Source organism: Melopsittacus undulatus, chromosome 3 (genome assembly GCF_012275295.1).
Source record: "Melopsittacus undulatus isolate bMelUnd1 chromosome 3, bMelUnd1.mat.Z, whole genome shotgun sequence".
In the NCBI taxonomy this organism is placed as follows: Eukaryota; Metazoa; Chordata; class Aves; order Psittaciformes; family Psittaculidae; genus Melopsittacus; species Melopsittacus undulatus.
In genome coordinates this window covers 73078077-73222255 of record NC_047529.1, presented here as the reverse complement: position 1 = coordinate 73222255, position 144179 = coordinate 73078077, and the positions used below count along the sequence as shown (strand labels likewise).

Genomic DNA, 144179 nt, shown 5'->3' with positions numbered 1-144179 from the left:
TGTCAGGAATTTAGGCGTCCTTGTCGCCATTGTACTCTGTGTGAAACCAGCCCTCCTTTGTGACCGTGATTATCATAAGTGCTCCTGTCAATAAGGAGAAACAAAGGGGATAATCTCTCCTAATCAATCGCTTTGTTTTTCAAAGGGGGCTTCCGTTTAACGGTTTGACTGGCCTAAGGAGGTTAGATAACCAAGAGATACATTTTGTTACAGGATATTGCAAACTTGAGTACTAGGCAAATAACCTTATAAGGTATAGAACAAAATGTTAAGACTACGGTTAAGCTTGTAAGCATTTTTCTGTTAATACATTACTAAGAAAATTCAGCAACATCTTCACCGGAGAAAGACCCCAGCAAACAAGAAAAGAACAAAGGAAAGGGGCCACGTCGACATTCGGGTAAAGAAGACAACAGGATTGGCTAAAACCCAAGACTGAGAAGTATAAGAGACTGTACTCCAAAGATCCCGGTGTGCGTTGCTGGTGGAGCGGAGACTCCCCTGCGCACCCAGCGCTGTTTGCTTATTGCCTCTCTTAAATTTCTAATCAATTGTGAATAAAATCAATTGGGACAAAACCCGGTTTGCGGTAAATTTTTATAACACCACCAACTAGAATTCTGAGCAGATATTTTACCGATATCCAGCAAATCCTATTTTAAATTGACCTGTTCTGAATAACATTCCTCAGTGACAGCCACTGCTTCTTCCTGAACTAGCATCCTTCCTCGAGGCAAAACTCCCCCAACATCTCAATCATCATCATCATCAACATTATTATTATTATTATTATTATTATTATTATTATTATTATTTAGAGTATGTCATGAGGACTTCCCCTTCAGCAACCCCAAGGAGCCTGCTGGCACCTGGTGGGGGATTTGAAGACTATTTACATTCCAGAGGAATCTGCTGGGAAAGTCCAGGACTCTCAGGCCTTTGAACATCACACACCTGAGGAGAGACGCCTGATTGCTGTAACCTGAGATGGGGCTCTTTGCTGAGTGTCTGAAGCCCTTGTCCAGTTGCAAACCAGCTCTCTGCAAGTTTGATTGACTCCGTCTACACCAGCAACAACAAAGCCAGCATGCAGGTGCTGGCCAAGCATGTCTGGCTGAGTTTTGCAAGCCCATGTAGCCTGTGGGGAGAAATCTCGGGTTTGCTATTTGTTTGCCCCATGCTCAACATTACTATTATTGTTTTACTGTCTATAGCAGAGATATTCCACAGTCACAAATATCAAAGGGAAAGAAAATGTTTTATGGTTCTCCCCCATGATCCTGTTAACAGAACATGCTACCAAAGCAAAACTATTTTCATACAGATATGGCCCCCATATTATAGCAGGACAGACTCAAAGGTGAGCACCTTTGACCACAAGTCATTTTAGACATGGGGGATGCAATGGCAGGTTCATCAACTCTTTTGCTGCACTAGCACCGCAGCTGACCTTTTGTCTGTGTCTCACCTAGAGAAAATATAATTTTTTCTAAAAAAAAAGTGAAGACAGTAAAAGCCTGTGATCCAGGTGAAATGGTCAGACCAGTCAGTTGCCTTCAAAGCTGGCTCAGAAATTCTCAGAACTGGGGGAAAACTGTGTTTTGTTGCCGTGCATATGCAGGCAGCAGCCAGCCTGGATTTCTACAGTCTTTTCATGGATCCAGGGCCATCGTCACACCTAGCCCTCTCTTCTGGGTGGTTTTGTGTCACCCTCAATCATCCCAGCCTGGGTGAGGAAAAGAGCTGTAAGGATTTTTAAAACATTTTCACTCAACAGGTTTCCAAATAAGCCTGAAGTGTCTTTGCTGAATGAAGGCATGGGGAGCAACAGCAGAAACATGAGCACAGGTGAACTAAAGTGAATTTTCCAGAGGTTCAGGGAGAGAGGGAGAAATTATTTAATTCCCACTATTCGCCAGCCTGTTGAAATGAAGGTCTGAGACTGTTGCTTCTCTGATGCTGCACAAAGAACAGCTGCCTCAGCTCCAAGCTATGACCAAAGCCATGTGGCTGGATGGGGCTAGTTTTCAAGAGTTCTCACATTACCCCCTGCCCAGCTCATCCCCATGGCATGAAGCTTCAGCTCTTTCCTCTACATCCATGGGCTTGCACATGCTGTATGGCACAGAGATGTACTCACATGTGGGCCTTGTATCCTGGCCACAGGGTCCTGCAGGCATCCCTGGAAGCAGTGCAAGCTGAGCAAGCAGTGTTGGCTGTCTGTGCAGTTACAGCGTGGCTTTCCTGAGCACTTGGCCAGCACTCACTGCTCTCATCCCTGCCTCTAAATGGCCACTTGCTGCTCTGATTTGCTTCAGCCTCTTCTGCCAACTGCCAGCAACTCCTGGAAAAGTTTGGGGAACCTCTTGCTGAACACAGAATCAACTCTTCAGCCATATTTCAGCTGTGAGAAACACTCTGTGATTGCCCATTTGAAAATGTACTTCGATCTTTCTCTTCTCTGTCTGGATGACATATGGAAAGAAACAGAAATAAGGAAAATGCTGTTAGGAAACACAAGCCTCCACACAAAAATTTTGAGTATCTAAGCAACAGCCCAAAACAGCATCAAAGTACACATGCTAGCTGAGGAAGCTAGGTCATGATATGGCAGTATAACTTTGTATTGGATGCAGAAATAGGAAAGGCACTTTTTAGTTTGCCAATAGTTTGTTTTCAGATAGTAGTTCCTTGATAAGAAACATCATTATTTTAGACTGGACAATAGTTTGGTCAGGATGAGTTAAGCATTGTTCCCATCCACTCTGAGTAACTGTAATTCCTCTGAGAAAGTTCAACATGAGCACCATGGAGACACCAGATGATATGATGAGCCATTGCCTGCATCCTCTGCAGAGACTGATCCCAGGATCAGTGCTTGACTTCCAGGCTCCATACTGGTTTTCCAGTCTGTTTCTGAAAGCTAAATCCTTATGTCAGATATTGAATTCAGACTCAGGAGATGTCAAGATGGCTGCACTTTTACTGAATATTAAGGAGTCCAGTTACAGGGCAAGTTCCCAGATGAGAGCAGAAAAGCCCAGAGCCCCTTCAGGGGCTTTCTGAAGCTTTTTGTGCCAACTGAGCCTTACCAGCATTGTGACAGCTTTAGAAAACTGAAAGTCTTCCAGCTTGTCCCCCACCATCAAAAAAGTACAGCTCAGAAACTCCTAAGAAGCCTGCAAGTTACCCTTCCCAAGCTGCTTGCAGGAGTTAACCAACCCAGCCCTTCTCCATGCTGAACTCTTAATACTTTCTGGTGCGAGAGAAGAGCCAGAGTGCCTCCCAGTGTGCTGGGATTTTGCTACTGACAGTTGCTTTTTCCTAGAAACCTCAGAACTAATACATATGACATGGGCACAGCATAAAACACAAGAAAGCACTATGTTATCAAATGCCTAAGAAAGCCTTTTTTGCATAAGCATCAGAGCAACCACTGACCACAGCATAAGAGTACATAAGAGTGCCCACCTTGGAGAAGAGGTGGCTTTCTCTGGCACCACATAGGGGCAGAATGTAATCCCAAAGGCTGTGGGAAAAAAAGAGAAGAGGGTTTGGGGAGTTTCATATCCCCAGTCTAATACCAGCAGATTATTTTGAAGCAGTTAACTTCTCTGTTTGCAGATCCATGAGAAGACTAATGCCTGCTCTCCATCCCCAGTGCTGCCCTTAATCCTCTTGGTTATGCAAATCAGAAGAGGAGGCATTAAATCCAGAGTTCATTTACAGCATGCAAAGGTGGATGGCTGTCAAAGCCACAGGTCTCTGACTCACACTGCCAACTGTGGTGGTTTAACACCATCCTCCCTCTTTCTCTCCCCATGCAGAGATGTCTGTACCTCTACTTTCCTGGCTTAAGCTAGCATGCCAGGCAATAAAAGCTAATAAGCCAGCTGTGAGCTGGGGCAACAGGGCAGTAAATAGACCCTTACTCCTGCACACCTAGCAGGGACTCATACCCCAGCATTTGCTTGTCAGAGTCCGAAGGATTTTCTGTGCCTGCACTTTGGCTACCCAGTCTCACTCAGTTCTTCTCCAGACGTATAATAATTTTCTTCCTTTTCCTTTTTAACCATCATGGTGAACGGTTACAGCCTTAGGAATGCTTCTTATCTCCCACTGCTGTGGTTGCCCTATGGTCACAGATAATATCATCTCACCGGGTGTTTAGAGTTTTACACTGCTTTGCTGCAATCCCCGGAAGTTTTGTCACCCATTTCAGCCTGGCATGGGTGTAGGCTCATGACTAACTCCACTCCCATGCACCTCTGTGTGCCAAGAAGAGTGAAGATCACCTGTCTCAGTGTGAGATGGCAGGACTGAACCTGCTTAGAGCTGTAGAGATTTCAGGATATGGCGATAGCTATTTATTTATATTATGTAGCTCCAAGTCAGTTACATAAAAAGGACTTGGAAGAATGTTTTCATTTAAAACACTCTGCTGTACAGGAGAGCAAATATAATGATTTTTTTTCCTTGGTAAAATCAAATCTAGAAAATGTGTAGGAAGGACCATGTGTTTCTGAAAGGCTGAGCTTTCAGAAAGCAGGAACATGCAGTGTTCAAAGTTCAGTCTTCTGGCACTGCAGGGTACCACTACAAAATACGCTCCAGTTTTTGTGACTTTTCTGTGAGCACACTGGGGAGATGTGCTTTCGGCATTGGGTAAATCACTGACTGTCTCTCTAAAGATCATTTGTTCATGCAGGCTATGAAGTAATGACTTTGAAGGGAGGGGAAGAAAGTGTCTTGGACTTCCCCTTCAATATTTCTGTTTCTAGTTTGCCAATAAGCAGTGGAAGTTTGATACTTCTTTTTATGTCTACAGTAGAGCACAAAAGTACACGGTAAACTCCTCTTTCCATTGCAAACAACTCTCACAAAAATAGCAGCACAAATTTAAATGTGATTTCTCCTGAAGATACTAAAGGACAAAAAAGTGTAACTCGCAACCATTTAAACTCCCACGAGACTCACCATGAGCCACCAGGGACATTCTCTGTGTGGGTCTGTCACATGGATGGAAAGGGTCAGGGGATGAAATAACCACATGTGAAGTGGTAGAGGCCTTCTGCTTTAACATATAGCTCTCTGAACATCTCTCAAACTAAGAAGTAGCTACATGGTATACTTCTTTAAGGTCTCACATCTAGAAAGGTTCCCAGACTACTTCATAGTTGTTAAAAGAGGTAAAATTTAAAAGTAGAATTAATATATTTTGTTACGTGAAAAACTGCATTCATCATAATCTTGTTGTGATTCAGTATAGTAGCCCTAGTAGTCCATAGTGAAGAATCAAGCAATTTCTGTTAAGACTCAGCAAAGCAGATCCATTCAATCACAAATCCATGTCCTCAGGTTGGGTCATTAACACAGCTTTCATATTCTCTCTTTTCTTATAAGAAACAAAGAGACTGAATATTTTCCCTTATTCTCTCCATAGAAAAAAAGAAAAAAAAAAGAAGCTTAGAAGAGAGAATATCATTTTCTTCTTCACATCCCAAACTTTTTCAAAAAGAAAGAAAAAAAAACTTTTGTCCTGTATCTTCGTAACCACTCCTTTTGGCTTGAGCTGCAGACCTGTAGTAGTATTTCAATACTGAGTGCTTTTAGCCAGCTTTACAAGATGGTGAAAACACAGCCTCTGTTTCAGCACTTTCCTTAGAGACAGTCGGGTTTTTTTCACATTGTTGAAATTCTCTAGTAGATTTCACCACTTACAGGGGAAAAGGCAATTACTTGTCTCCTGGATTCCCCCATTACCATCATCAGAGGAAGAACATACAAAAAGTTTTAAGGACCTGTTGAGAACCTCTTTTCCTTGTAAAGAATATTTTATAAACATGTTCTGGTTATAAATTAATCTTGTTAGTCTAAACACAAATACGCTTTGATAGCACTAAATGATTACATTTTCATGAAAGTTGCAAAGTCTTGACAGCCCCTGCCTTGCAGAATAAGTAATTTCAAGAAGGAACATACTTGTGTGTCTTTGTGTCTCTGTGTGCGTGTCTGAGACCTACATGAAAAATATATGTAAAAATCCTTTTGACTCAAGGTGGCCTTGTACACCAACCACAGACATGACCACTATTGTATTAAATAAACCACAAACTGGTTTTCCTACCAAAACACAACTTTCATTTTTGGTGCCACCAGAAACATGGTACCTTTCAGGCAAGGGGATGATCCTAAGAATTTCCCATGGAATGCAGAGAAGAAATGGAAGACAATATAATGAGAACTATCAGACTTCTGAACTTATCTTGGGACTATTCAGAGCTATTAGATCTCATATGCTTTCTGACTTCTTTGCTTACCATCTGAGAAGGAAAAGCTTCCCATGTTACTCATTAACAAAAGAAAACATACTTTTGAGTAATTTTTGAACTAGAATGACGTTTGTTCCCTTGATTTTGAACCTTGTGCTTTCCATAAAAGTTTGGGGAAATGTTCAGTAGGGCTGGAAATCTCCTGAGAATCCAAGATAGTATTACTACATGTCTCAGGAATTGTGAAATTGTCTGACTTTGTAGATGAATGCACAATGTTAAGTGACCACAGGGGATCCCAAGTATGACCAACTGGGACAACATGGGCATTGAACCATTATTAATGTTTGGGATTTGTGACCTAAATAATCATGCTAGCAATGAATGTGAATGCCACTGGCAAGCGCTTCTACCTTCTACGGGTGCACCATGCAGTTTTGACCTTTCAGTGTGCCCATGGATAAAGTGGCAGCAGAAAGATATCTGTAAATCTGGGCAACCTGCTAACAGTCTGATTTTGTTGCTGGTAGCAAAGCCAGGAATCACAGTGGTAGGACCCAGTTCTTGACCTGCCTGTTCGAATCTGTGAATCTGAAGACAGTGGTAAGGCAGATGAGACTCAGACACTGAGTTTGTTGTACTGTGTTGCCAGTTAATAGGTATGAGCAAATTAGCCTTCCCCCAAAGTCAGGGTCTGTCTTTGGAACTATGGTTACATTTATTAACACCACAAGTTACACTTGATAGCAAATGTGTTAATAAAAGGCTACAAAGGTCTATGACCAAAATCTCAGCAGCTTAGGGAAATAATTGTAAGTTATGAGTTGCAGTATCTGTGTTCTTACAATCAGGAATTTGCTAAAACAAATAACATAGACATGGGTGGAGTAAAATGTGATTTTTTTTTTTTCAGATATGAGACTGAGTATATCAGCATTTAGTTTCACAGAATCATAGGATGGTTTGGGTTGGAAGAGACCTTACAGATCATCCAGTTCCAACCCCACTGCCGTGGGCAGGGACACCTCCCACTAGAGCAGATTGCTCAAAGCCCCATCCAACCTGGCCTTGAACATTGCCAGGGATGGGGCAGCCACAGCTTCTCTGGGTAACCTGTTACAGTGTCTCAGCACCCTCATAGTGAGGAACTTCTTACTAATATCTAATCTAAATCTCCCCTCTTTCAGCTTAAAGCCATTCCCACTTGTGCTGTCGCTACCTGCCCTTGTAAGAAGTCCCTCTCCAGTTTCTGATATTCCAGCAAAATACATACATTATTTTCATTTGCTGAAGATGTACATGAAGATCCATCTCAGCAGAGGTTAAAGCTCCATGCTGAGGAGCTGAAGCATCTGCTCCACGGGGGAACATAGTTCTGCTATCAGAGGTGTCTTCTGACATAACTGCAAATTGCAAGAAGAACTAATTTTAGCCAAAGCTATTCGTCAGGTCTAAGTGTCAGATGACTGGCCATAATCAAGGTGGGCTAATGTGTTTGAAACAAAGTTCATCAGAGACCTCACAGGTCTCATAGCAGTTTGATAAAATACTGTGAGTACTGTGGAGGCGGAGGGAAAGCCAACAAAATGGCAAACATTACTGAGCAGTTTTCATTTCAGTGTCTCTGTGAGCCAGGTGGGGTTTCCATGAATTTAGTCTCTCCCTCTTGATCCTCTCTTTGTTTCCTTTGCAGCTGTACAGGCTCTGATGGTACCCTTAAGCCAGATAGCCCCTGGCCACAGGGCCACCTCCTTCTCCTTGTCAGGGAACCTCAGGTGAGGGGGCAGAAATAAACCCAGACCCCTTCATCTTATAGTCACCCCTGTGGGGAGAATTCCAATGGGTCAGACCCTGCCTCCAACAGAGAGCAAGAAAGTAGCCACCATCCTGTCCACATGCTCCAAGTCCTGGCATGGCTGTGGGCTTCTGAGCCCCAGTGCTGCAGAGGGATTGCCTGGCCCCCACAGCCAAGGCTGAACAGTCCTTTCCCTGTGCATTCCCCAGCCCAGGGCAGCCATGGGACAAGCTTTTGCAGGGATAGAGGCAGGCATTGAAGCAGTTGCACCCCAGCTCCCAGGCAAGCATGTACACCCATGCTAACACTCGTTACGTTTTCAGGAACTGGGATCATTTTTCATCAGCGCCTGGAGGTATCCACATAATTTTAGAAAATACACAGGATCCTCCGCCTCAACTGACCTCATTTTGATTTGTGAATTGGGATTTTTTTTCTTGTCAAAGCTCTTCTGGGGGTTGCAATGCCCAAATTAGGATGAGAAGGCAAAAGGGACAGTGTGTTCCAGTGCTCTTTTTTTTATTCTTTCTGGTTATTAATTAGTAGAAGTGAAAAATAGGACTTAAGGAAAATTAGCGTGGGTTTATTTTTTTAATGGAATGCCTGTTTCATTAAATAAAAATATTTCTCCCAGAACAATCTGGAGAGAAATTACAAGCTTTGATGGAAAAAAAAAAGTATTGCCTTGAATATCTTTCTTAGGAAAACTCTTCTTTCTGATTTTGAGCAATTTTTCTTTGAAATGTAAGCTCTTCTAAACACTAAAAACATAAAACCCAAGCAGCTCCTTTTTTTTTCTTTTTTTTTTTTTTTTAAGGGCAGAAACATTCCCATTTGGATTTCTCCCTTCTGTACTGAAGAAGAAAAATTTTAAGAGACATTCCTGAGAATGTTAATGAGATGCAAAAGATATATCTTGCTCTCATAGATATCTGTACGTGCCCTACCCACAGTGCCATTTCAGTGTGCAGCGGTGGTACTCCACAGTACCTGTCTGATTTCTTATTTGCTTGCAAGCTTAATTCCTCCTTATCTCAAAGGACAGAAATCCACTGACCAAGTCTGACCTTCCTGTAATTCCAAATGATGTTATTCTGTCACTGCTGCATTCAGTCCATTATGATTGCAAAGTGTCCTTAGCTGGCAAGGAAATTTGATGAGCATATGTACTTAATTTTAAGCATGCTTTTAATGCTATCCTTTTCAGCAAACCACTTAGACACATGCTTAACAGCCTGTGTGCTTGAAGTTAATTAAGTGACTAATTGCTTTTCTGAATGTGGGCCTGAATAGGGATGGACTGAAGCATGTACTTCAGTTCCCCGTTAAATTGCATCCTAAAAAGCAACTGTTTTCCTAACCCTTCAACTCCCCTTGCTCAGTTCATTTCATTCCTGTGACAGCCAATTCATCCCTGTTTGCATAACTAGAATCCAACTGGAACGAGTTGCGGCCTCTTCATACTAGCTCTAAATATACTTGTAAATAGCTGTAATTAAATCCAGAAATCTAGTAACATGGCAACAATTAACGTAATGGAGAACTGAGAGGGAAATGTAATTTCTGAGGCAGTAAAATTCTGTGCCCTGGAATACAAGACACACTGTTTAAAACCTGGCTCAGAAGGCCTCTAGGAAATACTAAACCTTGTCAGGACAGGGTTGGTTTTGATGGGAGCAGGAGAAACAGCATAAAGTTCAGATTCCCCAGAACTTTTTTGGGGGGCAGCTAGCCGCTTTGGTTGTAGGGTGCCGGGCAGGAAACCTGGGAGATCGGGGCTGTTCCCAGTTACAGGCATCCCAGTTACAGTAGCCATCTGCAATGGGTTCCGTTTTCCCTGATTAAACCACGTTCCCTTTGCCCCGCAGGCTTCTTTTAGAGATAAATCAGCGCAATCGGCCTCCTCCTGCTTGTCCTGATCCGTGCCAGGGAAACCCCCGGAAATAGGGAGGGTTCGCCAGGACCCGCAGGGACCCGCTGCGGGGCACCGGCCCGGCCCCATGCAGCGGTCCTGTCCCTACAGAAGGGGTTTCCCCGTCGGCCCCGGCCGAGACCTGTAGTAACATGTGCTGCCGTGCCGTGCCAGAGGTCGGTACTGCAGCTAGCGCGACTGCGGGAGAGGTGTGGCGGCAGCGGGGTAACGTCACCATGGCAAGGCACAGCATAGGATGAGAGAGGCGGTTAATCAGTAGTTTATCCCTTAATTCACGCAAGCAGTGCGTAACTTGTGCTAACATAGCAAACAATGTGGTGTTAACCAGTCGGCTTCTTCGTTAGAATGAAGTAGTGTTGAATTTCTGGCTCCGTCCACCTCTCCTGAGGTGGCTGCCAAAACTGTGGTCCAGAGAGACAGAAATAGGTACCATTGTCCCTGCTACACAGGCAGGCTGTGACAAATGGGGTGTGTCACTTACATGTCTCTTGAAGACTGTTCCATGAGTTCATCACATACTAACATAAAGAAAGTGACCTTGCCATCCTTTCATGGTACATCCTAAATCTTCAGTGTATTAAGCCTGTTTTATGGCAAGCTACTCTCCCCTTCTCATGGTACACTTGCCTGGCACCTCTCTGACCTCTTCTGGGAGTACTTCAGTTTGCAGAGACAACAAGCCTGAGCCTCACTCACCTGCAGCCTCTGGTAAGAACTGATGTTTGAACTACCTGCATGGACACTGCACAGCTGGAGGATGCTAGTGTTGCCTGCTTGGTGGGGGAAAAAAAAAGCTCCCTCCAGTGTCCTGGGTTCAGCAGTAGTAGTATTTTTTTCTCCTTTGTAGCTGGTGCACTGCTGTGTTTTGACTTTTGGCCTGGGAACGGTACTAGTAGCACCGATGTTTTTAGTTACTGCTCAAATATTTGATCTGGCCAAGGGCTTTCTGAGCCTCATGCTTTGCCAGGAGGAGGGGAAGCTGGGAGGAAGTAGAGTAGAGACAGGACACCTGACCAAAACTAGCCAAAGAGGTATTCCACACCACAGCACGTCATGCCCAGGACGTAAATGAGAGTTACCCTGAAGGGCTAGTGCTCTGGGGGGTTGGAGGAGGTATCGGTCGGTGCTCAGTCAGGCGGGGTGGGGTGAGGTATTGGTTGGCGGGTGGTGAGGTGCTGTATTCTCTTCACTTGTTATTTGCTTTATCATTATTATTATTATTGTTAGTAGTAGTAACAGTAGTGATTTGTGTTTTACCTTAGTTATTAAACTGTTCTTATCTCAACCCGTGGGAGCTACATTCTTTTGATTCTCCTCCCCAACTCTCTGGGAGTTGGGGGAGGAAGGGGGGAGTGAGTGAATGAGCTGTGTGGCTGGGTTTAAACCACAACACTCCAGACACTGGTAAGACTTGGGACACATAACTCTGTGCAAAGCCTACAAAGTATTGAACTGGACTGTACATTTTACCAGCACTATATGTATTCCTGCTTGAACTCATGTTGCACATTGTAAAAACTGTTCTCTCACATCGGGTGACTGACCAGTAAATTGTATTTACCTTGTAACATACTGAATAGGTACACGTATGAGAGAAAGGTTTCACTAAGTGGAAACACTGGCAGGAGGAAACATGGATTGCCACATTATCGCATTGCAAACACCAAAGTGCCACCAGCCTGTTTATCTTCAGAGAAACAGGAAATTATATGAGTGATTCATAGGCATTAGACTATACAAGGAAAAGAGATGAGGAAAGCTGCTGGAAACTGTAAGGCTGGAAAATGGGGTCTTTTGTATTAACATTTACAGCCAAATAATATCCTGCACTATGACCCTATAGGCACCAAACTGTCAGTGGAGCAAAGAGCCATTAACAAACTGTAGCACCACAAAAGCTTTCACTATGGGACAGGCGTGAAATTTCCTGATACTTCACCGTCTGCCTGGAAAACTAGCTTGAGCCTGGGCCCTTGCAAGACCATGAAGTCTCCACCTCTGGAAAAACCCTAGACCAGTTCTTTGAACAGTGTTTTCTTCTGCAGTGGTAGCAACCATCACTACAGCTGCCAGAAAAACCTATGGACCACAGAGAGAACCTGCTGCACAATAGACCAAGATGTGTCTGGTTCCAGAAACAGATAAATGTTAAGATCTAGCTTGACAGAAATGCAGTAGGTATCTCTAGAGACCCAGGCCTATCTGCAGCAGGAATCACAGAAAAGGAGCTCTGTACTTCCCTGAAGGCTTTTGCCTCCTCCACTCAAGCCTGTTGAGGACTTCATTCACTGCCTGAGCTCTAGTCCAGTCTGCCATAAATTAGGCTATGTACTTGTGTGTGCTCTTGTGGTCACAGCTTCCCCACAAGTGATCTCCTCCAGCACTGTTCTCCCTCTCCAGACTTCTCACACAGAAGCCCTTCCTCCTTGGCACAGGAAGCCAGAAAGTAGCACATCCCTGTGAGTTAGCAGTGAACAGCTCTCAAACATAATCTGGCTCATGATAAGGGTTTGACACTGTCCCACATGACATTCTTTTCTCAAAATTGGAGAGACATCAATTTGATAAATGAATCACTCAATGAATAAAGAACTGGCTGCATAGCTGCACACAAAGAGCTGCCATCAACAGCTCAATGTCCAGATGGAGGCCAGTAACAAGTGGTGTCCCTCAGGGATCGGTCTTGTTCAACACCTTTGTCGGTGATATGGACAGTGGGATTGAGTGTACCCTCAGCAAGTCTGCTGATGACACCAAGCTGTATGGTTCAGTTGATACTCTGGAGCAAAGGAATGCCATCCAGAGGGACCTTGACACGCTTGTGAGGTGGGCTGATGCCACTCTTACGAAGTTTAACCATGACAAATGCAAGGTCCTATACCTGGGTAGGAGCAATACCAGGCACAGCTACAGGTTGGGCAGAGAAGAGATTCAGAGCACCCCTGAAGAGGACTTGGTGGTGTTGGTCAATGAGAAAATGAACATGAGCCAGCTGCAGTGCGCACTTGCAACCCAGTTGGTTGCAGCCAACCGTATTCTAGACTGCATCAAAAGAAGCATGACCAGCAGGTCAAAGGAGATGATCCTGCCCCTCTACTCTGCTCTCATAAGACCTCACTTGGAGTATTGTGTGCAGTTCTGGTGTCCTCAACATAAAAAGTACATGGAACTGTTGGAACAAGTGCAGAGGAGGGCCACGAGGATGGTCAGGGGACTGGAGCACCTCCCGTATGAAGACAGGCTGAGAAAGTTGGGGCTGTTCAGCTTGGAGAAGACTCATAGCATGGAGACCTCATAGCAGCCTTCCAGTATCTGAAGGGGGCTTACAGGGATGCTGGTGAGGGACTATTCATTAGGGACTGTAGTGATAGGACAAGGGGTAACAGGTTGAAACTTAAACAGGGGAAGTTTAGATTGGATATAAGGAAGAAATTCTTTACTGTTAGGGTAGTGAGGCACTGGAATGGGTAGCCCAAGGAAGTTCCCTAATGACCCAAGCTAGGCAGTTGTAAAGGTGCCATGTCTGCTGAGACCCTGCTGCCTTGGTGCTAGTGACACAGGGACTTGGAAGGGTACAAGCAAACGCTGAGAGTGAGGATTCGCCCTTCTCACCAGGGCTCCGAGACTGGCCAAGAACTGCAGGGTTTCATCCAGAAAACTTCACACTATGAATCAGATTATCTTGTGTTTTACCACTGCAAGACACTCAACCGAGTGCACACTCTGATGGTAAAAGGACATTCATCTTTTGGAAGATGGATCCAGCATCTATGGAGCTCCATTTCTCACCACCTTGCCTTCTTCTCTCTTGGGGAGTTAGCAGTTGTACTATTCTTCCTTGTGTTCATGGAGTACCAGAATAGCTGGATCCTGCTCTAAGACATTGCTGTAGAGAGAATCCCCCAAACCAGATAGGTCTGCATGACCTTGTCCAGTATCCAGCAAGTAGCAGCAGGTCTTTGTAGGAAATAATGTCTACAGCCGGAGAGCTCTGTGCAGGCAGCTACTTGCAAACTAAGCTACCCCTTATCATATGATTCTATGGTATCTTTTTGCTTACCTAGAACTGGACTCTTAGCCAGCTAGAGGTCTCCCATTTGCTGTGCAATTTCTAAGTACTTGATCCTTATGTTCTTAACTTTCCTTTTCAGTGTGCAGAAAAGAGAGACCTGGGAATTCCAGCAGAGTTTGTTACTGCACTCACCAAACTCCTTTGTAACCTCAGCCATAAAGTAAGGCTTAGGAGTCAGTTTTACAGTGATCACATGAAGTCTGACTGGGGAGAAGCAGTAAGAGGTTGGTTCAGCTGTGGGCTTTGCTTGCAATTATGAAAGACTTCTTTTGGGAGCTGAATGGGTATGTGGTTTTAATAGCTGAAGATTCTCCCAGGAGTTGGAAGGGCCTTTTTTTGTTTCTTTCTTTACTTCTTTTAATAAAGACAACAGCAGCTGAAAGCACTTCCTTGAAGACCGCCCTTAGCAGTTTTTCTTTTGCTGGGGTTTTGTCTGAGGTGTGGGTGGAAATGGGTTTTCCCCCACCGCAGGAGAACAAAGCATTTATAGAATGGTATTTCTGAGCAGATTTAAAGGGTTGTTCTGGCTTTATATAACTTCTGCATTTAGCAGAACATAAATATTTTAGTAGAGAACAGCTATTGCACTGTAATGTTCTGACCCCTCTGCCTTCAGTAAAAAAAAAAAAAAAAAAGGAAGCAGACTGGCATTTCTTTGTGAATATGTGCTTTTCGCTGCATACGCATATTCCGTAGGGATGACAACCAGAGTGTACCCTCAGCTGTCTCCAAGGGTGCACAGTTTAGCCAACAAAACCGCCGCAACTTGGACACCCTTAAACAAAACACGGCATCAGTGCTCGACCGCCAGGTGGCGCTGCAGGAGCGCGGAGCGCCGGGGTGAGGATTGCCGTGTTCAGGCGTGCGGGAGTCAGGGTAAAGGATGAGGGGTTCGGGGTACAGAGCTCAGGGGTGCAGGGTGAGGGATGCGGGTTCCGGGGCTTGGGTTGAGGGATGTGCTTTGGGGGCTAAGGGATGCGGTGTTCAGGGTTCAGGATGCAGAGTGAAGGGTGCAGGTGAGGAATATGGGTTTCAGAGGTTCAGGCTGAGGGGTGCAAGGTTCGGGGTGAGAGATTCAGAATGAAGGGTGAAGATTTCACTGGTTGGGGGTTCAGGATGCGGGATGGGGAGAGGTGCAGGTGAGTGGTGTGGAGATCTGATCAGTGGGTTTCCTGTGGTGCCTGGTAGTCTGCTCCTTGGTGTTGCTGGAAACAGAGGTATTTGCTTCTCTCTGGTAAATTTTTGTTGCTTTTTACTGGTTTGCCAGCTAAGTGTCAGCTGTGGCAGGGCTGCCAGAGGAGCTGCTGAGCCCTCAGGGAATTTCAGGTTCTTTAATGAATTCAGGCTCTTATTTTCTGCAGAGGGAAACATCACGATCAATGGTTCAATGTCCAGCTGGAAACCAGTAACAAGTAGTGTCCCTCAGGGATTGGTGTTGGGACCGGTCTTGTTTAACATCTTTGTCGGTGACATGGACAATGGGATTGAGTGCACCCTCAGCAAGTTTGCCAATGACACCACGCTGTGTGGTTCAGTTGATACGTTGTGAGGTGGGTTGATGCCAACCTCATGAAGTTTAACCATGACAAGTGCAAGGTCCTACACCTGGGTCAGAGCAATCCCAGGCACAGCTACAGGTTGGGCAAAAAGGAAATTCAGTGCGGCCCTGCAGAGAAGGACTTGGGGGTGTTGGTCAATGAGAAAATGAACATGAGCCGGCTGCAGTGTGCGCTTACAGCCCAGAAAGCCAACCATATCCTGGGCTGCATCAAAAGAAGCATGACCAGCAGGTCAAAGGAGGTGATCCTGCCCCTCTACTCTGCTCTCGTGAGACCTCACTTGAAGTATTGTGTGCAGTTCTGGTGTCCTCAACATAAAAAGGACGTGGAACGGTTGGAACAAGTCCAGAGGAGGGCCACGAGGATGATCAGGGGACTGGAGCACCTCCCGTATGAAGACAGGCTGAGAAAGTGGGGGCTGTTCAGCCTGGAGAAGGCTGTGTGGAGACTTCATAGCAACCTTTCAGTATCTGAAGGGGGCCTATAGGGTTGCTGGTGAGGGACTCTTCATTACAAACTGTAGTGATAGGACAACGGGTAATGGGTTGAAACTTAAAACAGCAGAGGTTTAGATGGATATAAGGAAGAAATTCTTTACTGTTAGGGTAGTGAGGTACTGGAATGGGTTGCCCAGGGAAGCTGTGAATGTGCTGCATCCCTGGCAGGGGTCAAGACCAGGTTGGATGAGGCCTTGGGTGACATGGTTTAGTGTGAGGTGTCCCTCCCATGGCAGGGGGGTTGGAACTAGATGACCTTGAGGTCCTTTCCAACCCTAACTATTCTATGATTCTATGTCCCCATTCGTTCCCAACTGTGAAACAGTGTGAAGGCTAACCACAGCCCTTACATACGACGATATCAAGGACATTTAAGGGTAAAAGATGGGAGCAAAGCAGGTGAGTTGTTTAAGAAGATGAAGATTTGGGGAACAATATGAAAAGTCAAATTAAGTAACCGGAAAAGTAGCAAAGTACATTCTTTCACAGCCTGTACTGGAGCTCAGCCCTGGATGGCAGTAGCAGCTTTACTTCCTAACACTGCCCAAGGAGCAGCAACTTCCTTGAGTGAATGGCACATGACACCAAAAAGCCAAAACCACCTGACTCTGCAGTGAGCCTCCATACACTGGCAATGCTCCAGGTCAGTCACTGGGGAGAACACACTGTCTGTGTGCCTGGTGCTCACTGTGGGTCTGGGTGAATCACAGACAAGCTCCATTCTGAAAGTTCCCAATTGCTTACATACATATTTTAACTTCTGCTTGAAAACCAGACTGGAAACCGCTATATGAACTAGCTAACAAATCTCAGATTTTTTTTTCTTCTAATGCTGAATAAGGACTTTCATGAAAAGATGGGAGCCAGAAACATCCTGAAACCCGGGTTTTCTTTGCTTTGCTTTGAAACTCAACAATCAACTTTTCTTGGTACTGCCTGGCCTGGCCCTGAGCTGTGGGGTAAATATCCATCTCACCTGTGACTTCTGGGTGGCTGGCTGGTGCTCAAAAGGTGCTTTCATGTTGATTATAGGAGTGAAGAGATTCATACAGACTATAGTCCAACTATGCCTGAAAGCAGGCCCTGTTCCTGCCCACATGTCTTGGGTTGGTGCCTGTAGTGCCAGTGGGTAGGTTTGTTACAGTCTTTCAGGAGAAAGCTGTTTCCGTGGTGGAGCAGAGGCTCAGAAGGGGTAATGAGAGATATGGGATGAGTGAGCAGGTCCCATGGAAGGAAGAAGTGGGAGGGGGGGATACACTTTGTATGGAGACAATTGAGAGTAGTGGGGAGGAAGATAGTGGGAAGAGGAAGTAGGAGGTATGGGAGTGCTTAGTTTGTGCCTAATTGGGGAAACTGTGATGGACAGGGTGACTGTGGCTGCTGTAAAAAGGAAATGGGCTATTGGGCAAGGGGATAGGGTGTTAGACATGCTGGCAAGCTGGGTAGCTTACTGCCCATGCTGCTCACTTGATGGCGTCATCCTTCCAGAGTTTTGTTTTCAGGTTTATGCAGCTCTTTTATCCCAGTTGTTTGTTCCAGAACTGAATGAGGAAATTACACCCCTTAACAGTTTCCTCAACATGGAAGTCCTGAAAACTTCCTCGTTTGCCCACACCAGGACCAGGGCAGGGGTTTTCTATGTGCTGGTGAGTGAGCTGCTGGCACTGGGCAGAACCAGGAGTTCTAACAGTGTGGGGGTGGTTGTGTGAACAGGACATTGGGCAGAATGGTCTAGCACCCTTTGCTGTGCCAGAGCTCATTACAGCTTGCTGATCCTGAAAACTCAGCTCCCCAAATCAGCTGCTCCCAGTCCTCATGTCAAAGAAAGTGAGATAGTAAATTATGTAAACTCTTTCCTCCATCATACTACAGAGGGGGACATGGGCTGGTCTGCAATTTCAGCACCTGTTGGGGGCAGAGCCTAGGTGTGGATAAAGACACAACTTGATGAAGTTCACATCCAGATAAAAGAACTGGTCCTTCCTCATCCTTCACCTTGGCAAAATTCACAGGGAGGGAATAATCAAGAGAGCTAACTTGTGATTTATTCCACTGGGAATAAATCTTGGGTCTCCTAGTATCTGCTCTCCTGCAGCAGCCACAGGGCTAGTGGGACTTCACAGTGGGGCTGCACAGAAACTGTGTGTCTAGAACATCTCTGTGGCTTTATCTTTTCCCTCTTGACTGTTCCAGCTCCCTGGTCTCCAAGGGAGTTTCCACAAGGATCACGAACAAATCCCGTGGTCAAATCCCAAACATTGCTCAGCTGCCTTGTCTGCATCACTAGATCTTACCAAGGGTGCACATTATTTGTGGGAACTGGCTGAAGCTCCAAGGGAACGGTTGTATGCCTTGGCAGCCAGTGTTTGATGTTATTCCAGTCTATTTGTGGCTAAACTCTGAGCCAGTCCAGTTTATCTACTCAGTAATGCTGTGGTACCATTTTAAGGAGGAAACAACACCATGGGTAGTTCTCAACTTAGGAAGATCTCTTCTGTATTTTGGGGGCAGGAGAACCTTTCTTGTGTTCTTAACACTGGGAGCAGAGGCTGACAGGACCTTTGCTTTTTCTTCAGGAGTCAAATTGGATATACTCATGATGTGTATGTATTTTTATTGTCAATAGCACAGGTGCACCATTGCATCTCAGCAAGGCAGAGGGGCTATTTTCAAACTGTTGATGCAAAACAAGCTGAAACAAGAGCATCCATCAGACTACCAAATTGTCATTCACAAGAAGTATGGAGGCAATTTTTGTTTAGATAAAATTTGCTGGTAAGACAGCAATAAGCACAAGATATTCAACATTCTAATAAAATAGTAATGCTGCAAGCTCAGCGGCTCATGAAACATTTACAATCTGCAGCCAGTAAAGTGCAAACAAGAGATTTAAGCACCACTGTTGCTAGATGGATAGAAACCAGTTAGAAGATTAGTGAGAAGATTATTCCACACAGGTTAGAATGAGGTTCATAAAATGCCTATCAGTTCTGCCATTTGCTGTAGGAGACAGGGAGGGCTGCAGGACTGCACCTGTTGAAGCAGTGTTCATCTTCAGTGCCAGTGTTAAGCCAAATGAGCTCTCTTCTTCGGCTTCTAGTTTTTGCTTTTCATGTCTTGCTGCATCAGGAGTTTGGAGAGCAGGATTACCAGCACACTCATAGGTTCCTATTCTTTATATGTGAAACTAATTAGGTACCAGATTTGCAACAGGCTGTGCAGGGTCAATGAAGATAAGGGTACAGTCAGTAGCCACAGAGCTCTCAGCAAGTTCAGGGTAAGCAGTATAATTAAGGAGACTTCACTCACTTCCAAGCCAGGTAAAAATTACTCACCAAGCAGATTATATACTGCTTGTTTGGTGTTTTAACCTTTGCTCTGACCCATTTTATCACCGGCTACAGTAAATTGCAATCATTACTGTTATACCTGAGTGCTTTGCCACAGCTCCCTTGCAAATTAAAGGTTAGAAGAAGGGATTTTATCTTTGGATAAGATCAGACAGGGAAGCCCCCAGATACCTTCCTTCATTTTTTTTGTGTTATTCTAGTTGAGTCATTCTGATTATTTTCTAAGCAGTTCTTGTGTAAAAAAAGCATCCCTTGCTTTTTGGTCTCTTATCTGTTCTGCAAAGCTCATTCTGCTTCTTTTAAATCTGGCCCATAATTATTGCAATTTGCATTTTAAGAAGAAGCCCTGAGGCTTTCTGGACTACAGAATGGGTAAGAAATTAAACAAACAAACAGAATTATTATGCAGTAAATCTACTGAGAGAGGGAGCATCTTTTTCTGTGTTCAGGGTCCACAAAAAATGTATCCCTGTGAAATGCCTGTGCCTTTTTATTATTCTACTAATACAGTCAATTGCAATAATGAACTTGGGTGAAATCCTGACTCTGTTCCAGTTAAGAAGTGCTGTTAGCCTTTGCTACAGGCTGTGCCTGTCATGAATTACAAGACTGCACCCTGTGTACCAAAACAGATAAAATATTCTCACAAATATTTATGTAGATTTTGACTGGCAAGAAGAGATAATCTGTACTGTGTGTGGCAACAGAAAGATCACAGAAGTATTTAATATGAGAAGTTAGGATTCATGTATTTTAGGACTACTCTCAATCCAGAAATACACAGTAATGCAAATAAATCCTAAACTGGGAACCAATCCCTCCCCTGGTTCCTTGAACATGCTTCAACCATGAGTGTAATTGTTGAAAAAAGCCCATGGGTTTGGGATGAGAAAGATGGGTAACTTCTAAAACAGACAGCAATGAAGATAGAAGGATTATGCTTTTAGAAACAAGCATAGAGCCTGCTTAAGCTCACAGGAGGTCAATGTTTGAATAGCAGATCCAATTATTCATGCCAGTGCTATGAACTGTTGCAATAGGTAAGGGTTGTTGGGGTTGCTAAACTTACGGGGTGGAAGTTTCTGAAATTATTCAGTTGCCAGCAGTATGAGTGGTACAAATTGCATCTGTACTCATGATGAGGAAGCAAACTTGCTAAGGTGAGACAAACAGGCACACTGAAGCTAAAACAACAGTGTGAGGAGGATGATCTCAGTGCAGTGTGGTGGCAGTGAAGTCTGGGCTTTGGGAGCTTGGAAATGATTACGGGATTAATTCCTTTCAAGAGAGAGTAATATGGAGGGAAGGATAAAATAACCTGTATCCGTACTGGGTGTAGACTGGAAGATTTAGCATATAGAAGGTCAATAAACTTTAAACAAAATTAGTAAATAGCTTCTTAGGGTGAAGTTGCAAAGATTTTGAAATTAGCATAGCTGACGTCATTTTAGCACTTCAGAAACAGACCTGGTTTAAGGAAGAAGACAAGCCTTGGAAAAAGCCAGCATAATGGTGATAAATCCAAGTACTTCTGAAAGTCACTGCAAGGATTACAGTAATCCTCTCATGCTGTATTAGCTGGTCATTGTCTTATAAAACATTGTATTAAGGAAATGCAAATAAGAAACAAGCAAGTGAGGAAACTGTACCTTCTCTGTTATTTAAAAGCACCAAAAAAATGAACTGAATTTCATTCCTGATGTTGAAAAGTAATTTTAATGAAGAAATGAAAACGTAATTGATGTTTTAAGTAAAATATTATTAATTTTAAAAATATTTTTTACCAAATTTAGATATTTCTAAAAGTTCGTGTTGTATTTGTTGCTGTATTTTTGGTGTTCATTGAAAAATGAAAGCAGTTTTTCTCAGTAAGAAATGTGGCAGAAAATAAGCAAAATAGCCAGCAAACTTTTAGTGGTGTTATGGAAAACAGGACTTCTGACCAACACTATTAACCTGATTAGGTCAGAGCAAACAGAGAGGGGAAATCATTTATTACAGCCACTGTGTTCTTTAACCCTGCCTTGACAGAATCCCAGGAGCATTTTGCCAGCTGTAGTGGGACATTTTTGGAGCACAGGACAACTTGGATAAAACAAAGTGTGTTTCTCCTGCTTTCAGGATTCAAGCTAGGCCCTCATGAAACACCACTCTGTGGATCTACTGGCATGTTGAGTTCTAGCTTCCAGGTTCCTGCATAAGGCATTGATAGAAATGTCTCCACTCTCCAAACTCCCAAATCACTTGTGAGGCTAGGACTGATAAATCTAAAATCTTCAATCTGAACAAAATTAAGCCAAGTACCTTAATGATGTTTCTCTGCCTACTGGAGATTGTCTCTTGCTAGAGCAGTTACTGTCTTCCTGTGTTTGATCTCAATGAAATAAAACAAGCTCCCCCTCCGCAGATTTGTTTCTTAGTGCTTTCACTTCCAAACTTCTGGAAGAGAGCAATGAAGATCACTTTTTGACTTTCCATATTTTGAATCATGACAAACTATCACAGAATTTAGCTTGGCATACACATGGACCAGCCTCATGAAGGACTGTTTCACAATCACAGCAACTCTTCAGAGGGATTTCCAAGGAAAACTCTGCATATGCATTTTAAATGCTTCACAATTCTCTGAGCTCACTTTGAAATCTGACAGCCAAACCATAAAGCTGTATCTCATGCTCTGAGCTATTATTATTATTACTGCTACCAATATTATTGATATGAATAGTAGTAGAAACTTCTGGCATAGAATATAGCAAAATAACTGTAACTTCATCCTATAAGAACCTTATGCAGCTTCCTTTGAAATGAATGATATTTTGATGAGTCACTCAAGTGAGCATACCTAAAGGCTACCTTTAAAAGCAGAATGTTAGCATATGGCAGAGAGAGTTTGTCTACTCTGCTTGGGGAAAGCAGGCTACCTGTGTAATTATTTCCTTAGTGAGGTTGCATAAAACTTCTATTGCATTTAACTCTACACAAAACAATTTCTATATTTCATGTCATGGGTAGAAATGAAAATGGAGATAGTTCATCAATGTTGATATGTGATATAAAAAGAGCTGAGAAGCCAAGGGTATGAGAGTGCATAAAAATGTTTTGTGTCCTGACCAGTACATTGCTTAAAAAAATTTTACAATCAGCCCCAATTGTTCATTCTTCCCATGCAGAAGATACTCACATATTCATTTTTAAAAGGGCAAATCAACCATAATTCAGTTTATAAACTGTGAAGCTGGTTGCGAGTGTCTGGATGAATATTCATTAGAATCTCTTAATCTGCCATCGACTGTGATTCATTAGGCATATGTAAATATCACTCACTTTAATTGCCCCTAAACTGACTTAACATAATATTGTCATTAGCAAATTATTAGTTATTTGTGTAACTAATGGTACATTATGGTGTACACGTTAAATCACCAAATATATGATTACAATTATGATGATGTTTTATGCTGGGTGCTTTGTAAACTATTCGATGAAATATAATGGAGCCAAATCAAATCTGGTATGTTAATAAGACAATTGTGGAACTTTATTATTATATTTCTACACCTTGGTTACTGCTGTAATACGTGAGCCTTTACCCACCCTATGCTTCAATGGATTATGGATTGGCTTCACTTTCCATATCCAAGGCTGGTATGACATTCCCATGCCTGCTTATGTCTTATTTTACCTAATGAACTCAGTTCCAGTTAATTATTGGTAAAAGTGCCCTAGGTTGCTGTGGTAAGACCTTTTCAGTGAATGGCCAGGGGGAGGGAGCAGAGAAGATGGCTTTTGCAGCATGAAGTGCTTAATGGGCCTTGCTGGGCAGTGCTGGTGCTGAGGTAGCAGCATGAGACAGGCTTTCTTCCAGTACCCATAACCTGCTCATTTTTCTGTAATTTATTAATGTATCAGGCTTTTCTATTTTCCCTGCCTCTTAGCGCAGTGACTCTTACTCATTTGTGCAATGAAAAGTCTTACTGGGATTGTTTGACCCACCCCCTCTACAGCATTTCCAATAGTTATGCACTGAGCAAGCAGCTTTAAAGACAACAAAGTTATGATGGCAAAGCCTTCAATTAGCACTGTTAAAAGGTTTTTAATTACCAGACTAATAATAACAGGAATATGTTTGTGCACAAAGGATGAACAGTATCCTCAAAGGCTTTTAGTGGTTCTTGTGTCTAAATGCAAATGTGTTTATGAGGCTTGTTAATGTTTATAGTTCCAGGAAGTTAAGAAAGGGCCAGTTCTCATTGCCACATATTTATTCAAGACATATGCAATATGACTTTAAAAAGAGCTAATTCAGGCACATTTACTAGGAACAAATGAAAATGTAACAAATACAGATCTGATCACAGATTAATATGAGGCCTCTGAAGGAACATCCTGCACCACTAAGCAGCTGTCCAGCCATTCACATCAGCCATGCTGCTCCTCCACCTGGGACCTTGCACCTCAGGTGCTGCAAATCAGGCTGTACCTGCAGTCAGTAGCTTGAAGGCAATTTCTATCAGCTATACTTCCGTCCTTTCAAATCAAATAAGACACTTAACTGTAAGTTGAGCAGATGCAGATGTTGTGAATGTTGAGGGAACTTTTTCACTGATTTAAAAAACCTTTGGGACAGATGCAAAACATTGCATGTTCAAAAATAGGATGGGAAACTTGCTGATGAGCAAAACTGGAATGGGAAATGTGGTGATTATGCAAAATGGAACTATCAAATCAGAAACCTGGTTCAGAGGGCTTTATTTACTTGTAGTGTTCACTGAACCTAACTAAGGCTGCGGCTTTCCCCCAGTTTGATTATAAACAGTAAAAAAGATGTAGAAATGATTTTAATGTGACCCAGATTGTATTGATTTAAATTAATTCAACATAAAAAATACTACAAAACAAAGTAAAAGATCTCACATGGGATTGTGTACTAATTTAGTAGAAATAGCCTATATTCTTCTGTAGACATTCCCTAAAATTTGCTGGTATCAGGTCTGACCACACTCCCAAGCATACAGCAGACCTTTGCAATTAGCCAAGAGAGTTCAGATACTGTTCAGCGGGTATTTGCAAGCAACTCATGGCAAATTAATTGCAGAATAATTCACATAAATTATTGTCTGGGTAATTTTGAATAATGAATCAAGCAGGAGAAAAGGACACATTATTACATAATTTGTTCAGTCCTAATAGAAACATTAATAATGCTCAATAAGGGTAAAATAAATTGCATTTAGAGATTATTTAGCTCTATCTCAAACCTCAGTGAAGGCAGCAGGAACACTCCTCTGGGTCTGGTATGGGCAGAATGCAAAAGAGAGAGAGAAGCAGAATGATAGAATCATAGAATAGTTGGGGTTGGAAAGGACCTTAAGATCATCAAGTTCCAACCCCCCTGCCATGGGCAAGGACACCTCACACTAAACCATGTCACCCAAGGCTCTGCCCAACCCAGCCTTGAACACCTCCAGGGATAGAGCATTCACAACTTCCTTGGGCAACCCATTCCAGTGCCTCACCACCCTTACAGTAAAGAACTTCCTCCTTATATCTGATCTAAGCTTCCCCTGTTTAAGTTTTAACACGTTGCCCTTTGTCCTATCACTACAGTCCTAATGAATAGTCCCTCCCCAGCATCTCCATAGCCCCCCTTTAGATACTGGAAGGCTGCTATGAGGTCTCCATGCAGCCTGGACAGACTGTGGAGAAGAGAGACTGGGAGATGGGCTGTGGTAACAAATATATTTCCAAGGCAGATGTAAATGTCACTGGGTGATGAGCTCTTCAAAGAGGACAGGTAGCAAACCACTCTCCACTTCTGTCCTTTGAAGACCTCATTCCAGTGTCCACCGAGATCTGCAGATTGTCCCTCTGATTCTGGGAGCTTTCTCCTGTGCTGGAAGGTTCTGAAGGGTAAAGGAAGAGGAAAAAAGGAAATGGCCCTTGCGGTTGACCCATTTCCATCTCTATTGTTGCAATACATGATAAAAATGGTAGATTATATCAATGCAATAGATTATAAAAATATCTCTATCATTGCATTGGAAAACCTTAGATGGATTAGGTGGATCAGACTCTGCTTCTCCTCCTGTAGAGCAGAGATAGAAGTGGGGAAGAGGCACATAATGCTTGTGGGTGCAAGATGAAATGGATTTAGAGATTCTAGGCAATAGTCTGGGGTAACTTTTTTGGAGGTATTTCTTCATGTGTGGATAATTTTGTAGATCTGCAGCCATACCAGCAGTTGCTTTGGTGCTGCAGAGAGAGAGGGTTTCATCAGCAACAGGAAATCTCTTTCAGAAAAGCTGTGTGGGGCTACTTTGTAGGAGGCCAACTTAATCAAGAGCTCAGATTAAAGTGATTCAGCTGTGTCTGAATTCACATGTAGGACAAGAAGTTTGGATTGATGTCACTTGTTAATTAAAAAGGAAAACAAAGATACAATGTTTTTGTTATGTTAGAACATTTGTGTTGCTTGTTAGAATTCTTTCTGGTTAATAAACCAGCTGCCAGATTAAAATGTAATAATAATAAAACTACTATAGTGTGATGATTAAATACAATGTAAGGTTGATTTTAAATATGAGTGCTTACAGCACCTGTAAGAGGTACACACCTGAAAAATTTACTTAGCAGAAGAAAGAAAAATGTTGGTGATACAAACATGTAAAGCAGATATCATAAAAGATAAACATTGCTGAAATAGGAAGAAGACATTTTCACAAGATGATCTGGTATGTTACCAAGTTCCCGGAGTCACCAGGCTGGGTTACAAAGATAAGCAAGATGCCTTGAAGGAAAGCAATCACCTTGGTCCCATTAACAGCAGTACATTAGCTCTGCCTCTTGCTCTCTGCCAAAGAAATCGTGAGTTTCTGCAGTAGGTTCAAGTTATGTGACACACTCTTGCTCATTCACTTGCTCCTGGGGCGATAATATTCATATGACATTCATTTTGGTCAGAGGACAGGTCTAGCTGCACACACTGAGGAAGGTTCAAAAGGCTGGCCTGGTTTAAGCAGATTCTTATACTCAGATAGGAGCTGGAAGTCCTTGTGGGCCATCTCCTCCCCTCCTACCTGCCTCTGTCTCACTTGGAAAAAAAGACAAGGTTTAAACTCTTACAGGGACTGGTAAGCATTCAAAAGCTTAAAAGTACATTCCACCTTACTGCTGTGTTTGGAGAAGGAGCCCACTTGCCGCTGTCCCTCTTGGGTGTTAGATACTTCAATGCTAACACCATATGGTGCTTCTTGGAGGTGCTCCCTTCCTTGGAGGAGATTGTCAGTCACTACAGAAAATGAGCATGGCAGTCCCTTGGGGGAGGACATATCTCACTTACCCATGTCCAAAAGCACATGCATAGGCTGAATCTGACCATATTTGTAGGGTGGGCAAAGACAATGCCTCAGATGTCTAGAGACAGGTAAGTTTGTGTCCATGTAGAGGTATGGATGATTATGGATGGGGAGAGATTCATGGGAAAGAGGAACAGACTGAATAACTAAAAGAAACTTAGATTGTTTTGGATCCTCATCATGACAGGCACTTTCTGTAACTTGAACAGTCTTCAAAGTAACTCACACTACCTCAGCATGTGCCAGCTGAAGCCAAGGTATCACAAGCACAGAGCCCAGAATTTCTCCTTGTTCTCTCCTATTTTTTATACCAGGGTTTTGCAAGAAACTTATCTGACCTTCACCTCTCCCACTGTGCAGCTTTTACTGATCTTGTGCTGCACAGTGGTGAAAGGAATAAGCATACTCATAAATATAGATAAAACTGCAAAATTGCCACGTGGATTGAAACCATGTCTGGGGAATGTCTACTGCACTTAACAGAGAAGGTATGAAGCAAAGACCTGGCCACATGCTAAAGACCTACTGGTACTTTTAGTCCTTGGCAAGCAGGGGGGAGGAAGCAGAGGACCGATGAGAGCAGTGCTTGTCATCAGGGTCTCCATGGTACCTGCAGCATCAAACCAGCCCTCCAAAGCCAGTTCCTGAATGCATAGAATCAGGACAATGCTATGTTCTTGCTTTTGCAAAGCACATCTTCAGATCTGATGGTTAAAAGTATAATATAAAAGCTGCTCATTTTTATAATAATCCTTTTTCTTAGTACACATGCATAAGCAGCTAACTTCAGGCTGTTTTTAATGATGAATACTTGAAGTGGCAATGCAATGACTGTAGCAGTCTCTACAGAACTTGCTATCAATCTAAGAAATTAAGTCATCACCTTAAATGTATGCCCATCATGGAAAATTTGCTCCAAAGTTCATAGTGTGTCTTATGAAGAAATCTTTTAGCAGCCAAGCTTGCAGGCCACACAGAAACAGATACAGTGCCACCACCATCACATGCTTATCTTGTCAGATCAGACAGAAGAAGGGGTCTGTGCACCCAAGGAGTTTAAATCACACAAAATCAAAATCCATTAAGTTGCAATACATTCAAACCCGCAATTGCTGCAGATTAGAATTCAGCAGAGAACTTTGCATAATGCCAAGGAGTGACCTTTATCTGAGGTGCTCTTGTGCAATTGTTAGGACCTTGTAACAAATGCCTGCCGCCATTTAATGAAGGAATGACATATCTCTGATATGCAAATTTTTACAGCACAGCAATTAAGCGGTTTAGAATTTTACGACAGTGTTTGGGCTTTATACAAGAAAAAAAGGGCCAATAAAGGGCTGTGATGAATGGGCTAATCCCCACTGGAAATATACCATGTAATCTCATGGAGGCGATGCATTATGGATAGCATTGTGATTATTGGTTGTTAATATCTCCCCCTCCTCCTCCCACCCCTCCCCTCTCCGCAGCCTCCCCCTTCCCTGCTCCCAGCCCTGATGAAAACTGCATGGCTGCCACATTGTCGGGGGCATAGGCCTGGGATACAGATGGGAAAGTTGGGCCATTGCAATCTGCTGTGCGCACGGACGACAGTGAAAAGGGGGCTTGCAGCGAGGCAGCTTGTCAGCAGGGGATGGGGCTGGGGGCCATATGCCTCTCTTCTTCTCCCTTCTGTCGCTGAGTCTGCTGCTGCATCCTGCTGTTGGGGGACACTTTAATGATGAACATGTTTTAAACAGTTTTCCTTACCTAGTGACAGCTTTTCAGGGAGGGAGGGAGGACTCTTAATTAGACACCCTCTGCAGTTGTGGTGGGCTGTATTTTTCTGCAGGTGTCCGTCCATCCATGGGTCCATCCTCTGCCCTCCCCTCTGCACTGAGTGCAGCTGCAGTCCTTGCATCTTGCCTTCCTTCACCCTGCCACAAAGGTCACATCGCTTTTAGTCCAAGTGCCACTAGCTGCCCATTACTGTCCTCACCGCTTGCAATTAGCATCTGAAGTCTGCTGCTGAGCTGATGGAGGCGTTTGTAGCTGAGCGTATGCTTCATGTGCAGAATTTGCACAGTTTCAAGTGTGGTGAGAGGGTTGTGAGAGGGGCTGATACCAAAGTGGGAGGAGGACTGCCTCAGAAATGTGGCAGCAAGATAAGCTCTGGGAACTTTAACTCTGTTTTTAAAAGCAGCTAGTAAAATTAAAAGGAAGCGCCACCTCTGACTGCTCTTTGAAGTGCCAGACTAAAGCAGTTTAAAGCTTGAAGTCACTCTCTTACTATTTGAACACTGTCTTCAAGAGTCAAATAGTACTTTTTTTAAACTTATTTTTACCTTATTCTTGATCTTTTATAACCTTAGTTAGGCCTGCAGTACTTTTGTGGAGAGGGGAAAACAGGGGACTGGGAAAAATGGATTCTGTTTTTCCTCCTAAGGGTTTTTAGGTGTTCAGAAATTCCATCAGCATGTGTTATGGCCAAGATCAGTTAAAAAAATAATAATAATTTTGACCTGGTTGCCCTTCTTGTGGAAAAGCCCTTGGCAAGGGGATTCTGGGAAGCAAAACCAGCATGGGGATTCCCTGGCAGTGAGTTTTAGACTGAGAAGCCTGTGGGGTAGGAGGAAGGGAAGTAGGTTTGCTGGATCAAGTACAATTCCTCCAACAAGGGGAGCTTCCACCAAGTATGATCAATCCCTAGAACCTACAGAAAGCAGAACAGTGTGCAGAAGTTGTTTCAGCACTAGCTCTGGTTTCCCATAACCTCTCCTTAAGGCCCTTTTCCAAAGACCATCCAGCTCAGAAGAGAACACTCCCCTCACCCCTGCCGTTAGGCTAAGATGGGCCCTGGACGGCATTATAGTGTGCCCCACTTCTTTAGGCTCTCAGAGATCTGTCTCGTCACTTAATCACTAAGCTTTCCCTGCCCCCTCCCTGACTATGTCAGTGAAAAAAGTATTGAGAACAACAGCTAAAATAAACAGTTGGACAGACAAATGGATAGATGGGTAGATAGCTGGATGGAGGGATACACAGGTAGAGAGAGACAGAGATACAGGGAGAGAGATAGAGACAGATATACAGATAGATGGACAGATATTGTTGGGAACTATGTATGGGCATGAACATGGATTTTAACCATCAAACAAGTTCTTTCCTAAGATAAGAACAGTCAATGAGAGCTATCCTGCTTGAACCCTCGGACACCACGTGAAGCTGAAAAACTTCTGAACCCAGAATAGGAAGCTAATTCCAGTTTTGTTGAGCTTTTTACAGGACGTGCCAAAGTAAATACCTTGCATAGCTGGTGTTTTGATAATAAAAACTTGCAGGTATAGATGGGAATTCCTTGAAACTTCGGGCTTTTTTGGACATTTTGTTTTCCACAACGTGACAAATGTTTCCTGAAAGGGTTCATTTCTCTTTACAGTACAATGGAACTGATCACAAGAGATGGAGTGCTTCCTAGCAGTCTGTCTGGCTTTGAAAGAGTGACATAAAAGCAGTGAGAGAGCTCTTTTAACCTTCATTTTGTAAAATATGTCAGGACATACAGAAATGCAGCCCCTCACAAGACAGGCGAGAGGCTGTGGCAGGAGAATGATGAGTAAGCCATCTGAGTAGTAACTTCTACTTCTTCCCTTTCATTCCAGTGAGCCCTTTTGCACAGCACTGCAGTTCCTACCAATGGGGAAAAGTGCCCCAGGCAGGTTAGTCACTTTGTCCTTGGAAGATACTGACCATTCTACTCCTTTCCAGACACTCACCCAGACAAGTTCCTACTTGGCAAATTACTAACCTAGTCTTCACCTGAGTCAAGATGATGCCTCTGCATCTTTCTCAGTTGCTACAACCCAGTGTCCAGCTCCTCATAAGAAGGATAACTAACCTTAATAACCGGCATGGACACCACTCACTGCTAGTTATCAACTCAACATTCCCACAATGGTAAGTGTAAAGTAGTGAAGCCTGCAAGAAATTACACATATCTAATTTCTGATCCAGAATGGAGATGGAAGAACTGGGTGATATTTGGTGTTCAGTACAAATACTCAGCTGCACCCAGGTCATGACACTGATGGGAAGCCTTCTGCTCGCTGGTGCAAGTAGATGCTTCTATTGACAACATGGTACAGCTTAATTGATTATAGCAGTAAGGGATCCAAGAGGAAGGTTAACATTTGTTTATGGTAATGGAGTACCTGACAGTACCAACCAGGGAATCTGAGAAAGCGTGACCTTAGAGAGATGTCTTTAAGGATGGCAACAAAAATGAAGTGATGACATGTATATCTCCTGTGCAAACTGTAAAGAAACACTGAACCCCACAAAAAGCCATGAATATTGTTCAGGTCCTGGGCTCCCTCTGCTGCTGGGTAACTTCTGTGAAACTCTTGCATCAGGACTTGAGGACCTAGAGCAGAGAAATGGTGAGTTACTACGCCTGAATCTTCAAGGAAAAATCAGTCTAAACAGAAGTGGACAGTGGAGTGAGGAAACTTATGGATCAATTGGAGTCAGACAGATATCTTCATTAATCTAATTGAGGGCTTCTCACAAAGTGTAAGAACTGTTTGTATAGTGAAAAAATATTACCTGTAAGGTGCAACTGGTATCCGTATCAGGTTTCCTGAAGTCATCACTTCAGGTTGCCTTTTTTCTTTGCATTAAACTACCTTGAAAGACAGCTAGAAATTAAATTAAATAATTTCCAAACTGTACTTTGGAAATCACTGCTGCAGCAGTTGTGAGTAACAGGTCACAGATGCTGTGCAGCACTAGAAAAACAGGAGATGCCCCATTTTGGTAATCTTCATGTAATAAACTTTAATATACCTACAAATCCCTTTTTTGCAAGATACAATACACCTGCATCTGCAGTTACCATAGTTTTAAAACTTTCAGTCTTGCATTTTGAGCAAGATGTTATAACATCACAGTTTCACTTGCTTTTCTTAAGTTTGCATAAAGCCAATTTTCCTTCCTTGCTCAGCAAAACCTGGGACATCAGGGGAGTTAGTTTCTATGATGGTGCTTACAGGGAAACTATTTCCATGGGTTGAATAGCAGAAAGGTGTACAGGTGAAATGGGTTAGACACAGACAATTTCAGTGCCTCAAGCCAAAAGAAGTACTTCCTATTTGAATTATGAGCAGTATAATTTTATAGGTTATCACAAAACAATGTTGATGCTGAATAAAAACATCCGTCATTCCAGACCCTGAACTACTATGCTGGCACGTAGTCACACCAAAAGCGTGCTGTGCTTTTTCAAGGACCACAAATGGGGACTAGACTGTGATTACCAGATCCTTCTGTTTCTAAGACAGCAACAAAGGTGGCTATTTCAAGAAGAGATTGAATATAAACCAGTGTGTTTTCTCAGTTTATTAAGGGTTGCTAGAGTGTTACACCATTACTCATGCTGCCACCCTGAGGATAACAGAAGTCTAAAAGGAAACCTACAAAGGAAGATCAAAAAGTCTGGGGCTTTCTAGATCAGAGAGATTGTAAATAATATGTTTTGGTTTAAGAATAAGCAAATAGCAAATATGAAGAAAGCTTTAATGAGGCTGGGTTGGTAATAAACTTCTCTCTGTAATGGAAAGAAAGATGGCAAATTTAGCACTAACTAACCATATAGACAAGTCTTCCCAGAATGGTGTGGGAGACACAACTTCACATGGATTTCATTAGCCTGGGACCCTGTCTAAGAACTGGCCAGAACGATAATACAAATAAAGCCAATATCTTGGGTTACAGTGACCTGAGAAAATAGAAATAATCATGAGTTTCTAAATCAAAACATAACACCAGTGAAATAGTGAGTAGGTTATACCTCTTAATGTTTCTCCAGGCCTTTTCTTGCTGTTGTTGTGTAAGAGGGGATAGTGGGTCATAGTATCCAGTAATCTTTCCCAGTCTGATGATCTGCATATATCAGTATGTAGTTCTGAAATCAAATCTTTAATATCCAGGTGATCTGGGGCAGACTATTACAAGTAACTGATTCTGGTGGCATCACTCAAAGACTCCTACTACCCAATCTGTAGGTATTGGGAAAAAAAAAGAAACATTTTGGTGGTCATTTTTATCAGTGCAAAAATGGAGCTTTTAGGTACAGCATTGCAACCGAAATGTTTCCCTGTTCCCTTTTACATGCATTAGGTTTGCTTTGGTGTTATGTTTGCTGCAGAATATAATTACGTTCACAAAGTTACTGTAGGATTTTAATTACAGACAAGAAGAATAATTTCATTGCAAACCACAAGCATCATTATATTTTTAATGCATCTTTTGATGTCTCTGTATTACTGCCTGTATCTGGAGTCAGTGTTGTCGATTTCCCTCCTCCACAACAGAGAGAAAAGAATTTATCACTAGGATTATGGATGAGACAACTATCTGGGGAAAAGTAACAAAAATCATGTGAAGATAGAATTTTAGCTCAGGTGAATTCCCACAGTTCCCAGTAACATCACGTGTAAGCTGGGATGAAGACAAAAAAGTAAGGTAGGGTTTTTCCGAAAGGAGACACCAAGGCATGGTGAGGTGAGTTAACTGCAAGGTGAGATGAAGATATGGAGGCTGAAGAGGATGCCAGCAGGGCCAGCTGAGAAGGGCTTAACTGCAATGCCTCAGATTGTTTTACTTCTAAGTAAGAGCAGCCGTGCAATGATTTAATACCCTTAGATTTATGCACTCTAATTCTCCCACTTCCTTAATTTGTCTCATGTTTCTGAACATCTCAGAGCCTGCTGTGCTTAAACGGCTCATTTTTCTCTACCTTAGTCACAACCTGGTGACAGCTGTGGTGGCAGAGTGACAGAGAGGCAGAGCAGTGATGGATAGCAGGAAAGACATGAAGGGAAGAGGACTGGCGAAGGCCGGGTGGGAAGGGCAGAGGAGCCCTGCCCCTGCATCCCCCTGCTCCCCCCTGGGGGGACCAGGGCTATGGCCTGCAGCAGGGGCAAGGAAGGACACCCTGCTAGCTGAGGTGGCACTGGGGTGTGCAGTATCTGTTAGCCAGACACTAGCAGGCAGGCATCTGTTGGCAGTCAATAGATGGCACTGCTTGGTTTAGTCTGCGGCTTTGGGAAGAAAGAGGGGAAGCTGGTGGAGTTATCAGTTTAGCCACGCTCAGCTCTACTGCCATGACTTTATTGAAGTTGCTGTTTTTAAAAAAAAAAAAAAAGAAAGAAAGAAAGAAACCAAACAAAGGACCCCCAAAAGGGGATTGTTTCCTCCCCACAGTAGTGGCAGTGGAACAGCTTGCAGGGAGCACAGCAGTGTTGAAGTGCAGTGGGTGACAACTTCCTTCACCTCCCTGCACGGGTAAAACCACAGCTCCTGATTTGAAAACAGCCCCTTTCCTCCTGCAAGCTGTTCTGATGGGAAGTGTGCGGCATCCGCCACCGCAAAGGCTGGTCCTGGATTTGTGACTGTTGCTGGGCTGCTGGGCACAGGAGCAGGATATCTGCAGGCATCTGAGGGTACCTGTACCTGTGAGCTGTTAACAGACCATCTGAGTCAATGTGACATCCTTGGGCCATCCTAGAAGGCTTGCTCCTGGGCCAAATTTGCTGAGGATACCAAAAATGCGTACAGCACCTGGAAAGCATCTGCTTTTTATTATTATTTATTTTATTTTGCGAGAGCTTTGCAAAATCCAGTTAAAAAGGCTGGAAGAGTGGAGCAGATATTTGGTACTGCCAGAGAAGCTATCTAGGAAGTGTCTTCAAACATCATGCTACTTCTGTTATTAATGCAAATAACCAGGGATTTTCAGCCTCCATGAGCACAGCCCAGTGTGCTAAACCCAATTCACATGGCTGTGAACCTTTCCCCACCTAAATGTGACTGCATCCAACCTTGTTAATGTGCTTGGCCATATTGCCCGTGGCCAAAGGTGCTCATTTTTAATGGATGCATTCTCTTAATCTCACTTCTCACATCATTATTATGGACGGGCATAGCTTGATGGGGTCATATTTACTGAATGAAATTTAGGTAAAATCAATTTATCACTTGTGCCAGGGATTAAATGCATCCAGTACCATTAACATTATTTACTTTGCAGCAGGACCTGGGAGACCTTGTCAGAGACAGCACTCCTTTTGCTAAGTGCTGTATGAACACAACGGAAAAAAAAGCTGTGTTGCTCTACAGGAATGTAAAAAATCTTACAGGCTGGAACTAGCTTGAAGGCAGACTTAGAGAAGCCCGCATGTGCTTGAAATCCCAAAGGCACAGATAGCAGCTAAATTTGGCCCCTCCTTCATTAGAAAGTGCTGTAGCAGCCACAGCGCCCGCTACAAATCACAGTGGTAGGAGCGGGGAGCTATAAGAGACTCCCAGCATAGCTGGGGAAAGCCACCTTTACGGGAGAATTGTTAGTGAGTTGAGTGGGAACAGATTGCATTTGTCATGTTCAGGGATTTAGTTTCCACACGCAGCCTGTTGGGTTTTTTTACCGTTGTTCCACAATGTAATTGTGATTTAATTCCATACACCTTGGAGTGGCAGGGGTGAAACCAGGTTACGCCTGTTTCTTGTTGCAAAATTTAAAGGTAGATTTTGCAGCCAGAAGGGTGTACTTATTAACAACTTACACAGCTCTTACCAGAACTGGCCAGGAAGGCTGTGAGGCTTTGCATGAGCTTTTACTTCTCAGAACCCTTGTTAAAGACCCTTGCTTGGAAAGCAACAATGGGAGATATTCCCTTGGTGAGAGGATGAGGATTTTTCTTGAAGTTTTATCATATTGTTACTCTAACAAACTCTGCTAGATGATAATAATAACAATTGTTTTGTATACACTAATAGTACAGCTGGCACCATGAGTGTGAGCTGGTAAGGGCCTTGGCAATGAATTCACTGCAGTTCACTGCAGATTAGAGCAACAGGAAAAATAGTGACATTATGGCAAAAGAGGCAGATAGATAAAGCTGAACTCAAAGGTGGGGATTTTAGTTACAATATTTAAGAACATGTCAGTACAACGGAAACTGAAAGGTTGCAGTGCTGTGTGGCTGGAGTCCTCCTGAAGTTAGCAGTAGTGAGCAGGATGGGAACAACTTATACTGACAATGGTTATACAACTTGGGCTCCACTATTGCTGCACTGGTGTGCAGAGTTCAGTGTTGGAGACAGCTCACAGTGTAGGCAAACATGAGACATCACAAATGAACAAGGAAAACCAGTGTTTAATCTTCTTTGCAGCTAAAAACAAAAGACAGAAAACCCACCCTAACACCCAAATATGTAAACCGTCCTCAAGTTGGCGCACACATTTGAGACCAGCAGGAGCTATGCAATGAAGCAGTAAATATTTTCTTGCTCCTAGCTGAATGCTGTCGTAAGACATTTGACATTAGTTTCATATATGATGATTTATATATTACCATCATTAGCATGAAACCAGAAAGAGCATGTGTGGAAATACTTGGCATGGCAGATGAAATGAAGCACGTCAGTCAGTTATAATCCAATGTTGGTGCAAACTGACTGAATTTTCCTGAAGCTACCGGAGCTCTAGCAGTTCATACCACTGTAAAGTCTGATCCAAAGCTGTTAGGTACGTGTGTAACAGTTTCTCTATATACAAGGTACCTCTCTTCCTTTCACTGTGTACTTAGCTGCTTATGTAAGTGCCAGTATACAAAGTAATACTAAATGTTGGCTGCACTCTCTCGAGCATTACAGTAACCACACTTACACTTTGTAGGCAAAACTTCACAAGTGCAGGAATTTTCAATTTGACTTCAAATCATATATGTGGACACTAGTTGTGTAACAGTCCCAGGAGATGGCAAAGCCATAGTGCATGCATTGAGCAAAAAACCTAAACTTGGCCAGAGTGGAGAAAGGCCAGGGTAACTCAGCTGAAGAATTACTCAAGTGCAGACAAGATAATCTACCATGGGTATCTGAAAGAATAATGAAACCTTTCCATGAAAAATAAGTTACATTAGAGACTATTGCATATCTATTAGAGTTCCACAATCTGCTGGATATTTAACTTAAAAGTTTACATCTTTTAGAGGAAAAATTAATTTCTCTTTCACAAGTTCCACTTAGATTTTGTTGCTAATAAAGCCAAGGATGTAAATACTATTAAGTACAAAACAGCCTGCTGCATAATTGTTTCAAAGCAATTACAGATTACATCGAGCCATTTGTTGAGCAGAAACAGTTTTTTTCCAAGACACCAGCTCCCTGTACCTTGAAATTTTATTAGTCTAAGAATTTCGTGCACCATATGTTGTAATATGAGACTCAGTGCAATTGAACAAACAACTTTCTGATATATAAGTGAATGATAACCTGATTTTAAATGTGTTTATCTAATGAGACAGTAACTGTAATTTACAGCACATATAAAAACTCCCACTGTTACTCCTGGTGCACTTTTTGGCTAAAAAGGGTGATACACTGAGATATGCTAATGAATATCGTCTTGGTTTTTACCAAGTCAGTAATAAAATTTGCATTTGATATTGTGCACAGTAAACTGGGTTATTAGCCTTGAAAATGAGTCTCATAAAATTTAAATATAGGCTTAAATCATATTAACTGTCCTGTAGATTTTCTGAGAGGCTTTAAAGCATTGTGTTCTTGTTCTATAGCATTGAGCATGCAGATGTCATTTTGCCTTCGGGGGTGCCCCAAAATATGCATGTATTGGAGCCTGGAAGATGAGCAGCAGATCAACCCCATCTTCTTTCACACTTGGGGAACTGGATGCAGTTCCAGGGCTGAGAAGACTGTTTTGGAAGGAAGGAAAGGAAAAAGCGAGAAGGAAGCGTTGCTATGATGTTGCCTCTGGATAAGGCAAATGCAAAGCAGTGAGTTCAGATCCACATATCCGACCTTGCCAGTCTGATCAGCAATGACCATGTTGGGGGGAAGAAGGTCTGTGCGCTGCAGTCTTTTCTGGTGTCAAGGTGGCTCTGTTGCTGTGCTGGTTATGTTTCAGCTGCATGGTCATGGAGAAGAAAAGAATTTGACCCCTGGTACTTTGAGTAGAAGGTATTTGAAATACAGATGGATCTCCACCATGGACAGATAAATATCAATCACGGCCCACTCAGAGTCCACATTGTTGGAGAGGAAGATGGACAAAGATGAAGCACGATGGCCTATCTCCAGTCTGAGGGAAGACCTAGTCCTAGAAATGGGCAGGAATGAGCAACATAAAGAGGTTGGCTCTGCCTGGCACCGAGTATTCCTGTGCACATCAAAATTATGGCTTAAACACTTTAAAATATGAATTTGAAATCTTCAATTTTGAGAGGAACGTTTCAGACATACTGATCACTTTCATGGTGATCTTTTAATTCATTCATGAGCCCAAATCCACCTTTAGTAAAGGCTCATGTTTTCAGGGAAAGGATGACGTTTCTTGCAGCTGTTGGCCATGATCAGTGCAATGATGTCTCATCTGACAACTATCTAACCATTATGCTATATAAGAAAGAAAAGTTGATTTACCTCTTGTTTTACCCACTATAATGTTGTCATGTTTGCTAGGAGTCAGGCTTTTATTCATAGAATCATAGAATAGTTAGGGTTGGAAAGACCTTAAGATCATCTAGTCCCAACCCCCCTGCCATGGGCAGGGACACCTCACACTAAACCATATCACCCGAGGCTTCGTACAACCTGGCACTGAACACTGCCAGGGATAGAGCATTCACAACTTCCCTGGGCAACCCATTCCAGTGCCTCACCACCCTTACAGTAAAGAATTTCTTCCTTATATCCAATCTAAACTTCCCCTGTTTAAGTTTTAACACGTTACCCCTTGTCCTATCACTACAGTCCCTAATGAATAGTCCCTCACCAGCATCCCTGTAGGCCCCTTTCAGATACTGGAAGGCTGCTATGAGGTCTCCATGCTATGAGTCTTCTCCAAGCTGAACAGCCCCAACTTTCTCAGCCTGTCTTCATATGGGAGGTGCTCCAGTCCCCTGATCATCCTAGTGGCCCTCCTCTGCACTTGTTCTAACAGTTCCATGTACTTTTTATGTTGAGGACACCAGAACTGTGCACAGTACTCCAGGTGAGGTCTCACAAGGGCAGAGTAGAGGGGCAGGATCACCTCCTTTGACCTGCTGGTCATGCTTCTTTTGATCCATAATACGGTTGGCTTTCTGGGCTGCAAGCACACACTGCCGGCTCATGCTCCTAGGTGGTTGCTGTAACTGTCAGAAAAGCTTTGTCTCAGAAAGAAGTCTCTAAATCAGTCATGTGGTCATAGCATTGTATAACATCATTATGGCTGTAGCATTACTGTTTATCCATCAGGAAGAAATTACCACTCTGAAACAGGACACAGTCAGCATGTAGTCCCTGATAAAAGTGTAATGAAGTTTGTTTGCCTCTGTGCTCTGTCTTCTACTATTACGAGTGTAACAAGGGTAAGTTACAGCTATGTGACAAATGGTATTTATTATGAAATCCCGTCTCTTTTTAGTGATTAAAGTGTCTGGGCATGGTGCAAAGTATTATGCAAACTGCTCTGAAGCGTCGCACCTGGATTGCGCACTAAGCTGTAGCATGGAAGTCTCTAAATGTTTCCAGCAATGAAAAGGCTGATTTTTGTACTTCTGATTTAGTAAGGTGTAATATAATATTTTCCTAAGATATTGCCTCAGACTATATGGATACCTGAGAAGTGGGTGTGGACACCAAACAGCAACAATACTGCGGGCTTAGAGCACCTGTGTCAGGACACAAAGATTAAGTACTTGAGCAGACCTGAGCTTCATCCATCTCCTCTCTTCTCCTTCCCATCGCAGTGACTAGTCCTGGCTGCTTCAGGAAAGAAACGCTTTGGAAAGCAGGGGTGAGTGGCAGAGGGTGTGCTGCCTTCAGAGTAGGGCTCACCCTGACACTAAGAAATCAGAGGTTGCCTTAAGGTTTGAAAAAGGAGGTTGAATATCCCAACCAAGCTGCTCTTGGCATTGATTATTAACCCCAGATTTCTTTTTTTTTGTAGTGTTATCACCAGCCTACATTTACTTTAACACAATCAATATTACACTTACATAAACAGGCACACACTTATCTTCCTTCTGCTACTCACTGAACAAACGCAATATTGTAACATCAGGACCCCGTGATGCCTCATTGGGCTAGGCTGGCTGCCAAGATCAAGGGCTTGAAAAGTGGAGGCAGTGGGAGGGGGGGGAGTGGGATGGAAATAAAGCAGAAAAGATAAGCAAAACATTCTCCCAGCCACGGAAAAGGATTTCCTGACAGTGCAGGCAAGTTTCTCATCTAGGTGCTGCACCCATAGGCAGCTTGTACGACACTTCCCGCAGTACTCTGTCTCCGTCTGTTCCAGCATATTACGATTTGGCAGGCACCCGAGCTGCATTATGTAGTGTTAAAAGAGGCTGACACTTCCTTTGGCTGAGACATCTTTCCCAACTGAGACTTCCCCGCTCAGCTTAAAGAAGAGGAAGTACCAGGCTGGTTCTTCTTGTTTGATTGCTAATGACACAGCTCCATGGACCACCTAGCAGGTCCTTCCTGGTACAGCTGGCCAAGCAATTAGATGATTGCTTTATTACTAGGTTTACCTAAAGCAACTATAGCATTTCTATATAAGGATTCCCCAGGAGAAAAATTTAACTACATCAAATGTTAATCACACACTTTGGTTTTGCTTGCCTTCTGTGCCACTAGGAAATTTTTCTTTGGGAAAATGTGATGAGGGAAAGGACGTAATTAAGGCCTCAGACACTGTCTGAATAGTTTGGACTTCCTTTGTCATTAAAAACAGCTGAAAGGAGCCCTTCATCATTGTTAAAAGCCCACAGTATCATGACTATGATCCCTGGTTAAGGGATTGCATCTGACTGTGGTGCCCCATGAGCACAACAGGTTCAGAATAAGAAGAAAATCTTAATTGCATACCTGATCCTGAAGGTTCAGGCTCCTCCTTACTTCTTTCTGGCAGAAATGGCTTCTCTTCCTGTGCAAATGTCACCCAGGGGAGGGTAGATAGGAGAGAGGTGGTTTGGTGGCAGAGGGCAGGTTTGAAGCTCTACTCTCTTGCTTCCACAGTAGAGAGGAAAATCATATCATTAGACCACCTTCAATATAATCTCTGTCGCAGGTACGTCGTACAAGCAAATTAAAGTTTTGTTTTCACCTGTTCCAAGATGGTGCCTTCAAGAGCTTTCTGACTGTCTACACTGGCCTCTGGAAATAACAAGGTAAAGGAGTGAACTTGCAGGGGAAGAGTAACAGTTTAAAGAAAGATAGTAAGTGGAGGTAGAGTGTCTACATTACAAGCAAGTTTTTTCTTTTAGCTTGTCTGGCTGGTCACTCGTAGCAGGTATTAAAGTGAAGCAGCAGTGGAAATCATGCGTGTAGAATTTACCATGTAGGCTTTTCTTCTTTAGACTATCCCCCTGCATCCTCAAAATATGGAGGGTCCTGCTCATTTTAATCCTCAACGCTGGAATGCCTCTGTCTGTACCAGCATATTCCATCCCCTTTGTCACCATGAAGTGTAACAACACCAGTGCTGACAATGGTTTATTAGCTGATTTATAGGGGTAAATCAGGGGTAAATTGAGCCCTTCTTTAGAAAGCCTTGAGTTCACAATGCCAAGATATGCCGAGCATAAAAACTCGTGGGGAAAAAAAAAAGGGCCGGAACAATACTGACACTGTGTGGAGCCAGGTTATATATGCAATCACACAATCTCAAGGAGGTCTGTGAAGAAAACACAGCCTGCAGTATGGTGGATGTGTATGTAAGCATCGTGTCACCTACTGTGTTGGCTCAGAAACACAGATTTATTTCTGTGGAAAAAAAGTAACAGCAAAAGTAAATGTTACTATTTGGTGGGAGAGGGAAGAACTTCTACTAAGCTCAAACTCCAGTTTTCAACTTCAGTTTTGCTCTCAAGAAAACAGAAGAGTTGAAAAAGAGAAAAAAAAAGTGTTGGTTTTGTTTAGGTCACTACTTTTTGCAAAAATAATTCTTTTATCTCTTCTAGAAACAATATTTGTTTTCAGTATTTATAAATATACTGTATATCAACTATTTATAGACATGTATAAATTACTTTAATATATATGTGTGTATATATCTAAACACACATCTAGAAAGAGCCAGACTTCATGCTGGAGAGCTTTTGATGTGAAAGGCTTAAGAATGTGGGTGGGAAACTGAATCCTGTAGTTTGGTCCAAGTGCTACCACTGTGATCTCAATAGACACAAGGTTTAAACAAGGAATCAAAGTACCAGTCTCTCAGAAAGGCTGGCCGTACTCCTGGTGCCATTTGTAATCTGTAGTTTCATGTCAGAAGCTGAGGATGTCCATGTCTAAAGTTGTACTCTGCTGGAAAAAGATTTCTCTGAAAATTTTAGCCTGCTAGTTCATGTTAAAATATACTTGTACATCTGGCTTCAAAGCTCTGATAATCTTTGTGGCTATGTCTAGGTTGTAGAGCAGATAGGGTCTGAGGCTGGGCATCTACTGGAAATTACTGTGTGTCTCTTGCCCTGTGCTACCCAGCTTCTGCAGTTTAATGCTGCAGAAGATAGCATTATATCAGTTCCTGTGTAGCTGGTAGGTGGTAAAAGCATGTGCACAGATACAGGAGGTACAGATTTTACTCCCTTTCCATAGGGAAGAAAATAACAGCCACACAGGGAGAAGGAAGAAGACTTAGAAGATAAAATCCTCAGACCTACTCAGAGTGTAGGGTAGCTCTGTTCTGCTGAAGCGAGGGGAATGGAAAGCTCATCCTCAGCAGCATGACTCCATGTGTCCATGTACACTCCAAAGCACTCTGGGCAGACACAGATTTATCACAGTCTGTGCGGCACTGCCAGTATCTTTTTTTTTTTTTTAATATACAATAAACCTCTTGCTTCAGCCAAATGCAAACTATTAGTTTGTACACAGTCTGAAGAGGCAGCCTTTGTCCCATGGACGAACAGGTTATAAAGCTCTAGCATTTGTAAATGTTTGGTTGATGTTTTAACTCAGCTAATCCACATAAAACAAACAAACCTCAACACCAAAATACATTTAAGTACTGTTCTCCATAAAACCAGCCATAGCAAGAATGAGACACATTATCCTGAAGGACTGCCGATTTTATGGCCCAAACTCTCTCAAACTAACCAGCAGGACTGTTTTAACAAGCAGGGTGATCTGACTGCATAGTGTGTAAGACACACCAGCAAGAAAAATGTGCAGACATGGGGTTTATATATATATATATACATATATGTATATATTTTGTACAACAGTTTGGCTCTTCTGCAGAATTTCTGAAAAGTAATCCCATTGTTTTATTTCATAGAATGGGTCTGGTAATGTATAAGGTAGTGTAGTCAGCTTTCTTCCCAGCTGCTGTTTTGCTTCACTTCATCTGAAAACTTCTGTGCTTGTGAAACATCCTGCTTCAGTAAGAGAAGGATTCTGGCCTGCCTGTTCACTGTGGGAAATCAGAAAATGTGAATGACAGAGCTGAAAACCCTAAAGAAAATGAAAATACTAATCCATGATTTAAACAAACCGTATGTTTGTGTGGGTTTAGCTCAAAAAGTGTCAACACCACGTATGATGTGCAATGGACCATCTTTCATCCCTGCATTATTTAGACAACACTGATGATATGGGGCCAGTCTGGCCTGAGATCTGGGATGAGCTCTTTAGTACCCCTCCATTCCTGATGCCAAAAATGCTTCCACAGTGGCTGAGTGCTCGCCCAAATCTTCCTGCTCTCTGCGCAGAGGCTGGCCAAAGGTGCCCAAACCCCCTCCCACAGGTGAGCTGGACACCCCCAGCAGCTACCAAACAGATGCTTTCAGACATCTCTAGAAGAGCTCAGCGCAAAGAGGAAAATCCCTGCAAGCATGTGGTTTTACACATGAAACACTGTTGCTTTCAGCCTGGTAAGAGTCTGTGCTATACCTCTGCCTCTTCCCTGGGCTTTTATCCATCTTTGCATCTCAGATGGACTGAGCAGTGGATATTCTGTCTAGTTCCTTCATGTATGATAGATATAGACACTTCCATTCCTGACTGTGATGCATGCACAGTATTCTCTGTATCACTGGCTTATATCTCTATGTGATACTTCATATCTGAAGTATTTGCTCTATCTAAAATGTTTGCAGATAGAGAATGCAAAGAAGTAGCAGCTGACTCATTGCTTATCTTAACATATGGTACATTCCTTTGCAAGCCCAATAATTGCATATGGCATTTCTAATTTCATCTATAGTGATTTAAAAAGCAAAAAGACCTGTGTCCTTTTACACCAACAAGATGCCAGGTATCATTTCATGAGGCATGCCTTTAGTGTAAAGTCTGTCAGAGGTTTATGAGGGATTTTTGCAGACTGGAGGAAAACATGGACAAGAGTCATGGACTCTCATCAACGGCAAGCTTGGTAGTTCAAAATAAATCCCTTTACTTGAATAATCTTTTATATGAAAAGAGGAGTGTAAAGGAAGAAGGAAGGAAAACCTAGGGCCATTTGGCCGAGTAGAATAGTTTCCCATATGTTAAAATAAAATATTCATTAATTATAGCTTTTCTGGCATTGGCTCTATCACCAAAGTGAGTTTGTTTCCATGTCTTTCTGAGACCTGCTGCAGCCCAGTGCGGTGTGTCTGCCTCAGCCATGGGCACGTTTCCTCTCCCAGGCTCTGATCTTCATTGCCTCTCTTGTTCAAAATCTTAACAGAAAGAACAAAAAGATGGGCTTTCAACTGGCCCTTGCCGCCAATGTGAACATCACTACTGACAGCGCTCGCCAGGTTTTGCTGGTGATGGGCACCCAATCTGATAATGTAAAGGGAGCAAAATATTCAGCTGGCCAGGGAGGTCACAAGGCACCCAACCTGATCAGGAAGCAGAGCTTTGCCCCCTTTCCTCCCATGCTAAAGCATGATGCTCTGCATGTCTGTGAGGGTTTAAAGAACCTCTCCAGGCTGGGGAGGCTTGCAGGGGGTTAATACAGGGCTCCGTTGCCACAGCACTGGAGGCATTCAGAGAAGAGGGCTGCAGTTGCTGCATAGGCACATTTGGCCCAGGTTGCCAAAGAGGCTGTGTATGTTACTGCAGAGGAGTACACTGCCTGCCACTGTTGGGCTATTAGTATGGAAATGAGGCATGTGTGTGACAGGTGGCCTTACAACCAACACAATTAACTTTCTCCATTAGCTGACGCACTGACAAAACAGATGCAGCATCAATAAGCACCAAAAAACCCACAAACACTGAATAGGAATGACACGTTGCACACCCCTATTATTTATAAGGAGGAACAGCATAATTTCTTTAGGATGCAGTGGCAAGTAGGAGGTGACTGGGTTTTTTTCTCCCCTGATTATGATGTTTGTTTGCTTTCTTATAATTATTATTTTAATCTTGAACTTTATAGAGACATTGCTGCAGACCTTAAAGAGCTCTCAGTGCTGTACAGCAGACTCAGGAAGGTTTGTCACAGCTGTAGTATAGGAAGCACACAGATCTTTTTGATAGCAAATAATTCAACTTGCAGAAGCCATCTGACCAGAAGCAGGAAAGCCAGGCTCTGAAACAGAGAGAATTGCTTACCAGCCCTCCACTACTGCACATTTTAGTTGCCTCTGACAACATGGGTAAGGATGGTTAAGGTGGAGCAGCTGGTCATAGCCCTCACGTGAGTTAAAGTGCTTGTGACTCAGCTGAAAACACAGGGCTGGGGAGGAGCACTTGGCATATTAGATTGCAGCAGAGGAGCATGGCATGTCGGCTTCAAAAAAAAAACCAGTTAAAATATTAGTTGTTCATAAGAAGTAAATGGGAAAAGGTGGTAGTTGGCTTCAGGTTTAGATTTCCTGGTTTTGTTTTTTTCACTCAGGCAGCTATTCCTGACAATGTGTGTGAGCCATACTGGGGATTTCAATAAGAGCAACAACTTGAACTGTCTGAAAAGCAGAACTGTAATGTAATAATGAACATTTACATAACGGCCTCTTTATGTCAGCTGATACCTCTTGAAATATCTAGAGATGCACTGAGAAGCATCCTTGGCACATCTGAACTCTCATAAGCCTTTGGCTCCACTGCTCTACCCCAGAGTTTTCCTGTGCTAAAGCTGCTTAAAGATCCCATCCTGTACTATCCCAGTATGAAAATGTCCTGGAACAGAGCATCAGCTGCCCTGGCAGCATACTAATTCATGGCATATAGCTCCAATTAGAAGGGTATTTGAGGAGATAAAGTGCCCAGTCTGTAAGCCAGCCCAGTACTGCTGTCATTAAAACTAAGCGGACATCTTCCACTGGCCTGTAAAGTGATGGGTGGGAGTAAGCACCACATCCCTGCAGGCTGCTGCGACAGACATGACAATGGTGGTACGGGCACAGGAACAGGTAAACATTCCACATGCCTTCTTTAACATTCCCTTCAGGTCACAAATTGGGAAACAAAATGCAGAAACCTTCATAGCCATGTCTGCTTTGTTTCAGATGTGGGTTTCCAAGTGTCAGCACAATCATGAGTTAAATTAAAGCTAAATTCAGTTCTGGGGAAAACAAAACCAAAACAACACAACATGCATACTTGTCATGGCATTCTCTGTTGTATTTTTTAACTTTACAGAAATTTATCATTGCTTCCTCTGTCTAGTTTTCTATACTACACCTGGGTGCAAAGGCATTTCATATTGAGGTTAGGTTCCCTAGAACCCATGGCATACACATATAGCAGATATGAATTTCAGGACCTTTCATGCACAGTTGCCAAAAACGGAAAATTATTTGTCAAGTACCACATTTTATTAAAAGAATGTATTGATATTATTGGTATTAATGTAATATGAATATCACATGGGATGCAAGTCCAGTACCACTTCCTTGAAGGTTCTATGCTGGATGTGCTATTTTTAGAGAAGACAAAAAACTGTGGAGATTGGTGCTGGACTGTCTGCAAGCACTGAGATGAGCTGCATCAAGGTGTCCCACTTCTGTGGTGATGAACTCCTTTCTCGCCTAGTGCTTTGTAGTATTATCAAGTGATTTTCTTGGAGAATTCTTCCTCAAACAGTGTTTTTAGACAGTTTCTGAATTCTGTAATTACAAAAAGTTGCATTTCAGGCAGCATTAAATCAAGCAAGGGTGTGTATTCACTGTTATGGACAGAGTTTATTATTTTTATAGCATTCTTGCTGGTGGTGTGATTAGTGATAGCTTGCCTGGTCCCAGGCCAGAGTTGTTCAATGAAAACAACTGGAGACATTTGAAATCTGCATTATAAAGCTGTTTTCTGGCTACATTTTAGAGATGCAGGTCTGGAGACCGGAGGATTTCTTGTGACAGGACTGATGACAGCAAGGTCAGCACCAGACCCATGGTTGAAGGCATGAAATCTTACCTAGAAAGTAGTAACTCTCTCTCCATAATAATTACATGAGCTGTTAATTTTGTTATTTTATGTGACGCCTTGGGACACATGCCATGAAAGATCCTGCTATTAAAGCATAGTTTAATTAATTGGATTATGGGACATCCAAAGCACAAAAACCTACTAATCTAATTAGATGCCCTTAGTTATGCATTTCCTTCTCCCTCCACTGTAAACCCTGTTTCCAGCTCTGTTGTGCAGGGCCTGCACTGCCAACCTTCACTCTAAGGACCTTGATGGGTAATCCCAGCCACATGGCTGGACTTTCCTGTCCTGTACCAACTCCACATGCCTCAACAAGTAGGTGTTAATGAGGTGGCCTGAATGGAGGTGTCTCCAGGGAGAGGGTTGTGCAAAGGTGGATTGTTCTTAATGGGAAATTCCCATTTATTGCCTCTTTGTGACCTAGGAGCTGCAGCCGGGTGATTGGCAGACAGCCTGACAGCTCATGTCATGGGACCTCCACCACTTTGACTGTGCCATGAATGAGTGGCTGAGATTTAGATGCAGTCACAACTGAAATTCCCTAGTTCTTCCAGTTGTTAGTTGCTGGCCAGCGCTGCATGAAAGGCTCATGTGGAATAATTTAATCTGATTTGTTTTGGCAGTTTTCAAGGTACGATTTATTTGTTCATAGGTACAAGCAAGTCCTTTAGAAGGAAAGGAGGAGTTCTAGAAAGCACCCAAAAATTAAGAGGAGGAGGAGCAGAGGTTGGCCTTAATTGTGATCATTTGCCCATGCAAGCAAATAGCTGCTTGTTCACGTGACCGAGCAGAAACATCCATTTCTGTAAATGTTCTTAGGAAAGCAAAGAGGTGACCAGGGCAGAATCAAAGAGCTACTCAGCATCCAACCAAATAGAAGCAATTGTTTGTAGCTGTAATAACAGCTTTTCTTAGAAGGCTTTTTGCTGGCCCTGCTTCATACCAAAGATGCCCTTTTGTCTGATTTTGAAAAAGTCAGAAGAATTTGTTGAATGGTTACCAAGCCAATTCAACAGGAAATTTGTAGACATGGGTCAGTTTGTAGGTGTATATACCTGTCTTCTTCCATACTTATTTATGTATCTATAACTGTTACCTTTCATTTTAAAGGTATTAAGTCAGATTTTTTTGGGACACCAATACTAGAAAGCACAGATGTGTTCTGGCTGTTCACATAATTACATAATAAGTGACAGGAGTTCTTAGTTCTTAGCATGAACTTCAGCACTATTGTTAAACTTATCTCTCTGGTTTTGACTAGGAAATTCTCCTGTTATCCAAAAGAAAACTATTTTCTTACAAGTAGTTTAAGATATCAAAAATGTTATTAAAAACTTTTCTGTTTCTTAGAGCTCTTATTAGCCTCTTGAACAGCCAGCCTTAATAATTTTCAAGACATCTCTTCAGATGTGGCTTGCTACCATGGCAGAATGAGGCACCTTGTTTTATTTGCTTTTGTAACAAACTGACTTTTCTACCAGTTTCTGCCAGGTTTCTACTAGTCCCATCCTTCTCCTTTGACCTGCTTAGTGTTTTGTGTGTGTTTTTTCCTTTTCAGTAGTAAGAGATAGGAGAGCAGAATCCTAGACTGCAACAGGAAAAGGCTTTCCAGATCCTGCAGAAAAATACCTTACTTTAGTAACCTCTTAAAAGTATCATCAGACAGGTGTTGCCTTGGAGTGTCACTTCAGTGGACTGACAAGGGGGTGGTAGATTGATACAGGCCTAAAAGGAGTCAGTGGCCCTTCTGGAGAAGCAGTTGGCAACCAGAGAGGATGCCCTAAAGCTTCCTAAGTGGATTAGACCCTTGTGTGTAGGCAACTGGATTGCATTCTTTAGTCACAGCAAGAGTCATGAGATTGTGAGAACTGGGGCTACAAATCCTGATCTTAACCTATAAATATTAAATACAGACCTAGTCTTTGACAAAAGACAGTAAAACCATAGGGCTGAATCATAGTATTAATGATGAATATCTTTAACATAAAAGCTCTAGGCATTTTTTTTCAGTGTAAGAAAAAATGGATTAGAATAAATACCGGGTAAATATAATTTCTTAATACTTGCCGTAGGAAAGCATCTTCAAAAGAGACCTCTTCAATATGCATTTAAGGATGGGGTGGGTGTAAGGATTTTACTAGAGTTCAGAAAGTAGCTGGGCAGACTCGTGGAAGAAGAAACTATCAAACCATAGGGCTATACCAGGAAACCACAAACAAGGCATTTTTGTTAAGAATCACTTATAGCACCATAGAACTGTGCACAGAAAGAGTATTTCATTACTGCTCTTTGACACTTCTTCATGCATCAGGACTCACGGAACTATATATTCACTGAGATGGATTTGGAGTCTCACCGAGGATGTCCATAATTATGTTTTTGGGCTGTTGTTCTGGGTTCAGCAGTAGCAGTCATTTTTCTCCTTAGTAGCTAGTGCAGTGCTGGGCTTAAACCATGACAGCTGTCTTTCACAAAGCTTGGATCATAATGTGCATGCAATGTTTAGTGTTTCAGGTTTGCATCTAAATTTAGGATTCATCTGGAGAAGGAAGAAAAAATTGGTTCTTTGATTAACTTACAGAAGTGCAGAATTCTTGCATCTCTCAAACACCTCCTCCATTACAGACAGCGTTATGAATGGAAGTGCTCTTCAAGTTCAATTTATTTCAATCTCAATTAGTTGAAGTTATGTTAGGTTACAATCATGGATTACCTGCAACTTCAGAATCAGAAAGTTATTGGTTGATGCAGTCATTCTTCTTCTGCTACGATATCTTCTTTGGAAATAACTGCAAGGGGAAGAAACCAGAATACCTGTTCCTCTTCCATTACAATGTTATATAATCTTTTATATATGTATAGTATAGATACATGTATGTGTACATGTGTGCACTGTACATATATATGCATACAACTAGATTATATACGTAATGTTTTAAACATGATATATATTAGATTGCAGAATTACAAAATTACACAACTACAAGGTTATAAAATGAGCCCTACTGAAGTTCCTTCAGGTACTGCAGTATAAGGCTTGGACAGGAGAGGATGTGTAAGATCCATGTGATGCTAGAAAGGGATGGTGATGGCTGTGCTTCTTTCTCGACAGATCATTAGTAGAAACGTGCAATAGCTGAGAAGTTGCTGAGCTGACAAACTGTCTGCAAGCCTGATGCAAAGCCTTTTGGAGTCAGCTGAAGCTTGAGGTAACACAGCTGTGTGAGGGGTACTTGCTCGTCTGGCACAAAAACTGTTCCAGGCCATTTTCTAGCATGAACATGAAGGAAGGCTTTTGTTCAGTTTGCAGCCTCATTTCCTCCTTTCTCAGTATTTATATCTTCTCTGAGACTGTGGGACAGTATCTTGGATTTACAGTACCTATGGCTGAGCTATAAAACACATGTCTGTGCACTTGGAGTATTCAAGGCTTTTCTTTCCTGCCATGCGAAATAAAAGGCCTGCTTAAACACAGAAAGCCAGGGCAGCAAATGGAACTAATGGGAAAGGTGCATCAGTGTGACCTAACTCCACTGGTTTAACAAGGCTAAAAATGCATGACTCAATTACACAAGAGTTAGCTAATGAGGAATGGGGAAGATGTTACAGTTTAAAACAAATGGCTACTAAATGAATTGGGTGCTGCCTTTCAAATCTATGCCATTCAACAAAAACCTGGCAAGACATTTTCTTCACAGGATATGAATCATTCGAAATAAAAAAAGCAAGACTAGGGCCACCTACATTCAGAGTTTGTACAGTATGACCTTAAGGCCCAACATCTACCAGAAGTTGAGTAGCAAAAGGCCAAGCTCCAAAGAATAAAAGGGCTTACATCAGTATTAAATAATTCTCTCTTAGAGATGCAAATTTCTAATTAGTTACTGTGGAAACTGTAGAGGCCTGGAAGTAAGCCCTGCACAATAAGAATGAGAGTTTACCTTTTTGATTTACTGCAGAGCTGCAGTAGTTGAGGGAGGGCTGGGAGGGGGAAATAAATTCATTGCTTTTAACATGACAACAGAATAAAGTGCAGCAGAAGAAGTGACTTTGTTTTGTGTGCTGCTGCTTCTGCACAGATTCCCGAGGGGCTTTATGCAACGTAGGCTCACTTAAAATGTCTTGCAGGGCATTGTAAAATGCTTTGTTTACAAACAAGTGACTTTCTTAACACCCTCACTTGTTGCATCTCTGACAAAGCCTTGGGAGGGTGTTTTTCAAAGCCAGCAGGAGCTGGGGGTACCTTCTGTTGGTTAGATGACCAAAGAGACACCCGACTTTCAAAGCATAACATTTCTGAAAATGAGAGTGCTCTAACCTGAACTATGCTGAGCATCAAAATGTCTTGAAATGCTTTTAGGATGTTGAATGCAGAAGTAATTTGTTACAATTCCTTGCCTTTTTTTCTTTACTTCTGTTTTACCTTACTTGTAATTACCTGGGAGATGCGTTATTCAGTTTCAGCTCCAACCAAAGAGATCCACCTGCCTGATTCAACTATCAGCATTGCACATTTTGCCATCTGACCAAGGAGATGTCAGGATGAAGGAGACTGAAAACACTAGTCTGCTTGGTAGATGAACCACAGCCAAAACAAAGGATTGGTGCATCGCTTCTTGTTAGCAGCTGCAGAAGGCTCATTTGTTGTGATTCAGCAAAGGCAGGAATATTAGCTCAGTCAGGATAGGAAAAGCATCCTCCCTACTTGCAGTCACAGAATAACATCTCTGAATTCGTGTAATTTGGACCATGCTCATGTTAGCTCTCTTTCCATCTTGATTCACCCCAGAAATTTCTGAAGCAAGGAACTACTGATGCTAGAATAGGAAGCTGTCATTTTAATCTTAAACATATTTCTGAAAATGCAGGGAAAAGATTATAGGTAGCACAGAGAAGGCAAAACAGAAAGGTGATAACTGCAACACTTCGATTTTACCATGGAAACTCAAGAAAAATTACAAATACTTTAAATCGATATTCATTTTCATAAGCATGACTCTATATCAGCATCAGTGCAGAATTTTCAGTGTACATAACCCAAAGCTGTTGCTGTTTCACACTGCCCTTACAAAGCCCATGCCAGAAGCTAGATTTTATTGAGCTCAGTCTACTATAACATCCTTACCCTTGTGGGTAGTGCAAGATGTTGCCTACATGTGCCTTTATTATTTTGAATAGGAACTGGGCTGGGCATCATCTTCCCCTCTCTCATTATCATCTAACAGCCATATTTGATCCTGAATCAATTTTCATCAGTGACTTAAGGTGTTCAAGCTTTTTCCTGAACTGTATAATTAGCCAATCCTACTAGGGCACAGAGGCACTCTTCTGCACTTTTACCTTACCTATAATTCTAAAGAAAGTCTCTGAATAGCTCTTTTAAATGCTTCCTGCATGTCACTCCTCCCACCAGTTCTGTTATCACCCTGCCATCCTCTCCTGTTTTCAACTGGATTCTCACTGCCCCTAGGAGCTGCACCCAGAATTGTCTGTCAACCCCTTTGGACTGCTGCCAGGGAAGAAGCATTTTTATGGCACTTGTTTTCTCTGCTACTTCTGTACAAAACAGCTTCTTTTCTACCGTGCTACTTCCTTATATAGGGGTTTGTATTTTCTGTCTAGCAAAACACTGCATTGCACAGCCTCTTTCAGAGTTAACTAAATAGTCTGAGTCCCTCCAAAAACATGGCTTTGAGAATTTTTTAGTTGATAGAAAGGATGTGACAAGTCTGCAAAGAGGCACTTTTCTGCATACTTGAGACATCTCCAGAGTTTTGAAAAGCTGGCTCCAGATGATGTGTGCTGACAATTCCTGCAGCAATATACCCAGGGAATGACCCCATCAAACCTCCTCACAGATGATGAGCCATAAAGCTCTTATCTTCCTATGGACATTCCTGATGACTTTCTCCAGGCCTCTGCCCTTTACATAGGAAACACATGGCTCAGATAGATTGTATTATGCATAGTAATCAAGCACCTTTTTTCTTCTTCATTCCTTAACTAAAAATAAAATAATATTCATAGCTAAACAGTGTGGTTAGTACACAGCAGCCTCCAGGGCTCCTAAGAAGTCTTGTTATTCACTTCTTTTCATATTTGATATAAGGATTAATATATTCAGTATTTCAAATACATTTGCATCCCAAATGGCACAGAAACTGTAAAGCTCTCAACATCACTTCTACACTAGAAATTATTTGCAAACAATTAGTCTAAAATAATCCATCAAAATATTTTTCCTCCCATTCTGCTGATTCAGCTGCATTGACATGTTTTCAGAGTTTGTTCAGAGTTCAGCATTCAAATTCAGCAAATTGCTGATGTTATGGAAGTCTCTGACTAGTTAGTGTTCCTCTTCCTCCAAAGCCAGAGTTCCCAAAGTGCTCAGATCCACAGCAGCTCATTTGGATGACTGGCTGGGAGCCAGAAAGCCTTGCTATCTTTAGCTTTCATCTTCTTCTGGCTTCTTTCTCAGTCCAGAATGTCAAGATTCATGGTACCAGGGTGTCCGTCAGATTAGCTAGGAGCAAGGATTTGATTCCCTTTTGTTTCCTGTTGGAACAAAACCTAGATATGAAACTCCCCATGAAATGAGGTTACTTTTCTCTGACAGGTTCTGCTCCAAAAAACCTGACAATATGGTTTTCCAAGGCTTATATGAACTTTGGGAAATAAATCTTTCAATTCTTCCTAGACTGATGTGAGAAATAGTTTATTGAATCATTTCTACTGAGAAATTAAAGGGAAGCAGAAGCAAGAAGCAAGGAAGGGATATAACTAAAACTCCAGAGTCATAGCCTGACAAATTAAAATTAAGTCTGCTTTCTAAAAATGACCTGGAGAAGTTTCATTTGAAAAACAGTCTTAAAGTGTCGCTGTCCCGGCATACTTGGGGAGGTGGGGGTGGTGTGGCTACAAGACCAGAGGATCATTCCTCCCACAATGCTAATGGATTTACTACAGCTGTAGAGAGTGATTAAGAATAAAACAACATTTCAATCCGTTTTCCTAAGGAGCCTTCACTTAAAGAACAGAAAAAATTAAACCAAGACAGTAAAACTCTGAGGAAACAAAGGAGGGGAACTGCCAGCCTGTGAAGTCCTAATGCTCATTATATGTGGTGCATGTTTAGCTTGTAAGGAGGGCTTGGGGAGGAAAGTAATTTAAGCAAACCAACCTGGGCTGTCTTTTCATTCTTTGTCATGCACTGCTGTTGTTACCTTTAGAAATCCAACAGCAGGGCTGGTTGTGTCCTGTTTTAGTGCCCTTCGTAAAGCATTCCCTTTTCAGCAGCTCCGATGGCCCCATTGGAGTGGCCATGACAATGGATGTTCATTTTACCGCTATAAAAGGGTTTAATGATTAAAAGGCCGCACCATTGCACTCAGCCACAAAACTCATTCTTCCACTTCTGTGGAGCCCTTTGATTCAAAATGTTCTTTTGACAGGATCAAGAGTGGTTTTCATTCTGTCGGGCAGCAGAAACATCTGCATTTTTTATCCTCTGCCTCCTCCTCAGTGCACATAGTTAATGTGTAATTAATGAAACATCCCTTCTCAGAGTGGCACACAATCAGTGTAGGTCTCCCACCAACCTCGCTCCAGCTCTAGTAAAGCAGGTTTGCTTTTATATCCTTGTACTCTCATTCAGCAGTAGTAATAAACCCAGTTCCAGGCTTATCTAGCCAGCTTACATCTTAATCTTTCTCTCTCTCCACCCCCACCCCCACTTTCCATCTCCTCAGGGAAAAGGGATGAAAAAAGAAAAAAAAAAGACTTCTCTTTCTTTTGGGTTATCCGAGCACATTGGGAGGGGGGAAACCAGCCACACTGCAACATTCAAAGCAAAAGAGAGAGAACAAGGGGGTCTAGGGAAAAAGTCCCCTCCTCCCTCCTTTCCCTGGAAGAAAAAATAAAGACCTTGGTAAGTAATCTAGCAAACTGAAAAGGCAGTTACATAGGAAGGATTTCTAAGCTTTATAGGGTAGAACCTTCAAGAACAGAGTTCTTGTTCTCATTAGCGTAATGCATCTGAAAACTAACAGATAACGTGCCAGAAAAGTACTGTGTCCTCCTAGGCAGAAGTAGCCTCTTCATGTGCTCCTCCATTTGCAGAGTTTGGGAGGCTGGGAGTGTGCTTGAGAGCTCTAACAACAATGCCCAGGAACCGCCAAGGCTAAGACTATACACTGCACAGTGACTGCTGAATGTTTCACAGTTGTGTCTATTTACATAAGCTTTGTTAAGTGTCCCAGGAGTAGCTATGTAGAAGAGTGGAGAAATGTACTTCTGCATTTGTTCACCTCTGATAATACCTCAGCATCACTGGAGAGGTTCTAAGTGATCAAAATGGACTCAGAAGATCATGGTCCACCAGCTGCTCTCAGGTCCAGAGCCACATTTATGCAGCAGCTTTCGAGAATATTGCACTGTAAGCAAGTTGCCATAAAGAGCTTCCAGTATGAAGACACATAACAAGGTGAAGACAAGTAACAAGCTCCTACCTGTAATAATGTAAAGTGGGATATCTGTGAAGTCCAGGAGATGTTAGCCACATGAGAAAAGCAAAGCCATCACTTTCAAGCTTGACTGACTGTGGAGCTGTTAACGTTGATGTCCTGTGGCCTCTTGTGGCTCCAAGAGAGGACGGGAAAAACATGCTGCTCTCAGGGATTTCTTTCTGAGCCAAAGGTTCAGCTGCAGATGTAGCATGGAGAGAGAAGTATGAAAGAAAATTATCTGGTCACTAAGAAATTCACCTCTGAATGAAGTCTGGTTCATCCCAATTAAATTAAAACTTTGTGTCAAATTAATAAAGTAGATTTGCTTGGATAAAAAAGTTCAGAGGTAAATTACAACATTCCTTCTTGCCTTCATCCTCTTGCAAAGCTGTGCTGCCCCCTGTTCAGAAATCCTGTCCACCTGGAGGAGGTGAAAGCCACATGTGTAAGTTGTTCTTTCTATTGAAATGAATCATCCCTTTGCTTCCCAGTTTTTAGGATCGTATTCTAGTCATTCAACTCCACTCTTGATACAAAATTTTGTCTCCACTATGCACTTTTCTGTGAGTGTCAAAGAAACATATATGAGCAACATTCACAGCTAAAAACATGTGCCCACTGAAGAACACATGCACATTTCCAACTCTAAACTGATGAAGGTTAGGTCCCCTTCCGAATTAGTCCCATTGAAAGCTTCTCCCTTCTCACATGTGAGGAAGAAATGAGATTTCTCCCCAGATGCCTGCATGTGATCCTTTTTATTTTCTGTGTTTCAAAGAGTTGAAACCAACTGCATAAAGCATCATTCAATTTTCTACGGTACACTTAATCTGAAAATTTACTAGTGTTACAATAAAATCAGACTAAAATATTAAACTATTGCAAATGTATAATGCTGCAGATATTGTCTCTCTTCTTTAAAATCAGCCCTAGAAGGAAGACCTGCCTATGAATTCAAGGAACTGGTAAAAAGGAGTGGGTATAAAAGTGCCCATCCAGGGTGATATACAACAAATGCGGTTCTTGTGTCAATCCAGTTCTGAGTAACCCCCAAGAAATCAGTAGCATTATTCTGTTCCGTCCACATGCACATCTGCAGCAAAAATCTGTTTTCAGGCAGATATTTACTTCAGCACAGCCTCTGTCACAGTCAGTTGTTATTTGTCTACAAATAGCAAGAACCAAAATTTGGAGCAGTGCAAGGGTAAACAGCATCTTGCAACATGACTCTTTGGGCCAAATTCCACATGCGTAGTTCCCACTGAGATCCAAATATGGGCAACATTTGTTTCCAGATTGAGCACAGAATGTGTCTCTATTGTTATTGAAATGGAAAAGGGCATGAGCTTTTGAATATTACTGGTCAGACTTGCCAGCTCAACCTATGCCTGGTGATCAGTAATAATTTCATTAAATCACTATTTTCTGTTTCACAGTGGTGTGTGCTGCAGCATAAGGCACTGGAGATAGTGGACTGATAAAAACAGGCAAATTCACTGCGGGTAAACTTTGCCCAAGAATGTTGTCTGCAGCTGTGCTTAAATAAATGGCTTCCTACTTCTTGGAAAAGAGGCATGTCCTTCTGATCCCGTGCTATAGGAAGACTGGTGTGCTGGGAGGGCCTGCGACAATTGCTACAGTCACTGAGCTGCACCGCGATACATTTGAATTCTGGCCAGAGTCTGGGAAGTCCATGTTAGCTTGCCAGACCATTCAGAGAAAAGGAGCTTCAAAGAGAACTTTTTACCCTTGATTCCAAAGTGTAAGTGAGTAGGGGAAGAGTATAATGTTTGCTGTTGGGATTAACCCCCTACTGCGTCAGCCACATATGAGCACACTGAAAATTGGCGGCATGCAAGGGGAAACCTCTCAGAGCACTGCAGCTGAGCTAAACCCAGGGTAGATTTCCAAGCACCAGAGCAGAAGGTGTGTGAACCTCATTATCGTCTCCTAGCACAGAAAAGGAACAAAGAATAAATCACACTGAAAGGAATAGAAACCAAAGACCATGTAGGATGGGAAAACATTCCCCATTTTTAACCGGAATAAGAAAACCTTTGGTACTACTGGGGGAGTTCTTAAAAGGACTTGTTGCACAACTATGTACAAAGTGAACTAAAAGATGAATTAGAATTTATGTTGTAAGGAAAAAGATAATTCTGGTTAAAATTACGTTAGAGGATTTTTCAGTTCCATGAATAAGTAATAGGAATAGAATTCTCATCTATCAGATGGCCAGCACTCTTCTCAGCTTAGAAAGGACCAGTGTCATGCTGCACCAGCTTTTGCTCATGAAGATTATTCAAGCACAACACAAAATCAGAGTCACTCTACCCAGTATGACCTCATGATTTTCCTCATGTCTAGTTTTTTTCTTATATCTTTTACCTGACCCAGGAGCTGCTCCAGGAGCCTTTTGTATTTCCAAATCTCCAGGTATCTGCCAGAGAAAGCTTCACCTATGCAAGGAACAAGATGTTTACCCTTGGCACTGCTACAAGCTCACTGATTTCCTTTGCCATGCTATTCATCACTCCAAGTGAGAGGTCTATATTCTTCAGACCAGTCCTGAAGAGGAATTCTACAGTACAGGACAAGATGAACAACTGTCAGCATGCTGAACAAAAATGTGTCTATAGTAGCTTGTGGCAATGCTGAGAAGCTGAACTAGGCACCTCATACCCCTCATACCCCTCCTCCACAGTCAGAGGGGTCTGCAGGGATATTCAGATATTTCAGGGATATTCAGGGATATTTCAGGTGCCAGATCTCCCAAATGGAGCTGTGAAATGGAATCCAATTTGCTTGAGAAAGTGAGGATAGCCAAGAGAAACACTACCAGACTACCATGGCAGCGAACTGAGCACCTGGCAGTAAATGGAAACAGCGGCAAGGGAGAGAGCTGTCCTGCCTCCATTTGCCAGTACTGCCATGTAGACTGGCTGCAAAGCAGTGGGCATATTGTGCCCAACCCCGATGTTTTAGCATTAGAAGATGCCGTTTATGAAGAGTGCAGGCCACATTCCCAAGTCAGCGAGAGCCTACGTGGGGCTTGACATGAACCGAGGATGAAGAAAGTCGTGGGTAAAGAAGCAAAAGTAATGGTGCAAGCAAGATAAGAAGAAAGTGGAATGTGTTAAGACACAATAGTGAACTGTTAGCTAGTTTTAGAGACTATGCTCTCATATGCTTAATGTAACCAATTGTATCCTAGTTGCTGTGTGCTACGTTGTATATGTATCCACTAATACAGCAAGACATTGATTATGTATCCAATCTTAATACAGCCAGTTATTGTGTATGTATCAAAGTATAAGACGCTGAGCTATTGTAAGCAGATGCAGACAGCAGTATAAAAAAGGACAGATGCTTTGTAATAAGTGGCATTTGTTGGATCACACTGATCGTTTCAGCGCTGTTTGTAGCTCCCGTGTCACGACACTGCCAGAGGAAGGATGCAATGCAGTGTGCTCAGGCAGAAGGCCACAAACCAGCTATAAGAGAAGAAATTCCTCTTAAGACTGATTTAAGACCATGCGGGTACAGTGAAGGAAACTTTGGTGGCACAGATTCTACTTTTTATTCTGAACTCCCGACAAACTCCAACATGAATATCAACCTTCAAATAAAACTTAGCCAAAATGGTAGAAACTGATGCTCAGTGTCAGCTGACCACAAATGAAAGCATCTTAACATTGCCATCCCACCTACAAGTTTCTTAAAAACTTTCCAAAATACTCTATTTAAATATTCCATCTTACCTTGCAGATTTAGTAACAGGTATCACCCCAAATCTTAGGCTGGGAGTCTAGGTGGTTCCGCTTTGGAGAAAAGCAGAGATTGCAAGATTCATTCATGAATTGAGAGTTGTCAGGAAACAGAATTTTATCTTCAGTTTGGGGTAGGAAAGTGTGTTTTGAATCAGTAAACTAAAACTGTGATACATATTGTGACAGTGCTGTTTAAATCACCTCTAATTGTCCTCTTCCCACATTTCCTTTACACCTCTACTTCAACTCCAGTCTGTCTCCTCCTGTGTGAGCACAATGGGTTTTGTAGCACTGTGGTAAATGAGAACATTAGCTAACCTGGTTGAAAAATAATCCAGAAAAAAAACATAACATTTTCTTTCTCACCCAGATCAGTTCTTTCATATGGTTTGCCATAGGGGTCATGAGAACAGCTGTAGTAACATGGTGGAGGACGTGGGGAAGGAGAAAGGATCACATAAATCAGGACTGATGCCAAAAAAAAAAAAAAAAGCTCACATAACTACAATCTGAAGAACTAAATTGTAAAAAACAGGATTTGATGAACAAATAAAATTGCATTTCTATGATGTGCACCTGGCCTTCTCCACTTCTCTGAATGGAGATTGTAAGAGAAATGTGAAATAACATAGGTATATGTACAGTTCTAAATCAAGAAGTAGCCATGTTTCTCAGCACTGCCACAGGTTCTATTGCTTGCCTGAATCCTGCAGGGATTCATGTTCATTGCTGGTATCCTGATATTTTATCTGCTATCCCCCTCTCTAACATTCTCGGTCTAGGACCCTGAGCTCTAAAGCAATCACAACATATTGCCAGATGATCCTTATTTCCAAATGACAGAGTTTGCTTAATGCAAAACACATGAAACAGATTACTTAATCCGGCATGGTCACTTGCCTGATGCAGTCAAATTCTTGCCACCGTGACAAACTCCTGTTTGTTATAAGTAATGCAGGTGCAGAAATCTGGCTGTCCATAGTTTTTTGCAATTCCAGATCTTGCAGCTCCTTCAGGCATGTCTATTGTGCAAGGACAGAAGGTACAACTAAGAACCAAATTTTAAAGGAGAAACTTGGGAAAGAGGGAATAAACAGAGATTACAAAAAGTCCTAAACCAGTAAATTTTAGACACCAGCTTTCCTGACAGGACTAAGAAAAACTTGCTTTAAACACAGCACTGCTTTGGTTGCCTTGTCCCACTTGTGTCCACTGTAAGCATTCCCTTGAAATGGATACAGCTGTAAGGTTCTTTTGCTGCTGTGAGTTCAAAGGCCTGATTTAGTACTGCTTCTTCTGTAATATTTTGTTGCCTGTATGCTCATTTAAAATGTTGATTGCCTTTTCTTGACGTTCTGGCTTCAGAAACATGAGGTGGAATTTAATTTCATCCCCCTCCCATGCTAATGTTGGCATTATTTGTGTGTAAACACGTTACATGGGATAGCAGAAATGTAAATGAGATTTCAATGTTGAGTTGATTTATAAACAACCAGTCTCCTAATTCATTGAAGTTGTGTTTGTGCCATTTGCACGATTAGCAGCATACACTATACATAGGGTGCCCTCCTGTAACATGTTCAGAAAGAAGAAATGCAAAATGTATACCATTATAGCACCAAATGAAGATCTTATTGAGCTTCAAGATGCTTTGAAACATGTAATTACTAACTTAACTCTGCCTGTGAACTTGTCCTCATTAACTCCATAATTAGCAAGATCATGTTTGATCTTGGAGTTCATTAGACATTGCAGCTGGAAGATTGTTACAGTTTTAACACATCAGAATAGACAATTAAAGTGATAATAAAGAATCAATATCACCTCCCTGTTTCTTAGATTTTTCCAAGGTTGTGGTGTGCCTAATTAAGCCTGGTTCGAAACAGCAAGAAATTAAAAAGTAATGTGGTCATATTTATTTTTGTTTAACAGGCTATTTAAAAGGCTGTTTGAAATGTGCCCTGGGAAACACATTTTCTATCTGCATGATGAGTAAATAAATGGGATGATCTCAAATTCAGCAGCAGCCTCAACTGGAGACTTGAGCAGGTGCTATGCTCATGTCCCCTGTATCACCTGTGCCCCATGAAAATCTTTTTACTCCGTAACTGGGTCTAACCGCATAGTTTGCATCAGCTGGTGCTCCAACATCAGGAGAAAAATGCGTTGAGTTCAAGTTATTTACACGGGTCTCACTTTTCCACAACACAGGCTGAACTGACATACATTTGCCCTCCAAAGCAGCAGCCTGATTCTCCAGCACATCAGGACCGACTTGTGCAGGATAGCTGTAAAATTAGCATAGTGTTGAGAGTGTCTGCAGCAGAGCCAAGCCCCAACTCAGATCATTATGGGGCTCCTTCCCCTCTGCTTTCAGGTCAGAAAGATGAGTGGGATCCTCTTACACACAAGTGGTTCTCAGGTTGTTATCACAGGCTAGACAGCCATGTAAGCTAGAGGAAAAAAAGGTGGGCTGTGCTCAGAAACCCAATGTCCCTGCCCGTGGCAGAGGGTTGGAACTAGATGACCTTAAGATCCTTTCCACCCCTAACCTTTCTATGATTCTATGTTCTGGTGGACCTGATTCTGCTTTCTGCTTTTTGCTTTTCTTCTGACTGTCAAGTAACTATACCATAATACATTTCCATATCTCTGTTTTCCAGTGACAGTGAGGGTCTGAGACATAATGCCGGGAAAGCATGTAGGAACTCTCAATGAAATTTAATGTGTAATGAAATGCAGTAACATTTTAATGAGATTAGAAAGATTCAACATCCTCCTTCAACATATGTACTTTTTCCTCAATCCTTCATCATTTTCATTTAATAAGCACAGTTAACTGAAGACACAAATCATGTCACTGGGGGACAAATGGATAATGAAGGACCACTGAAGCACTAATCCAACTAATCTTGCCTTTGGCTCTTGAATTTGCGTAGATCCCAACAGTAAATAGTAAGTTCCAAATTCTTCCAACTGATTTTCAGTGGTTTTCCTTCAGCCTACAGGGTGTCGCATCTCTTAATTTTGTTTGCAACCATTTGAAGCTAAATTGTTTTAAAGATATGAATGCTTCATTGATTTAAAATGAAACAGATTCTAATTGTTGGCATTTGGGGCAGATTATAGAAATAGGGTCAGATCCCTAGCTGGTGTGAATCCATCAAAGAGATCAAAATTACTATGATCGTCCTAGCTTATCTACCCTGGATAGAATGCCCTTGGTTTATAGCAGTATTAGGGGGGGAAAAAATTTCCCATGCTTGAATGCTGATGTGCCAAGATGACTGCAGACAAGCAGAGATAGCAACATCTAGGCTTGATTTTTTTTCATTGTGCCACACTTCAGTGTGTATGGTCAGATTCTGATTGCAAATGAGGACTACTCCACTGGCAGCAGCCCACTTTCTTGCACAGCTACATAACAGGCTGAGGCTGACCTGCACTGTCCTACCCTTCGGGTTTCCCCCAGGCATGGCCAGCATTTGAAGCACTTCTAGAAGACCTTTTAAATCCTGTCTGATTATGTCTCATGTCCTGTGTTTCTATTGCCTAGCATAATGCAGGTTTGCCTTGGCCTGGCATGACATTGACATTTACCTCATTTGCACCATTATCAACAATCACTTCATACCAAATAGGTCCTTGGTTGGAGCCACACCACAGGCATCCATGGTCCACAGGTCTATTTAATGCACATGAAGCCAGCATCCCCACAGACAAGTTGTTTTCCTTCTCTTCCACGGTTTGGAAGTCTAAAGGGAAGGAACAAATGTGACAGTGTACCCTGCCCCTGGGGATCTCCTGACCCTGGGTGTTTTCTTTGCCCCCAGAGAAGATTGCTAGTGTGATACCATACAATCACAGGATGGTTTGGATTAGAAGAGACCTTAAAGATCACCCAACCCTCCCTCCTGTCACGCTGCCATAGTCAGGAATACCTTTCATTAGACCAGATTGCTCAAAGCCCCATCCAATCTGGCCTTAAACAGTCAGGGATGGGGCATCTGCAGCTCCTCTGGGAAACTTGTTCTAGTGCCTCACCACCCTCATAATAAAGATTTTTTTCCTAATATCTCATCTAAATATACCTTCTTTCTGTTTTCAGATCTATGCAGTGACCCTTGAATACCAAGACTAGTAACAGTTCTTCTCATGAGTGGTGGTGATATGGCCAGCAGTGAGGTCAGGTCCACTCAGCTCCACTGGTATTAGGCTTAGCTAGCATTTTCTTCTCATCCGATTTTATCCTACATATTCTCTGATGCACACAGCAAAACTCTTTCCTGAGCTTTTTCTTGTTAAAGAAGTTATTTTAGTGCATCATGGGGCTTGGCTTAGCATGTTTCCAAGAGACAGTGTCATTGCTTTATCCATGCAAAGTTAAGGATCTAGCCTCATTTTTTGTACATGTGACATTCATGAGGTTTATGTGCACAAAAAAAAAATGGACTCCTAGTCCCCAGGCTGATTTTGGGATGCTTTGTACTATCTCTAAACAGCAGGTTAATTTCAGCTGACATTTATGAAAGCACAAAGTCTGGTGAGGTAATAAAAAAGTCAACTCCCAGAGAATATATAACATTAGATTTTCTTACCTAACATGGTTTTATCTAGAGATTTATTGAGCAAAATAAAGATTTGGCTGGCAAATAATGTTATCAATTGCTCCATATTTTAAAATCTTTTGAAAGCACATACAAAAACCAGATTAATTTCCTTGTACACTATCTACTGTGGTGTATAAACACTCTTTATTTGGTGACTAGCCAAGAAAATGTAAATTAACTGTCTGACATTTGGGAAATTCAAGTGGCTGAATTATATGACTTGTGTATTTGGAAAGCCACAGGATTTGTTAATATCCAGGTGAATGTTAATTTTAAGTAACAGCCCAGTCAAATGTTGAGGTTTCAGTGTTGAATCAAAGACATCAATCACTATTCTTTTACCTGTGTATGGTTAGAGGATTCAATGCCTGAAATCAGTCTTCAGAGAGGCTGATTGAATAATACAACTGAGCATTCGTGAGCTGACTTCTCTGCTGCTCTGTTAGTGTTTGGCAAAGACATCTGCTTACGTGGCCCACTTCTCACTTCTGCACAGAGTAAGAAGGTCTCCCGTAAGACAGAGCCAGAGCCTTTGAGTGGGGCTGCAATCCCAGCTCCCCTCCCTATCTTTGTGGACAGGGAAGGATGGAGCAGTAGCCCAACATTCCCTACACAGATCTCCCATTCAGCAAGGCGAGGTGGGGAAATAATGAAGTCAGCACATTAGTGCCTAGCCTGCTGCGCTCACAGTGCTGAAAGCTGCCGGTGGATGAATTTCCCAGCGTTTGGAAACTTTGTCTCAGTTCTGCAGGTTTGCTCAAGTGTGCAATGGCTGTTTGCAAGGGAGCCTTCCTGCTGGGTGGGTTTGCTTTCCTCCTCCCAGCCCAGGGAAGGTGAGATCTCTCCTTCATGTCTCCCCTGCCCCCACTGAAACCCCTCTCTCACCCCACAAACACAATGCTTTTCCAGCGGGTCCCCTCTGCTAGGGAGCTTTTCCCTCTCCCAACTCCCACACTGGGACATTTTTCCACATTTCCAGGATTACGGCCACTTTCACTTAGATCTATGTGTGTTGCCTCCACATACAAAGAAGCACTTGGGGACGGGATTAGTAGGATTAGAAGAGATTCACATATGTCCAGTTCAAGCAATTGGTATTCAAAGCTTTACACTTCCAAATGCCACCAAGAGAGAGAAAAGGAGCTGGGACCTCGCTTTGCATTTCAGCACCTTCCTGCGGGGGACAGGGCCCTTTGTCTGGGAGGGACACACAGATCCCACCCACTCCACCCCCTTAATCCAGCCCCCCCTTAGCCCCCAACTCTCTCCTTTAAGTACCACCAGTGGGGCTCTGCGACAGCCCCTACAAGAAGACAGAAGTATTGTGGCTTTCCTGTTTCCCCTTTTAGAGCAGCAGCCCTTCTGCAAACTTCTGGCAGTCTCTGACGGGGTTTGGTAGTCAAATCAAGGTTTTCTCCCATGCAGTTTGTTACAGCATATCTTGTCTGTCACTGGAAGACAGGGAAACACTGGGTTTAGAGCATACAGGCACAAAATTCTTAAAAGAGTGCCTTTGCTCATACCAAGTTAAATCCTTCACATGTAAATGTACTGTTTATGTGGGCAAGGCAAAGCCTTAAGATTAAACCAATGTGTTGGGCATATCTGACAAAGCAACAGAAAAATCTGCTTTTCCCTTTCCGTTTTTATAGAGTGCCTTCCTCATTGCCTGTTTAGCAATGACAGCAATGATTTCCTGATATTAGACTCATCAGTAAAGACACAGACTATGTCACATAGTTTGCATTTTGGCAATCACTCCAAATGCAGACAAACCATACTGTTCACAAATTAAGAGGAAAGCTTTACTATTAGTCAGTGTAAGAAACCTCTCTGTAGTATAGTGAGAGATTTTTGGAGCAGAGCAGGTGGAGCCTTTTTTTAATATATTCATCCATTAATTAATTAATTCATTCTTTTGTTCAGTCTTTCTGCTCACTTTCTGCTCACTAGGATAAAAGCTCTTGTGGAATACTATATTGTTTGCTATGACTTATAATGGACAGGAACATACACAACCACATTAAAAAAAAAAACAGAAAAAGGAGAATTTTTCATTATTTGAAGAATATCTTTTAAGTGATTTTTTTTTTTTTAATTTGCTCAATTTGGACAATTTGCAGCCCAGAAATGAAATGTCAGAGTATACGAATTATAGGCTGAAGGAAGCTAAATATTTGTTACTAAATGTTCTAAAATATCTAAGAGACTCTCTTGATTATTTCAATTTACTTTCATCTCTAGAAGGCATGGAGTTCTGGGTGAGTATTAGCTGAAGTAAATATATTTAATATTAACCTACTAATACCAGAGTAAGCCAGTATAAAGCTCAGTGGGTCTTTATTCTCATTAATAAAATGTGCCAAATTTGAGCCAATATTTTGACATGCTGATTTTGCAACTCCAAGTCTGACTTCAATAACAATTCATGAGAAAGGGTGACAGGAATATCCAGATTAAAGGAATTAAGTGTAGAAATTCTGGTGACTTTGAGAAGTCACAAAATTTTGCAGCGTACAAATGACTCTGGATTTTCAGAGAGGTGGAAACCCTTAAAACACCGAAAAGCAGACAGGCTATCATGTCTGTACATGCCCCTCAGACCTTCAGGGCATTCTGAATAGTTCACATACACTAATGATTCAAGACTAGGACTCTGCAATTTAGGAAAAAGGTAGAAATATCTGTAAATCTGGATTTGCAACACTGATTATCCATTTCAGGTGCCTGCCAGCTGTGGTGAAAAGGTTAACTTAGTAACAACGCTGATACGGAGAAGACAACCCAAAACATATGGACTTATGAACTTCATTTTAAATTGAATCTCATTTTCAGAAGTGGTAAAAATAATTACTTCCCACTGCAGCTGTGAACACAGAGCTATAAAATTAAAAATACATATAATTTCTCATTTCTTCTGCTTTACTTTTTATAGTTCTGCTTCTTGTTGCCCAGTCTCTCCCATCTGTCTTAGCTATTTACATAGTACTCCCCTCTGTGAAGGTCTTGCACATCTCAAGATATCCATCTTTTTTGGGTGTCTGTTGGTCTCACTGAATTACAGGTAATGATTGTTAGGGACAGTTAATGATAAGTGGATGAGATAAAGTATTTATTGACCTTTGTGCAAAACGGTGTTCTGGCAGTTAAGAGGCATATTTTTCTTGTTTGTGTGAGTGTCATCCCATTCCAGAATGATCTCTGTGCCTGGAGGAATCTTGGAGCTCTTCCACCCCCAAGTGTACAAAATACATGAAAGAAAAAGGGGGTAGCAAAGGAGCCATGTCACCTTCTTTTGCTGTGTTCAGGCTGGTTGAGAAACAGCTATGGCTCCTAAGGTCCTGTATGATCCCATACTCCCAGCCAGCAGTACTTCTGACGTCCAAGCAGAAGACTCGGGGCACTAACCTCGACCAAGGAATCATTCATGTCTCACATGTCTCCTCTTCAAATTAAACTTGCTGGAAGTATCTCAAGCCACTGAGTTCTGTGTGAAGGTGGAGGTTTACCAGGGACCCAACTAAGCACTCCTGCAAGCGTCTTCCTGAAAAAGAACAAGAGAAAAAGACTTCAAGTTAGATCTGGATACATGAAACTGCTGCTACTGAACCCTTACCTTTGATTGAGGTGCAAAAGAATAACAGGCAAAACTGTTATTGGAGCACTATTAGCAAACCAGATGCCTTGCTTTTCACTCACAGCTCCCTCCCTGGAAACAGTTTTGCTCACCATCAGTGACCGAAAAGAAACTGCGAGCTCCCTTAGCTGAGCTTGTTATCTGCTGCTGGCATGGGCTCTCATATGATCTTATTATTAACATTTGGTTAATCAATTTCCTTCTTGGGAAACAAATATGAAAAGGCTTGCCCCCAATTAAAGCATTTTTGTTTAAAAACTGAATTATCTTATTGAAGTAATTAAGCCCTTCCTTGCAGTACTCAGTGGTTCATTACTACAAGGAACTGCACTGGCAGTTTGAATTTTAGGGGCCTGACCTCTGAGTCTATTGAAACCAAGAGACATCACTCAGCTTCAGTATGGTCTGGTTCTGGCCCTGACAGACCTCATAATAAGCAAACAAACAGCACAGTTTGCAAGTGTTTCAATAGCTAATGATTAACCTTTGCTGTAAGTTGATGAGAAAAGACGGTGTTGGTGGACCTAGTCTTCTCTCCCTTACTCTCTCTCTTTTAAGAGACAGAGGTGGTACTTTTATGATCCTCATTACTATTGTGCCTGAGCACTTTTAAGCCTGCTCCAAGCTGCCGAGAATCATGAGTTCCTGGTGTTAAATCCATGGGTTTGTAGGTTTTCCAGTCAGACACCACATTCTAATCCTATATCCCAACTCAGGCTGAAGAACAGGCAGACCAAGAAAGGGCACTGACAATCCCTGCTGCCACCGGCCTCCCACAGCACAGCAGAACTACACCTGGTCTCAAGCAATTGCTTAGCACATCTCCCCTGCAGTCAGACTGCAGTGTCAGGACTCCTCTGAGCTGGACCTAGGACTGCTGCCCCCCTTGCACAAGATATGAACATTTCTGAAGAAGAAGTGAGTTTTGTAGGTTTGGTGGGGCAATGACTATTGCCAACACTGTCCTTTCCCCTGTGCCTGCTTTCTGACCATCATTCTTCTCTTTTATACTTGTGCGTGACTTTATTTTCCTCTGGTGTATTTTATTTTCCACTTGTGGAACCACGTTCCTAGCAACAGTGCAATCACCACTGAAAATAGACTGCCCCATTTCAGCTGCAACTTTAAACAAGATGAGAGCAGAGAGTGATTCAAATTGTGAGGGTGGGGAAATGTGATTTAAACTATACAAAAAATCCCCTATTTTATATAGTAAAACCTCCCTGAACATTTGAAGTTTGAACAGCTCAGCTAAAAGCAGTATAGCAAGAGACTCAGAAATGATTTATAAAATCAGCCTTATGCCTTAGCCGGTCCAGATTTTACCGTTTCTGGTGTTCATTAGCATCTCATTGTACATGTCGTCCCATTGATCCCAATGGAACAAGCCCACACAATAGAGTTCTATTCAAGGGTGGTGAAGACAGTCCATTCGCCCATCCCCGAACACTGAGACATGGCAAAGGTTTGTGAATAGACTGCAGATAATTTTTGTTGTGTCTTCTAGAATTTGTACTAGCCCATTAACAACCCTTAAATATTCGCCTGAGACATGCATTGTTTAAAATTGAGATGCAAAATGAGACAAGGATTTTTTTTCTCTCTCTTTAGTGGGTCCTCCATGCTTTTGAATGTGCAGTGGAAGAGTTATTCAGTAATTTCTATGGCTTTATTTGCTTTCACTATAACTATGGAAAATAAATTGTGTTAAACATATTTGTTTCTGATGCTGCAAAACATTTCAGTCTTTAGTTGATAAAACACCAATGTTTTCACTCTGACGTTAGATAACTTTGAATATTTGAGAAGCTTACTGAACAGCAGCTCATCTGGGGTTTCTGATGGGGAGTATTTGGGGGGGGGCAGGGGAAAGCTCTCATGCACTCTCTCAAAATGCGTCTTGCATTTTTTTGTTAAAGCTGATATTTAAATAGCCTACATGACTTCAAGACTAATGCAGTAACCGTCAGCTACCTAATAAAGTAGTGAGGGAGGGGGTTCCTAGAAGTCAGTGGTTGAGTTTCAGTATCACGTGTAGAAGATGGAGAAAGCTTGAAGTAATGAGAGTGCAAAACATGCAAGTGATGTGCAAAGCCGGAAAGACAGACAAAGAAAACTTGCCCATTTGAGAACATTAACAATTTAGGTGAGGGTATGGGCCCAAAACATAAAGGCAAAAGAGAAAATAAATACAGGCCTTTGAGCAACATTGTTATCTTTTAGCGCAGTGACAAGCTAGCAGTGATTCCCAAGTATGTGGCAAGTTTGTTTGCCAGGAATGCCAGGTTTAGCCCGTTCTGTGGGTGTAAAGTGTGTACCGCTGTCTGAGCTCTGCATGGGGGAAATGTGCATCCCAGTCTCAGCTCTGGAGCCGAATTTTGGAGGTAGTGCAAGTTCTGCTAAGCATCTAAAAATAAACTATTTAACGGATACATATTCAACAATATTAATCACTTGTTTGGAGTGTTTTTCTAAATTCCAGAGACGGCAAAATATTTCACTGTTGACCAAGACTACGGCACACCTGTCAGCTTTAGAAACGTTCAAGCCGATTTGTTATAATCTTTTCTCCAAATAAAATGCAGGTTTCAGGTGCATTCGCAACAGAAAAAAAAATAATAAAGGAATTAAATGCAAATTGTTGATTAAGTGGGTTTTATTGTTTACGAAAACTATTTCAGGCTTTTGGTAGCAAATGTCGTATATCAGAGGATCAGCAATTGCACATCTCTAATTAATTAGTCTTTGACACTTTAAATTTTATTACTAAGCTTTTATGCCATATTTTTCCCAGAAGTTTTGCAAATCAGTATTAAATACAAAAAATAAAACGCCGTCCTTAATTGTCTGCCCTGGAATGTTCATCAGTTGTTTCCTTTAAAGTTATATTCTTTCCAGAACCACTGCTTGGTCTGGACCCGATCCTGTCGTCAACCGCAGGATGCTTTAAAGGTCTGAGTAAGGGCTCCACGTTCACACTAAATAAGCAGGTGGAGTTTTGTTCTGACCCCTTGCTGCCAACGAATTTGAAAATACAGGAAGGGAGATTTCCTCTATGTAGGCAGAGGAAAATTATCTCCGGGTGTATCCGACTGCGGAATCTGACTACAGCAGCCTGGGACAGCCTTCTCATCCCTTTCCAGTCGTTGCCCTCCTATCGTCCTACTTCTGGAAAGCAAATCTGGGATAAACATTAGAGCTAAAACAGTCTTTCAGCCTCTTCACTTCGCTGATGTCAAAGTGTCAGACGCTGAGAAACTATCAATCTGAATTATACCATCAATCTAAATGGAATCTGGCTATATATTTTGAGCAAAACCGGTTTACGGTTAGAGGTTATCGGCTGCAATCTCTGAAATGAAACGAACGCCGTTTAGAAACTACCGTACTTCAGCGCCAGCACTCCGCGCAGCACCGAACACCCCGGTCCCGGCAGCGCACGTCGCGACGACGGCTGGCCGAGGGTTGTCCTGCGACACGATCGTCTTCAAAGGCATCGAGAACTACATTGTTATGGTGCTAACGGTTATAACTGGTTTTATACTGAAAGCACGGCTGTCAAATGTCCCGAATTTAAATGAAAAGCAAGCAGAGATAGCAAAGCCTAATAGCCATACACCATAAAAGTTAACAGCCTTCTACTAAAACTGAAAAAAAAAGTAATACTGATGTAACCAGTCTTCATATAATGAATCAGATTCTGTGTTTTCGACAAGGTCAATAAAGTCATAGGAAGCGCGAGATTTAATATTCTTTCACGCTAACGCCACGCACCAGAAAAGTACATCCGATTTCAGTACCAAACTCTACGAGAACCCAAACTCAGGAACGCATTCAAGCGCACCCACTGATTAAAATCCGATGTTTGAAAGTGCCCAGTTTCCGTTTCGGACAGCCTCTAAACCCCTAGACCTGCCCGGTGAGCCTCCCCGGGGCCAGCCGCGCCTCTGCAGCTGTCCCCCGCGTTACGGACAGGTCGCGGCTCCTGCCGGGTCGCCGGTGTCGGGAGGACTCGCTGCGGAACAGCGATTTGCCTCTCTTCAGTACTCAGAGTGCCGGCCCCCCAGCAACTTCTCGTTCCAGAAAAAACACGTTCCCCTCCCTCCCTCGCCAACTCTCTCTGCTTTCATGAGAACAAGAATTAAAAGTCAGAGAAGTGCATGTGAATTTGGCGCAGCTCCCACGCAGCTCCTATTTTCGCCCTTCTCCGATTCCCCGACTAGGAAAAACACGGCATTCCTGGCTCCCGGGGTTAAATTCGTTGCTACCAGTGTCTGGGAGGGAAGAGTTTTGCCGTTGACTGCCCCGGGACAGCGGCACACCCGGAACTCCTATGTGTTCCTCTCCGAAATGCCCCTGGTTGGGACAGTGCCAAGCACTGGCCCAGGCGGGACACGGCGGCGGCGGCGAGCCCAGCCAGCCAGCGCTGGGGCACCACGACCCCAACCCGCAGGAAAGCCTGCCGACTGGACGGGAAGGCTCCGTTTGGCCGAACTCGTCCACCAAGTGCCTGGGCGTCTGTTCTTCCCATGCTCTGCTGCGCTGAGAGCTTTCACTTTTTCCTTATTTCTCAGTATTTATTTCTTTTATTTTTTCTTTTTTCCCCTCCTTTCTTATTTTCTCTTTCTTTCTTCTTTCCTTTCTTTTCTTTTTTCCTTCCTTTTTTTCTTTTTCTCTCTCTCTCCCAGCCTCTATCTCTCTCCAGCATCAGCAAAATAATAGCGGCAAAGGATGGCAGCGCGGGAGGCTGGACCAGGCATCGTTACCACCAGCAACAGCACTGAAGCAGTGCTGCCCTTTTCCGAAACGACTTCCCCGGCGACGGTCCCTGCGCCCGGGAGTTAACCTCACGTTACTTCCAAAGATTCTCCCTTTGCCCTAAAGTGACTCCGGCCCGGCCCCGGGAAGGAGATGCTGCTGCCCGCAAGCAGGACGGGCCCGCCCAGCCGAACTGAGGGCCTTGGGGAGCAGCGACATCGCCGGGAAGGAGGAGAGAAGAAATACTCGTAATATTCCTCCGAGTGACGATCCGACCTTTCTTTCCCGTTCCGGCGCTCGGCCCTCTTCGTCCCGCGGTGCACCGGCGGCTCCGGTGCACTGCGATGAAGCCCCATTAAGACGAAGATCCAGACCCGGAGGGGAGGACGGGACCTCTCCTGTTGCTTCCCCTGATGGCGCCTTTTCGCCTTCCTCTTCCCTATCCCAGTTAGTCGTCCCCTCGTTCCGTGCATTTTCCTGCCGCCGCCGTCACCGTGCCAAGTTTTGTTCACTTGCTTCATCCCGGCTCCATGAGAGGGAAGGGCAACCCCGGACTCCCCTGAGAGTGCCCCCGCGGGTACAGGAGACATCCCGGGACTCCCCGTGGGGTGTTCTGGGGACGCGGGGCCCGGCCAAGCTTCTGCCTGTTTGCCCGGCAAAGTTCTCAGCTGGGGAGAAAGTCTGGGTGGGTTTATGGCTTTCGCGGCAGAAGGGGGATAAAGGCGAGGTAACGTTCAGCTATTTCTGACATATTCTCCTAAATCTTTCTCTTCTCTTTACTTTTCTTTTTTTTTCCTTTCTTTTCTTTTTTCTTTTTTCTCTTCTTTTCTTTTTTTTTTTTCCTTTTCCTTCTCACCGCAGGATTCACTGACAGTGCTGAAATCAGAAGGCTTTAATTTTGCTCAGCAGACTAAGCACAGTTAGACTCAGCCGGATGAAAATATTCATCTTTTCCTGGCCCCTCGCTCTCTTCGGGACTGGAGACACTATGAAGGAGCGAGGTTCTGCCAAGGAGGTTTCTTCCTGGCCCTGCTGGCAGGTAGAAACTCACCCCGACTCCAACGGGACGGGGCGGGAACCGCCGGGAGCTGGCGTTCCCGGACCCGGCCCTGGCAGCCCCGCATCATCGCACAGACACCACCGGGGCCTGTGAAGATCCACCCGGTGTAAGACCCGAATACGGGTCCCGCTGAGGACGGCTGCCGGGGGATCCTCACCCCTCAGCCCAGCAGACGCCGCAGTCGCCGCGCCGGCCGAGAGCTGTGGCGGTGACACCTGCCCCCGGTACCCCCCAGCCCTGCCCGGCTGAGCTCCGACCTGCGCTGCTCCACGCACCCCTCCCTTCCCCGCCCCACCGCCGGCAGGAGAAGGTCCCGCCCAGGCTGCAGCCGCTGCCCGCGGACGGTTACTTACTGGCGCGAACGCCTGGGGTTTGTTTTGCAGCGCTGCCCCCCCCTTCCCGCCTGTGTCCGGCCCGGTCCCACTTTGAGCGCATCCTCCCGAGCCCACCGACGGCTGCTTCTTCCTCCCCGGAGCGCCGCCCTCCCCCCGGAGCCCCGTGGGCTGCCGCCCCTCCGCAGCCCAGCACACCGACTCGCACCCCGGCTGTCCCTGGTTACTTAAGGGCAGTCTGCCCCGGGGAGAGCCTGGTTTCCCAGGGCGCGTTTTCTTGCGGAGGCCGCCCGAGCGATCGCTCCTTTAAACAAAGCGGCGGCGGCCCAGGTACGAGCCAACCGCGGCCCGCCCGGCCGGGCAAGGGGCAGCCGGCGCCTCACCATAAACCGCGGCCGGGGGTGGGGGGCCGGGGCAGGGGAAATGAACGGCAAACAAAGCGGGGAGCCGCGCCTGGAGCCGGGACCGCTGCAGGACGGGGGGGACCTATGCCCCCCGGCCCCTCCCGCAGGAGCGGGGACACTTCCCCCGGCTGCCTCTGCCTGCCGCAGCCCCTCGCCTCCCTACTGTAGACGGGATGAGGTTTTATATTGGAAATGAGGGGCAGGAGGAGGAGGTGGCGCGCACACGGAGCGATGAGTGTGCGGTGTCAATCAGAGGGGTTTTGTGTCTCCTTGACTCCTGATGGTCCGTGGCTGAGGTGTCCCGGGTGGCACCACAATGAATATGAATAGGGGTCCTTGCTAAATGGGACAGTCAAAGCGCACCGCCCTGAATAATGGCACGTCATCCTAACTAGACCATTATACATAGGAGGGCTCCTTTTGTCTCTGCTCTCTGCTGCAGCTCTATAAAAGCCCCTCTTTTTCAGGCTGAGGTTAGTCCAAGCATACACTAACTAGCCATCCTGTAAACAGGCAGAGTAACCGGGGGGAGAGAGAGAAAGGGGAGAGACTGGTGAGAGAGGGGGCTGAGGGGCTTTTTTCCTCTTCCTCCGGCATTTCCAGCCCTTCGCTGGCAGACCCTGCCGTCCTTTTCTTTCTTTTTCGTTCCGTTTTCGTTGCTTTTCAAAGGAGAGTTGTCTTGTTCCACCACCTCCAGAGCAGGGAAGAGTTTCTTGCTCAGAAGCCCGAATACAATGAATTCTGACTCCAGCTCTGTCTCCAGCAGAGCTTCCTCGCCAGACATGGATGAGATGTACCTGAGAGACCACCACCACCATCACCACCATCACCACCACCAGGACAGCCGCCTCAACTCCGTCTCCTCCACCCAGAACGACCTGGTGCAGAAGATGTCCGGGGAAGGCCTCTCCAGGAACGGCTCCAAGGCCGGAGGGGAAGGCAGCAAGTACAAAATCAAGAAACAGCTCTCGGAGCAGGACCTGCAGCAGCTGCGGCTGAAGATTAACGGCCGGGAGCGTAAGAGGATGCACGACCTCAACCTCGCCATGGACGGGCTGCGGGAGGTGATGCCCTACGCGCACGGCCCTTCTGTGAGAAAACTCTCCAAAATCGCCACCCTCCTGCTAGCCAGAAACTATATCCTGATGCTCACCAGCTCCCTGGAGGAGATGAAGAGGCTGGTGGGGGAAATCTACGGGGGGCACCACTCGGCCTTCCACTGTGGCACGGTGGGACATTCCGCCGGGCACCCACCCCACGCCGCTGGCCCGGTGCACCAGGTGCACCCCATCCTCGGCAGTGCCTTGTCCTCCGCCAATACCTCCTCGTCCCTCTCCGCCTCCCTGCCGGCCATCGGCACCATCCGGCCCCCCCACTCCTTGCTGAAGACCCCCTCGACCCCCCCCGCCCTGCAACTCGGCAGTGGCTTCCAGCACTGGGCGGGCTTGCCGTGCCCCTGCACCATCTGCCAGATGCCCCCCCCGCCCCACCTCTCTGCCCTCACCGCCTCCAACATGGCCAGGATCTCGGGGGAGACCAAGGACCTCCTGAAGTGACTCGGCGGGGCTCCCCCTGCCACCGGCGCTGCGCTGGAGCCGGGGTTCCCATTGGCAAACGGCGGGGGGGGAGGAGGGGGCTGAGGACGGAACTGGCCCCGCTGCCCCTCTGCCCCATCTCCCCCCGGTAACACGGGATTAGTGTAGTAAGGACCTTGCAAAGGTAATGTTTTAGCCGGCTCCTTGGGCGGTGTTTTCTTATTATACTAAACCGGAAAAAAACAAAACAAAAAGTCCCTGTTGTAAAAAGAATAATAATAATATTAATATTAATAATAATAACGATGACGCCGCTGATGGTGATCAAATGTAAATAATTCCTTAAAATGGATGCAAAAGGGGGAAAAAAATAAAAAAGGCATGGTTGTCACTGTAGCGTTCACAGCTACTGAGAGACGATGAGATCGGTTTGGGACTTCTTTTTGCGGGCTTGTCCTTTCTTTCCTCTGGAACCTCCCGCTCCCAGCCCGGCTGCGGCGGCGCGGCCCGAGGGGATGGACCAGCCAGGGCTTCGCACAGCAGCTTCCCACCCGCGGGGGCTGCCCTGGCAACAGGGACTTCCGAGTGAATCCACTCAAGTTTCGTGGGTGTGGGGGTTGTACTGCTTTTTTTTTTTATTTCTTTTTCCCTCCCCTCCTCCTCCTACCCCCTCTTCCCCCCCTCCCCCCCCCCCCCCATTTGGTTGGTCACGATTTTTCTTTTCCTTCCCTCTATGTTCGCCAAAAAAAAAAAAAAAGAAAAAGGAAAAAAATAATAAGAAAGAAGAGGGAAGAGTGCAAACACAGCTCAACCCTCCCGCCGGACTGTGCTGCCGAATCTCCCGTCTCTCCTGTACTAGTTCAGCTGGTTGGGGTCCTCGTCGCTTATTTTCTCTCTGTGGCTTTGGGGTTGTTCTGGTTTGCTGCTTTGGTTTTCTTTTGCTTTGCTTTGATTTTGCATGTGAGGGCATCTCTTGCCAGGTCAGTGACTTTTATAACTAAATCGGAAGCTTTGTTGCTGTTTATTCCCCTTTCGGCACGTTTTCCTGGGCGTTTGTTTGAAATACTGTTGTTATTATTCTCTTCGTCTGTTTGTTTGGTTCTGGATAGGACCTCAAAGACAACACCATGTCTTTATTTTTTATATATTCTTGATAACTATCGATATATTTATTATTGACCAGTGTTTCTGGATGAGATTTCCAAATAAAATAAAAAAAAATGAATGACAAGCTGCCTGTTTCGCCTTTGTCTGGACGGGGAGCTGAGGAAAAGCGCTGGATCGCTCTGGGTTTTGCCAGGACTCTCCTGGCCCAGCCGGACTTTAATCTTTCCTGAACATCCAGCTCTCAGCCCTTTTCCGGGAGGGAAATGGTAAATTGTCCAAGGCTGGGCGCGCCGAGAGGCGATGCTCGGTGGAGCAGCGCGGTAAGGGAGCGGGCAGAGGAGCGAGAGCCTCGGGGAGCACAGCCGGCTGCTCCCTAGCCGGGAGCCGGGTCCTGCACTCCCCGGCCAGGCACCCCCAGCCCTCCTCTGGAGTGATCTGAAGGAACACGGAGAAGGCGATTTCTCTCGAGTCGCAAGGTGAGAAGTGACAGGGGAAAGCGGGGGAATATGTGTGTTTAAACCGAAACAACTTCTGAAAGGCACCTTTGGGTGACCTGTGCTGGGCTGTGCAATGCTGCAGCAACCGTCATCGTTAAGACATAAGCACACACACACGAACATTTGGAAGTGAGGAGGATGAATACCTGTTCCGAAAACAGGCTGAACTGACAAATCATGTAGTGAAAAAGCCACTCCGAGGCTGAAGTCAATCGTTCCAGTACCTTCAACAAGATGGTCAATGGTCAATAGTTCCTTCCTTCCTTCCTTCCTTCCTTCCTTCCTTCCTTCCTTCCTTCCCTCCCTCCCTCCCTCCTTCCTTCCTTCCTTCCTTCCTTCCTTCCTTCCTTCCTTCCTTCCTTCCTTCCTTCCTTCCTTCCTTCCTTCCTTCCTTCCTTCCTTCCTTCCTTCCTTCCTTCCTTCCTTCCCTCCCTCCCTCCCTCCCTCCCTCCCTCCCTCCCTCCCTCCCTCCTTCCCTCCGTCCTTCCTTCCTTCCTTCCTTCCTTCCTTCCTTCCTTCCTTCCTTCCTTCCTTCCCTTCCTCCTTCCCTCCTTCCTTCCTTCCTTCCTTCCTTCCTTCCTTCCTTCCTTCCTTCCTTCCTTCCTTCCTTCCTTCCTTCCTTCCTTCCCTCCCTCTCTCCTTCCCTCCCTCCTTCCTTCCTTCCTTCCTTCCTTCCTTCCTTCCTTCCTTCCTTCCTTCCTTCCTTCCTTCCTTCCTTCCTTCCTTCCTTCCTTCCTTCCCTCCCTCCTTCCCTCCCTCCTTCCTTCCTTCCTTCCTTCCTTCCTTCCTTCCTTCCTTCCTTCCTTCCTTCCTTCCTTCCTTCCTTCCTTCCTTCCTTCCTTCCTTCCTTCCTTCCTTCCTTCCTTCCTTCTCTCCCTCCCTTCCTTCCCTACTTTCCTCTTTCCCTCTTTCCCTCCTTTCCTCTTTCCCTCCTTCCCTCTTTCCTTCACTTCTTCCTCCCGGCTCCATCCCTTTTCCTTTTCCTTTCCGTCCTTTTAGTTTTGCACTACTATTCTTCTGCCTTCCATGAGGGTTTTCCCCTCTGCCCAAGTCACTGCAGTGCCCACCCCCACGACCCCCCCTCCCCAGCGCTTGCCGCGCCGCTGGGCACAGGGAGGAAGCCGGCCTGGGAAGGGGGAGCAGACCGGGTGTGATGGGTGCAGTCTGTGAGGGGCTGCTCTCGGGGAGTGAGGGAGAGCTGTGGGGCGCAAGTTGTCGGCAGGGTAGCCTGCCCACCGCTTCGGAGCACCCTTTAGTACGGGGCTGGCACGGCTGGAGCGCAGAGCCGTGGCTCTCCTCCGATGCTGCATCTTCCTCCCCAGGCATTCATCGCCCTCCCGGCTCGGGGAGACGGGGCTGGACTGTAAATTACAGTGGAGAGGAGGGCGAAGCCACTCCTCAGCCCCAGGGCAGTGCTCCGGACCGGCAGCCAGGTGCCCGGAACCCTCCTCTCTCCAGAGCATCCCTGCCGCTCGCCCCTCTTTCGTCCTTTTGACTGGAGACGCGTTGTCTGAGCAAAAGGTCTCTTCGGGGGGCATTTGATTCCCACCTGCAGCCTCCTCGGCCTGTCCCGCTTTCTCTGTGAGCCCCGAGCAGCCGAGGAGAGAGGCTGGGGAGCAGTGCACAAGCTCTTAGGACCTAGCAGACGCAGAAGGCTGAGCCGCAGGTTTGAGTCACCAGAAAAGGGCCGATAAATGTCCCGTCCCCCCGGGTCCTCCCTAGCGGCACCGTGCCCCTAGCGGTGCGAGAGAAAGGCCCGGCTTCTCGCCTTACTGGCCTGTGCTGAGAAGGAAAGAGCATCCTCAGAGATGCTTTTTCTTTCCTTCTCCTTTCAGACTGGTCAGGTAGGAAAACGCCGGGCGACTTGGAAATGCGATGCTGCGGCCAGGGAGGCGCTTGGAGAGGTCTGCTAGCCTGCTCCCTGCGGAGGAGGAGACGATGGTCCGATCAACAGGAATTCAAGTCTCTTGGTGTCCTGTCCCTCTCCTCGGGCTGCTGCACTGGTGCGGCAGGAGGAACAGTCCCCTTACTTTTCCCTTCCCTTCCCTCCCTTTCCCTTCCCTCCCTTTCCTTTCCTTTCCCCTCCAGAAAAAGAAAACCAACTTCTGGAGAAGATGCCCATGGGGAGAGAAGGAGGAATGGTGGGGTTTTCTCTGGGAGGGTTTCCCTCCACAAAAACAGACGGCAAAAAATGTATATATATGATTAAAATAAAAAAAAATAAAAAAGAGACTGGCGGGGAAAAAAAGGGGCATGGAGATAGAAATAGGAAAGCGGGAAAGATCCGATGGTGGCAGAGTCTGGCACTGCTCGCCCTCTGGGCTCCTCCTTGCCCGAAGGGGCGGGCAGGGCGCAGCGGGACTGCGGGGCCAGGACACGGCTCCGCACGGCGTGGCACAGGCTGCCTCTCTCGGGCCAGACGGGAGCTTGGCGCTCTCAGGAAATCCGTTTATTTTCGCCTCAAAAATGAGTAATATCTGCTTGCACGTATATAAAATCCATGAGCGTACACACAGACATATAAATATAAAGGAACAGAATTAGAAACGGAAATACAAAGATATCCGAAGTGAATGGACCCGGCTGGTTTTCAGCTGTGGCTACACTTGCTTCCCGACAGGCCCGACCTGGCCGTGGGGATGGCAGGTGCTGCTCTCCGTCCCAGGGGGAAGCAGCTTCCCTCCCACTTCCCAGTGTTTCCCAGTTCCCCTTGAGGCTTATCCCTCTGCCCGCCTCTCCAGGGGTCTGTCTCCTCAGTTGTGGTGTTTCTCCCCACATCTCCCTGGTCCCTTCCCACTGAAAAGTCCTACCCAGGCGGTCCCCTCACGGGCGCCTCTTCGGCTACACGGGCAGGGGAAGCGGAGGGGGGGGGGGGGGTTCGGGGAAGCGGAGGTCGGGGAGGAGCTGGTTGCGCTCGTATTGTGATTAATATGGAAATAAAACGCAGAAATAGCAGCAGTACTTAGCTTCATTGCTTCAGTTTAGAGATTTATTGACGGGGAGATAAACACCAGGCTGGGCTAGCGCGGTAATTCACGGTCCCCATCAGTTATTACCAAAGGAGCAAATCGTTTTTCTTTGAAGCTGCATGATGAAGGGAGGGGGGTGTGGGGGGTGGTGGTGAGGGAAGCAGGGGTGGAAGGAGAGAGGGGAAAGATGGAGAGAGAAATTGGGGGGCTAAAAAGTAATTTTATTATTTGGCTGATACCCCCTTCCCCAGGTCCAATCCCCGCTGCTGCCGAGCAGAACTAATATGGGATTTATCAAGGGTGCCTGTCTCTTAAAACTCATGTGTCCTGCTCTGCCTTCCTCTGAGTTTCTTTCGTGTTTTCCCACTTGCTCCTACCCAAATATTAGTTCTTTTTTTTCTTTATTTATTTTATTTTCATTCCCACAGAAGCAGGTAGATAAGGGTTTGAGCTAGAAAGAGCTGTCGAAAGATGACATCGTGCTGCTGCCAAGGAAAACAAAGGGGCAAGGCTTACAGGGAATCTAATCCTCTACTAGATGTAGTGATATTCTTGTGGAAAATGGGTTCTTCAGAGGCACCCCCTTCCTTTTCAGGTGTGAAATGGAAACAGCAAACTAGAAGCTAAGTACAGGCTAAATACTAAAATGTAAGCAGACAACGTTCTGTGAAATCTAAGGGTTTGAGTTTGCAGCTTTGCATTCAGTGCTGTTAGAAACGCCTTGAGACACACTGAGCTGACAAAAAACGACCTGGGACCTGGTGAACTCTCATATTCCTCTGGGCCAGCAGGAGAGATGGGGTGAGAAATCCCAGGGCTTCTCAGTGGCAGTGAATACCTATGTTTAGGTGGCTGACTTGAGCTTTGATTGCTTAACATTTTGTGTTCTCTGATTTTTCAAGTAATGAGGTTGATTAGAACAATGAAAAATGTTAGGGTCAAGTGAATAAACCAAAGAGGAATGACTAATCTTATACCATACCAGGGACCTGATACAGTTTTTGATGGAGCTCCAGCTGTAGGTGTGCATCCAACAACTGCTGAGCACTAAACACTGAAGACACCAGAAGAGTAAGTGGAAGTGTCTACAGCCTGCTTACCTGTACCAGTCTTTCTTCTCCTGCATCCCTTTCCCTCTCCTGAAGTTGAAATGAAACCACTTTGCTTGATATTATGTTGAAGTAAGCACCTGTGTAAGGACAGGGCAGCTGCCGAACGGTGAAGTCTGGCTGTAGGGAAAAAGTTCTTAAGAATTAGTATAATGAGTTGCAGCTGTGAGACCAAAACCAGTACCCAGCTCCCCCAAGTCTCCTGAAGTTGTTGTGGGTTGGGGATGGGGTTTTATAGAGCCCTGGCAGAAGACTGCAGATCAATATTTTAGTTCAATCTTTGTATGTTTGCTTTTCCCCAAAGTGTTGTTGCTGTGGACACCTACATTTTAAAAGTTACCTGACAGAACAGCATCAGCCCTGCCAGATGGGCAAGAAAAAACTATGAGCAATGCAGTAATTTTAGTATTTATGATGAAGACAATTTGTGGAGACCTGCAAATCAAAACCTAATGGATTCCTTGTAAAACATGTAGAGGGCTGACAATAAAAGAGATTTGCACAGAGCCCGGTCCTGATGCCTTGTAAACTACTAAAAGCAGATTAAGACTCAATTTTTAAGGCAGAACTAATAGTACAGCAGAGTCTAACCACAAAAGCTTCTGGTTACAGCAAGTAGGAGCAGGCAGCAGCCAGCAGTATTATATGCCCCTCAGCTGTCATCTAGGCCAGCTAGATGAAAGGGAGGTTTATTAGTGCTTAAATATTAGTGTGTAGCATTTCAGAATCATTGCAGAGATGTTTAGTTATAATGAAGAACAGGTACTTCTTCAGAAAGAGCTTCCTTTTCTTTCTAGAATGTCACATGCAATCTTTTTAAAGGCAGCTTTAAATACAGCGCTGTCAACTCCAGAACAGAGCAGAGAAGGAGCTGTTGTTTCTGGATACACATGTCACTCCCAGGAAACCCTGTCCCATGTCAGGGATAGAGAGGAGGATGCAGTGGTGCTTTAGTTATACCACCTGAAGAAATACTTAGCGAAGTATTCACTAAGAGAAAGTTGATGCTTCTGTAAAAAAAAAGAAGAAAGGTTTCTGTTTTTAATAACACTAAATGACTTTTCTCTACCTTTTCTTACTAGTTTTGGGTTTTTTGTTTGGGTTTTCTTGTTTGGTTGGTTGTTGTTTTATATATACACACATATATATACACACATATACACATGCACATATACATATATACATTTCACTTTTGTTTCCATTGATTTCTGCTGAGTGGCTCTGACTGTCATGTGCCAGGTGCTACTTTGCTGTTTCAGCTGCAAACTGTTAGGTGGCTCTCTGAAAACCAGGAAACTTAATTTGTATTTTTTAAAAGCAGAGAAATATTTCACAACTGATAAAAACTGATTTTTACAAAATTTGACATTTGGCCTGAGGGACTCATGATTGGTGATAAAGATTTGTCAAGAGTCATATAGGAAGTAGATGAACAAAAATGTGGTTTGCTGCCTGTGCTCCCCTACCCCGTGCTTTGCAAAGGAATTGAGCACGGCATATTTCGTGGCATTTGCTGCCAGATCTTAGCACAGCAAGTGAGTTTTCAGGGGAAGGGCAGCTTGAAACATCTACTGGGAGAGCTTCTATTCCCAGCTTCAGCACTTGGCTTTCCTCCCAAAACTGCAAGCGACAGCAACAGAAATTAGTCACAACTGTGGTGATCACTGGTGTGATGATGGTTTGCTTGAGCACACTGACAATTGAGTTTGGACACCACTCCATAGCACGTAAATGCAAATACTTACAATGGGATAGACATCCATTGAAAACAGTCCTGCCAAATCTAGAAGCCACAGAAGCTCTGTGCGTACTCTCGTTTCCCATGCAAAGGCTCAGATCCCTACACTGTCTGAACATCTTTGAGTCACAGAAATTGGTAAAGGACCACATCCAGATGATTCTGAAAGCTTCATTTCCAAAGCAGGTGAATGCAGTGATTTCCAGACCTCTGTCACTGAGGTCTCAACACATCCATGCTGTCTGTGCACATCCACTCTGTGAACACCATAAACAGTTATTGCAGGGAAACCTTTGGTGCCCATGGGCAGTCTGACTCTGCAGACTACCTGTGAGCCTGACCTGCACTGCCTCCCCTGGCTCTCCATTCCTCAATGTCTTTCCCAGAATGACTGCTGTGACTATGGTCTCCTGAGGCGCCTGCAGCCCAGCCAGTCTCCAAGCACAGTTAGGTTGGAGGGGTCTGTGTGTTTTGGAGAGTGCTTTCTGACCAGGCTCCAGCCCACACTTGCCAGCTCACAGATGGCACAGCCCTCTGGGCTGCCTGTTCTGGTGGCCTTGAGACCATGTCAGTAAGCAAGGGCATGCATCCCTTTTTCTTTCTCACTGGTACCTTTGTGAGGTTTAGCTGTGTTCAGTTTTGAAGCAGGCTGACTTTCAAAAGCTTCAGGCTCTCCCTTTTTGTGGCTTTATAATTCTCTAGGCTCTCCAGCACAGTCCTATTGCCCTTTCCAGATATGGAAATGTATACCCCTCCATTTCATGTCTTTCATTACTTCTGCCAGGATACGAGCTTTTCCTATGTGGGTCACAGAGATGGATAGTCTGATGTATGAGAAGATTTTCTCCATAATATTCTTAGTCAATCGTCATGCTAAGTTTTTAGGGCTTTCAGTTTTCAGCAGATGCCCAGAATTTCGCATGCACATGACTTGTGGCATACATTGCTTCAGAATGCACAGTGCGTGCTTATATGTATCATGATACTCCTCTACATTCTTATTCATTCATAAAGTGCCATGGAAATGACTTGCTGATCACCTTTAATGGATAATATATCTTTTTGAGCCAAGCTGTGGCATTAATCAGATGATACATCTTGGTCTGAACTTGATGTCACTTGGCTGACACTAGCAGGTAAAGCATCATTTTGTATAACTTAATTGAGGAGTCTGTCACCAACACTTTCACTAGGTTTTATTTATTAAGACTAATTTATTGTTGCTATAGGCCCTTGTACACAGTTCTATAAGAGTGATAACCTAAATCCTTCTCAACAATATGTATCTGGCTGCATTTGTGTCCCTATTCTAATTCCTTTTCTTTTATGAAACCCTTAGTTTGAGTAGGTTCAATTCTGGTTTCTTGCATAATGTTATAGAACTTAATTTTAATCTCCTACACTTTCACTAAAATAGGATCATAAGACCTTTGGCCATGCTTTAATAGATCCTGAAGATCAACATCAAATCCTCAGTAGCTTAGTTACATGCTTCCCTCATCTCCAGTCTTGTGGGCTTTCCAGGTTTAGCTTTTCAAGCAGATATATTAGCTAAAGCAAAGAGACTGATTTTGTGTTTCAAACCCCAGATACTCTTTACTGTGATTCACAGTATTCTTTACTGGAGCATGTGATGCTGCATCCATTTCATCAGCACTCTCTTGCATCTGTTGGGTGCTCCAAGGTTTCCTATTTTTCAGGGTGCTCTAAGATGTCTAAGATTTCCATTCCAAGCTAGGATCACAGGCTCCATCTCTCCTAGTAAATGAAATAGTTCCACAGAATGCTCTCAGGAGCTGGAGCTAAATTATTTATAGAGTCAAATTGTTACAACCATTCCTGGCATGGTTTGGTTCCAAACAGCTAGCTCTCTCCTGAACATTTCCCAGGCATGGTTAGGGGATGGCATAGGCCAAAGGCCAATCCCAGCAGGCAGTCTGTATTCAGCCATACTTCTGGAAAGCAAGAATTTAACAGTGTGGACACATGCCAATCTGCACCAGTTGGCTTCTGAGCAGGATAATGGTCACAGGCACATTTTGTATAGAGGTAGAGTCTTCCTCTCTTAAACCAGGTTTTGTCCTTGTTGCCATCTCTTTCTGTCTTTCTCTCCAGATTACCAGAATACATATCCTTTGTGAAGTGAGACAGTTATCAGAATTCCTAACTAATCAAGTCACCCATTACTGGATTTGTTTCCATTACGAATTCCTTTACTTAGCTTCACCCAGTTGTGTAAGACTGCATAGAATGTCTACTTCTACTTTTATGCCACATGCAAGAAATCCTTCTTCCATCTTCCACAGGGTTTTACATCAGCATGGAGCAAAAGATGTCCAAGGCAGTGAGCTCTCATATTCCACAGGGACTTTTTCACTTCACAGGGATGACACATAGACAAAGTAATCCCCAGTATCAGAATTCATCCAATGTCCAGAGACAGACCTTCCTCACCAATCATGACATCTCCACCAAAAAATATTGTACTACCTCTCTTGCTTTTCCATTCAAAAATTTGTGAGCAGCTGGGGCAAGCATAGGGATTTGGCCTTCTGCCTTGTAAGGATCATGTAACTCATGGGGGATAAGTGTCACAAGATGAATGTGAAACTTAGGGCTTTTTCTTGAGATCAGTCCCCTCTTATTTTTACCTGCTGAGACCACACAAACTGCATTTATTGCCCCATTCTTCACTTGTTTCAGAGTATCTCAACTGATCAAGACAAAACTGTGTTCCAAAGAGAAAACTTTTATTTACCCTTTTTACTGCATTTTCTCAAAAAGTTGCACCATTGGGTTTGTTGTTCTTTTTCTTTTTTTTTTTTTTTTTTTCTTCTACTAGTGCATTTCATGACTTTGGTAGCACTCCATAATGTTTTTGAATCACAGCACTTCTTTGCAGTGTCTTTGTGTCCAGGCTTTCTGCTTATAGGCAAAGGCGGCACTTGCTAAATACCTTGAGTGAGATCAGCATTGATTGTTTCTTCACTTCTGACCATGTGAATTTTACTGAGACCTTTGTGGTTAACTCTGTTCCCAGTGATAACAGAAGGACAGTCCTTGTATAAATCTAATATCAACATTTCAGCTCCTTCTCTCTTATTCATATTGTGAGGGGAGTGGGACAGGCTCCTTTACCTGGCCTGCCCTCATGAAGATTATAGCATGTCTCACATCTTGCTGGGCCCCAGTCAGCATCTGACCTTTTCTTTAGGTTTGTCAAGTTCGGTCGCTTGAACATCTCCTGCTCATTCCATCACCTGGCCACCGGCTCCATCCATCTCTCCCCATGCACAGCCCTTTTCCTCCAGCTGCAGCATCTTCTATTCCAGCCTTACACTGCTGTGGTTGTCTCACCTTGCCATTGCATCTGCCTTACCATCTGTTGAATCATGTGCAATATAAATAACAGCTAGTGACAAATAATAGCTACAGATACTCTCCTGAAGTAGTCTGGTGGCCTTACTGGACATCCACCACTTCAGAACATGTTCTTATTTTATTTTGCAGGTCACAATTTTATGGCAATATTAAAGGGGCTTGTAATGTTAAAGTGGTTTAGAGTCCTAGGCCTAATTTTTATATAATTTCTATATTTTTCTTCATAGTGTTCATTATTATTCTGATCTCTTTGTTCCCAATTGTTGTGATACTCTTCTGTGACTGGAGGGACCAAAATATAGACCCTTATTCTATGCTTTAACACAACATTAAATATATCACACTAATTGCAGTAGGTAAGGGAAAATCATCTTTTAAAACCAGCCCTCCACATTTTGTAATTTACACCAGGAAAACACTGAGAAGAAGTGAGAACAGTAAATTTCTCTACAATCCTTTCAGCAGTACTTTGTCCTCTGTATAGAGAAGCAAATGGTTTTGATCTAGATTATAGAGAGGTCTTTATCTTCATTGAGACCTTTAACCCACCCTTGGACATGGGCTCAGTCACTGGGGTGCTGAAAACATGTTGTAGGTGGTGTAACGGTCAGATGCTTTATCCAATAAAGTCACAGGCAGCTTTGCTTAGAGGACAGTAGCAGATCTGCAGCCTTGCAACAGCAATTTATCCTCAATCTCACATCTTTCTGGCTACATCTGAATGCTGAAAATGAATTGCTCTAAACATAGCTCTGGAGCTAATTGATAGCACAGATGCATGCCAAAGTAATCTTTGAACAGTTGTAATGATCCTAATGGTGAGCATAGCGGAGTGGTATTAGAAAAGCTTTGTTTTTCACTTTCATTCCTGATTTGGTTCAGGGACGTTCACAAAACTACTGTGTTTGACAAAGTGCTGGTTTTATTCCCCAGCTGCTTTGAACAAACAAGCTGATGACAGATTTTCAGTACAGATGGGTTTGTTTGAGGGAAATATGCCTAGCAAGCAGGCTCACTTTTTAAGCAAAGTTATTTCAGTTACATCATGCTCAACTCTCAAGGCATGCGAGCTTCTCCAGCAAGGGGAGCTGCTGGGCTCAGCTCAGGGGAAAGATGAAAACAAGTGTCAGTGCTTTTCTGCTGTCTAAAGGGAATTTCCAGCTTCTTTTTTTTTTTCTGTTGAGGATGGTCTTGCACTCACTGGCTGAAAGTGCTTATTTCTGCAGGTTGAAGATGAGCAGGGGTTTCCTTAACACCATGTTTTATTCATGCCCTGCCCTGACTATGGAGCTTCCTGGGAGGATGCTGTCTACCCCCTCCTCTGCTCAATTCACTCCTGTGCAGACCCTGCAGCCCACCAGCACCGGGGACCACAGTACCTGGCTATGAAGAGATGCTTCATATACTGTACAACCAAAGCTGCGTGGCCACAGTTGCAAGTGAGCTTCCCAGGGGCTCTGTACCCTCTGCACATCTGTGCTGGAAGTTGGGGTACCTGTGCAGCAGCCTGTAGTCAGCAGTCTGGGGGTACACATGAGCCAGACACCTCTAATTGCATTGTACGACATCAATTTGATCTTTGACAGGTTTACAGATACACACACAGAGTTTGAAGTTCTGAGTGATTTGCTACCCAATTTATCTCGTCAACTGGAACTTGGAAAGGCTCAGAAACCATTGATGTGGACCAAAATCTCAGTACCAGCAGATCTGCAAATAGGTGGTATTGATCTGGAGAGGGGGAAAAACACCCCTGAAGATGCTCATCTTCTCCCTCCTCAACACAGTGCACATACAGTGAGTTTCCCTTCCCCCTTTTCCCTAGGCTACTAGGCCAGCTCCATGTGTTTTCAGCATGACTGTGGACAGCAATTGTTTGTTTTCGATGGGGATTTTCAGGAAAAAAAAAGATCATACTAGGTTGGGTTAAAACTGGTTAAATCCCACAGGACCTCAGTAGTGTTTTAAAACATATGTGAAGGGGAGGAACCATTTTTCACACATCCTAAATAATATAGCTGACATATGGACCATTCAAAGGAAATTTTGTTCAGGCCATTGGCCATGCATGAATAGCCTGGCTTATACAGTGGAGACCCAAGTGATGATAGGGATCTTCTTCTAGCAACTGGGTTTTCTAGGTAGTGGGAACAGATCCTGTAGATGCTAACCATGCTGCAGGCTCTTGGAGACAGTACCAGACCCAGGAGGCAGCTGGAGGCACAGGAGTAGGCTGTGGTTGCACAGAAACACCAGGGCAGGCTCAAGGTGGGGAGAGCATGGACTGCGGCAGTATCCCAGCAAAGCCTGCTCCATGTGCTCCCCCTTTTGCTCCTCTCCATCGCAAGCTCTCTCCTGGCCATATCTACTGATGCTTGCTGCCCCAGACACTGCTTTACTGTAACTGGGCTCCCTTGCAATGCTGCAGGTAGATTTAGCACCTTGGTCATCTTCCCACTAAATACTTCCAAGGTCCCAGAGAAACACCTCATAAATCTTTTTACCCCCCTGGAAAAAAAAAAAAACCAACAAAAAACCAAACCCACAAAACCAACAACAAACCACAAGGAAGTCCAGGGAAATAAACCCTTAAATCGAATTTCTTGCTTTAAAAGTGCTTTACATATATCACCACCAACCAGCATGTAAATTTTAGTCAGCTACTGGACTAGTCTTTTAAAGAAGTTGAAAAATGGCTCTGGGTCCTCAAAGGACACACCTGTTATCTGAAACAGTTTTTAACCAGCTTGTTAAGCAGCTTTGACAGATCAAAGACCCCAGACAATGGGCACAAACTTTAACAATAGTTTAGCCTTGAGCAAAAGCTTCTGTCAAAGCAAGGCTTGTGCCAGTAGTATTATGGCCTGCAATTGAAAATAAATTTTACTTGAATAAGTACCTCAGCCCGATCAGAGGCACTGCCGCCAGGGAGACAAAAGCAGTTGGGGATAAGTTATTGACTCCACTGACAGCATGAATGAAGTTCATTATGCCAGCCCACTCTTGGTAAATGTGTCAGGTTTTAAACTGAATTAGGTGGCAGGTGCATGGACCATTTTCCTGCCCCCCTTGAGACAGTAGAGGGCCAGCCATCACCTGATTCTACAGACAAATGTTTAGATTTGGTTTTCATATCACATGGGCACAAGTGACAGCATATTTAAATCATAAATAAGGCTTCCTGTGAGACCCCATCTACCCCTGTCTCTCTCTGTCTTCAGTCGCTGCCTGGTCATGCTCTGGCCATGTTGCTTAACTGCACACTGGAGGTGAGTTTGCCTCTCCTCCACAGCACTGTTATAGCCCCCTTTCTGGTCCCTCTTCTTATCTGCCATAGGAGTGTGCAGGATTTGGGCTTCCACAGGCTACCTCCAGGGTCCAGCCCCAGCTGGAGGGAAGGCCAAACCCTCTGGCCCTATGCAGGTGACACTGTGCACAGCTGCATGTTTTTGGCTTTAGTAGGGTCTAGAGCAAGCCCACCCATAGCCAACATTATGTCACACACATATATATCTATATGTGTATGTGTGTGTGTGTGTGCGTGAAGAGATTGAATCCAGACACCCTCCTGAAAGGCTTTCTATACAGTATTTAATCCTTGGAAGCCTCTGAAGACAAACATCACTGCAGTTTCAGAGAGCTGCAGACCATGTGAGAAAGAAGTGATGTGAAACACACATGTTTATCTATGTGTGTATGTGTGCATACAAAAAATACATATAAAATTACAAACGCATCTACACATGTACCAGTGTTTAAAAAAATCACTGGAATTCAAAGAAATGAGGTGATAATCTGCCATGACAGTTTGATATTCCTCTGCTTTAAGATTGAACTGCAATTTTAAGTTGTATCATTTATTTTTCATCTGCATATTTTGCGCAAAAACATTTTGGTTTATAGTCTGCCGGGGCCTAGAAGGATAATGCAAGATCAGCTGAACTTCAGATACTTTGGATGCCAGCTCTCATTACTTAATCATGAGACACAGGACTATTAAGACTCTTAAAAATGAAAGCCTCGTTCTCTGACCAGGGAGGAAAGAGTTGGCATATGCCTTTGGCTGCATGCCTTATTTACGTTAATGAGCAAGTAAGATTCCTTCCCCCTTTGAGGAGTGCTAAACATTTCTTCTGGAACTTTTGGTATGTGCTGCAGTGCTGGTTACAAAGGGGAGCCTTTTGCATTTGAACAGCATTTTGGACATACTCGGATGCGTTTTTGCACTTGAGTCACTTAAATCACCTTTTTTTTCAAGAATACCTTTGGAAGCCCAAAAATGTCTTCTTTTTCCACCCTCTGTACTTAGGATAAAGGCTTTGTGGTTGTCTGCTTAATAGCCTCTGAACCAGCCACTAGAACTTCAATATGAAATATTTATGCCCTTTCTCCAAGGATTCTGAATGGCTGAACTAACATTAGCTGGTTCTTGCAACACTCTGAAGAAAAACATTTTTGCCACTCCTCAAAACTGAGAGCCAGTTCAAAAAGGACGGGATAAGACTTGTCCAATGTCACAAGCAAGTCAGTGACAGATTTGCACTTCAGTGGGTGTTTTAACCATCAGATAGTGCTTCACCCCCCTAACATAACATTACTAAAGACACATTTGGCTTAGCTCACAGTTGTATTTAGTACACCTGCTAATACAGATGTACCAAGCCATTTCTTTTTCTGGCTCTGGTACAAGTAGGCCCAGGAAATCTCACCCATAGACCCGCAACAGGAGAAAAGGTTCCTTTCTCCCTTACACAAATCTGGAAAAACAAAGCAGGCTTATTCTTTGGGGCTATCTAAAGACTGCTGTGTGTCAACACACAAAATCATTTCTCACAGTGGTATCACTTGCTGGATATGTTCCTTCCCTCCAACTACAGCAGATGGTGTTTCATAGTTGGTCACAAATGGCTGTCAGCGAGCGTTTGTCTGCCTGCCAGTAACCTGTAGTTTGGGGACTCCCTTGGAGAGTGTACCAGCACTGACTCTGCTGATAGCAGCATCTGAGAAAATGATCTGTCCTTTCTCGTCAGGCACAAAATTAGCCATCTCACTTTCAAACTGTTGACAAGGGGGTTATGAAAGAAATAAGGGCTGTGCTGGCCCAGATGATTCTTCAGCTCTGGTTTGAGGCAGTTAGCATTGAAGCTGCCTTTACTGCAGTCAGTATTGACCCCTGGTGAAAGATGGTGATATGAGTGCAGCCCCCTCCTGGTGTCAGGATTTTGCCTAGGCATTTCTGCTGCCGCCTTTCCTAAGCTCAGTTTAGATTTCTCTTGCCCAGCATTAGCAAGCAGGAGAAGATGACCTTTAGTGACATTGTTCTGTAGCAGAAAAAAGCCTTTGACCGAAGGTCTCAAACATCAGACAGGTTTGCTGCTGGCTTCATATGCATGGGGAGAGGGCAACCAGCCAACCCAGCATCAACTGTGACTGAAGCCTTGCCCCAGCAGCAGGGAACAGGAAGGACTGGAGAAATGGGAGACAACAGCAATTGTATTTCCCACTCAGTACTGGGAGACCAACTACTTCTGTCCCCATCACCTGAAACAGGAAACAGTTCTGGAAGCTTTGCAGTAGCTTGTAGTGACAGCCATTACCTTGTTGGTGCACACCCACATTTCAGGGACACACAGGTACAACTCCAAATGATTTATTTTGGCAGAAATCTTAAAGATGAGTCCATGGAGCAGAGCCAAAAGCTCTCCATAACAGCTATCTCAGGGTCTTCTGCCTCTAGAGCAATTTCTGTTGAAAACCCCAGGTAGGATCTGGGCTGATAAACTCAGCTGGCCTCACTTTCCATCTGGCTTAGTGAGGTCAGGGGTCTCCTTGAGGTACATCATCCTCCTGTCAGAGGTGATGCGTGCTACCCATGATTGGGTGGCACTGCTGTCAAAGGGATCTCGAGGCAGGGTGCATACCCAGCTCTCCAGCTTTCACATACGTTAGAGAGCTGATATATGTGTCAATCCTATGCACAAAAAATCAGGCATTGGCCAGGGAAAAAGCATGACTGTGTTGGTGGCAGCTACTATAGATAGCAATTTTGCTGCTCGGCTAGAAGAGGTTTAGAGAAAAACTGATTTTAGAATTTCCCTTTCACAAAGGGTTTCTAACATTGCTTAATTCCTTTCCATCCCAGATAGACCATCTGTGAGGAAAATGTAGACTAAACTAAAATTTAAGTCCTGCAAAAGAGGCATTTTAACTGCTCTTGAAAATATCAGAATGATCCACCTGAAACAAAATACCCTAAAAAAGACTGGATCACTTAGCTTCAATTTCCCTTTTTTTTTTTTTTGCCACTGAACTTGTGTTGAAAATAGAAAGTGTTAAATAATAAAGCAGTTAAAAGTCAAAACAAAGATTTTATAATTTGTTTAAATAAAACCTTCCAATCAATTAAAAATTAAATATTTCAGTAATCAGTAATCAGTAATTTCATGATGGTTGGTACCTCCCCTCAAATCCACTTCTTCCAGTGCAGATTTTGTTTTCCAATGAACTCTTTGAGCTACTTTCTGGAATATTCGTAAACAAATTTAGACAAATTCACACAATAACTACACAACACCAATGGCAACAATCACCCAGAAGGGAAACGATGCAAAATTTTTACTTAGCTGAAATCAGGCTTGTAGTGAAATTTCAACTGCTTCAGCAGAAGAGAGTTTTTAAAGACTATTGAAGGTGGAACGTACAAGCAAAGCTGGAAATCAAGTCTCTAATCCTGGTCCTGTTGTATAAAGTTATAAAACTGTATATAACTTTATATAGCTATATAACAATCTTCCATTTCCTCTGAGTTTCAGCATTGGATTTTAATTTTGTTTTTTCATATGTGAACAAGTCTTTTCCATTCTCCTCCTTTGGCTACAATTTTTTTTCTGAGAAAAACAGAACTTGTCTGAGGTAATGCCATCTGCCTGAGAATACAATGGAACTGTAACTCAGGTGCCCAGTGAGAATTATGGAAATGCCTGTTTCACTACAGATCAGAATGAGTACAAAAGAGGAATGGTGACTAGGCTGAGCTTGATCCGCAGTAGGTGCCTTGTGCCCTGGCTTGCATCCAGTAATGCGTTCAAGCATGCAGTCTGGGTAGGACAACACAAATATCTGAAGTTTAACACATGTATAGATATTCTCACCGCATTTCAGTTAGGAAACTTTCTAGAATCTGGCTAATCACAGCTGACTGTCTCCTTACATTGGTATGCCTAATCCCAGCTCAGCTTACTGTACTACCTGCCAGGCCTTTTAGTCCTGGGTTGGGTTTGTCCTGATATGTTATTGTATTTTTGTGTGTATTAGTCATATGAATGTGATGCTCATATCCTTGACCACTTCAACATAGACTGTCAACTTAATGATAGACATGCCCAACATCTGCAGCTTCCTTTTTTAGGATCAAAGTGGAGGGCATTACACAATAAGTACTTTTTTTCTCAGACAGCCCTGTTTCAGGTAAAGATCCAAAAAGAAAAGACTGTTGAAAATCCTCTAGGGTGATGCATCTTCCTAATAGGGGCACCCCTTCTTGGAAAAGTCCATAGGGACAGAACTTTCTTTGTGATTCTTTTCATAATATTTTCTATTTTCTCCTCTGGAAGTACCACAAGAAAGGATAAATGAAACAAGTGTCCAAAAGGCTGAAGAATACATGCAGCCAGGTGAGTTTGTATCTTTCCAGACTACCACTTTCTGCTCCAGTGTGCAAAGAACCCATGCTTTGGGGAAAGTACTCCCCTAAATCAGTATCTTCACTCTTATATTACCTTGTTGATTTGGCTGAGCCCATTGATGTTGAGTGTCAAATTCAGTGGCCAACCTGTGATTGCTGAGACAAACATTTCCAACACAGTGTTCTTGTTTAGTCAGAAGAAAAACTTCTGAGCCACTTCAGAGTAGTGTGCTCAATTGTGCAGCCCATCATTGAGGCCACCTTCAACAGCAGCTGCCCAGGTCAATAAGGATGGATTCTCTAGTTGAACAGGAGGCATACACAGAATTTTGGATGTCACCAATTTGATCACGAGAACTGTCCTACACCAGGAAGATTATGTGGTTTCTGAGCCAGTCCGATGCTCTCATGTGTGCTATGGAGAGCTCTGCTGCCACACACAGTGAATCATGTGCTAGTCCAGAACTCTGAAGGCAGGGATGGATCTGTGGGCTTACACGCATTAGGAAGTCCAGTAGTACCGCATCTGAGCATCTGGCTTATTTCGGGCATCTGAGCATTTGAGCATCTGCCTCAAGTTGGCAGTGGTCGATGTACAGGATGAACAAGCGTAAGGCTGTCTTGTGGATTTGACTGGGACAAGAAGATGAGGAAACACCTAACATTAGATGGGGAACATTGCAGCACATTTCTGAGCTTTCCTACAGCTCCATAAACTGAGTATTTGAAACTTAGTTTCCTAGCTTGCTGGTATCTACTTTTCTTGAACATGATCTTTTTTCCCTGCATTTCTCTCACTTGCTTTTCTGGGTTTGTTATCAAGCTGGAAAAAGTTGGGCTTTTTGTATGGGAATTTCATCAGCTTTTTGATAAAGTTGTCAAGGAAAAAATACTGGTACTCTGCCATATGGAAGCATTTATCCACTACCAAGTATGTAAATTAGATTACATCCTTGATAGCAGCTGTGTTAATTAGCGTATCTTGGTCTCCTGCTTGTTAGAACTGGACTTAAAGTTTGTCTTTTATTTTTATTTTTTCCCAATGTACTCTTGGGGCCTTCACAAAACTTGTTAACCTGGTCAGATCTGCCTCAGCTCCCCACAAGAGTCCCACTGGGGATTAGAAATTCCTCACAGCATTTGCCCTCTGTTGGAGTCTCTCCGGCTGAAGATCTCAGTAGGGCTGAGGAGATTAACAGGAACCCCTTTGGGGACTGAGGAGATCTGCTTCGCAACATGGCTTTAAATGGTGACTGGACTCATTACGAGGCACAGAAGCTCTGCAAGAGCCCTCAAGTTAATTAGGGGAACTTGCCAAGGCCTGTCAGACACTCGGTGATCAGCACTGGATCCTTCAGACTTTTGGCAAAGCTTGGGAGACTGTGACATGCCAGTGAAAGGCTCTGGCTGTGCTAAGTAACCACAAGTGCATTCCCCCAGAGTTATCTCCATTTCTTGGAAATAGCAAAAGCAACAGGGCAATTCTTGAACTTTACAGCAAACCAGGTCTGATGCTCTTGCCCCCACCCTAAAATTTGAACCCAAACTCTCTGAAATTCATTAGGTGGTCAAAATACCCCATGTTTCCAACCTCTTTGTCTCAGATTTGATGAAATAATTTATATTGGCTAAAATGGCAGGCTTTTGCACCCTGACCTGACATACTTGAAGAGCTTTATAAAGCAATAATGGTATGTGAATATCCATCTTGAAAATCACTGGAGTGAAGACTGGTACTTTACAACATAGAATTGTGATAATTTTACCTCCTGAAAATCCATTAGTCTCAATATAACACATTGTCAATCATTTACCAGCCAGGGACTATGGATATTTCTGGGATAGCAGATGTTCACCTTTCCTGTAGAGGGTCGTGTTTTCATAGAAATATTACAGATATTGTTATCTGCCAGACAAAATAATCTTAGAAGACCCCATAAGATGTGGTTCCTAGCAACACCAGTTCTTCTAAAGAATAGCACTTTGAAGAGGAGACATGAACCAGTAATGCCAACTGCTTGTCATCTTTAGTCATAACACTATTTACAGAAATGAGGATGCTAATGTTATAGCTGCAGCTAAATTTTAACCAGCTCCCACATGTGCAGCCAGGTTTGGACTTCTATACAGCAAACAGAAGTTGAAAATTTTGTTGATAGTGTTAGGTCTAAGGAATATGTCCCATTATGTCCATATGTGTTACTCTCCACTTTCATCAGTTCGGTTATAGGACACTGGCTAATGATACTCTGAGCTTTTAATTTGATGCTTCTTGCTTCACTGCAGCCCAATGTGTATGTCCAGCCTTACAATGTAATTGAACAAAAATCCACAGCCTTATTGCACTTTGCCCTGCTTTCCTCTGTGCAGCTAAGAGCAGCAGTAGAGTAGGAGCTTGAAGGAAGTTTAGGAAATCACCAGCCTCATTCTGCAAACATGTCTATGGAAAAGATTTCTGCAGGCAAATCACCCTCAGCAAGCACAGCACTCAACAATGGAGTTTAAGGGCAATGAGAAAGAACAGTAACACTCTTCTTTGCAATGTGCACCCAGACAGTATGATTTGGATTAGGGTATAAGTGATACAAATGCTTTCCAGAACTTTCATTTTGCAGTAATTTTCTGAATATAGGCATTACTATTACCCAAGTACTTGACTATCATAAAATCTGTTCTAGTGCTTTCAATTACAAGTGTGTTTCAGGGACTGCTTGGCTGATTTTGTATTTTCATGGAAATATTCTGCTTCATATCCCACATTTCATTGACTAATATGAAGACAGTACTTGTAGGGGATTTGTGCAAATCTGAATACATACCTGCAAAAGTGAAGCTTCAGATGTGATCTTAGCATGACACCCCCAATCTCTTCTTAATTTTACAACAGCATGAGGATCAAGACAATTTGGGACTCTGAGCATTTCCTTCTGTGAAGATACTTTTGCCTTTTTTGCCTTGGTGCCCAGACTCCTTGAATATCGCTGTCCAGCCACTCTTCCCTAACTGGTTGTAATTCTGGAGCTGACTGGTACAACTGGAAGTGAAACTACATTCTCTCATACTCATTGCCGCGTTTAACTGATGCTCTATGCAGCATGACTCATTAGATTGGTATAATATTTATCGCAATACCAATGAGCATGAGTATTGATACTTAATGTCATCACAGAGCAGAGTTAATGAATATGGGGAAATCCTAACATACAGCAGAAATAGTTGCTTCCTCAATTTAATTGGTGTAGATTCTGGGGACCAATTAGTTTAAATATTAATGAAAAGATTAACTATGACTCCTTCACCATATAATTTCTTCAGCTTTCTGCCCCTGGGCCTATTTATGTACTCAGCTATACTTGCTCAATACCATTACAGTTCAGGACACCTGCATTTAACTTCAAGCATCTACCAAAGTAATATTTCAGATATGGATGTTTTCTTAATTTGGGGTTTTGATTTATGTTGCATGCCACTTTTTTCTTCAATTATTGCTCAGAAATTGTTTTCTTTCTTTAAAGGTCTGTAGGAATATTAAAACCAAAAGATTTTGTGAGCCTTTTTCCTTTCCAAATTTAAAAAAAAAAGTTATGTCTGATTTTATTAGCACCAAAAGCCAGATGTTCTGTGCAGGTTTTAAGTACCCTGAGTTGTATCTCTTCGTTGAAATTTAATGCTTGAAAGAGCAGTCAAGTAATTCACAAGCTTTGATCTCAGTATTAAGTTTTTGCATTAACCATAAAGCAGTTTGTTCTTTTGAAAATAACAATTTGGATGGTGGTTAGAATGAGTAAAGGGAAACACTTTTCACGAAGCATTTTGGGGAGTTTTTCAGCTATAAACCACTCTCACAGAGGCAGCTGGGGATTCATAAAATAAACTTCTTCGGATTATACTGCTAAACCACACCCAGTTAAATGTAGTGGCACATCGCTTTTCCAATCTATGAAATTTTATAGATTTCCATATTGCAATCTACGATGCAAAATTATTTTCTGAATGTGAATGCAATTTTTGTGCCAATACACAGAGCCTTGGGAGTTATGGGCAGCGTAACAATGACAGCAATGTTTGTCTACCTGTATTTTGTCTGACAGTGTTTACCTCAGGACAGAAGCCAGATCAGAGTTTGCAAAGGGCATTTCCATATACTACCATGAGAAAACCAAACCCAAAAAGTAGTGTCACTGTCAAGTGAGTGTCCAGTCAACCACCTTGCTTTTTTGCTCTTGCCATGTATGCAATATTAGTAGCACAGGAAAAAGAATTTGGGGATGGTAACCTGCTGTAATAAATACAATTTGCATCTGAGTCTTCATTTAAAATAGAGAAATGGGAAATTACAATTCTGCTGGAAAATATTAAAAGTCAAACCCTTCCATACTGAAAACACTAAAAGTGTGTGGAGGGTGGGATAGGATGTGTGCAAATAAGTGCAACAATTATTTGTTATTCAGGCAAAACTTGTCACTGCAAAATTATGAAATCTTTATTTTCATCAGAAGAGAGATCAGACTTCGACTGACATCTTCTAATAGAAGTTCTAACAGAAGCCAGCTATAACTCAAATTTAGAAGGTTTAAAATTTTTGCTGGAAATATTTTCTACAGCACTCAGAATACATGTGTAGTCAGGTGTGTGCATGGGAATGTACTCAGTTTCCACGCAGATGGACATCAAATTTTGTGGTAAAATAACCGATTAGTTGAATAAGAGGCAATATTTCTCTATCCTTAGCTACTGCCTGGTCCCTACCCAGCGCTGTCTGCCCCAGTGGTGCCTCAAGCAAAGGCAAGAACGTGGCTTTGAGAGGGATTTTTCTGGTCCATGCCTTTTCAGGTGAAATTTTCTGCCTTTTAAAATGGAGCATGTTCTTTGAAAGATGCAATTTGATGGGACCTTGTGGACTTGCAAAGGGATCATCTGAATATCAGCAGACACTTTTCTCTCTTAAATGATGCTGAACTGGGCAGGTCCTCCTAGATAAAGTCCGTCCCCCACTGTTACACGTTATTTCACTGTGTGATTGGAACACTAGTGTTGCCTCCTGTAACTACCAGACACCTGCTGAAAGGTGGAGCAGGTCACACTGCAGGCATCAGTGCGAAGCAGGAAGCATCATGCCAGTGTAGGACACATGTCCCATCTCGCTGGAGTCAGCTGATTGCAGCTGAAAAACTTCTAAGATTAAAAAGAATCACTGCGGAGGTACTTGGGAAACATATCAAGCATGAGCCTGGCTTTTCCTGATGTATCTTATATGTTGTAGCCCTTAGCTCCAGGAAGGAAGCATTGGTTTTGCTGGTCAGTAAACATCTTCCCCAGCAAAGATTTTGGTGAGCAGCGTGTGTGTGGGTAGAGTGTGCCGTGGGAGACTACCGCGGGTTGATATGAGAGATGATATCGGAGATTAGTTAACCGTATGGGCTGAGTCCCCAGGGAGGTGTGTGAAATGAATCAGATTAAACAAAATTGATAATGTGAATACTTAATCAAACAGACAAAGGTAGTCTGCACAGCTAATTAGGGGCAAATAGAGCGTCCCTCTTGTACCTCATTTAACTGACAAATTGTGCAGACAGTTTTAATGGGAGTCTGTTTAGCAAAGAGAAGGCTGTACAGTTGACAGCTTGGCAAAATGTGGTTTCTGTAACACCACATGATGCTTATGGAAATTAGCCTGGTGCAGCTGAGCTCTGAGTAGGTGAGAGCTGCCCAAACTCTAGTAAAATGGTAAAATGAACCTTTTGTAGGCCTCTGCTCTGACTTCTTAAAGGGACCTAGCTGCTTTTGTGCAGGCTGGCAAGGAACATTGCTGAAGAAACAGAAAAGATGGTTACAATACCACAAGACCTCTCTTTGCCAAGAAGGCAGATTAAAATTCAGACTACATCAACTTAGCTTATTGAAATTTTCTGGTTAGATTCTTTGCAAAACCAAGTCATTTTCTTGGGAAGTATGTAAATATGAATTACTGTCAGTGTTTTGCATAGGACGAAATGACAGTGAAAAGTGGTCAGCTAATCCCTGCAATATGGACCAACTTCAGAGTGGTCAGCCAAACCTGGGGCCAAAGTTCATCTTCTGCTGCAAGACAGTCTCTGCTGCACTATGGAATGACTCTCTCAACAAATACAGGTCTCCAGTTTCTTGACCCCTCAGTAACACAGATGTCAAGCTTTTCCACATTTTCTAATAACCCCTTCCTTTGCACCCATCTCCTATTCTTCTCCATAATAACCATATCCCTTAGTTCCTTCTTCTTGCACGCCCCTGAGGACTACATGCCTAGTCCTTTTCTAGAGGAAAATGAAGATGTTTGGATATTTTGTAAAATCTGATAAGAGACTTAAACATGAGTTGGAGACTGAGTCCTTCAGGAAAGTGAGACAACTGTCCAACCTTGGCTACTTCTCAGTGGCCTTCACCAGATCTTTCATGAGCTGTTGCTGTTGCACTGACATAGGAAAACAAAGTTCCTTTGCTGGTAAAGAGAGCACAGCCTTATGTTTCTGCAACTGTATTCAGGCTTCTTCTCTAGTTTTGCATCTGTGTCTGTTTATAGGTCATGGTTTCTAGCTGATAAATGAGAGACTTGTGAGAAATTTAACAAGGGATTTTGAGCAAAACTCTTTGTGTTGGTTCTGCTCCAAAGACCGCTCTGGTTCATACTGAGTGTCATCAGGAGCAAGAAGATGAGTCGTGCTATCTCTGCACAGCTAGATAAGGATAATACAAATTTTGCTGAGAGTCATTGTTGGACAGGGAACCCTCTATGAGTAAACCTCTCTTTTAGTTTCACTGGCCACTAAACAACACAAGAATTTGTCAAGTGTGTATGAGTACATCCATGGGTGTTCACAGCTGTGTGTTTACACCTGTGTGCACATATATGCTATGTTCATCAGGCAAGCAATACATTCTGATCATAACATCAGCATACTCTAATGCTTGGAGAGTGAGAAGTCTGAAGCTGCAATACAAACAGTGACTTTTTTCTTCATGCTGGCCATTTCACTTAACTTTTCTGTATCTCAGTTTCTACACTTAAACAGGATTATCCTTGCTACCTTAGAGCGCTATTTGAAAAAGATGCCATTTTCACCATGGTCCTTGGTGGTGAAACACAGGATCTGGCATAGGTCAGATTCTTAGCTAATGAAAACTGGATAACGCAGCCAAAATCTTGTGTTGGAAGCATCCAGGAAGAACATGCAAAGCTCAGGGGATTTGTGGTTTGTGCTTTTGTGACTCATTTGGGAAGCATGTTAGCTTCCTTCCTTTCCAGCTGAGAGGTGCTTATCACCTCAGCACTGCAAGGACTTCAGCAGAAAAATTGAGTGCTGTCATCTCCACGATAGCGTGGAGTGTTGTCACATTTGACATCTGACTTATGCTTGAACATCATCCACTGTTGAAAGGCATGACTTTATGATGGAACATAAAGATGGTAAACGTATGCCCTGAACATTTCAGGACTGAAGTATATTATATGTGTAATAAAGCTGCAAAGACGAGGCACTGCCTGGAGCTAATGCTTCATCTGAATTCCGTTCTGGAGCTATCCTAGTGGAGCTCTGTCCTTCCAAGGAAACTCCTTAATACAGAAATTACAGAGAAGATGGGAAAGAATGGGAATTTTTTAATCAAACCAATATTAAACATAATTTATAAAACTTAAGATTTGATCCTTGTATAGTTGTGGATTACTATGGCCTGTTTGTGCTAGTTTTTTTCTTTCATATTGTTGTGGTCTAACCCCAGCTGGCAACTGAGCCCTACACAGCTGCTTACTCACTTCACCTCTAGTGGGATGGGAGAGAGAATCATGATGGCAAAAATAAGAAAACTCATGGTTTAAGATAAAGACAGTTTCACAAGTAAAAGCTGTGCACATAAGCAAAGCAAAACAAGGAATTCATTAATCAGTTCCCATGGGCAGGTGGGTGTTTAGCTATACCCAGGACAGCAGGGCTCAGTCACGTGTAATGCTTACTTGGGAAGACTAACTCCCTCACTCTGAACATCCTCCCTTCCTTCTTCTTCCCCCAGTTTATATGCTAAGCATGAATATCCTATGGAATACCTCTTTAGTAAGCTGGGGTCAGCTGTCTTGGCTGTGACCCCTCTCAGCCTCTTTCACACCCGCAGTCCATTCACTAATGGGATGGTGTGAGGAGCAGAAAAGGCCTTGGCTCTATGTAAGTGCTGCTTAACAATAACGAAAACATCCCTGTGTTATCAATCAGCACTGTTTTCAGTGCAAACCCAAAACAGCCCCAGACTAGCTACTATGAAGAAAACCAATTCTATCCCAGCCAAAACCAGCACACATATTTTTTCCAGAAAACTTCATAATACGTAAAGCCATTCAATTCATTTACTGTATAGTTTTACATATATGGACAGAAGACTGTGTAAACCGGCAATTCCTGTTCTTCTCCCTGGTTACATACTCATCTTAGCCTACATCCACTGATGTGAAATAGAGGTAATGGAAATTTACTACAGTATACAAGTGTTTGAGTGTGGCAGTTAGAATCTGGAGAACAAAAGAAAGAAGGAAAGGATGAATGAAAAATGAAGAAATGACCAGGCAAAGGAACAAAAGAGAAAGAAACAGAAATATTATGGGGAAGCTTCTGTCTGAAGGCCCCAGATCCCTCTCCTACAGAGGAGTAGCCTTTCTGTCAGGTAGACAAAACCCAGCTATCACAGTGGCTGCAAAAGCCTTTGGGAAGCAGGAGGATTTCTTTTTTTAACCTCTCCTCCAACTTGTTAAAGCCTGAGTAAATCCCACCAGCTCCCTCATGAAACGCTTGCCTGAGCAAAAGTTTTTCCAGAGCATTTCATGAGGCTCACATAATTGAAATAGGAGGGGGTTTGAGCCTGCTTCAACAGAGCAGTTTGAGTTAATTGATAAACCTTCCCTTTTTATTATCACTGCTACCCTTCTGTCTGAAAGGCAGAGAGATTTCCTTGTGGGATTTGAGCAAATATTGGAAATTGCAGTGGCAAATTAGCAGGGGCCACAAACCAGAAGTGACAGCTCAAGGAGGCTGGTGGAGGGAGTGAAGCAATCCTTTACCAGTAGCAATTGGCCAGACTTATCATATGGACTAATCACAACAGAGCTGGTGAAATAATGGGCACCAGATGTTAGCGCTTTGTAGACGTTGGCTCTCTGGAGATCAGCTCCGCCAAGTGAGCTCCCCGGAGCAGGAGCGTGGCTCTCTCATCTATTAATAGGACAGGGGGCTGCTGGTCAGTGACCATTCCACGTATCTAATTGGTGACGCTACAGCCCCTTTTCCCAGCTTAAGGAATATTTGCATTCAGGAGGAGTATTTCTGTGGCTTGTATGCCTTAGGGTCATGGCACTTTGTTTTGTTAAGAGAGATTCTCATGAACGACTGAGTGAGAACTAGCCATGCAATAGATCAAATCATTAGTGCTTACATCCACAGAGGTCTTTAATAGGGATACTTCTTTGCAAAGTGCTGAATACTCCCCCACAGTCTTTTACAGCTGCAAAGATTTTACTGGCGCAGTGGATAGGAGGGAATGGGGTGGGAATGTTTGCCCCAGGAACTCTGCAGAGAAAGCCCTAAACTGCTCCCCAGAGCCCAGGAGCTGCAAATCCAGAGAGCAAAGTAGACCCTTACTCTTACATGTTATGCTCCCAAACCCAGTCTGGCCACCATTACAGGATTAGTTTATGCTTCTCTAATTACTTATACTACACTTGCTTGACAAGACAGAGGTTTGCAGCTAAGCCTAAGAGGTTTGCAGTAAGAGCACTGCCACCAGTGCTGCTGTCAGCTGAAGCATGTGTGCTGTGCCATGGCTCAGAGGGATGGTGGGGGTGCGGATGAGGTTTTGTGCAAGAAATCAGACCCAGCGAGGTAATTAACCTGGTGAGGGGTAAAGAGGGTCTGGGATGTTGCCTGAAGTGGAACTGGCACAGAAGACACTAACTTAAAACAGAATGAGTACATGTGAGCTCCTTTTGCTGTGGTTTGTTCTAAGGGAGCCACTCTGCAACACGCCAGTGCTGGGCACAGAGCATGGAGCATCTCCTCCCTTGTCTCCAGCACTCCTCAAACAGTTATGCTCATTCCCTCTTCCTTTTCCCCCTTCCCTGAGGTGGGATGGTGCTGACCGAGTGTGGTTTCAGTCAGATGGATGGGAGCTGTTTCTCCTGTGTGATCTGTCCAGTGCAGGATTTAGGCACGGGCAAAGACCCATCTCTGCAGAGAGGTTACACCATGGATGGCCTGTTAGGATATTGAGCAATTAACAGTCAAATTTCAGCCAAAGCATATTACAGGTCCTGACCACTGTGTCCATAAGCAGAGGTGCAGGCAGTCCTGTCTCTGCTTACCAAGCTACTCCTTGGCTGAGAAGAAAAGTGCTCTGATGAGGAACAGCTATGATCATAACTCTTATACCCATAATTTATATAGTAATTGCAGAATTATAGGAGAAATCTTAAATATTTTTAATACAAATATATATTATGTAGTCAAATATATTTCAACACATTTTGGGGCTAAGTATGACTACAGTGCTTCTAGGTTTGGAGTGGGCTTGTGTGCGGCTGGAGGGAGTGGAGGTACCTCTGTCCCATCCCCGCAGAAAGGACCTGTCACCTCCCCGTTAGGATCTTCTGTAAGCAAAAGTGAGGTAAAGTTTGGAGCAGCTTTCAAGGGTAAATGGTAACTGTTAACTCTCCTGGACTTCCAAGTGGGATTTCAGTTTCTTTCTTTGCTTTTCCAATGGTCCCTAGCATTGGAAGGCTTTGCCAGACCTTCAGTTGTTCTGAACGCTTCCCTTTTCACCTTTACACCTTTCAGAAAACATTGAGCACTTTCTCTCTGAAAACAAAGTGAGCTCACATTTTGTTTACTAAGAAGGCCATGTCAGGCTGGGTACTGGAAACCATTTGTTAATTTTGAAATTCAGCCCCTGGGTTCTAAAGGGAATGGTAGCCCAAAAAGAGCTACACTACCCTCCTGAAAGGGATACTCGTGGTAAAAACTGACCATTGGTCTTGCATCTCTGCTTACTCATAGCTGGTAAGGACCTGACATGTCATGGAAGTGAGACGTCACCAAATCTGTTATCATAGTAATTAGAACCAAATGAATCTGGAAACACAGCTCACTGTTCCCCAATAATGCCTTTGTTTTTTACTGTCAACTTTAAACTACATTAACTTTACTTTTGCTCCCTGCCATAAGATTTCAGTGATATTTATTTATAAAACCATGAGATTTTTTTTTTCTTGGGAAATTTCTTATCAATTTTTGTGTGAGAGAGAGAGCTTGGAAAGTTGAATTGGTGGAGACAGAACTGACAGCTCCCATTTAAATGCCAAATGTCCCTTCTTAAGTTCAATCTGCATCTAAAGCAAAACCCTCATGCAAGACACAGACATTCTTTGCAGTCATTAATGCTATTCCTGTGGTCCCCCAAGAGTTGTAGTTTTTCCTTTTGACACTTGAGATCAAATGATCAATCACTGAGTACTTCCTCCTGTATCTGGATTAACAATCAATTGCTGTTCTCTGGCATATGCCAGGAATGTTTTCCTCTCCCCTCTACAGGATGCATTTCAACTTGATGCAGCAGCTTGTCTTTGCAATAACAATCACCAGCCTGATGATGTCTGGTGATCGTTGCAGGAATGCAAGAACCAGAGAACTGAGAAGGGAAAAAGTCGGAGGATTTCTGTCAACTCCTCGCAGTATCAGAACATCCCCTTTTCCCGATAAACTGCCTTTCAAGCCTTGGCAGAGCCATTAACAATTCTATGGCTGCATTTCCCTGCATTTGGGGCCATCTGTCTTTACTCTTTCCATTCTGAAGTCAGAAAAGAAAATTATTTTCACATTAGCAACTCATTAAATGGCCCCAAACTTGTAGCACAATCACTGCTGGAGCCAAACCCATTGTTTTTACACTTCCAAATACCTACTTGGAGGTATTGTTCAGAGAGCAGGGGGCTGGCTTGCAGGACCTTCTGTCATGCACATGGGCAAGTGGGTGGGGTGGAGCCTTGTCACCCTCATCCATCATTCTCCATCAATGTCACCACCACCTGCAGAGACTTTACCCTCAGTCAGTCACTCACTCGATCATTTATTTCTGTCCATCAGCATGAGCAGAAGAAGAGGATATGAGGAGTCAGTATCAAAGCTGGTCAAATTCTTAAGGCTTGTTTAAGACTGTGGAGATATTGAAGACCATGCAATGACTTAGGGAAATTGCACTTTGAGCTTAGTTTCTCAGCATAAAGTAGCCCTCAAGAGGTCAGGTACAGTGGGGATACTCACCATGCAAATGCCTGAGGCTGTTGCTGATTAATCCATGCAAAAATACAGTGCCTTTGGCTGGGGAAAGATAGAAAAGCTGTTGTTTCAACAAAGCTGTGTTACAGGAGAATCTCATCACCCACTTTTGTGTTTCTTTAGCTAATGGTGATAGGGGAAACAGAGGGGTTTCTTTTGAAGATCTGTCTCAAACTCATGCTGAGGTCTCCTTCAAAACCCCTCACTTTCCCCACCCTGGAGTAAATTACTCACTACCTCACTAACAGGAAGTTTGTGATCAGTGGGGACAAGGGGAGTAGGTCCTCTGCAAAATGGGTTGTGCCAACCTCAGTGGCCCTGCACTGGCAAAAGTACACTGAAGGGCAACGACAGGGGAGACAGTTGTGTGGGCCAAGTCACGAAAGAGCAAATGCATTTCTGTGCTGTTTGGCTAAACCCATGACAAGATCTGAACAACTCCTAAAACTTCAGCCTCTGAACCTACCTCTGAAATCCTCTTTGGGAACAGCCTGAGCTCCCTCAGCCTGCCCAGCAACCTGTAGCAGATGGTGGATGTGGCATCCTCTCTCCACAACTTTTCCAAATTGCTTGTGTCATTGAGGCTTTCCTGAGAGCTGACGTGGGTCTTGGGAGATGCAGCTGCATTTTAGGGGCTGAGCAAAATGTTTCCTGTGTTGCATATGAAAAGCCTTCTGGGAATCAGAGGGTATTAATCAATTTTAAATGTACCATTCCTTGCCTTTAAAAATCAGAGCTCCTTGCACATTGTCAAAGCCTCCCCAAGCCCTTTCTGTCCCTGGAGCTGGTCACTGTGAAATGAGGACATGTTGCAGCATAGCTTATTAGAGGAACTGGGGTGTTTCTGTTTGTTTGGATTTGTACAGAAAAGGGTTTTTCACAGAGGCCATGCTTTGACAGTCCCATCCTCCCCCAGGCTGGTTAGCATTTAGTGAGGAGCGGCTGACAAAGCTCCTGGGCCACGGAGGGAGATCCACAAGGTGCTTGCAGCTGGCACAGATACCTCATTAGAAATTCATTTTTTCCTGTCATAATAACAAAGTGCAGAGCAGCGGTGGCAACATACTTTCGTATGGGAAAGCACACAAAAGGGGACAGCTGAAAGAAGCTGTGCTTTTCTCCTGTATTTCCAGCCCCACAGAAGCATCTTCAAAGGGAGCAGCCTTGCCCGTCCGCCGCACCCTCTCAGCCTGAATCGCTTGAATGGCATTTTATACACCTACTGCACCCTGGGGCCAGCCAGCCTCTGGGAAACCCATTCACCCGGCCCCGCTCCTTCTCCCGGCGTTTTGTTGTTTCCTACCCAGTGGAAGCAGCAGGCAAATAAAAACGACACCCCCAGCTTCAGCTCCCTTGCAAGCATTTCTGAAACCGTGTTCCCAGGCAAGCAGAGCCGACTTGGTTTGTTCTGGGCAGGGTGGGGAATGGTTGCTGTCTCTTTCCCCTTTCTGTTTGTATGGTGAAGGTGAAGACATAGATTTAGGAGGGATTTAGTGAGAGGGGAGCAGCACTGCTACTGGGACCATCACTGTTGGGGTAATGCACAGATGGGCACTAGCAAGGACCCTAAGCAGTCTCTGTGGAGGTGGAGAGTGGCAGTGAGTGATCCTTCTCATGCACAAACACGTTGATACACCTCCCCAAAGCTAATCAAAAAGGGTGGTGGGTTTCTGGAGGTCAGGAGATTTCATCTTAAAAATGTAGAGCAGAAGCCTGACAAAGATTGTGTTTAAAAATCTTGGCTTTATTTTCCTCCCCACTTATTCTTTTCCAGCTTTCCCTCCTTTTACTTTTTTTCTCCTACATTGCCACATGTATTACAAAAAACTAGGAGGATGAGAGACAGAAGGTGAGCAACCAGTGTGGGAATAGGAAAGGCCTGAGAGCCAAAAGCTGAAAGTCCCCAAACTAAGCATTTATAGCTCAGAAACTTTCCTCTCATGTGCAGACCAATACTGTATGTAATAATTCCTGTTTTCCAACCCTAGTGACCCTGTGATTCTGTAATAAGGGGTTTATTTTATTAAAAAACCCCAACCAACCAAAAGACAAAAAGATTCCCGATACAAAAATCTAGTCCAGTCTGTGTCACATGTTAAACACTGGTACCTCACAGTCACACCACTCCTCTCTAACACAGAACCAGGAAGCCTTGGCAGAAGTGCAGCTTATGAACCCATTTTAATCGCTCAGTCTGAAAGGGAAGCTTCCAGGAGCATCAGGCAGAACAGTGGTGCAAATGCAATGCTTGCAGTTTTCTGCCAGAGAAATTTGAATCCCCACTTTGCTGTACTTGGCAGTCCAGACACCAGCATCAGAAATCCTGGGTGGTGGGACTGTGAAGGGGGCTGCAGACTGTGAGACGAAGACCACTAGGCAAACCTTTAGCACATTCCACGAATACCATCATCCATGCAAGAATAATCTATAAATGCCTATTCTATTCAAGAAACCAACTGCCAGATTAAACTATGGGTCTTTTTTTGCTATATACAGTGGCAATAAAGTTATGTTCAGCAAATGGGGATTCACTGTAGCATGGATAAATGTTCAAAAGTGCCCAAATGTACTAAGTCTGATTTTAGGCACTGTGAGAACCATTATTTAGTACTCCAGGGAACTCTGGCTTTCTCCACTGCCTAAATGTGTAGGGACTAGGATGACTATCTTAACTTCAGGCTATTGTAAACTTAAGCCTCTTCCATTCTTCAATGTCACATTTCAGAAGTAATTTAGTCAAGGGTACCGAGCATCCTTCTTAAAGAGTCACTTATGGCACAAGTAGTAATCAGCAAGCACAAAGGTATTTGGGATATTCTGAAAATGAGTGCCTGAGGAGAGCAGGAACGGGAGCATGAGGAGCACTGGGCTGAATGTGATGATGAAACTCAGAAAAAGACATAAAGCAAAGACCTCCACCACCATGGCCTGCAGCAGGAATTTAAGAAACATGATGGTGGTGTAGGAAAGGGTGTCTCTCAGGCTGCACAGGATGTGCACTGAAGGGGCGGAGCTGGTCTTAGCTAGCTTGAGCTGTGCAGGCATTTGGGTTGTGCTCTCAGCTCACTGCTGTGGCACCATTTGTTCTTTGTCAGCTAGGAGATTTCCAGAAAGCCCCTTGTTCTGTCTAGCTGGCATATATCTTGGTGAAGGGGGCAGGGGGGAATTGATTTCTGCAGGGTATCCATGTCGTCATCCATCTGCAATAAGAAGATAGGCTAGATGAGAGGAAACAAGACTAATATGATAAACTCAAGGTGGAATAATTTATCTGAGACACTGAATATCTGGGCAACTTCTATGACCCTCCAGGTTAAAATTGAACTCCAGGTTGTTTACATGCAGCAGGCACAGAATACGCTTATATGAGGGCTGCAGGTTACTTCTAGATAAAGCAAAATAGGTCATCACTGTATTTTCTGGCTCCAAGGCTGGGTAGCACAATGAGGCTCATGTCCGTATAGAATCATAGAATCATAGAATAGTTAGGGTTGGAAAGGACCTCAAGATCATCTAGTTCCAACCCCCCTGCCACAGGCAGGGACACCTCACACTAAACCATATCACCCAAGGCTTCATCCAACCTGGCCTTGAACACTACCAGGGATGGATCATTCACTACCTCCCTGGGCAACCCATTCCAGTACCTCACCACCCTCATAGTAAAGAATTTCTTCCTTATACCCAATCTAAACCTCTGCTGTTAAAGTTTCAGCCCGTTACCCCTTGTCCTATCACTACAGTCACTAATGAAGAGTCCCTCACCAGCATCCCTGTAGGCCCCCTTCAGATACTGGAAGGCTGCTATGAGTTTTCCACTCAGCCTTCTCTTCTCTCTTCTCCCCACATGTGTATAACTTAAGTCCACAGCACTCTCCAGGGACAATCCTCCAATAGAGGCATTGCCTAGAAAAGCACTACCTGACCCAAACAGAGCTTTGCTGAGGCAGGTGCTAATACTAACCAATGGGGATGACTATGGGAGGGTGCTTGAGCCCATGCTATGACCATAGTTACTGGTTTAGACACGGCCACCCACTCTCTGATGGAGATAGCTGTCATGCAGAGGAGTAAAATAAAGGGTACCTGTGTAGAGGTGTGAAGGGATAATGATAGTTGTGTGGCCAAGGGAAGTGTTTCTCCTTGTACAGCAATGTACTGGACCTATAGATGAATCTGCTGCACCTGAGAAGGCTCCTTACAAAGATTGTCAGGCGATATGCCAAGAATTAGGATATGGCAAATCATTTGGTTAAGCTAAAACAAAAAGGAACTCAGGATTAATAATAGAAAATAACGATTTAGCACAACAAACTTGTCATGAAGGTGTTACAGTTCAAACTGTCAGACACACAGGAGCAGGTGCATGACCCATGCAATAGGTGCAAGGCCACTTGGCTGCAATGAGCAAGACTGATTCAGAGCAGGGAATTAAGCCTCTGTCAACTCCAGCCCCTGACAGAACATTGCTAATTGAAGTACTGGGTGCTTGAGAGGAATGCTCGCTTTTTCCAAGCAAGAGTCAGAAGTGGTGCCTTGGTAGAAATATGACTAATCTCAAAAAACATATATTTTGACAGTGTAAATTCCATTCCTGCCAAATTCTAATTTATACCATCCCTGTGGAGTTTCAAAGGTGTCTAGCAGTGGTTGGGATCAAGGGCTGCTTCACAGATGAACGTAAAATCCCCCAAAACACCATGACACAAAGTAAGATCCTGCTAGTCTGGAGTATCCCTTGGGCAGGAAGAGTTCCCTCTCAATTCTGGTCTGCTTCCCTTAACCTGAGCTACACTCTTGCATGCTGTCTTGCTGATAAAATGGATCTAGCAGTTCCAGATGGGCTCAGAGCACTTCAAGCTGCTTGTACCTGCCAAGTACATCATACTGAGACTTTACTACACAGGTTGCACTGGTTAGCTGTCAAGTCCATTTGCATCATAAACAACATGGTATGTTTGATAATCTGCAGCAATCAATAATGGCTTAGGGTTATAATGTCCTTCACTCAGTGTAGCCACCCACCCTTGCAGTGTCTCGGATGCATTGACTGCCTGATGGTGCCTGTGCAATGTGGAGGGAGTGGCAAGCAGACATTGTGGGCAGCAACCATGTGGGTACATAAATAATGTTGTTGGGGGGCTGCTGTTGCTAATAGATGTTCAGTAAGAGGCATTATAATCTTGTTGGAGGTTTGACTGGTTTATCCTGCTCTCTATCCCAGATGACTCTTTTTTTGGTTAATTGCCAATATTTCTTTCTGCTGCTTCTTTCATGCACTGCATTAGACTTGCATGGGGAAAAGGGGAAAAAAAAGAGGAGGTCATAGGCAGAGCTCAAGAGCATTATGTCTCATATGGCTATAGAAGATGTTAAAGTCAGGGGACATGTTTCTCCTGTTCTTAGTCCAGAGGGATGAGTACTCAGCTCAATTCCTTGGCACCTCCAACAAGTTTTGTAAAGGTAAACTTTTATGCAGATTTGGAGACCTGGAGGTCACTGGCCTGTGTAGTACACCCAAGGAAGAACATCATCAAAAAGCAAGTTGGACTCTTGCTTAGTTGAAATCTCAGTTGGCTTAGTCAACTCAGGAGTGAAACATTCAGTAACATTCAAAGGTTTCTGGAGTTTGTGGTGGACTCCAGCACCACTGAACAGAATGAAAGTGATGGACTAGGAGGTGAGACTTGTGGCACAGTCTTTGGCACCCCCAATCATGGTGCATTTATGCTCCCAGGGAAAAGAGCAAATGAATTTACACTAATCAGCTGTGGGATCATGTGTCCCTTTGACATAGCAGGCTGCTTTTTAATCCTGGTAATTGCAAGTGGGCATCAGCCCTGAAGCAAACAAGGTTTATGTATTTTGTCCCTTACTGACTTCCAGCCATTTAGTTCACAGTTGTGTGAAAAGCAAAATTCCTCTTGAAAGAAAACCAGAGCAGAATCATGACCACAGGAGTCAGGAATCCACTGCCTGGATTGTACCACATTCTCCTTCAGCCCCTTTCTGGGCCCATTCCGGTTAACTCTTTGGAAGGGATGTTCCCTGATCCGATGCTGTCAGCTGGGGGGAGGGGAGGCTGTTTGTTTTCCTTAGCATTTTATTTTTGTACATAATTATTAATTATTTTTTTTGTGGCCTTGAGTGTGGCTGTTTTGAAAGTAACAGACCCCAAAATTCGTTAATTGTGTGAAATGGAAGGAGAAAAAGTGTGAAATTGTAACAGTCTGTTTGGGGCTGATTAATAGAAATTTCTCCTGACAGTCCCCGGGCTCTTCCGGGGGTCACTGGAATAGAGCAGCTGTAAAGACAGCAGGAGCAATTTAGAAGCTGCCCAATAGGGGCCGTGCAGATTTCAGAACAAGTGGGGAGAGTCCCATGCCCTTATTCAGACCAGTGGGAGATGACTGGCCACCACGGTGTCATGTTAACATGCAGATTAGCCCCAGAGGTGCTCCCACCGGCCTCAAAAGGGTTATTTTTCTGTAAAGGAGCTTATTGTTACTACTGTTTTCAGTCCTCCAGTAACGTCACCTATAAAGCTGGTTCTACTGCATTGCTGCGTCTGGCTGGCTGTGCTTTTGCTAAACAGCAAAGTGCTAGCAAGGATAAAGCCCTGCAGTGGTGAGGCTGGGAGCAGATTGCTTTGCTTTCCTTCCTTCCACATGGCTGAAGAGTCACCAGCCAGAGACAGAGCTAGGGCTGGATGTGGTGCTTGGGGCTGCTGCTGGGTAAAGTCCTCAGTGGTGAAGGTAGCTCAGCACTGAGGACCAGGGAGGTCAGGTGCCTGCTCCTGCAAGGAGGAATATTTCCCTTGGCTCTCACCAGGCACCCCAACCTGAACTGCTGACTTTTTTTTCTTCCTCTTTATATATATATGTATTTTATTTATCTTTTTTTTCTTTTTTTTTTTTTTTTGGCGGGGGGAGCAGCTCTATATAGGCAAGAAGGATACAAAAGAAAACATCAAAGTACATGTCCCCACACTGACATAAGGCTAGAATAATGGTGACCTGGTAGCTAAAGACTGGGACGAATACTGAAAGTAATTCACTCCCTTCCATAACAATGGGGCATGTGTGACAATGATATATACCAGGAGGGGAGGAGAGCCACTTTTGTTGGGTAACGATACCCCACAAACCCAATTGTAGGGAGATCAATACTGTCATAGGACAATCATCAAAGACCATCAGCTCATCATATTTTCATACCATAAGCAGCTCAAGGCGCCGGGGCTGCCTCTCCAGCAGAAAGCCTCACGCGGAAATTTGAAGGGTGTGAAATTGACATGATTAATAATTATAGTTATTAGCACATGTACCAGCTGCTCATGTATGGCTTAGCCCGTGATTTATGGGGCCATAAATGCCCATATCTGCTTCTGACGTGGAAAGGAGAAGGGCACGCAGTCATGGGCAGAAAGCTCCATCCCGGTGCCAGGAGCTTTCCTCCCCGCCACCCCTGACAAAATTAAAACAACAACAAAAATGGGCCAAAAAGTCACCCCTGCTCCACAGCAATGGAAGGAGCCCTTTTGTTCACATGTCTGCCTTAACGGCGGCTGAAACCTGTCTGCTCAATGTCCACAAAGCCTTTGAAGTTTGGATCCCAGCTAACAAGGGCTAGAGTTTTCCCTCCCCCACACAACTTCATGCTGTTGCCAGGCTGCAAACAATCACCATACATATTACAGATGAAACCACGAGGACCAACAACAGAAGAAGCAAAAACTAATTGTCTAGATGCCAGAAGTTAAAGCCTTTGTTTCCAAATGTAATCTGATTCTCCTCTCTCCCACTTCCCCCCCAGCCGCATCCTCCATTTACAATGTGGTTCATCATAGCAAATGATTTTACTTTGAAGCAATCTGAACAAATGGTTTGAAATGGCCACACACACAATATCACCACCCTGCCCCAGTAGATATGACAGTGCGTTATCTCTTCTGAGGTTATTCTTGACTTCTGAAGACTTATAATAATGGCTTTTCCCCCCTGCCCAAACATGAAAACCTGGTTAGCACTACAGAGAAGAATCACAACCTGCCCCTGCCTGTGAATGTGCAGAAATGAAGCAAGGAGAGATGCAGAGCTGTTTTTCCATAATATTAATAGTGATGGACAAGTTGCACCTTGTTTTCAAGCAGAAGCTGAAGTCAGTGCCCTATCCTACAGGTGCCACTTGCAGCCTGCATTAAATCCAGTAATAAAGCCTCACCCTTCCTCTGGATCAGGTGGTAGCAGAGTCCATGGCAAACAGACAGAACGTGCCCCTACTATCTCTTGTGATCCCCACCATTTCGTTGAGCCTGCTGATCTCACACTGACATGGTGGGCTAAAAAACTCAGTGAGATGAAGGATTTCCTGAAGGATGAAGACAAAATAATCCAGTACAGTAGTGCATCTCAGGGCCTAAAATGATATCAAGATAGTGGAACAGCCTCCAGAAAACACTGGAGTTGGGATGCTAGAAGTGGGAGAAAAGGGGTTGTGTCACCATATTTTGTATCTCTTCCATTCTACAATGCAGTGACTAAGTGCTGTAGCAGGATAACAGTGAATGCACTGGGATGTCAAATGGATTACTGAATTGTTCTGCTTTTAAATGGACTCCATGTAGTTCCCATAGCTCAAGGTACAGGAAAGACCAATGTCAATAAAATAACTTAGTGTAAATAATTTATTCAGTGAATCTCAAAGAATTGATTTATATTTCTTTTCCTTTGGGAAACTACTGAGTCAAAAAATTAGTCTGCTCATGTAAAAGGTTTTGTTTAAAAAATGGCCATATTCTAAGGAAAGAAAACACTTTTCATAAATATTTAGTCAAAACCAATGGTTTTCCACTGAAAAGCTGTTTTAGTAGGAAAAATGAGCCAGTCTTTAAATGAAGTATTCAACATGATCATACTGTGCTCAGTTATTATCCACCTTCAGTATTGAAATGCACCCTTAAAAGAGATTGTGAGTTTTTTCTTGTGTATATTTATTGTTCCTGTGCATACTGAAGAAGGCCTGATTTTGAAGTGCAAGCTACCAGTGGTAATTTGGATGCCCAGAGTTGCCTATTTCCCCATGTATTGCTGGACCTGTATCCCAAACAAGAAAATTTTATTCTCTTAAATTTAAAGGGGCCCTCCATCACACTGAATAACAGTCAAGCTATAGTCAAATGTGAGTTGTGCTCGGCTCAGATGCTTTTATTTGGTTGAATATAAGAATAACTGGGTGAAATATGAAGGCCTGGGGGCACAGGTCAGACTAAACCATCTAATGCTTCTTTTTTATAATCCATTGCCAGATGTTTTTTTACTCATCCCATTCTAAAGCAACCTTAAAAATCCCTTCCCAAAAATTCATCTTGTGTGTGTATGCACATGTATATATGTATGTGTGTAAATCAGAAAGCTGTGGAAGCATAGGGCAGATTCTCAACTGTTTCATGTAAACCATCTCACCAGCTTTTGGCAAAGAGATCAGTGATCAGGCAGAGAGATTAGGGATTCTTCATACTGTGACCTTGTGCATCCAAGGTAGATGACAGTCACAGATTCTATAGTTTCATGTATGTGTGGCAAGAAACAATCAGATTTTTTTCCTCCACATATGTGTGTATCTACTGACAAATGTGGGTATATCTGTGTAATTTTACTTAGATTTTAAATATAAAAAAATTCTTAAACATGAGATTATACTGGAATATTCCATCCCATAAGCCATAGGACGACATTGGGGTGGGAAAAGTTATCAGCAAATATAAGTTTACTGATATTTTTATGAAGGATTTTATGTGTAGAAACAGAAATTAAATATATGTATAAGCATCTATATGCATCCATGTCTGCACTGTATGTGTGTAAATATAACACAATTTTTCCACTGAAAAGCTGAAAGAAAAAAGTAAATATAGTGACAAAAAAATATCCTGTTCAAGTAAGTAAGGCAAACTGACTTACATATTCACATAGAAACCATGGATTCTGAACTATAAGTGTTTTTGTTATATTCAGGATGTAAACCAAAGGGAATTCTTCAGAAATAGTTAACTGTGGTATTCAACTACTTAATTAAAATGTCACAAAAGCTTGAAAAAGCTTTCATATTTTATATTAATTCACATCTGGCGTGTCTTGACTTAATTCTCAAGCAGTATAACAATATGTATACTTCACTGAAGTGACACTGATTTTTATAGCTGAGATTTGACTAGACTGAAAAGTCTTTGTTCTTATGCAACATGAGTGATTTTACAACATGCTGGTAATATCTATTATAGGGCTAAGGGAAGGAAAGTGGAAGGGAAACCTCATTAGTGAAGAACAAGATCTCTTTTACTTTCTAACAAACAAGTTAAGAAATAATGCCACAGTCTTACAATAATTCTGTAACCTGTATGGGTGGCAGGTAATAAATGGGGAGAGACACATAATGAAGGACAGCTTGTGAAATAACTTTGGCGTCTGGATATTTCACTTGATTTCATAACAGTCATGTCTCAGATAAACGGGAGGATATTTGCTGGAGGTTTGACTTTATGTAGTGTTTAGAAAAAAATCAAGAAATTTGTGACTTCCTTAGCAAAAGCATCCAGAATAAAGAAAGAGGTGACATAAATTGCCAAGGTAGCTCACATACAGTAAAAACTGTGCATGTTTATAGGTAAACATGTATGTGCAGAAGCATATGTGTGCCTATGCATGTGTATGCATATTTAAATATACGCCAGTCTGTGTGAATATATGCAAATGATTTGCCCTCATTCAGTGATCTCATAAGTTACCTCTATGATGAGCAGATGAAATGCCATTGCTACATGGCTTTAGTATTTTTCCCTCCCTGTCTTACCCAGAGCCCTTGCTGTCTTCCATTCAGAGGGCTGCACTGTGAAAACTGTCCCCTTGCACCCCTCAATTCTGCCTCTTTCAAGCACATAATTTCTCAAATAGTTCCTTTCTTTTTCTTTTTTTCTCCTGGATTGTTCAGGAATCCAGAAGCAGATCAGGAAATCAAGCACTTAGATTAGGCTGGGACAGGCAGGATTAACGATTTGTAAAGGAAGAGAAATTTAGTAACAGCTTTTAATAAAGGTTTTCAGTATCAGATGATAAAATCAATGAAATTTCAAAGCAATTTTAGTGGCCAGTGGGACCCTGGCTGCCTCTATGAATGGATATTTCAGAAAATCTATTGGATTTAAAGAAAGTGGGGAGAGCCATTGCACCAAGGAAAAGAGCTGGAGAATCACAGGTGCTGGCCTGTCAAGGTGATATAGATAGAGATAACTGTAGGCAGAAAAAGTCTAAACACCACTCCCGGAAAACAGAACTCTACAAGGAGCATTTATAGCAATTCAATACCAATCATAACTATTTAACTAGTTCAATAATATGTTATCTAGCTAGTCTGCAATTTTCCTAAAGAACAGTTATGCAAAAATGGGCATCTGCTTAGATCACCCAATTCAAAACAAACCATTTGCATAATAAATATTTGCAGAGGAGCAAGTGGGTGGGGTTTAGGCAAGTGCACAGATGAACATAAAAATCAAATATGGCTAGAAAGAAACTAGGCTTAATTACTGGAGGAAAACAAAACAAAACAAAGCCCCCATATATCTTCAACTACTTTAAAAATCAGTGCAAAGATCTCTAATACATCCCTTTACCTCCTTCCAGGGTCATCATTTTCTTTCTGTTCCTCACTGACTAATAAAAAGGAACTTGTGGGTTTATTCCAATGCCCCGAACTATTGCATTTACAAGTGAATAGTTTGAGAGTACACATGTGTGTTTCTGTGTGGATGCAGGGTGGCAAAATGCCAGGGTTTACAGTGTTGTTCCCAAATAAAGTCTGCTTCATGATGACATTTACGTTAAAAAAACCTACTGCTTTTTTAGTATCAGAAGTTAGGCCAGACATTGCTCTTGCACTAAGTCCCAGCATGCATTGTGAGAAATACAGTGACACTTTTTACCTCCCATGGTCTCCTTCCAGCTGTAATTTGTCTATCACTAATGTGACCAACAGCTTATTACCTTACATCCTCCAAAGGAAATACCAGTTTCTACCTTGTTTCCATAGTTAGTGGTAAAGTGGCAATGGATGAAAAGCAGTTTGACTTGTTGATCGTGGCAAGCTCAGAAAAGCCTGTGAAAGGGACAGAATCAAGAGGAGAATGTTAAAATGAGCAGAGAGAGGTTTAGAATAGGGGAAAAACCCCAAACAAACCAATCCTCAAAAAACTCCAGCCGTCTTTCTTGGATCTCAAGACAAAGAAATTAAGTTAGGAGGATGCTAGAGAAAAGAAGGACAAGTAGCATGGCAGCATAGCCAGGAAAAATCATTGTACCAAGGCCCTTGGCATGCTCCCAGCATGAGGAGACTTGATGAACATTTAATCCAAGCACATTCTTTATGGGGCTTCTGCCTCTCTTAGCAGCACAGAAGCTCATCCATGGTGAGGACGGTATTAAGAGCAAGGTCTCCATGTGACCTCTGCATGGCAATATGTAATGGTGACATATTAAATATGACTAAAATTTTCTTCAGAACCGAGTTTACAAAAATAATGCTCAGCTGTGGTCAGCAAACAAGACTATAATGTGGTGTCTATCACAGCACAAACAGTGTATTAATGGAGCCATTAATCACCATCAAAACTGTATTAGGAGTGAAGATAGCCAAAGAGAGCTTAACTGACAGCAAGTGGCCATAAACCTGTCCAAAAACTAATTTGATTACCATCATACCAGCATCTGTGCCACTTATGAGGGTTCATTTTTTTGATGAAATTAAGTAGACAAGTCGTTCATGCGTATAATAGACATCTAAATCACGGTAAACATGTTGCTGGCAAGAGAAGTAGTTAAAGAAAGTGGGAAACTGCTTAGCAGGTGAAATTCCAGGCAAAATGCACTGCTGGTGTCACAACAGTTGGTTAGAAAACCGTTGTCAAACTCATCTTGCCAAGCCGAGAGTGAGAAATGTTTTGGATCCACATTCAACAGAATAAATGCTGCTGAAAGTCAGGGGATGTCGGGAGCCTCTAGCTATTTACAAGAAGGACGGGTTTTGCCAATATAAACTCCTGCTCTTTATCGACTATAAATATTCCCTACAAACAATCTGTTTTATTCGTAGACAGTTGGGCCCATTATGTTTTGGTCTTGACAGACGGGACAGTAGGATGCTGCATTTAAATGACACAGACTGTATAGGAATGTATTTCCAGATGATGACTGAGCCTGGAGCTTCCACATAAATCAGACAAGGGAAATTATTCTGTAAGAAATATGTTCAGATTTCAGCCTCATAAATACAGAGAGAAACCAAATTTTCAGGGCTCCTTAACTTCTATGTGAGCATTTTAATTATCATTTTAGACAGATACCAGGAAATTCATGTTTACTTTAGCAAGCTTATGCACATGAGAAGTCTCTCAGGAAAATGAAAGATAATGTTGTCCCACCTACACGTAACTAAAAGGCTCAAGTCTGAAAAGATCTCAGTTTTGGAGGTCAGGTGTAATTGGATTTTCTGGCAGAACCAAATTGTCCAATTGCTGAAATGAATATAGACTAAAAATCACAGTTTTCCCACTTGCTTTACCATGCTGCTGATATAGGTAGAGGTGAATGTGTAGCAACATGCAGAGCTACAACTAGAAGGAAGGGACAAGAGCTCGTAGCTCAAACAAGTAACTATTTGAGAACCAGGTGTATGTTTGAAGATGTGCCTGCTTTAATTTGCCATCTCTGAATAGACATCGCATGGCTGGAGATCTGAGGGCACTTCAGATACATTCCATGTAGGTACTGTACATATGCTGAATGCATAATATAATTGAACATGGAACAGAAAGGGGATCAGTCCCTGGAGAGGGGATTGTTTCTTCAAACTAGACGTTAATGATAGAGTGAGTGACATTTATCTCCATCCCTTTCATGAATCACTGGGATGCAAACAGTGAACACCTTGCCTTTGCTGTGAGCTATGCCTCAAGCCATGGGAAGCTGCCTGCCATTCACAAGCCAGTGCCTTGTAGGCAGCTCCATCTTACCTGAGTTTGCAGATGGGCCATTCCCCAGGTGGGTCTGGCAAAACACTTCTCATTAATCATTGCTTAAAGCCCTCTCAGTGGGAAGACCTCAGGTTAGACATCATTTGGAAACAAATTGGGTGAAAAATAGCTCTGACAATAAGGAGCCCACACAGAATTCCCCTGTGAGAGCTTCAGCGGTGCGAAAACAGACTCTTCCAGGACACTAAATGATCTGTCAGTTAGCAAATGACATTATAATCCAGTTTTATGCCACAGACAAATCAAAGCCTTTGCTGCACTTCCTCATTTCCCCCTCTATTTCCCCCCCTTTACCTTCTTTGAAGTGACTGAATATTTGAGTTAGGGGAGGAAATAAAAGGATCTGCTACAGAATTTACAAAACATACCCTTTATTTTCAGTAAGGTGAAATAACATCAGACTACCTAGAGATAGAGAGGGGTTGGAACTAGATGATCTTGAGGTCCTTTCCAATCCTAACTATTCTATGATTCTATAATTCTATGAAAACAAAGTATCTCAGAAAGGAGGCAGACTGCTTTGGTCTGTGCTTGGGGAAAGAGAGACTGATATATCTATTCTGTTTTGCTCCCCTATCTATTCTGTTTTGCTCCCCTGACTGTGCTCCCAGTCCTCTTTGACTGTGTCTTTGGTTTTTGTGGGCAGAGATTCTGGTTCTGCACACACCTGACTTTCTGGAGGTAATGGACTTGGTGACAATATTAAAAATAAAACCTGTGTTTATGTATCTTGTGTTTGAATCAGGGCTGTAATAGCAACAGCACACTTGCTCATCTCATAGGCAATGTAGTGGGATTTCTACCTGTACAGCACTCTGGAGACTTGAAGAACTATTTACACAGTGAGAGCAATCTTAGAGAAAAATTAAGAGGTAAGGCAGTTAAAGGAAGTAATTCTGCTTTTTCTGGAACACATTGCAGGTATCTGTCAGCTGTAACTGTCCTGAAACAGGAAGAAGTGAACCCCAAATCCAAATCCGTTTCCCAGACAGATAGACAAGTTACAAAAGCTGGGACAAATCTAAGTCTTGCAGTGTTGCCTTGTTGCCTCTCTTCTCCTGCACTAATAGCAGAAATGCACCCACAATCTACCAGACACATCTCAAGTTGACTGGCAGGCTGCCCAAGCTCTCTGCTGCTGCTGGTGCTGGCAAAAGGGTCCCTCTTCTGCTCTAGTTTAGGTGCGTGTGCTGAAGTCCTGTTGGAGTCATTTTTAAAACAAAGCTTTAAAATGAAGTATGGACTTAACAGCTTTTCTGAATGGAGACTACTGTCACTATTTCAAAGCAAAATCCTTGTGCACTCAGACAGTGGTCCTGAGCAGCTTGGTTATTCCTTGTTAAATGATGGCATTCATTTCCAAAGCTGACACTTCATGCCAGTGGTAATTCTGGATCCTCAGATGCATTAAATGTTGACTAACTGAAGTAAAATTGAAACTTACATTTCTTCTCTGCTTCCAGCATTGTTTCTTTTCTCAAGTGTACCCAAAGGTTAAATTGACTCTGACAACGAAAAAAGGGAGATTGGTGACTATGCAGCATAATTCACCCAAACTGAACAGAGAGGAAAAGTATAATTTGGGGCAAGCCAGAGGTCCTTCACTGAAAAACATAGAGTATAGCCCAGCTACTACACACAGGCATGGACTCAGGCAAAAAGCACTGCAATAAGGGACTGAAACTTAAATGGTAATTGTTAAAACTCAGGTTTTGCTTCTTCATGATGTCTCACACTGATTTAGCTATGTGAATGCCTGACTACATAATACACTAGAAAGGATTCCAGCTATGACATCCAATGTCCTTACATGATGTAAGAAGGTGGGAATTTTTAAGTCTCTCCGTTGAAAGCCCAAACACAACAGGTCTTGGAGTTTGCATAGCAGAAGTTTATAGCAGTCTGAATTCAGACAGGCCACTGGAATCATCTTCACATGGCAGTGATACCAAATGTTTTAAGACACAGGGACTGTGCAACAACCTGTTGAGGTTTTATCCCGATTTTGCCTTCCCACTTGTTCTCATGCTTTTACCCAGGGACCTCTCAGTCAGATTTTTTTTTTCTGGAGTGAATCAGTGACTTCTGTCTACCATCTCTATAGGATGCCTCAGCTTTCTTACCCAGGGGCTCAACACAAAGATTGGTTGGCCCAAATACACAGTTAACTTTTCTTTCAGTAAGATTCACCTGGAACACAGGTGAAGGACTCAGTGTGGTCCAGGCTGGAGTTCTCTAAGCCCTGTCAGTATCCTATCCAGAGCACACCAGAGCATCTCCCAGCATGAGTGTTTGCAAAGAAGTGAGAACAAAGTAAATTATTTAGCAAACACACAGCCCACCTGTACTATTCCTTCTTACTCTTGGAACCACCTTGCACCACAAACAGCTTGCTGAAATCAAGTTTAAAATTGACAGTGTCTCCATGTCATATTGTTGTCAGATTTCCAAAAATGGCCTCAAGGTGTTGAGAAAGGGACACTGATCCAGCACTTGTTCCAACTTAGTATGCTTGTACCTCTCTACTGGCCTCTGGAAATGTCGGGGATGCAGCCAGCATCACTCATCACACAGAATTAGTGAGTGTGTGAGTGTGTTCACATGGCAGCCCTGCACAGCAGCCAGCAAGTAAGAAGATTTATTGCTTTATTTGACACTCTGTTATTCACTAACTGAGCATGACACATCTGGGACTAGAAACCATCTATTTGACATCAATGAGCCTTTTTTGCATTGATTGAGTTTATCCAGTTCAGAGTAAGGAAAGACTTCCAAAATGGGCTGGAATGTGAACTGCTGGCTTATTTTTTTTCCCAGGAAAATGAATATGATGGGCAAGTGACCTCATATGTTACAGAGCAAGGAAAGGTGATGTCAGTCACTTCAGCACCATCTTTCTTGTCATGAGCCACCATAATGATGAGAAACCATTTCTCTAATGCTGATAGACTGGTGGGGAAGCACAGGTCAAAATGCTATAAATAATAACAGCAATGTCTGGGGTCTGAGTGAAATTAAATTACCTTGCCCAGCCCATAGATGAGATCACACAGGACATGAGTTGCACTGTTCAGGACATGATTTTCCATGTGTGCTCTGCAGAGCTGGAAACAACAATCTTCCACAATTGCTTTCTCCCTTCCCTAACTGGTATGACAAGCCAGTTGTGTGCACAGAACAGAAGCTTGCTCTGAACTAGATGCAAAATATGGAAAATCAAGAAAATCTTATCAATCTTACACAGAGTTTATAGTGAGCTCTAAATGCACTTCAGTTACATAGGCAGCTTGGGCTATCACTGGACTAATGGAAGAAGTGACACTTTGTATGACAGTGCAACACTGTCAAATGAACCCCTTGCTGTTTGGGCATTGAATCAGAACCCTTCCTAAACACTTCAAACAATCTTATGAACCCCAAAGAGTGAGCTCATGCTTCCTAAATGGACATTTTTTTTTGTTTTTCTTACTTGCAATTGCTCCCAAGCCTGTAATTAAGCTGCCCCCTATGCTAATGAGTTCCAAGACCTTTTTGTTGCTTCTGTTTTGGAGATGTAGAAAGGGAATTTGCACAGCAGGTGATTTTAACCTGGATTTGCAGCTCTTTTTAGCTACCTCATCCTGAAGAACACTCATCTCCTTTATATGTAAATATTGATATGACAATGTATAACCAAATTATTCTGCAGAGAAATTGTAGAGAGGAAGGTGAGAGAAAGACGTGAGCTGTCAGTATAAAAATATGTCAGTGATCAATCTCCTGTTTCAAATCTGTCAGTGCTGCTTTTTGTTTCGGAGTATGCTTATCACTCATCAAATCCATCAGGATGGCAGCAATGGCAGGCAGATCTGGCCTGTGATGGTGCTTCAGGGACTCAAGGAGCTCAGATCCATGGGCAACCAACTCAGTGTCTAAAAAGTAAGCAGTATCCTCCTTCATTATCTGATACACTTTTCATGGGGAACCAGTCTCACCTCTTCATAAACCAGTTCCTCCCTCCAGCAGACCTGCCTGTTCCCAGCACCTGGCAGAAGTAACACCAGGGATTTCTAATACACAAATCCTCAAACCACAGCCATGGCTCAAGATCATGCTGTCTTTCTAAGGCAAGTCTTACCAGAGATAAATACTCAAGCTTTGTCACTGTAAATACCATGCCAGACCACACACCAGCTCTATCTAGATTTTTATTGCTTATGTCTGGGATTCTGTATTTTTCCTTTTCTTTTACCAATTATCTTTCTAAAACAGGCAATCCAAGACTTTTTTTATTGCCTTATTTTTTTTGTCTTATTTTTATTGTCTTATTTTTTGTTTGTTTGTTTGTTATAAAAACAGGTTCCATCAATGATCTGGACACTATTCCTGTCAATTTTTCATTGTGGCTTAATATAATTTCCTTACTGAAGTCACACATTGACATTTTTCCTCTAATAAGTATCATCTTTTTTCTTTAATAAACTTTTCTATTCTTAGCACCACAGTTCTTTTGCCAATGTATTATGTGTTGTCTTGCATGGGTTTTTAGTTTAAAATTTCCTACAAAAGAAAGTTATAGAAGAAGAATCTTTTGGTTTACCAATAATATTTTAGCTACACAAATGAAGTTTCAATTTTGGATTTGTTTTTTCTAAATATAAGCCATAATGTGGCACAACATAGCATTAGCAGAGAAATCTTAATTTTATTGAAAGAAAATCTGTTCAAATGCAAGATGGATATATTTTTTTCCTAATCATTCAAATAGAACGTGGGCAGAACTTTTCTTTCTCCATATTTTTTATAAATTAAATTGTTCAGATTTCATGAGATATTTTAGTTTGTGGGGAACTATTTAGCCCCAGCACCAGCTTTTCTCCAACCAGCTTTATAACATGAAACATAATATGCATAACCTCAGGAGAAACAAACATTAGCTTGCGTCAGAATGACAAGATGCCATTTGATTTTTGTTTCCTGTCTCTCAGCAATATTTTTCATTCCTAATTCGCAGAAAATGAACATGAGCCAGCAGTGTGCACTCACAGCCCAGAAATCCAACAGTATTCTGGGCTGCATCAAAAGAAGTGTGACCAGCGGGTCAAATAAGGTGATCTTGCCCATCTACTCTGCTCTCGTGAGACCTCACTTGGAGTATTGTGTGCAGTTCTGGTGTCCTCAACATAAAAAGGACATGGAACGGTTGGAACAAGTCCAGAGGAGGGACACGAGGATGGTCGGGGGACTGGAGCACCTCCCATATGAAGACAGGCTGAGAAAGTTGGGGCTGTTCAGCCTGGAGAAGACTCATAGCATGGAGACCTCATAGCAGCCTTCCAGTATCTTAAGGGGGCCTATAGGGATGCTAGTGAGGGACACTTCATTAGGGACTGTAGTGATAGCACAAGGGGTAACGGGTTGAAACTTAAACAGCAGAGGTTTAGACTGGATGTAAGGAAGAAATTCTTTCCTGTTAGGGTGGTAAGGCACTGGAATGGGTTGCCCAGGGAGGTAGTGAATGATCCATCCCTGGCAGTGCTCAAGACCAGGTTGGATGAAGCCTTGGGTGATATGGTTTAGTGTGAGGTGTCCTTGCCCATGGCAGGGGGGTTGGAACTAGATGATCTTGAGGTCCTTTCCAATCCTAACTATTCTATGATTCTATGATTTGCAGCCTTGAAGGACACAAATACCCCATGGCAGGTAGCCTGGACACCAAATGGGGGTATCGAGAGCATAGGGAGGCTGTTTTAAGATACAGAAGTGTTAGTAAGGCAGGCACTGAGATTACTGAGTAGCATAGTAAGTTCTCATCAACGCATTCAAAGTTGAGATGAAAAAAAGGTACTCATAGTACACAGAGAAACACCTCCTCTGTGTTAAAACATGTCTCCTAGAGGAAACTTAAATGCTAGCAAACTCAGGCACATATCACCGCACACACAAAGTCTCGTGTACAACAAACTACCCATCCCCAAAAGTCATGTTTTTTTTGAGCATTACATTTATATGTAAAAAATAATATCATTTTGCTGGATTCAACAGAGAGACAGGACTCTCATGCTCTTTGAGGTACACATCAGGTTAGCAGAAGTTGTAAATCAGCAAAATCAGTGAAATTCTGGTTTCAGCACAGAATGAAATTTGCTGCACATACACATGTAGCCACACTGTGGAGTTTTTCTAGTCCTTTAGTTAATCTTCACTGCTTATGGTTTATCTTCAAGTTTCCCTTTCTTCAGGGAAGTTCCTTCTTAAACAAAACCACCATAACAGAGAACAAATAAAATGTTTACTGCCTCTCACTGTCATAGAGATTTCTTAATCTAGTGTCACACTATCTATGTGAAGTAAACAAATGTCAGAGCACCACTTTAAGGAGCTTGAGTGTTGCAATAGATGAAAAATTCATTTTTGTTTGTGCAAACTCAAATAAATATGTTAATAAATAGAAATATGGTCTTCACTGCCATTCAGCTCATTGCTTTGAAACAGGAAGGAGAAAACTTGCTTGGAAAATTTGGTGAGCATCCTCATTCATCTTTCACATCACTTACAGAAAGAACTATTTCAATACAAGATTCATTCAATCGCTTAGCACATTTTCTGGATTTAGTGGTTTCTTTTAAAAAGATTGTAGAAAATAAAATTTACAACCAAAGTGGTAAACTCTCCAGATTTGTGGATATTCTTGCATTGTATCATCAAAGTAAGGTTCATAAAGAAGTACTGTGTGGTTCTCCTGATGTGTAGTGCAAATCAATGCAAGAGTCCATGCCATCTCTATGCCGGATCTCAAATGCAAATTAAACGTAACAGCTTTCATGGAGCAGAATATGCCCTTCAACTTAAGGAAACCCTGGAAAGCTAATAAAATGCTGACAAAACAGCCTTACAAGTATCTTATTCCTACAAAACCAGATGCAGAGAGGGCTGTTTCTGGGAATCACAGTGTGTGAGCGCCATACATAAAGTGTATTTTTATGATTGAGGAGAATGTACCTATCTATCTATCTATCTATCTATCTATTTATCTATCAATAAATGTCTGAATGTTTGTGACTTCTGTGCTCACGACTGAGACCTCTCTCTCCCTTACCATACTCTCACAAATCTTACCATCAATCTTTCACAGCTGAAGTAAGTGATCCATTTTTAAGTTCAGGAAGGGACTAAATCAAATTCTAGTTCATACTCATCAAAACTCTAACGCTGCATTGCTGCTGTCATTAGAGTGATCTTTGGGTATGTGTATCTAGATAGACCTGCTCATGAGCTAAGGGATCATAAACAGGAAGACCATGAAAGCAATTTTTGGTGGTAGAAAAGACTCAGGAATTAAAATCTCAGGAGAGGCATTTGTTTTTCTTTGGAAATAAAAGTAATTTCAGTTAGATTAGCTATTCTTATTGCTCTCCTCTCTTTTCTTTTTGGGTATGGAAATGGCTTTCAGGAGGCTATGATGTAAGTGCCAGTCACTGGGAGTAAAACAATCATTCCTGTACTAGATACCAAGCAAAAACATTCAGGGTTATGGTTGGTGCCAGTGGGAGAAAAAAGTGCCAGTGGGAGACAAACAGCTTGCAGCTGTCCAAGGAATAGATCCTTAAGGTTCCTGTGCTTTAAGTACACCCCTTCAATTCCTTTTAAATTGCACGCATTTATGCTAAAAGTCTTCTACAGACTGTTTTTGCTGAGACAAATGTTTTTGACTCTGGATATGCTACAAACAGAGATTTCAAGAGAAAGCACAGAGTGTTGACACTATTAGGAATTAACCTCTACTTTTTCATGATGCTCTGTGATTAAAACATCAGACTAACTTCAGTGCCAAAGTTGTGTTAACTGATGCTTTGTGCCTTCAGCTGCGCTGAGCCCAAATGCGCTATGTAGGGTGTAAATATGTCCTTTGATAATAATGATTAAGGAACTTAATTAAAGATATTTTTTTCTTTCCTATCGCAGCAGCAAAGAGCTGGGCAGAGGGTTAACTGAGGATGCTGCTGGGCAGGGAAGGGTGGAAGTATTTGCATAGAATAGCATCTGGAATCTCTATGTCCTCAAATACTTTGAGGGGGGAAGCTGTTTTTCACATTCATTACAGCCTGGTAAGGAAGAGGAGAAAAGAAACAAGGGGGGATAGAATAGGAACAGGGGACTCCTTTTGTATCTGTGTCCAATATGGTTTCTTTTGATTTTTCATTCTCCATAGTCAAGAGCTCCCCATGGGTTCTCATCTGTTACCCAGGCTTTGCCATACCTGCCTGCCTGTGTGAAAATGGCTCAGCTGCCGGCACTGGATGAGGCTAACAGATCACATCTATCTCTCTGGCATCTACTGAGCAGACAGGGCTCCAAGGATCAAGCCCTGGACAAGAGCACAAAAGCAGGTCTGTATAGAAGCAGCCAACTTTCTGTATCGTCCACAGCTCATTGTGTGGACACTGGAGGTCAAAACTTGCCCACATTCCTGCCTTCCTTATGCAGTGGTGTCTGTGTGTGTGTGTGTGTGATTCTGTGTGTGCCAGAGAGTGAGCAAGAAGGCAGTGCAATGTTACATCACAGTCTTGTTTTACTTCATCTGGCACAGAAATTAATAGGATGAAATTAATTCCAAAACCACTGAGAATGTGCATCTGTGTATTACATATAGAAACAGAGCTGGAGCTAGACATAGAGACAGAGATGAACTAGAGATAGCAATAGCAATAGATACAGCTAGAGATCAACCCTTGCTAGCTTAAAATACAGTGATTCTGGAAAGCAAGTGCAGATTAAGTGGGATTTCATGTTCTAATAGGTAGATAGTGAGAGCTGTTTGGTCTTCTGAACCTGCATTCAGAAAGGAAAAGGGAAGAATGAAATTAAAAATATAAATAAATAAAAATGTCTGATGGTTGAACAGGGGCTTGTTGTCAGTAAGGGGAACAGATGAAAAGATTCTGGGAAACCAAAGAAGAAATACAAAGTAAGCGCAGAGACAAGATTATTAATGACAAGGATCAGGGAATGCATATTTGAAAGGGAAAGGGGGAACTTTCAGTTCTGTGGAATAGTACCAGAAGGGGAAAAAAATACTAGCAACACATGAGAATATCTATTTTGATGGTTCATCCTTTTACATGAGTTTAGATGAGTTCAGTAAAACAATGTGTTTCCAGTGACCAGTCATCAATCCCTCTGAAAATTCACAAGTTGCTCATTCGTAAAATTTTCAGAACATGAGCACATCAGCTACACTGAAAAAACTAGAGAGAATGAATGCCTGGCATTTCAGAGCTTGAATTTATACCTGCGAGTTTTCATGCCACATGGACATAAGGATTTTCCTCTTCCATCTGGACAGATCCTGCATTCCTTCCTTGGGAGATTTCGCGTTTCCTTTTCCATTTGAGATCCTGATCAGAGTCTGTTCCTGTAGTCTCTGCTTCTGCAAGGAATCACTCTTTAGCCATCTGTGAGAAATGCATCCAGCAGTCCAAAGAGTTTGCTTTCTCAGGCTGGTGTATTTTTCAACTCTATTTGATACTGTTTTATTAGCCAAGAACCTCAGAGCTCATGTGCACTTTTTCCTTCTGCACTACCTCCACCCTTCCTTTCCATTCACCCTGTTTTCCTCCTTTCCTTTCCTTTCCTTTCCTTTCCTTTCCTTTCCTTTCCTTTCCTTTCCTTTCCTTTCCTTTCCTTTCCTTTCCTTTCCTTTCCTTTCCTTTCCTTTCCTTTCCTTTCCTTTCCTTTCCTTTCCTTTCCTTTCCTTTCCTTTCCTTTCCTTTCCTTTCCTTTCCTTTCCTTTCCTTTCCTTTCCTTTCCTTTCCTTTCCTTTCCTTTCCTTTCCTTTCCTTTCCTTTCCTTTCCTTTCCTTTCCTTTCCTTTCTTCCTTCCATTCCTTCTTTTTTCTTTCTCTCTTTCTTTCTTTCTTCCTCCCTCCTCTCCACAACCCCTCCTTTTTCCTTCTTTTCCCACTGTCTCTATAGAGCTTTTCAGTCTCTGTAAAGGAGTGACCGAAGAAGGATTTGCTGTCCCATTCGTTCCGCACTGCCCCCATAAAAAGCAAATATTTTCAGGTTGACTGAAAGTTTAACTTTGTTATTTTTTTTATTTTTAAAGAAAATCCAGCGTGACATGGCACGCGTTGGTGCCCTTGCCACTTAACAAATTACTTGTTTTTTTGACCTAAGTTAAATGCTGTGCAAATTTCCCTTGTCCATGTTTTCATTGTGTGCAGACTTCACTGATAAAGAATAAAGAGCTAACTTGTTGGGACTTTTTAGCCAGAGCTTCCTTCATTCACAACAGATTTTTTTCTACTATGTCTTTAATGACACCAAGGGCTGGATCCTCAGCTGATGTAAACTGGCCAGTGCAGGATTGCCCTCTGCAAAGCTGCACTGCTTTACAATCTGTTGGTGGCCTGGGACATTCAGGCAGAGCTCCAGTGTGCAGCAGGTTCTTCTTCCTTGGCACTTTTTTTTCCCATCCCAGGGGACAAATGTGTTTTACCAAAGTAAATCACCACCAGATGCTCCTTCACACACCACCAAAGTGCCAGTCGCACAGGTATTGATGAAAAACACAAAGCTTTTGTTGTTTCTGCAAACACAAAACCTGATTCAGCCTCTTTCACTTGTAAAGCCCAAAGGCTGGTGGCCCTGCAGGTAGCCGGCAGCTGAGTCTAGCGAAGCTGCTCTAGGGGACAGAGTATCAGTGGGTGCAGGCTGCCACCCCTGCCTGCACTACACTGCGGGCACTGGTTTGGTAATAGCAACAGTACACTGCCACACAGGTGACTATGGCTGTGAGACAGGAGCTTCACCAGAGATCCCCAAAACCCAAGCCTGCCTTTCTTGGTGCGGCTCTTCCCCTGTACCATAACTTAAGCTGTACTTAACCATTTGTCCACTCAGCCCTGAAGACTGAACTGACTGTGCATGGGCTAGTAAATCCTGTCAACCCTCTTTTATTTTCACTAAAATGGCATTTAATTTTCAAAAGAGAGAAATTTTGTATAGTTATAAATCCCATCCCTCTCCTCATCCTATCCCCAAGCCTTCTCGCCCTGCGTGCTGCTCTGCCTCTGCAGTGATTTAGAGCAGTGGATCAGCCTACCCCACCACTGCTGGCGGGTGGTCCAGCATGGGGAACACAGCTGGGCAGCCCAAGGTGAGGTAAAGTCTCCTTCTGCAACATAGTGATGATGTTTTATTGTCAACCCTGTGGAGACTCCTATGACAGTCCCTCCTACAACAGACTGCTGGCCCAACAATGAGCCCTTTGTGCACTCTGATCACTCCTGCAACATCAACTTCCACCAAAATTGCACCCTCCTCACAATTTTCCTTCCTCAGAAGAAAGAATAAAGCAAAGTAAGTAAGCACTGCTCATCTCCCTTAGTAACTGGATTCCTTCAGCTGGGAAAGCCTGTGACTTTATATAGACTAATTTTGTACTCCTGCATCACAGCAATGTCTCTACAAACCAGTTTTGGAATGTATGCCTCATCTTGCTTTGCTTTTTCTCTCATCTCCATATGACTTGATTTGCAGAGACATGAGAAATAATTGTTGTTTTAGAAAACAAACTTGTTTGATGTCCTGGTTTGGTGCCAGAACAGCTGAAATGGTGTCTTATGTAGCAGTGCATCACTGTTTGTTATTTGTGAAAAGATACAAGGGTTTTTCCATGAGTAGCCTCAATGCCTGGGCATACAGGCAGCGACATCAGCCATGTGAGAAGTTCCCTCACTGTTCTGAATTAGAATTCTTTTTGTACATGTTGGGGAAGAAATTACACCTATAGCATTCAAATTCTGCACTCAGTAATAGCAGGTTCAGCCACATTGAGGGGGTCTGTGGTCACTGGAGGTGAAATGCTACAGGGGTGAGCACATGGCAAGAAGCTTGCCTTGGTTGTAACCCCAGGATCACTTCTTCTGCCCTCTCCTCAAGCCAATGTGCTGTACCCCTCACCATCATCTTCATTCCCTGAGTCCTTTCTGGTGCCAGTCAGGGATGTCAGGAGTCTGTGCTGTGGTTGCTCTGAACTCTGTTGTATAAAGACACTGGCACTTTATTATCTCAGGTAACTGGATTATCACTTAGGGTGATAATCAGTGCCCTCTTTTCCATAACCAGTTAATGAGGTTCAAAGGGGTGGGAGATGGACTTAACAAAGGATGAGACAGCACATTTGTGCCCTGCCCAGTAAGACAACAGCACAAGGAAATTTGGTTTGCTCCTGCTTGTCTTTTTCCTCTGGTTGCTGATGACTTTCTGTGTACATTATCCCACACTCCGGCTTACTGAGCAGCAAAAGGAGCTTAGCAAGTGTGTGTGTGTGTGTGCATATGTTTGCTAAGCTCAAACTTGAGAGGCAGCATTCCTGGGAAGTTTGCAGGTTGCAATACTTTCAGAGAAGGCTGTATATTTTCACTGGGATAAGTCACACAGAAGCTCTCCTCATTCCCTGGCTTATCCCTACCTGTTTTTTTTGTTCATACAGGGAAGGAAAAGTTCATATGTGGGGTGATGAAGGCTCTGGCTGTGGCAGCGACAGGGCTGTGCCTATGCCAGCTCCTGCCCCATTTCTTCCGGCTTAGCCAGGTACCACCAGGATTTCAGATGGCAATGGGGTTTCAGGACTGGCATCACTAGCTTTATGTTCCTCTATAAAAAAGGCAAGTCATCAACCAGGTCTCTTTCCCTCACCTCAGAAGTGGCTTTTCAGTCCATGTTAGCAGAGCTGCTGGAGAGGAGTAAGGCTAACTATGAATAAGTGAGTGGCTACTCTGAGGCTTTTCCAGCAGGATTTTACTTACAAGTCTGCAAGGCACAATGATGACACGATGAACAGCCATGAAAACTTTTCTCACCTGCAGCTTTTCAGAAGAATCCACCTATTTTAAAGTAGGCACCTATTTTGCTCAGGCAATTGCCTTTATCCTAAAAGATGTTAAAACTCTTTTAAAACCTGTAATAATATATACGGTCTCTACTTAGCTTTTACTGTTAATAAGCACGGGAAATAAGTAGCTACTATCAACAAACAAGTTAGAAATTAGTCTATTCATTGTCTTTGCTGAAGTCACTTTACATGTTGCACTGTGAAACCTTTTGTGGAATGATCACTGACCAGCCATGCTTGGGATCCACATTTTTGTCTCATCCCACACTTGTCACTCATGCTTACAAATAGTCTTTACTTATGTATAGGATTAGCACACTCTTAATTTCAGAAGAGTGACAGTCAGAACACAAATAGCTTAAAATATCAGGTTGTCCCCCTGAAAGGGATATGCTTTGCATTAGCAGAAAGAAAGCTGTGTATAATGGTAAAAGCATTAAAGTGCCAGGGAAAGGTAATGCTTTTTAGCCAGGCAGTGTTTTGAAGGGATGAGCATGGTGGTATTTCTGTAACACTCTAAGAAACATTAACAATGGTATCTGATATTTGCTTTCCTTCAAAGCCAACAGCAGAAAACCAAGGCATTTATTTAAAATTAAAACAAAACCAAAGAAATAAACAAAACAGCCCTTCACAGGACAGCCAGTCTGGGGTCTGTGTTAAGCTGGAAACAGCCTAAAGCTACTGGCAAAGGCTTCCCTTTGGGCCTCAAACAACCTGCAAAAAGTTATCTTCCAAAACCACAAGTCTCAGTTTCTGACACATAAATCTGTTTCTATTCTGGATTTTGTGGAAGAGATTGACAACTTGTAGTGGTGCAACCGGACAGAGAGTGAAGCTCTTTATATATTAAGTACAGCTTGAAGTCACTTAAACCCACTGACCGGACCTATGTCTGATGACACAGCACTACACATCAGAGGTGTGCCCCCAAGGGAAATCATGGTAAGGGAAGAGCCCTGAAAAAGGCATGACAGTAAGGGCTGCCCAGGTTAAGGCTGGTGCCAGAGGAGGCCTGTTGTCTCTCTAACTAAATGACTCAGGAGTTCATGTCTGCTCGATAGCACCACTGGCAGCTTTGTACTAGCATGCCAGCAGTTCTCCCCCAGAGTATGCCCCAAAAGATGGCCAATCTTTTGTTGGCCCCATCATTTTTCAATACTCTGCCGCACTCTCCTTAATCAAAATCACTTCAAAGACCCAAACCAGATTGATTCACATGTGAACCCTACCCAAACTTTTTTCCAAGGGGGCAAATACTTGTCTTATGCTCCTTTGAACCCACTGTTGCCCGTTTACTTGTATTTACTTTTCATGGCCTATGGCTGAACCATGGAAATTAGAAAACAAACTCCTATTCAGCAAGTCATGTCAAAGGTGACCGCTATGCCAGAGTTTCGACTGCGGGACAAACATCCCTCTGATCAGAGGCCTCTTCTGTAGTGCTGCTGTCTCCACAGTTACATACCTGTCTGCAGAAGCCTTTAGTTTATCTTGTCTATGCTGGAAGTCCTAGACGATGCCATCAATCTGAGAGATGAGAGGGATGCTCCTTTGACACTTGCACAATGGCTGTGGTGCAAGAGAAAGAAAATCAGCTCCCCGGTGAACCGCCTCCCTTTGAACCAGGCAGGGAGCGTCAGGGCAGTCACCATCTTCACATCCAGGTCTTGTGAACTGAGAGGCAGAGCAGGAGAGGGCACCTCGAACCTCTGCAGGGGCACAGGGGCTGTGGGCTCCCCAGGGTGCTGTGATAACACAAACTGGCTCCTACTTTTCCATTGCCAGGTGGATGGCTGGAGCAGGGGATGCAGGCCTCCTGCAGGCACAGAGAGATCATGTAATCTGCAATCTCTGCTTCTGAAACTGTTTGTTTCCAAAGGCTGCTTAGGGATCCACATTCACTGTCAAGAGCAACTGAGTGCAGCAGTGATATGCAGGGACCTAAGCAATACTTTGCAAACCTCTGGTCTCTGCCCTCAAGAGCAGAAGAAACAGGGGTGGGTATCTCAGCAGCTGTGCAGATGGTTAAACAGCCAACTCTGATCCTCCAGAGAAGAAATCTGTAAAGTGCCTAATGGCCAGATTCTGTGCTTTGATACAGTGGCTTCATTTAGACCTCATTTACCAGAGCTCAAAGACAGAAAAACAATCCAAATGCACTTTATCACAGAGCTCTCTAACTCACTTCCAATGGTCTTAGTTGCCTCTTTTGTGATGAAGTGACTTTTGAGATTTGTCGGCAAGAGCAAAATACAGCAGTATAGCTTGTCAGCAAAACAGGATTTCCTGGGACTTTCTTACTCTTTTAAGGCCCATAGAGGAGCTTTAAAAGTATTATAGGGCCATAAAAGGGAACTAGATGATGTTCCAGCTAAAAACTACTACTGAGTCAAAGCAGGAGAGTTTATGGTGGTGATGTTGCATGGTATGATGCAACCCCCAAACATATCTGAGCATCTCAGTGTACTTCAAGCCAAGATATTGCATTCATGCCTCTTCACCAGTGCTGATGAAAGCTCACATCTGCTCCAGCTCACTAATCCTTCCACCTAGCTGTAGCTTGGCTGTGCTGTGCCCTGGAAAGCTGAAATTCAAGAAACTTCTCCCAGATCAGTCAACTACCTTTCACTGGTGCAGTGACAATAACAACCAGGACTGTTACAAAAATGAGGAGTCTGGTGACCATATGGTCACTGTACACTGCCTGAGCACCCTTTTCAAACCAGATTTGCATACCCCACTTGCCCTTGGTCATCGTGCTTGAAGTAAGCGTGGTTAAAGCCCTTCCCAAAATCTTTGCTCGTGAAGCCAAGCCATCAATCAATACATCCTCATGGTGTATAGTACAGCATTTAGTGCTGGAGACCAGGGAATTCAATGGGAGACTGTGGAGTAAAAAGCTAACCAGGAATCAAAAAGCTACCACTAATTACTTTGTATTGATACAGTTCAAAGAGCAAAATGAACAGGAGATACATATATCTGAAAATACACAAAGCAGGTTTGGAAGCCCAGTTTGTCTGCTATAAAGCAGTATTTTAGGCTCACGATAATAATTTCCCCAACTTTGGCTATAATATATAGGTGAGTCCTCGTACCAGAAAATACAAAAAGCTTTTAAGAGCAGTGTCAAAATACATGTAAATATGCATAAAACCAAACACTTCTTTCTTAAAGCCAAACATCCCTTGACACAGGGATGTTGAAGTGTAGATACACTAAACTTGCATCAAGTTCCCTAATGCTGACAGCTTTTATGCTCTAGAATCTAAAGCAGCATCAAAGATGGTGGAAGAAAGGGTAGCCAGGATATAGCACCATTCCAGCTCTGCTATTGTCCTGTATCAATATTGTTTTACGTGTGAAAAGAGAAAAAACGGGAAAAAAGGAAGAAAGGAAGGGAGGAAGCTCAAATGGTAAAACATGAGTAGAGCTTTCAGAGAGAGTAGATCATTTTTATGCAGTTTTCTTTTTCTTTTCTTTCTGGAACAGGACAGAGTCAGTGTTACAATAGCAGGCTTCCCTTTATGGGGCGCAGCTAGAGACTGGCCCTGCTTTTAGGAAAGTGCTCCACATTCCCCCTCCTGCAAATACCCAGAGAGCAGACATGTATCTAAGCTGACATGCTTAGCTTTGCACAAAATCTTCTGGCCCCACTTTGGTCCCACAAACAGCCTTTGTACTGAGGGCCTTAGGACATTAGAGGTTTATAATGAAACTAGAAAGGGAGCAAACATTGCTAGGTTTCAAAAAACATCATGTGCTCACTTACTGCTACACTGTCTTCTACAGAAGTCTCCCTAAGGCATAGGGGTCCAGCCTAGGCCTAGGGTTCCTGCATATAAAGCACATGTATTTGGAATTACAGTCATGAATGCCATAATTGATGGATTGATGGGATTTCTACACAAAAATGAGAGTCAAAGTTTCCAGCTGAATTTGCTTTATTAATTAGGACCTAGCCCAGGCAGAGCCTCCTTCCCTGCTCTGATGGCTGCAGGTAGCTCTATTGCTTCTGCATAGTGCCACACAGCCTAGTCAGTTCAGAACCTATGAATTATACTTGTAACGATAGCTAGTGAAAGGCAAACACATGTCAGACTGGCAGCTTTTGTTTCCTTTTTTACCTGCTTGCTGACAGGCAGAGAGGTGAATGGCTTACTTGAGACAAGCAGCCCAGAGATGGGCTTGCAGCAGGCACTTGACCTCTGGCCTGACATGACAGCCAACAAGACTTGATGCAATACAGAACTGCATTGCTCACTTACATTTGGAGGTTAAAAGGAGGCAGAACTGCTGGTTTCCTCCCCCTCACCACCTTTTCCCTATTTATGGTGCTTTAAGCCTCTTTGCTGTTCTGCCACCAAGAGAATAAAGATGTGGCCAAGATGAAAACAGAGCAGCGACTGGTGCTGGGGCATTCTTTGCTGGTTTATGGGCATAGTCCACTTCCTGATAGCAGCCTGCGGCATGGCAACCAGGTCCCTCTTCCCTAAACCTCCAAATAATTTCCTGAATCTGAGCCTTGCAAAGCAGCATTCAGCCACACATAATAAACTCTCATATTCCCCCTCCCTCCAGGGGTCTCAGAGCTGTAGCGCAGAGCTTCAGAACTGTGTGAGGCTGCCTCTTAGTTATAGGGAACACTCAGCCCCTGTACGTGCTTCAGCATTTTAGAAATTGTAGGGTTTCATCACTGTGCTGTGTTTAGCTTAGGGAGTGCAAATAAGTTCCCCGAGACCCATCGTGTGGTTAGTGCGAGCCAATGAGCAGGCTCACGAAGGGCACCACTTGCCAAAAGAGCAGATGTGTCCGAAGCCTGTACCAGTTAATTTCGTGACCTACTGAAATCACTGAGAGATTTATACTGCTAATTACTGACTTTGTTTCTGGTTTAATCATCCTTTCCTTCACCTTTCTGTAAAGCTGAGAAGGGAAAAAACACTAATAAACATCTCATCTTCACCAGGATATTGTTTCAAATATGAGCACATGAATTTAGAGATGCTTAGGCATTTAGGGAGAGAAACATTTACAAAGAAAATACTTTAACTAAAGCTTTTAGTTCAGTGGTGAGGCATATCTTCATTTCCTAGCCAGAATCCTTCATGCAGTGAAAGCAAAATGATTTAAAAATATTATTTTTCTTTTCTGGAAAGGAACAAATGAGCTGCAGTAGGTTTTCTTGTAAATGCCCAGGAAAATGAATGACAGGGATGAAAGGCTGTCAGAATGTTACAAAATACACTAAGACCTTGATTCCGCAAAGTTTGACTCCCCTTTGTAAATACATTTAGCACATAATTTCACTGAAGCTAGTATGGCTACGTACATGCATAAAATCACGATGTTCAGGCTGTCTCAGGGAGCATGTTAACCTAATCCTATTCTCTAAATGGCTCTTCCTGTGATTTGCTCTGGCTTTATGTGCTTCATTCCCCCCACCCCCCCATGCACCTCTGCTGCATGGTTCCCATGTTTTCCATCAGTACTGGCACTAGGCACACCATGAACACACACAGGCAAAAAGGCTTGACAAGGAGCCATGGATTAATAGAATTAAAAGAAAAACTGTGCCTTCATTTTTTGCATGGCAGATCCAGCTTTGAAACTGATTCTTCCTAAAGCCTTGGCAAATTACTCAGGATGTGCAGCAGTGCTTTACAGAACTGCTCAGCAGTCTGGTAATGTCACCAAGCTGCCATGACCATCACAGAATAAAGCCACTCAAATTCATTCAGAAGAGACCTGGTTGATAGAAAAAACATGTAGTGGGCAAAAGGCTGTATTTTGACCTTCTCCTGCAAACACTGCAGCTCAGGGAGCAAATGAGGAAACCAAAGGCAATGAAGCACATCCTTCAGCAGCTGCATTGCTTGGTACGTTGGCTATTTTAATGCCTGCAGGCCCCAAGATCCTCTTTCTATGGATTAAGCTAAGGAAGGCAGGACTAGGACCTCTGGTTTTGGTTTCTTCCTAGTGGGCACAAGGTGCCTTGCCTCCTGTTCCTATCAGTTATCCCACCAATTTTCTGGGCTTACTTGCTCCTGTTTTGAAAAACTCCTGGTTTTTGGAAACTCCAGAAGTTTCCAAACCAGAGCTCCTGGTTTGGAAAAAGGAAGAACACTATAAGAAAAGTTGGGTTTAAGCACTGAAAGGCCTCTGTTGCTTATTGCTTTGTATTTAAACCTTCTCCAGCTGATGGCCTGGACATTAATACAGAAATGGCACTGAAGTGCTGAAGCAGTCAATCTCAGCTGCCTCTCAGACCAGCAGCAGTGGAGCTGTTTAAAGCTCCCATGATCTCCTCCGGTGGGATCCCTGAAGTTAATAGAGGTGCAGAGCACTCAGTCCCCCAAACCAGTTCCGCTGACATCAGTGCGCTGCCCAACCGGTTGTTTCCCCAATCCGGGAAAATTTGTTGTCAGGGACTTAACTCTGTATGAAAGGAATGTTGTTTCATTTCAGAACCAGAGATTTCCGACAAGACAGAGCATGAGCTTTCTGAAAGGCGAGAGCTTTTTGTTTTTTTCTCACAAACATGCTCAGACATAGCTTTCCTTTCAGCTAATTAAGCTGTTTTAAAGCAAACTGGTCAAACAGTGACATCGTGGTGGGGAGCCTTGGAATCAATTGCATGATATAGAAGGCAGGACATTTAAAGGGTGACTTCTGCCATTGTTTCCCCTGGCTGAATCTTTTCTACTTGGTCAATGCTTCCAGAGTGACCCTATACAATTGGGAGAATTCAAAGCCACTGACCTCAAGAGATGCCATTAAGAAGGCAACTGCAGAATAAGATTTCATGGTTGGGAGCCAAATTTACCTTCTCCTTCCAAGTCTTGATGTTTACAATATTTTATATGTATGTTTTCTTCCTGTCATTAGCATATTGCTAAACCAGCTAAATAAAAAGAGAAGGCAGACGTTAAGGCTGTATTGGCAATAACTGCATCTTGGCTGCATGGGAGAGCTGCACCATTTAAGGTGAAAGCTAGAACTGCAAACAAGTCATCTTACAGCATTACTGTGGTTCCTTCAGCTTTGTGACAGTGAGTGATTGGTAGGAGTAAGATTCACTTTGCTAGCACAGAAGATGGACTCTGCCCAGCATATATTTTGTTAAAGAGACTATGACAACCATTGTTTTTCCAAGCTGCTGGATATAAAATTGGTGAGTTCCAACATCTGCCAAATGACCATACAGTTTCCCATGTGCAAAGAATAGACAAATCTGAAACATTAATAACCAGAAGCACTGGCAAAAGTGGTTTCCTCACTGTTTTCTTTCTGAGGACCTCAGGGAGGCCATTCAGCTGGGCAGCCGACACACAAAGAAACCTTGGGAAACCTGTAAATGGGTAGCCCCATGCAAAGCCCTGCAAAACACGGTGGCCATAGCTAGAGAGTTTCCCGTGCCACTGGAGAGATGCTCCATCCAGCTGTTTTCAGTGCACCCAAGGAAGCTCAGGTTGTGCCAAGGTCCACAGCATCTGGCCCCATTTTCACAAAGCAATCAGAAATGGTTGTTTTGCTCAGCACACACAAACAAAATGGAGGTGGTGCAGAACCATGTTGCAACATGTGATGAACAATCCCTACATGTCCATTTCTGCTCCTCAAGAATCTACCCACAGCCCAGCAAGCCTGCCTGAACATACCCTGCACACCTTGCAGCTATGTGGAAAGCCTGAGGCATCCATTTGGGCAGAAGGTCTTCTGCAGGATCACAAGGATCCAGCAGCTCCCCATACTGCATGAGGAAAGCAGTGCCTCTGCCTGCACTGGAGGACTTGGGCCAGGGTTGTCCTGGGGCCCCTCACACAGTTACAAAGGGCTGTGTTACACTTTCATCCCATGCCATGTGTGCATAGTATTTCAGAGAGTACAAGGGGAATCTCTTGTAAACAGGATCATGGCCGCTAATTACAGACAGAGATAGGGCATGTGTCTGCCCAGAGCCCTCTGTGTCAGGCATTGCTCTGTTGAGTCAGCCTGGCCTGATCAAACAACAGGGCTACAACCACGGCAACAGAAGAGTCAGAGGGTGATGGAAGCTGTCACATCGCAGAGGGCCAGTGCCTCCACACACCCCACAGCTAGCAGCAGTCCTAGAAAGACATCACAGCTGGTTTTAACCCACTGGGATGGTCAGAGGAGCCCACCCATAGAAGTGCATCAGCCCTTGGAATGCCACTTTCCCCATGTGTGCACACATGTGTGCTGGCACGTGCAAGCATCCTGCTCTTCTCCCCAGTGCTGAGCCCCACTGGCCCCCCGCTCCCCTTCCTGTGATGTCGCATGTTCAACATGATGACTTGCTCTATGGAAGCCATGTGTTGTCATAATGTAACATCATTAAACAAAGTGTTTAGAGCAGTTTTTGCAGAGCCAGAACATGAACAACAAAACCCGCCAATTACAGTGTCATTTTGTGTAGTTGTTAAGGTTTCAAATGTCTCCAACTTTCTCTGGTAGGCCATATTGAGCATGTCACAGCGAACATCTGAGATAACGATTTGCTAGGCAATGTGCAATTCTCGCCTTTTTTTTAATATCCGAGAAGAAAGAGTTCTTTATAATAATTTGGCTCAAATGTCTACACACATTGCTCCAGCGTCTGTAGCAGCATGTGTTTCTAGGATTGTTCTGGAAGAGAAAATGCAGAAACAGCAGGGAGCAGAAGATAAACAGGCAATTCGTGACTCATTAAAACAAGCATTGGTAGCCAACATTGTGGAGTGTGTGAAGGCCCCAGATCCAACTCGCCTATAAACTTTTTTTACCAGCTGGACTTAGCATCTGTCAGAGTTTGGAAGGAGAGATAATCTGGTACAAATGATTTCAGTGTGTCGCATTTATTAACCTGCCACCTTACATAACACTGCTGATTGGGAACCAGGGGACCGGCTTGAGCAGTGACACAGATTATTATCCAAACGGTACAACTTCACTATTAAAGATGCTGTCTTCCCTGCCTCTTTTTAAATTATAATGAAGACAGTGGAGCAAAAGATATAATGAAGCAAACTTAAAAAGCAGCACAGTTCCGAGAACCATACATGCAAAACAATATCATCAGCACATCTTTCTTGCTTTGCTTTTTTGCCTTCCCGGTCCCCACTTTCCTCCACATGCTCAGAAAACTTTTTAGTCTGCTTGCCATAGGAGCTGGGATACACACCTCTGAGTAAAACAAATACCCTATCTCACTCCACAAGCTACTGCCTTCTGAGTGCAATGTTACTGCCTGAACGGCTCCAGGAGTGGAAAACACTGTGGATGTCATGGCAGGCTCAACACCCCCCACAAAAATGAACATGATTTTTTTCCAAAGCATTTTAGAGAGTTTCAAATATGTTCTCCCTTTTTAATGCAGCTTCTTTCATTAAGGGCCTGATCTGTCTCTAATTAATATAGATGAAAAAATTCCTTTTGATTCCAAAAGAGAAAAGGCTGGTTCCTGATGCTCTGCATGAACTGCTGTCTTGGCAAGATTCATTAAAAATAATACATATACATTTATCCTAGTTTGGGATTCAGCTCTTTCCAGCTCACTGAACACTTATGAGGGACTACTTGACAAACAGAAAACCACGAAGTGGTGTTTTGCTCCTTTTCCAGATCAGAAGCCATGAATTTCAAATTAATAGAGATGTTTACTCACTAATACAAAATTTACATGTATTAGCTTATAAAATATAAATATGCCAGTTTCTTGTTTCAAAATACAGTGTTGCCATTTAAAAAACAAAACCTGCAGAGACTTGGGGGGAAAAAACCCCAACACTCAGGCTTAGAAATACCTCACATTTCATTTTGGTTAGCCTATTATTTGTAGTTTTGAAACTTTATTGGTCCCTGATCTAATCTTTTCTGAGTATGAAAACATTAACATATGGTTTAACACAGCACAGGGCTGGAAAGTCCATATCCCAAATGCACATTGTATGCAGGGTGACATTCACACTAAATATCATCCCACAGGGTCTGTACTCCATTTTACCTGGGATTGGAGAGCCATGAAATCTCTGGAAAAGTTGTTCATGAGTCTGAACCAAATGGCGTGCAGTGTAGTGAGATACTAGCAGCGTGTGCTGCTGCCAAAGGTTGTGGCTCAAATGTCTCTCTAAGTAACATTAAAAATCTGCTGCTTCATGCCTATGAATTTCAATATTTATAGCGTTCAATAAAATGGTCCACTGTCAGAGAGAGATGTGCCACTGTGCACTCTCTGAGCAGATGGGCTGCAATATGGCACATTTACATGGACCAGCTGTGGAGTGCAGAAATGAATGCTGGTCAGAGGCAGGCTGGAGGCACCACATCTGGAATGCAAACAGACCTGCCTCTGCAGCCACTGGGACCTTCCCTGAGCAGGACAAGCTCTGATTTAGGGCTGCTCACCAGCGTACCTTAAACTGCATCAAGAGTCCTCATTAACACAAGAGACTACAGTGAGGTTTAGGGCCTGGAGCTTCTCTGCTGGGCATCTGTTAGAGCCCGGGGATGGCACTCTGTAGCCTG

General features: G+C 43.3%; 1 protein-coding gene across 1 annotated transcript; it reads left to right on the top strand.

Moving 5' to 3' along the window:
* Positions 1-75051: 75051 nt before the first annotated feature.
* Positions 75052-75873, top strand: OLIG3 (oligodendrocyte transcription factor 3). The gene has a single exon (XM_005155196.2). The coding sequence runs from the start codon at positions 75052-75054 to the stop codon at positions 75871-75873; it is 822 nt and encodes a 273-aa protein (XP_005155253.2).
* Positions 75874-144179: the final 68306 nt, after the last annotated feature.

Bases quoted from the DNA above. Each gene is read 5' to 3' on its own strand.
- OLIG3 (XM_005155196.2), top strand. From the start codon at position 75,052: ATGAATTCTGACTCCAGCTCTGTCTCCAGCAGAGCTTCCTCGCCAGAC.